Genomic DNA, 130,638 nt, shown 5'->3' on the forward strand with positions numbered 1-130,638 from the left:
TCTGCTGCCAAGACTGGGCAGGCGACCTGGAGATGCTAGTGTAGGTCAGACTACGAGACTTGTTCAGCAGAGAAAGCAAGGAACGTAGAAGAACCAAAAGCTGTAAGAGAAGGGGACGTCCTGCGACACCCATCAGTCGTACCTCTGAGCAGCCCCACGTCCCAGCTCTCACTTGTGCCGGAGAACAGGTGGTGGAGGAGGGCCGGCTCCGAGCCGCTGAAGTTCCATTGCAGCAGGACAGGACACAGATGGAGCCTGGGGCCAGGCCAAGTAGGAAGAGAGGCTGGGCTTCAGAGGAAGGGGAAGAGGCCTCTGAGGAGCTGGCTTGAGGAGGCTCCTGAAAGCAAGGAGGGTGTGGGGTGGGAGCTGGCTGGGACATTCTAAGCAGAGGGACAGCCAGCCCTGAGAGCAGCTGCAGTGTGTCCCAGGCGCTCAAGGAAGCCAGGATGGCTCTGGGGGAACTAAAAGCAGAGTCATGGGAATGAGGTCAGGACAGTCAACAGGACTCAGATTATTGGGGCCTTGTGGCTGTGATTAGGATGGGAGTTTAGTGGAAAATTCCGGAGAACAGAGGCGTGGCGTGGTCTGCTTCACACTGTTAAAGGATCCCTCTGGATGCTGAGTGAGGAAGACTCGGGAGAAGGATACCTAAAAGTGTGCTCAGTGGCTGTCCCTGGGAAGGGGTGCTGGGCATTGGGGTGGATCCTTGTATATCCTTTGAGAAGAATTCTGCACGTTTGTGTGCGCGCACACGTGTGCGTGTGTGTGTTTGTGTGTGTGTAATCTTACTCCCAAGTAAAAGCAAGCCTGGCAGTGGTGCATACCTGTAAACCTAGTGACTAGGGAGGCTAAAGCAGGAGGATCACAAGTTTGAGGCCAGCCTCAACAACTAAGTGAGACCCTGTCTCTGAATACAAATTTAAAAAAGGATGTAGCGGGCTGGGGATGTGGCTCAAGCGGTAGCGCGCTCACCTGGCATGCGTGCGGCCCGGGTTCGATCCTCAGCACCACATACAAACAAAGATGTTGTGTCCGCCGAGAACTAAAAAATAAATATTTTTTTTTTAAAAAAAGGATGTAGCACAGTGGTAAAGCACCCTTGGACTCCATCCCCAGTACCAATCAATGAAAGAATGAATGAATGCGTGCATGCAAAAATATCCACAGCTAACACCCTGAGCATTCATTATGTGCCCTGTCACCCAGCACGGGGATCTGAGATTGCCCATGTAATTGAAAAGCCGTCCAGTGGACACCATCCAGACAGCCTTTTCTTTGGTTGAGCTCTTGTTTGGGACCAAAGTAGAATGCACAAGGAAAAAAAGGCATGACCCCCGGTCTCACAGCAGTTGGGTCTGTGAGCCGCATCCCCAACCACACTCGTATCACCATGCTGCTGGCCAGAGATGGCCAGTCCAAAGGAGCTGGTGCCGGCCCTGCGCGCTGTTTCCGTGTGGTCTTGTTTTTCTGATTATTAACGGGCTGCATATCTCTCTCCGCAGCCTGCAGGCTTTCTGAGCTCCTAATCACTGTACTGAACTTGTGTCTCGGTGATGGCTCTTAATTGCAGCCCCGGAGGCCAACACTGGCTCATTTGGAATTTAATGATAAGATAGTGGGGAGCTGGGAGGTTTGCCAGGAAAGCTGGAGAGGCGGGCTTTGAGAGGAAAGGAGACCGTGCAGCCGGGACCACATTAAATGTCATGCCATTGACCAGTCCAGTGAGGACACAGGACCCCCTCCCGCCCCACCGCCCCCCCCCCCCCAGCAGACTCTAGCCCTAGGGACACGTTTTATTCACTACTGCCACTGCCAGAAGCAACTCTCCACTCTCCGTCCTTCTCTGTGCCCTTGACCTCAGAATGAGACCTTGGGCAGATGCATCTGATGACGTGCAGGGGTTGGGGAGGCTTGGAAACAGGTCCCAACGTGATCGGCTTCTCTGGTGGGAGAGTCATACCTGGACAGTTCCCTTCACACAAAAGGCATTCAGAAGAGTAGGAAGATGACCAATGTCCCCAACACGGTCTGTCAGCGGTCAGGAAAAGGTACACCACTTCCATATTTTGAGGTTCTCCATCTCTGAAGAAAAGAAATGATGAAATGACAAACGAGACGACCCAAGCCACCCCATCTTTAACGGGCTTACATGGGAGAATGCATTCTTAACAGGAAGTCAGAAATGAATTGTGTGGCTTCAAAAATCCATTTTAGGACTTTGGTTTTTGAAAGTAGAGGGTCCGAAAATGGGCATCGGTGTAACGTTGGGTTGTGTCGAGACCCGTCTGTGAGTGTACTTAACCTCACTGAGGAACGGTGCCCGGGGAGGGATCCTGAGGCCTGGGCCAGAGGCCCTCCAGGCTGCAGGCAGGGACAGATGGTCCAGGGCGGAGATCTGCACGGGCAGCAGCCCCTCCCTCCCCAGGCTGTCTGGTCCCTCCAGCTGGCCAAGATGTTGGGGGATGCTGAATGCCAGAGGGACAAGGTACTGCGCGTGGAGCTTGCTTTTCTTAGAGTAAAAACTCCTGCTTTCAACGCCTGAGACCTGGGGGCACAGCGCACCCCCTCCCCAGCTCCAGCGGTCAGCGTGGGCAGGCAGAGCGCATAAAATGATTTACTTGCTCATCCCAGCTAACTCCGCGAATCCCCATGCGCCAGCACCTGCACTAGTTGGTCAGAATCCAGGGCACAAATGTTCTCTCGTTATCATTTCTTTATTTTTTAAAAATGGGGTAACAATGCCTGCGCACGACCTTATTAGAAAACATCCGACAAAACAGAAGTAAAATATGAAACGCCATTCACTTCTCCAAGGCACTTCTCGCTTCCTGGAAGGAACTTCAATTTTGTTTATATCCATGTAGGAACATATGCGAACGTACAGATTAAAATGTACAAATAAAATCGCACTATGTAAGTGTGTTTTGGTATATAAGTGTGCATGCACGCGCACATCTCATATGTGTGTTTCTGATGACCATTTCATGTCAGTGCATACAGATCTGTCGCAGTGCTTCAGTGACTATTTATCTCTGAGAAGGCGTCAGGTGGATTTTTGGATATATAATTGATGACATTGCCAGGTCAAAGAGGTGACTTCAAATTTTTTGTTAGACATTTTTATATTACTTTCCTGAAAATGTTCAGTATTTCACATTTTCACCTACTGAACACAAGAGTATCCACTTCTATGCATCTTTAAAAAAAAATTTTGTAGTTGTAGATGGACAGAATGCCTTTTTTTATTTGTATATTATTTTTTAATGTGGTGCTAAGGATCGAAGTCAGTGCCTCACACATGCTAGGCAAGCGCTGCACCACTGAGCCCCAGCCCCAGACCTCTGAGCACTTCTTCCAACACAGCTGTTTGAATCTTTTATATTTTTGTCATTCAGGATGGGTAAAAAATGATGATTTTTGTTGGTTTGTTTTAGATTACATGTGGGGGATTTTTCCTACTGAAGTAATGTAAGTTCATTTCAAATCAGTGTGGGGAAAAATGTATTAATATTTAGCAAATAAAGTTGGGATAACTGACTACTCATTTGGAAGAATTACAACTAAACAACAAAAGTTAAAACTAGTGAATTAAAGATTAAATACATTTTTAAAACTATAAGAGTTGTACATGGATGATATAAATTTTTATGCCTTATAAATGAGAAAGAGTTTTTCTAGCAAGATATAAATGGAGAAGTCATCAAACAAACGATGACAAATTTGAGCACATAAAAGCATAAAACTTATGCAAAAAAATTGTTTATCAACAAAGTCAAAGACCACTATCTTTCCATATTGCAAGTCAAATAAGAAAAAGGCAAGTACAGAGAGAATTCAAATAACTATACATAGTATGCAAATATCCTCAACCCATCTTTTCATCAGGGAGAAGAGAATTAAAATATTGCTGTGTGTGATGGTTAATTTTATGTGTCGCCGTGGCTGAGCCACGATGCATGGCCATTTTATCACTTAAGTGGGTGGACGTGGAGGAAAGCGGAATGTGCCCTGTGGTGTGGGTGGGCCTCGTCCCATCAGTTGAAGGCTGGCCTCCCCCCACAGGAGAGAATTCAGCCGCAGACTGCTTTCAACTTCATCTGCAACTCTGGCTCTTCCTGGTTTGCCAGCAGGACTTTGGACTAAAACTGCCGTTCTTTCCTGAGTACATATATACACAGGCATCCTTATTGATTCGGTTTCTCTAGAGACCTCTAAATGTTCCTAAGTGTTAAATATTGAGTTCCTAAATGTTAAATATCAACTTTCCAAAAACTTAAAATACAATGTTTTCTTTTTTTGGAAGGGTTATGGGTCTCTTACACAATGTTGGGGTTGGTTCAGCTGAAGAAGGTAATTTATTGCTATTTAACAAAACTTCAGTGGATAGAGCATTTAATTCAGCAGCGCTGCTTTTAGAGAATGCCCACGTACTCCAGTCCTTTTGTGAAAAAGATGTTCCTTGTAGTGTTATTTCTTTTTTAAATTTCTTTTGCCTTTGTTTATTTGTATGTGGTGCTAAGGGTCGAACTCAGTGCCTCACACATGATAGGCAAGCGCTCTGCCACTCAGCCCCAGCCCCAGCCCCTGAAGTGTTATTTTTAATGGTGGAAAATCAGAGACACTTTCTGAGATTCATTCATTTGTCAAATACCAAATACTTACTCTGTGCTAGGCCTATTTTTAGTCACTCCCCTGGACACAACAATCTCTGTATCCATGAGTTCTACATCTGTTCATTTAGCCTGTTACAGATCTGCTGATTTAACCCATTATAGATCTAAAAAAAAATTTTTTTAATTGCATCCGTTCATTAAACATGAACGGAGTTTTTCTTCTTCTTCACTATTCCCTAAACAATACAGTATAACAACTATTTCCATAACATTCGCCTTGTACTAGGTATCACGGGTGATCTAGAGTCGACCTAAAGCCTATGGGAGGATGTGAATTGGTTAAATGCAAATACCGACCATTTTATATAAGTGACTTGCATATCTGCAGATTGGGTCTACAGGGAGTGCCCAGGAACCAGTCCCCCTTAGGGACCAAGGAAAGACCATCCTAATAAATAAGACGGCTGTCATGGTGACTGTGGTCGTGAGCTTCCCAGGCTAGTAGGAGGAGCCCATGAAATACATACATCAAACTGCCGTGGTGCAGTGTAAGATAATGTCAAAGGAGAGGGCCACTTGAGACGAGGTGATCAGGGACAGTGATGTGGGGCGCCCCAGGGGAGCGGAGAGAGGGAGGTGGGGCCAGATGGAACACAGCCCCAGAGGCCAGGGGAGGGAGTCAGAGTGGGAAGCGTGGAAAGGTTTTATCTGGAGCAAGAACATGATCCAATTTACGCTTCTCCAAGTTCCCTCCTCAAAGGCACTAACGGGAAAGAGGATGGGAAGAACGTCCAGGCTGGAAGCCTCTGAGAAGTGCGGGTGAGCGAGGGAGGTGGTCGCGGAGTGGGAGAGAAGCAGGTTTCTATAAGGCATGTTCGAGAAAGAGAAGCGATGCGGCCTGAGGGTGAACTGGATGTGGGACGTCAAGGAGAAGGTCCTACCCACCTATCACAATGGCCAGGAAAAAAAAGCGCTGGCAGTGCCAAGCCCTAGATCTCTCAGGTTGCTAGAGGGATGGCTACTCTGGCAAACAGTGAGAAGAGATCTTAAAAAGTTCAGATCTCCTAGGCCGGTGGTGGTGGTGGTGGTGCGTGCTTATAATTCCAGTGGCTCAAGAGGCTGAGGCAGGAGGATCTCAAGTTCGAGGCCAGTCATAGCAACTTCGCAAGGCCCTAAGTAACTTAGCAAGACCCTGTCTCAAAATAAATCATGAAAAAGGACTGGAGATGTGGCTCAGTGGTAAAGGACACCTAGTTTGATCCCTAGTACCCTCTCTCCCCAAAAAAGTTAAATATACAATTACTATAGGATTTAGCCTCCCTCTTCTGGGTCAATACACAGACCTAGAGATGAAAACTGTCCACACAAAAGCTGGGGCATACATGCCCAGAGCAGCATGATCCCTCCGGCCTGGAAACAGCCGAAATGCCCTACGTTGGGGAAGTGGATAGACAACTGTGATCTCTAGACACACACAGAGCCCCTCCAGGAATAAAGGAATCGGGCCATGGCTACCCACCACCATGTGGAGGAATCTCAGAGACATTATGCTGAGTGAAAGAAGCAGGCTCCAAGGAAGCAAGCCACATGGTTTCATTTATGGGACATGCTTGAAAGTTTTTTTTCAAAATCTTTTTCATCTTCAGCAATAGAGACCGACCTGTGGTTATCACTGGGCCAGGGTGAGGGACGACCTGACACTAATTCCTTTTGTATCTCCATTGTGGGGATGCTTCCAGGAATCTCTAGATGTCTCCAAATTCTCGGACCGGCACACTCCTTCCTGGAAAAGTGGGCTTGTGTAATCATTTAAAAAAAATTTAAAAGAATTAAATCTTTTTTTTTTTTTTTTTTAAGAATGACTCCAGGGTTTCTGGCAGACAGGGAGATGAGGCCGTCATTTATAGAGGAGACTGAGTAGAGGGGCCAGATCTGAGGGATGAGACGGAGAGGTGGAGAGTTCAGTTTGGACTCGTGGAGTTGGGATGTCCCCCCCACACAGAGCCGGAGACAGGCCATCTGGGGCTGGAGAGGGAGAGACATGGGTAGGTTGTCCATGTTGAAAGCTGGTCATGGATCAGATGCTTGGGAGGGGGTGGAGGGCACGAGAAAACCAGGGCTGAGCCTGAGGAGGCCCTCCCAGGGCAGGGGCAGGAAGAAGGGCCAGGCCTGAGTCGGAGGATCAGCCACCTGCAGTCTGGGCCTCCCTTCCCGGCCTGGCCTGTGTCCTCCAGATACTTCCCTGTGAGGGAGAAGTAGAGGAGGGCCGCAGGGCTGGCCAGGGACCTCCCAATGAGAACGAGGGACTGGCAAGAGCCTTGTTTAGAAAGTCAGAAGGCCCCCGCGACTGCTGCAGCCGTGCTCTGCCTAAGGATGGGGACCCATTCTGAGAAACGTGGCCGGTTGGTTTCGTTGCTGTGCGAACAGCCCAGAGAGAACTTCCACAAACCTCAGTGGTCCCGGCCAGTTGCTCCATGTGACCTCTTGATGTCAGCAAACACGAGATGCAGGAGGCTGTGAGGGTAACAGAGCAGATTGTTTTGCAGTAAGCTTTTTTTTAAAAAAATAAATAGGAGCCCATTAAAAGTGTGGCATGACACAGACACAAACCAGCAGCAGAGTCACTTATTGTGATTACCGAGCGTGATAGACGGCATGGAACTGTGTGTGCTCTGCTTTTATGTGACAGGTCATGCCGCAGATTTGTCAACACCGGCATCAGCACAAATGTGAGTGGCACGTCGCATTCTTGTGTCACTACAGCCATGATGTCACTAGCTGATAGGAATCCACCATAACCTCATGGGATCTCCATCATCCATGCGATCCGGCATGGACTGAAGTGTCACTAATGTGACTGGCGCATGCCTGTATGTGTCTTCACCTCTGGGCCAAAGTATCTCCGAGCTGAGCTTATGGCAAAATCCCACCCCCCCTCCCACCCCCGTGTACCTTCCCCACCCAGGCACAGCATCTGGGGACTCCTTGACCCCCACTGCCACAGAGGCCACAACCTGGGAGCCTAGAAGCCCATCCAATACTTGGACATTTTGAATTTGTTTTCAGCTCATAAGAATGTAAGATTCCAAAAACAGCAATGACAACTGAAGTTTCAGCTTGAAATTTTGGCAGGTGCAATAGTCCTGTGGCCCACAGCCCCCTTGGTGACAAGTCAGAGTGGAATGACTCTCCTGTTCACCACAGCTCCACCACTCTGTGGGGTTCTCCAGCACCAGGATAAGCTCTGGTTGCCCTCTACCACCTGTCCGCACCCTGGCTTCTACTCTTGGGTGGAATCTGCAAGATCCCTGTGCAGTCACAACTTCTGCAGAGTGACACAGACAAAGCAGAGCCCTTCTGGCCTTGACCTTGTTATGTACCTGTCTATTTTGCACGTGGAGGTGAGATGACGCAATTTTTCAAACTCAGCCCTGCTGAGGCTGACTTTTCATAAAATACAGCGCCTTCATTTGAAGCTCACTGTGCAATACGACTGGCCTTGCGATGTGACCCCCGCCTTAATCAAGTTACCGAGCATTTCCACCACCCTAACGTGCCCCTGGGGACCTTCACCGTCAGTCTCCTCCTCCTCTCTCAACCCCGCACCCTGACAACCAGGGTCTGCTTTCTGTCAGAAGCTACCCTGGGAATCAAAAGGTCAGCCCGACAATGCGCCAGGAGAAGCCCTGGCCCCGCCATCCCAGCCCAGTCTCACGAGAGGGGGGTGGGGGGGCAGCGGCGCTCCTGCAAATAAAACATTTGATTGATTGTTTTTCCAAGAATAAGCCCCAGGGAGTTCTTTTAATGAAGATTTTAAAGGAGACTTTCAGGGTGTCAGAGCCCTACGCGCTGGAGAACAATGGGGGGGGGACCAGCGAGCAGCAGGCCCCTGATTGAGTGCATTCGCTGTAGGTAATAAACGGGGCTCTCAGGAAGCAAACCCTGTCTTCAGATGAGCATCGTGGGTGTCATGGTCACTCTGTGGGCGAGAAGACTGGGCAGGGTGACTCTCCTGCTTCAAAGAACTCTGAACAGAGAGAGCCGCCTCCTGCAGAACATGCGTGACTCGTGACCCCCAGCCCCCTGTTTGTCCCTTTGCTGTTTCTGTGGCATCTGAGATCCCATAATAAGCATGGGAAGCTTTACCTATAAAAGTGCAAGTGGCAATCAAGTCTGCAGGTCAGATGGTGTTTGACCTTAGAAAGGGTCCCGTCCAGCCTGATGTTTTTGGTTTGTCCTTGGAGTGCTGTGTCCATGTAGCTTTAGCCAGACGGCCATCAAATGTCCCCTCCTGAATGAAGGGAGTCCTGGCGTCTTGGTACCAGAGCTGGTGACTGGAACCATAAGAAGCTCCCCTGAGATCAGTCGTTACAGGTAAGGCAGACATTAAGATGACCCAGCCAGATGTGGTGGTGCCCGCCTGTAATCCCAGCAGCTTAGGAGGCTGAGGCAGGAGGATTGCGAGTTCAAGGGCAGCCTCAGCAAATTAGCAAGACCCTGTCTCAAAATAAAAGAGGGCGGGGGATGTGGCCCAGTGGTAAAGTGCCCCCTGGGTTTAATCCCCCCCAGATCCTACCAAGCAATTAGGCAGAGTTTAGACATCAGGTAAGTTCGGATAGGATGCAGGATAACCAAAATACAGGCTGATCAGCTGATTTATTAGAGTTAGGATGCAATTTGACTGCAAGAGAATATCTGGCAATAGAGAGTCAACCACAGGGTCATTTATTAATGGTGAGTCTGGAGGTAGGTGGTCCCAGCTCAACAAGGTCCAGGGCCCAGGTCCTTTCCACTTTTCTGCTCTGCCACCCTTAGTTAGCTGCTTCCTTAAGTTCGAAGCCTTATGGCCCCAATGTGGCTGCTGTAGCTCCAAGTATCATGACCTTTCATAAAAGCTTCTAAGTCAGGAAGGAAGAGAGCAGCTCCTTTCAGATCTCTCTCTTTTATGAGATGGAGAAAAAAACTTTCCCAGAGACTACCGTCCCACCCCAGGAGACTTCCTAACATTTTGTGGGCTAGAATTGGGTCCCATGTACATCCTGAGACCAGTCACCAGGAAAGAGGATCCAGATGGTCATGGTAAGTGCCCATCCTGCCTCGATCCCTGAGGCTGGAGCCCGTGTCTTATTTGGGTGTCTCTGTACCCTTTAGGCAGTAACATCAATCTCTTCCCCAAATCCCTCTCCTCTCCATCTTGCTGTCACGCAGGTGAACTCTGCATCTCCCCTCCTCAGCCAGCGTGACCAGCTTCTGTTCCTCCTGTCCCGTTCTTTCTCCAGATGTGACCCAGCATTCCTCCCCCAGAGCTCAGGCCACCATCTCTGGTGGTTTTTTACCCCCATGGGGAGATGACCTTTCAGAACTTCCTCCAAGGGCAGTCAGGCTTCTCACAGATTTTAAGAAGTTTTAGAGACCACAACTACCTGAATTTCTTGGGACTTTTTTTTTTTTTTTTAACCCAGAGGGGTCATGTTGCCAGAGGGGTCAAAAGTTGGCCACTTTCTCACTATTTCTTTCTCTTTGTTTCCCCACCCAGACTCTTATCTCCCACTTCCAATTCTCCTCTCCCAGAATCTGTGGCCTGACTTTCGGCCACCTCCTACTGCCACTGATGTTCTGTTTCCTCTTTTTGATGATTCTTATGACAGCTGCTGCAGACTCCTGGGCCCCTCCCTGCCACCTCTGCTGGCCCTGACCTTGTCTTGTCCTTGCCTCCTTCCTGGGGTCCAGTTGAAACAGAGCCACCTCTTCTGTTCTGCATCGCAGCGTCCCCTTTGAAGAATCCTCCCCAGGCTCAGATCACCGTGAGCCAGGGGACAAGGCAACGCCCACCTACCCCCTTGTTCCCGCTCTGCCCTCTTCGGATGCAGGGAGGTTGAACAGTCAGAGGTTGTCGGACAGGTAACCTGCGAGGATCTGGCCATTCACAGTCTCCAGTCGGGATTCACAGTCTCTGCCGGTTTTTAACAACTTTGTGGGTAGCCCTCCTGGGTGCCTGGTCACACTTGGTGACTTCTAATTCCCCGTCACCTCCCCAGTGCTGTCAAAGCTGGGAGGCTGAGGCATTCACAATAGCCTCAAATAAAATAAAATATTTGGGAATCAATCTAACAAAAGAGGTGAAAGACCTCTACAGTGGAAAACTACAGAACACTAAAGAAAGAACTTGAAGAAGACCTTAGAAGACGGAAAGATCTCCCATGTTCTTGGATAGACAGAATCAATACGATGAAAATGGCCATATTCCAAAAGCGCTATACAGATTTAATGTGATCCCTATTAAAATTCTAATGTTGTTCATAGACATAGAAAAGGCAGGTATCACTACAGTGATGCAGCCACATCCATTGTTTATAGCAGCTCAATTCACAATAGCTAAACTGTGGAACCAACCTGAGTGCTCTTCGACAGATGAATGGATAAAGAAAATGTGGTATACATATACACAGTGGGATATTACTCAATCATAAAGAAGAACAAAATTGTGGCATTTGCCAGTGAACGGCTGGAACTGGACACTATCATGCTAAGTGAAATAAGCCAGTCCCAAAAAACCAAGGGCTGAATGTTCTGATAGGTGGATACTAACACACAGTGGGGCAGGCGATTAGAAGTTCATTGGATTAGACAAAGGGGAATGAGGGGAAGGGACAGGGGATGGGAACAGGAAGGACAGTAGAATGATCAGACATAACTTTCCTACACCCGCCAGTGTAACTCCACTTCATATACAACCACAAAAGTGGGAAGTTAGATGCCATGTATATATAGTATGTCAAAATACTTTCTACTGTCATGTATAACTAAAAAGGACAAATAACTCAATTTTATAAATAAATAAAAGCTGGGATGGCCAGGCACAGTGGGGCACACCTGTAATCCCAGCAGCTTGGGAGGCTAAGGTAGGAGGATTGTAAGTTCAAAGTCAGCCTCAGCAATTTAGGGAGGCTGTATAAGCAACTTAACAAGATCCTGTCTCAAAACTAAAAAAAAAAAAAAAAAAATAAGATGGGACTTGAGCTGGGCTCTGTGGCACACACCTGTAATCCCAGCAGCTTGGGAGGCTGAGGCAGGAGGATCGTGAATTCAAAGCCAGCCTCAGCAAAGGCAAGGCGTTAAGCAACTCAGTGAGACCCTGTCTCTAAATAAAACACAAAATAGAGCTGGGGATGTAGCTCAGTGGTTGAGTGCCCCTAGTACCCGCCCCCCCCCCCCAAAAAAAAGGTTTCCATAGGGACTGGGGATGTAGCACAGTGGTAGAGTACATGCTTAGCATGCAAGGGGCCTTGGGTTCAATCCCCAACACTGCAGGAAAAAAAACGAAAAAGGTTCCAGGTGAGTAAGTCATCTGCGGCCACCCCTACGCCATCCTACTGAAATCCATGCAGAACAGACTCAATAAAACCTGGGATGGAGATGGGTCATGTCTTGTCTTCCTTCTGTCCTCTGGATTGCGCTGCCTGAGGTTTTGTCGAAGGAGGATATTTCCCCCAGGGGGAAGCTCTTGTAAACCTTTAAAGACTTGCAGAGTTAATTAACAAAATTATATGTAAATAGAAACCTGAGTCTCTGATTCAGAGAAGCAGCCTATCAACCTGCTGGAGCTTGAGACAATTGCAAACCCCCGATTCCATCTTTATCCTTATTTTGTATTTCACAAAGAAATATGGCTCTGAGTCAGCTTCTCAGTCTGACTCCCGTTGGCCTCTTTACCCACATCCTGGCTTTGCTTTGAGCTCAGCAAACACTGCTCCGTTTACATCTGCTCCACCTTTGTCTCCAATTCTGCAGTAACCCTGGCTTTCCTTTGGGGAGGTGGCCCCAAGCTCCCCTGCGGTCTCTCTTGGTTGGCTGTGAGATGGGCTTCCTCAGCCTCCTGGTGGAGACTGCTTCTCTAGCCCCTGCCTTCTCAGCAGCATCCCCTAAAAGGAGGAAATCCGTTCTTAGGAAGAGGAAGCAGTCTTGGAATGGTCTGTGTCCTTCCAGAGGGCCACAACACATAAGCTGCTTTGCAGGGTGTTTGCTGCAAACCCAAGCAGGAGAAAGAAATATAACCAAGCCAGCTTCCTCGCAGCTAGAATGTGGGTCCTCTCTGTCTAGGGAGATCCAACCTGGATGACTCCGAGGGAGGGAGATGTAGAAGGGCCTAGGCAGCCAGGGCAAGGTGGTGGGAGAGGAGGCCGGGGCCAGGGCCAGAACGAAGGGGCATGGAGAGGGTCTTCTGATGAGGTCAGCTTCCTGCTTGATGAAAGTGCTGGGGGCACAAGCGGGGGACCGCATCAGATGGACACGTCTGTACTCCTTCCCTTAAGTGGGGAATCCAATAGAAAAACAGATGCATGGACAGAGGGGCACCAATCAAAAATAGTGAGGAGCCTGTGGCCAGGGGAGGAGATAGGAAAGGAGGAAATTCCAAAGGCCACCCAGGTCAAAGCTGCCCCCGGGACTCCCGGCTCCAGGGCCCCTCCTCTTGGGGACATCTGTGACTGTTGCTTTGGCGGTTAGCCCGATGCCGGCTTGCGACCTCTGTGTCCGGCTTTTCAGTTCTTCGCTGAGCAGAGACAAGGAACCCAGCGCCCCTGGATGGTCACATTAGCATCTCCCCAGAACCTCCGCCTTGCCGCGTCCCCTCCCCCATGGGCGATTCACTGTGTGCCCTACCAGCGGGAAAGCTTTGCTGCTGTCACCCGCGGACACTCCACTGTCATCTCTCTGCCACTCTCCCTCCCCCGCTCACATGGCCCAGAATCCACCCTCCGTCCCCAGAGTGGCCCCTTTCCCTTAACTTCTGGGGAGTTCTGGAAAATGCCCCGACACCCCTCACACCACCCAGACGATCGCCCCAAATTCTGATGACCGTACCTCCTGGCACCCGAGTTCGTCCCGGGCACAGACGCAGTTGGGGGGCTGCCTGGTGAGGATGGAGGGCAAGCAAAGCCAGTCACCCTGCCTCTACCTCCTCGCCATAAGCCCAGGGGAAGGAGTCACCCCCTGTTCTTCTCGGCTTTCTTCAGAATGTGAGGTTTTCAACTCGTTCCCAGCTTTATCCATTCAGGGGTCACAGGACTCATGACACCTTTGATTTCTTTCAGAACCAGGTGGACCCAGGTTTGCATCACCTCCTTAGCAGCCGCCGAGGCAGAATGCCCTGGCCACACAGGTGACAGCCTACACCTTCCTCTCCCCATCCAAACCCAGCCCCCGCCCACACCCAGGCCTCATTCTCCAGGGAAGAAAGCGAACATTTATTTTTAATATTTATTTTTTAGGTGTAGATGGACACAACACAATGCCTTTATTTTTATGTGGTGCTGAGGATCGAACCCGGGTCCCACCCGTGCTAGGGGAGCGCTCTACCGCTGAGCCACAATCCCAGCCCCGAAAAAGTGAACATTTTTTAACATTGGTATTGAAATCCCTGAAGTTCTGAGCTCAACCATCTACCCCCCAGTAGGTGATCAATAAATGCCTTGGCAATAAGACTGAGTACAAACAGGCGCCAACGTTTCTCGGGTTGCCCTGCGGGGAAGGGAGGCCTGGCCAGCTCTTTCTCCTGTGTCACCCCTCAGTGCAGAGCGAAAACTTGCACGATGACCACATCTCAGCAAAAACAGCTTTTAAGAAGGTCCATCTATGTTTGTCACCATCTGAAGTCAACTGTGCTAATGACCTTAATTGATTAATTATTATTATTATTATTATTTTGCCCGTATTTCTTTCCTGGGAGGAGAATGGACCTGCACAGAGAGCAGACCTGCTTTGCCTCTGATTTTGTCTCTCCTTGGGGCCTGTTTACTTTTGTCCTGTTTATACCGGGTCCCCCAACTTTGGAAGTTTGCCTGAGCCAGGTCACTGCAGACTGACCCACAGCTGAAGGAAGGATGCAGAGTGGGCTGGGGGTTTAGGTTTTGGAGTCACAAAGTCCAATTTCCAGTCCTCCTCCAGTCACGCACTAGGCTAGCTCTGCCATCTCAGGGGAATACTTGGCCTCTCTGGGCTGGTTCCCTGCCCTGCCAAATGGTGATAATGTCATCCCCACCATGTGGCCATTGAGGAGGTAATGGGTCCAGCCAGCTCCTAAGATGGTTCACTATTATTTCTCTTTTCCCTGACCCCGAGCCTCGGCCAGAGGCATCCTGTCGTCTAGTTCTTTCCCTTCTGAATCTGGGTGTTGATGCTTCCATTCACCACGTGAGAAAAAAGGAGAATAAGGAGAGACCATTCTCTTTTGCTCGCTACCGAATTTATTTGGGTGACTTTTCTCTGTCAAGGTTCACAAACCGTCCCTGAGGATCTGGATTCTTTGAGCACTGGGAACTTTCCGGTACAGCCCACCGAGGGCAGGTTGCTCCCCACCCCTGGGGCCCTGTCTGCTCCCTTCCCGACCTGAAGAGTGAGCTCCTCCCTCTCCCCTCTCCTGTCGCCTGGCCGCTCCCTCTGACCCTGGGCACTGCTCTTTCCTCCTTCTCCCTCAGAAAGACACAGGAATTGGCCTGTTGCTGTCAGGGCAGGAGGTGGGGGGGACGCTGGGGGAGGTCATTTTCTTCCAGAGAAGTCTCCGATCCTGACAACTTCCCAGAGTCAAATCCAGAGCATGTGGGAGAACCGGAAGAGGCAAAAATCAAGAGCTGGCTTCTGTGAGCACATCCCTAAGGGGGCAGGGTGTCTGCTCTGCCCCCTGAGCCACATCTAGTCGTCCTGTCACGGCATGGCATGGTCCTGCCCTGGGGACATGGATCTGCTACACCTCCCTGCCCCAGAGGACCACACGCTCAGCCCAGACCTTGGGGCTACCTGCTCCCTAGCCTTCCTGGAGTCTGTCCCTGCTCTCTAGGTCGGACAGTCCTGCACCTGCCCCTCTCCTCCACCCTTGACCTTCAGCTCCACGCTAACCTCCAGCCTCCAAGGGCTGCAGCCGCCCGTCAGCCTCCCCAGCAGCTCCTGGAAATCGGCTTGGAACCTAGATGATGAGAAATAGTAGACAAGGGGGTCCACGCAGGAATTCAGGGTGCTGAGGAGCAGCACGTAACTCCTCCAGGTGGGGCTCTGACCCTCGAGGTAGCCCACCACGTGGGACATGTTGTAGGGCCCGAAGCACACGAGGAAGTTGAGCAGCGTGGCCACCACGAGCCCCACCACCCTCCTGCGCCTGCGCCGGCTGGTCCCCCTGCTGAGGATCCACACCAGGCGACTGTAGCAGAAACCGCTGATGAGCAGGGGCACCCCAAAAAGGATCACGGCCATCTCCAGCCGGACGGGCAGCAGAAAGGCCAGCTGGTCCTCCCGGAATTCCAGGTAGCAGGTCCCGTTGGATCCCTGGCTGTGGGATTGGTCCCCAGAGAATTCAGCGACGTAGACCACGCTGCAGTGAGAAGCCGCCAGGAGCCAGCAGATGCCACTGACCAGGGCAGCCTGGCCCAGCCTCGGCCGCGTCTTGTACCACATCGGGTAGGCCACGCTCAGGAAGCGCTCAGTGCTCACGGCTGCCAGGAAGAGGGACGTGAGATAGATGCTGGTGAAGAAGAGGAACCCGGACAGGGGGCAGAGGATGAAGGGCAGCGGCCAGCGCATGCCACTGGCCGCCTCCACCATGCGGAACGGCAGGAAGAGCAGCAGGAGCAGGTCCGAGAGGGTCATGTTGAGCAGGAGAATGTCCACCGCCACCGGGCGGCGCCGCAGCTTGCCCACGAAGATCACCAGGGCCATCAGGTTGAGCGGGAGCCCCACAAGGAAGGAGAAGAGGTACACAGAGAAGTACAGCCAGTGGTTTCCCGGGAAGAAGAACCTGTCTGGGCTTGTCTCCATGGTCACAGCCACTGGTAAGAGGGGGAGAGGTGAGTGCAGGAGTCCAGGGAGGGGTCTTTCTGTCCCTCACCCATCAGCCAGGAACTCTGTCACCAATGCCAGCCCCGCCCCCACCGTGGCACAGCCCCACATACTTTTCCAGGCAGGAACAGCCAGCCTGCCTTCGGGGACCTGCCCTTTCTCCTGTCACTCCCCTAGCACAGAAAGCACCCAGGCGCTCCTCCAGCCCCGTGCTCACCTGCTTCTTTGAAGATGCAAGCCCTCTGCTCCACGGCACCTTGCTCTCCTCTCCAGAACAAGTGCTCTGAGCTCTTTATCTGGCAGAAATGCTAAAGACCTGGCAGTGCCCATGACGTCACTCACTGAGGAACAGAAGCACAAAAGATGCCTTGAGCTCCGTTCCCAGGGCTGTGTCCGTATGCAAAAAAGAAGAGCAGATTCCACCAGGGGCCTCCTCCTGAGCAGCCGCAGCTGGGATGTCCGGTCCAGGCCCATGCTCCCATCACGCCGTGGTCCTCTCTCCTCTTTTCCACTTGAATTTGGTCTGTTTTCTCTAGGAATGGCACTTCTCCAGTTTGCCTTGTAAGGGCAGGAAGTGTGATGTGGTGATGGAGGGCTGGGCTCGGGAACTGGCTCTGTGAAGGGGGACACAGAAGTGTTCCCCTTCTGTGTCCACTTTCCCATCTCTAAAACAGGGATGGTTACAGGGACAGTGTCACAGATTAGAACATGGACACAGGCCAGGCGCCTCCAATGGAGCCTGGAACTGACCCTGCCACAGTCCCTGTCACGATGCAGGCTTGACGACGATGATGATGATGATGATGACGAAGATGACGGTCGCAGCGACAGAGGTGGCCAGGCTGCTACCGGCTTCATCCCGGTGGGCGCGAGATCCATAGCAGGCCCTCTGTTCCTTAGGGTATCACTGCTTTATCTCACTGTGTGAGATCCTTCAGCCTCTCCACGGGAAGTGACTTGCTCCAGGGCATAAACCTCATGAAGTACGACCAGCAGGGTTCCAAGTCGAGTTCTCTCTGGCTTCAGAGATAATGTATTCATTCACTTAAATACTGAGGGAGCCCAATGTGATGCCATTTCACACCCATTAGGGTGACTATCATCCAAAAGTCAGACAGTTCCAAGCACTGAGCAACCCCGGGGGAGTAAACCAGAGCTCTCATCTGTTGCTGGTGCAGCCACTTTGGAAAGCAATTTGGCAGTTTCTTAAAAACTTACCCTAAGGCCCCACAGTCCCACTGCAGATATTTAAATTAGGAGAAATGGAGCCCCCTGAGCCCCAAAGCTTGCTCCTGAATGTTCCTACAAAGAGTGGAAACATCGCTGGCTGTCCGTCCACCTGTGAACGGATAAACAGACGGGCACTTCCGCACAATGGCGTTCTATTTGTCGATGACAAGGAATGAACCACACACTGTAGCCAGGGTGAACCTCAAAACCACCACGCTGAGAGCGGCAAGCAGACATAAGAGACCGCACCATACGTGATTCCATTTATAAGAAAAGTCTAGAAGAGAGACTTTTTTAGAGACAGAAAGTGGATCAGCAGTTGCCTGGGGGCTGAGGGAGGAAAGGATTAATTGTAAATTAATTGTAATTAATTGAGCTTGAGGGATCTTACGGGGTGGGGAGTAGGGTGATGAGAGCACCCTGAAGTCAATTTACTAAAGCATCATTGCCTTGGAGACTTGGCAGGGTGCCTTTTATATGCCAATGATATCTCAAGTTGTTAAAGGTACAGCCCTGAACAAAGTTTTAGTTGTGTCCTAACATCTGGTGAGGAGGACAGGGAACTTTGATGAAGACATCAATACCTGAGAGGTAAAGAAGGGAGAGGGGAACAGGAAGGGAAGGAGGAGGTACTGGAGTCTGAATCAGAACAAGATATATTCCATGTCGGGTGTGGTGGCACACGCCTGTAATCCCAGCCGCTCTGGAGGCTGAGGCAGGAGGATCAAGAGTTCAAAGCCAGCCTCGCATATTAGTGAGGCACTAAGCAGCTCAGTGAGATCCTGTCTCTAAATAAAATACAAAATAGGGCTGGGGGGTGTGGCTCAGTGGTTGAGTGCCCCTGAGTTCAATCCCTGGTACCACCCCCACAATAAAAATGATATATATTCCATGCATGTATAATTATGTCAAATACATCCTACTGCTATGTATAACTAAAAAGAATCAATTTAAAAAAGAAATATGCAGAGAGACATCTCAGAGAACATGCCAGAAGAATGGCTCGACCTCCTGGGCTCAAGGTGAACAGAGGAAACTGGGGCGAGTCCTGCACGGCCTCACAGGACCAGGCAGGAACTGCATTCTCCCCCGAGGGGGAAGAAGCACGGGTCGCTGGGAGCAGCGGCCCAGCACCTCGCAGATGCTCCAGAGCAGTGAGACTAGAAGGCTCTCCCTGGCACTGTGAGGGTGGGCAGAGGGGCCTCCTGGGCTGGAGTTGGGGTTTTTACTAAAATTTGCTGATGTCCCCTGTGCACAGGGACGGAGTTTATTTCTGTCTTTGGTAGAAAGTTATTTAACCTCTCCAGCCTGTTTCCATATTTATAAGATAAGGGTTCTAGAACATTCTTTGGAGAGCGATTATGAGCATTTATTCATTCATTCAGCAAACATTTATGGAGTGCCTGTGATGTGCCCATCGCTCTTCTAGACACCTGTAGACACTGAAGCATGCCAAGAGATCATTGGGATAGCCCAGTTTGTACATGCCAGCCACATAGCCCCACATGGGCTCTATGAACATGGGTGGCATTATTGAACAAACTTGATTCCCATTCCTCCCCTCATTGCAGCAGATGCCCAGGTCTCCTACGGCTACTTTTCTGTCTTCCCCCTTGTGGGCCACCCTTTAGCTTCCCCAAATGGGTCACCAATACAGGTATTATCCTGACACTCCAGGTTTTCCCCTGACCCTCGGAGGAGCCTGCTTGGAAAGATCACATCGGACTCATCCCTCTTCCTTGCTATAAGCCTTGGGCAAGTTTGTTAACCCCACAAAATGAAGATGTGATACACCTGGCCCCAGGACAGAGGCTACCCCATGCAGGCCTTTTAAAGAGGATAAGGCACCCTTGGGGGAGTGCCACCCTGCACCAAGGGACACTACAGGAGGAGCGGGTGGTGTCTTTGTTGAAATTAAAATGAGAGGCTCCTTCCCTTGATTGGAAGCAAGGCAGGCACACGGCTTAGTGAGCCCAGCACGGGCTAGGAGTCAGTGTGTGTCCCCTCTGCCTGTCGCCCCTGTGCAATGAACAGCCTGCCCATCTGTGCTGAGTCACCTGGCTAAATCCAAGGGTTGTGTGATGTGGACACCGTGGCATATACCTTGGTCCCAGCTTCTTGGGAGGCTGAGACAGGAGGATCGGTTGAGCACCAGAGTTCAAGGACAGAGTTCAAGGCCAGCCTGGGCAACAGAGCAAGACCCTACCTCTTAAAAAAAAATAAAGGGAGTGGGAGGGTTGTGTGAGGATAAAATGAGAAAACGCTCATTATAAAGCACTGGGCATGGTGGCTGACCTGGGCCCTCTCACCAAGCATCTTTTCTGGGCCAGCTTCCCATTCACAGCTCGAATGCTGCCCCCTTGTGAGCTCTAAGAGGTATGGCAGCCTCGTGATCTTGGCTAGTGCCTCCATCTCTTCTTTAGAAATTAAAATGTTCTTTCCTCACAAATGGCTGCAGGGTAGCATTGCACGGTGGTGTTCCTCCGGATTAGAAGCCAGACGTCATCCTCCTAGTGGGCAGGAAGGACGCCAGGAGTGAGGCAGAGGCAGGAGGCAAGCTGACGTGTGGAGGTGCCAGCCCCTGGCCTCCTCTCCTCTCTCTGGACCCGGGTGTTGTCCTCTCCAGGCTTAGCTCTTCCCACAGGTGGCACCGGGGATGGCTCCGGGCAAGGCTGCCCTGCAGTTCTGATGGGGCAGCCCCGACATGGGGCCTGGAGAAGCCCCTTTCTCCCAGCAGGAGCTGCTATTTCTGGAATGTTCCTCCTTGCATTCTTGCCACACACACCGTCCCTCGGCCAGGACCTGCTCCCAGGTAGCCAGTCACCAGTGGATTGAGCACCACACTCCAGGCCCCTGTGATGAGCCCCAGTTTTCGCCATTGGGACCCCATGTCGGGGCGCAGGAAGCCGGCCACGTTGGAGGCGTTGTAGGGCCCCAAGCAGAGCAGCAGCGTGAGCAGGGCCCCGCCGGCCACCCAGGCTGCCCTGACCTTCCGCCTGTGGCTCAGGCCTGAGTGGGCCAGGGCCCGGAGGCAGCCCACGTAAGAGAACGCGGTGATGATCAGGGGCACAAAGAAGAGCAGGAGGGAGAGACTGAGGCGGGCGGGGCCAGCAGACGCCGGGTCCCAGGCCTCCAGGCAGACGGGGGAGCCGTTGGCCACTCTGTTGATGCCCAGGGAGCTGGTGGTGTTGTCCAGCCAACCTCCCGGAGCCTCCAACCCAAAGACCAGCCCCAGATGACAGAGGACGAGGGCCCATATCACCACGCAGACGCCCCAGGAGTAGCGCGGCCGCCGGAGGGCTTGGTAGCCCAGGGGGAAGGCTGCGCCCAGGTAGCGGCCGGCGCTCAGAGCAGCCAGGAAGCCCCCGCCAGCGTAGAGCGGGGCGAAGTGGACCAGGGCGAAGGCAGGGCACAGCTGGACCGGCAGAGGCCAAACCCCCGAGGCCAGGGCCTCCACGGCCTTCAGGGGCAGAGAGATGGCCAGCAGGAGGTCAGAGCAGCCCAGGTGGAGGGCGTAGACCAGGCTGGGAGTGAGGCGGTGCCGGGCGTGGGAAGCCGCGCTTCTGATGGCCAGGACATTGAGCGGGAAGCCCAGGGCAAAGGCGGCCACATAGAGGGCGAAGGAGAGCTGCGGAGGCAGGTTCATGAGGCAGCTGCTCCTGCACTCCGCTTGGTCCCACTTGGTCTTCAGATCGCAACCAGAGAGCTGGCTTCGGCGCTGCCTGGGGTGAGGCAGAGGAAACCGAGGCCACTGAAGGAGGTGGCAGCCAGGCAGCCGAGGAGCCAGGATTAGCAGCAAGGACTCCGCTGTCTTTCCACCATGTCACCTCTTGCAATGAAGAGGACAGCCGTGTGGTAACAGGAAAAAACAGTCAGGCATGCAGTCAAGGAGGATGGGCGGCCTCTGGCTCCCTTAGGCTCTGGGGAGGGAAGGGGTTTAGAGAGGTTAGAGTGGCTTCCTTGGGCATGGGTCACCCTCCCGAGCTCACTTCCTGCCAGTGGGGAGCCCACAGGGCAGGTGCAGAGGTGAGAGAGGACCCTGGGCTTGGACACGAGCTACAGGGAGCAGAGGAGGTCCCCAGGGGAGAGCCCAGGGTAAGCCAGATCCCATCCATGTCATGGGGGAGGAACTGAGCAGATCTCAGGGGACACCCCGGGCAGAGGACCTGGGGGATCATGGGTGAGAAGAGGAGCCACAGAAAGAGGGACTCACCTCTTGGTACTGCCAGGTGTCTCTGAGGCTCAGGAGTCCCCTCACTGGGTTGCCGGAGGATGCCCGGGATGGGCAGTGAGCTGGAAGAGAGGAGGGCGGGGTGGCAGGGCCATTAGCTTCAGGCACTAGCAGCTTGGGTGAGCAGCTAATGGGGCATCCCGGGCTGGAGCGAGGCTGAACTGCCAGAGGTGGGGGGCTAAGAAGGGAGCCAGGATAGGACGGGGCTTTTTTCCGAGTGATGCATGTGTAGCCAGGATCGTGGGGGTCCGCCAGAGGACAGCTCTGTGCCTAGCCACTGCCAGCTCAAACTGCCCCAGGGGCTACGTCTCCCCAGTGCAGGAGGAGCACTTGGGCCAGGCCCCTGCCTTACTGGCTCATTCCAAGTGACTTTAGTCACCAACCCATTGGTGTGCAGCAATTTATGTTGGGATGTCAAAAGCGTCATTCCAAGGGAGAGCTCACCCTGGCTGTGGGCATGCTCCCTCTCCTTCTCTCCCTAGCTTCATGACAGCAGCTGCTGACCTTTGCAGTGTTGGTAAAAGGCAGGAGAAGAAAGAAGAGACAAGCAGAGTCCGTGTGGTGGGCGCTGGAGTAACTGGGCTGTGGCCTCAGCTCGGCCTCTCTGGACAGCGAGGATGTCCAGGCCGATTCCTCCCCAGGTTGTTTGGGGAGGGACATTGGACGGTGCTCCCTGGGGACGGGAGGTGCCTCCAGGAGGTTGCTTAGCTTGTTTTTCTCAACCCTGGGGAAATGCCTGGCCGTTTACCTCCCCATGGAAGTCATCTTGACCTTCCAGAAAGATCTCCTAAGCAAGGCTTAAAATGGCTCCAGTCTGGCTCTCTCTCAAATGTGGTCCACATCTGGTCAGTGGAAAAGAATGCTCTCAGTCTCTCTGATTCTCTGACCATGCCTGCACCTCTTCATCTGTCTCTCTTTTTCTGACTCAAATTCTCAGCTTCAGTTTTCTTAAGGGTGTGTGGTAGTCACCAGGCCACCCTGCCCCTTCCAAATCTCCCATCCAAATAATGAGTCCTCTCACCAGGCTGCAGGAGTGAGCAGCATGGGGTTCTCAGCACTTCAACAACTCCCTCCAGAAGAATTATCCAACTTCCTTTTTAGACCTCAGATTCTTTTTTTTTTTTTTTCCTTTGGAGCGGATACCAGGGATTGAACTCAGGGGTACTTGACCACTGAGCCGCATCCCCAGCCCTATTTTTTATTTCACTTAGAGACAGGGTCTCACTGAGTTGCTGAGTGCCTGGCTGTTGCCGAGGCTGGCTTTGAACTTGCAATCCTCCCGTCTCAGCCTTCCCAGCCGCTGGGATTACAGGCCTGCAGCTCTGTGCCTGGCTTAGACCTCACATCTTGCTTGCACCTCTCCAATCCTGCATCTGTGGCAAGGCGCCTCACTTTGAATGGAGAAGAACGTGCCACCGACTGCTTAGTATTTTATCTTTGGCAAATACTGAGAAACAGACAGAAAGGAGAAAACAATCAAGAGTGCCATTTTACCTCCTGTGACAACTATTTAGGAGAAAAGCAGAGCTCTAGGGGAGACGTGGGGTCTTCCAGATCTCTGCTTAGCCCCCCACCACCTGGCTGCTGGGGCTGCTGCCCTGCGCCACTCCTCAGCGGGCCTTCCTCCATCTCTCCCCCCAAACCCACCCCCTCTCCTCCTCCATATCCATCTTGCATTGTGTAAATCCGGAGCCTCTGTGATTCTGCCACATCACATTTGCTGGCCCCTCTGCTAGAAGGCTGGCCTCAGGAGGGCAAAGATTCTGGGCTGCTTTGTCCATTGTGTGGCACCCTGCAGGGGCTCTGGGCACTGGGAGGATGGTAAAACCCAACCCGGGGAGGGGGTGGGGTGGGGGGGTGCCTGTGCTCTGGAGTCCCTGGCCGCCTGCTCGTCACGCCTCAACAGTGCCTGTGACAGTCCCATCTCGTGGTCAATGGGTCATGAAGTAGGTTTATGTCAGCAGCTGGGCTCAGGGACAGGAGGGGAAGGCTCCCGGTGGTTGCCAGGGAGCCTAAGCCAGGCTTGGTGAAGCCCAGGGCTGCCTTCAGCTCCCTCCAGGTGACTCCGCCCTGAAAAGCTTTGGGGACGCTAGACTAGACGGAAAGTCCCCAAGGCTGGAAGTATGTCTTTTTTGCACCCCAACAACTGCCTCTGTGCTGGTGTTCAGTGAACGTCTGCTGCAGGAATGAATGAATGGTCAGATGACACTGGACCTAATCAGAGGGCACAGAAACCCTAGAATGTGCCAGGAACTGTGTGTCCATCACGTTGGTGGTTGGTTCGCCACCTGTTCCAGCCTTCTGAGCAGAATGGGTCTTAGTCCTTTGGCTAAGCAGGTAAATGGGTGAAGAGAGCTCAACCTGAGAAGTGTCAAGGGGACTGGGGACAGTGACTGCGAAGTGTTGTCTTTTGACAAGTATGTCCCTGAACAGAGAACTGGTGGGGTGACAGTGAAGGGCAGGAGAACTGTGCCGCTTCTCCTGGCAGCTGGCCTTTGAGAGGTTCCGCAACTGCGGGTTGTGAAAGGACTTGGTAGATCCCCTTCTTAGAATAGCTGTGAGTAACGAATCGGCTTCCCCCACTTTTTTTTCCTTTTGAATATTCTTCTAGAAATATAAACAAAAGCCGGGTGTGAGAGCACATGCCTGTAATCCCAGTGGCTTGGGAGACTGAGGCAGGAGGATTGCAAGTTCAAAGCCAGCCTCAGCAACTTGGTGAGGCCCTAGGCAACTTAGGAAGACCCTGTCTCAAAATAAAAAAATAAAAAGGGCTGAGGATGTGGCTCAGTGGTAAAGTGTGCCTGGGTTCAGTCACCAGTACTCAAAGAAAAGAAAAGGAATATAAATCAAAGATGGGAATTTTATTTATGGAAGACTTCTGGCCTCTCTGCTAGGCCTCCTATAAAATGACTCAGGCGTATTTAAGGTTAGACTTCACTTCCTGCCATGAGCCACCTGCATGGTACGGAGTGGCATCCTCCTTTTACGGATGCAGAAACAGCTGCAGGCAGGTTGGTGAACTCTGCCCAAGATCACTCAACTGGTGAAGCAGAAGAATCAGAGTCAAACTCAAGTTCGCCCAACTGAAAAGCCGGTGTGCTTCTCCCAGCCAGACAACTGGACCCCCCCGATGGGCTGATTTGATCATGAGATAACTGTGACTCTTTTCCTTCCCCCTACACTCCACAATGCCATCCCCAGCTCCCCGTCCCCACTCTGACTCCACAGATGGGAAAGAGCTCACTGGCTCCTGGAAGTGGCCTCTGTGCCATTTTTATTGTGCAACTCTTTGTACATTATCTTTGTTCTTCTCAGTGCATCTGCGCAGTCCACGAGACCCCGAGGGCAGGGGCTGTCACCGCAACGTCCTCCACGGAAGGCTTAGCTGGCTTGTAGACAGTTTCTAGAGGAGAAGCCAGCTGGGGACAATGCCTCTGTCCACCTCATTTCTGTCCTTCCCTGGGATTTCCCCAGGAGCAGAAAGTGAGCATAGGATTAGTGGGTGGCAGTGGGGGTGGGGAGGTCCAAGGGACAAGGAAGACAAAACAGTGTCAAATCAACCCCAGGGCAGTAGGGGAGGGCTCAGGAGGGGGTGGATGGTGGCAGTGTCTCGGGTGTGGGACACAGGGGGCTGTGCAATCCTGGACGGGTGCATAGGTGGATTTCCGGGTGGGAAGGAGAATGGAAAAAGATCAGGAGGGTCAGGGTTACCAGTCCTGGGAAGGAAAATGGCTCTGAACCAGACAGACACAGGTTCTCCTCAGTGATTGTGTGTGTGTGTGTGTGTGTGTGTGTGTGTGTGCAGGGAGATAAAAAGGTCCTGTGACTTAGCAGCTGAACAGCTGCAGCTGGGGACACCGTGGGGTTTCCTTGGCCCCACTGGCTCTGGGCACATCCAACGCAGCCTGTGTCCTGCTGTCAGTGCTTGAGAGTCACATAGTCCACATCTTCTGGTGCCCGAGGCCGCTCCCCAGTCCCAAAATGAACGAGCTCCGAGTAATGAATCCCGTCATCTTCTGGAAGACTTGGAGCCACGTTCTCGTAGTCACCCTGGGAAAACCACACGGGAGTAAGCCTGGCCTTGCAATGGGGGCCAGCCTCCCTCCACCTCCCCCCCTTTTTCCTTGTTCCACTCGGGGAGGGAGGTCTAAAAGCCCACACAAGAGTCCCCTTGTCCAGAAACTGGCTGTCCTTTGGACACAGAGGTCCCTACCCTGGCTCCAACCACAGCTCCGCCCATGTGTCCCCCAGATTGCATGGGAAATTCAGTCCCCAGATTCCTATGCTAATATGTGTGGAGGTGTGACCTTTGAGAGGTGATTGGATTAATGGGTTGATGGGTGACTGAGAGAGTGGCTTTGTCATAAAATTGAGTTCTCTCTGGCATGCACCCCCCTTGCTGAGCAATGCCTCGTGCCACCTCAGAACTCTGCAGAGAATCCCCTTCAGCAAGATGGCGCTCAACAGATGTAGTCCCTTGGCCTTGGATCTCCAGAACCATGAAACAAAATAAATCCTTTTCCTTTATAAATTACCCTGTCTCAGGTATTGAGTGATAGTAACAGAAAACAGACTAAGGCCACAAACCTCCCCCCGCCAACATCTAGCTTTAGCCACACTGACGTCTACCCAAGTCTTTCCCTGTGGGGCTCCCAGCTGAGACCAGGACCCAGGCCCCCCAACCTTCTCAGCCTTGGCCTCTTACCACATGACACTTCTGCACCACTGAGTAAGTGACCGTGTCTTCATTATTTGGGAGAGGTCCTTGTGTTTCTGAGGGGCCTGTACCTCTGAGAGGGAGAACAGACGGAGAGCCATCAGTGAAGTGCTTCCTGTGAACTCTCTTCCTTCTCCCGACTCCCTTAGTCCCCCCAGCAGCACCCCAACCTCATCCCTTTTTGGAAAAACACAACTTGCTGTCTTCCCCGAGCCCCATGCACACAGTAGGGGCTAATAAAAAAACGTGTGCCGGATGAATGAGCATGCATGTGTATGAGTCACCGTGCCTTAGCCTCTGTGACAAAGGTTGGCTCTGGGCACACATGCTCTTGGCTTGTAGAAACAGGTCCCGTTGTGAGGCCTGTTACTTAACAGAGGTTGTTATAGAACAGGAATGAGGTAATAGGTAGATGGTGTCAGGAGGTGCCTGACACAGAGCTAAGACACTATTTCCCCCCTACGTCCCTCCCAGGCTGCAGGACCCACCGGTCCTGTACCCTCAGTACCCCGTTCTTGGTGTGTCAGTCTCTGGAAAGCGCAGAGTAGCATAATTAGTGCCGTCTTCCATCATCGGATTGTAGCATCCCAGGGAGTGGGGCCCTTCAGAGAGAAGGGTCCTTCTAACCTGGGAGAGAGGCAGGGTTGCAGTTCTGACTCTCTCTCCCCACCCTCCCCCAGCCTCTGACCCCACAGAGGACATTTTTTTTGGTACCAGGGATTGAACTCAGGGGTACTTGGCCACTGAGCCATATCCCTAGCCTATTTTGTATTTTATTTAGAGACAGGGTCTCGCTGAGTTGCTTAGTGCTCGGATTTTGCTGAGGCTGGCTTTGATCCTCCTGCCTCAGCCTCCTGAGCCACTGGGATTACAGGTGTGCACCACCACGCCTGGCCCCAGAGGACTTTTGATCACTTTTCTTTAGGTCTTCACCTCGGTTCCTCACTCCACTTTAAGGGCTGCCCTGCATTTGATCTTCCTCCCATCCTACCTTTTTATTCCTCACAAAGAAGCTCCGACCATTGGAATTTTCCTGAGGCCCCTGTTGGCTCCGAGTCCTCTTCCAGCTAAGGAGAAGAGACGGGCTTGGTGGGGGTCAGGGAATGAGAACAGGACCCTGTGGATTCAGGAGACTGGAGGCTTTGGGCCTGAGTAACTGGAAATGGGATGAGCCAAGGGAGGGGGCAGCAGGAAGAGCTCACTTTTGCTGAAGCTTCACCCCCCAGATGACCAGGATGAGGATGGCCAGGCAGATGCCAATTCCCATGGTCGTTCGCCTGCCGATGGTCTCCGGGCTATCTAGTAGAGAAAAGAGTCACAGGTTCGCTCTGCACTCCAGCATCCTTGACTTATCTCTGCATCCAGCCCCCATTCTTCTTCCCAGCACATCTCCTCTGTGCATGGGAGAGTGAGGCAAGAAAGATGGAGAAGGGCCCTTGGTTAGGAGAAGGATCTCTGGTTAGGAGGAAAGCACTGTCTTTCTCCCAAGCAGGAGTTTTGTGCAGGCCTGGCCCTCACAGAGCGCAGCATCCTCAGCCTTCTAAACAAGTACAACTTTCCAGGGGTTTTGGACACACTATCAGCCCTTAACATACACTGGTTCTTCGACTCAGCAATTCCACCTAGGCATTTGTATCTTGTGCCTGTCCTTGTCTACCTGCTCAGCCTTGAAGAGGGGGCTGGGGAAACTAAATGGGCAGCATCCATTCAGGGGACACAGTGCCACCCTTAGAAAAAGAGGCAAGTCTCGAGTTGTCCAAAAAGTGGAGCCCCAGGGCATGGCGTTTCTATGCAACGTGCCAGTTACATTTCCTGACAGAGGGACCCAGCAGGAGCTCACGAAGCCTGGAAGATAGGTGCAGCCCGAGGGAATCCTGGACAGAGGATTCCCTGTCCAGAAGGGGAGGTAGATGGAGAGGCTCCTGTGAAGCAGGACAAGGCGATTGCTCCAGCGGTGGCAGCAGGAAGCTATGGAGCAGGGAGTGTAGCTGGGCTGCGCTGGGCAGGAACTGGGAGGGAGGAAGCGGACTGTAAAGACTGTGATCTAGCAGCAAAGGCTTAGTGGTGGGAGGAGCTTCAAGCGCAGTCAGCACCAGAAAGGAGCCTGAGAAGAAACAGAAAGGAGCCTTACAGTAGATGGTGAGGGTGCTGGGGGGTGACTCGCCCTCGCCCAGCTGGTTGACCCCCTTGCACCAGTAGGAGCCCGAGTGCTCAACCTTCACAGGATCCAAGCTCAACGTCTGGCCAGAATACTGGAGGTCTTGGTTATTCCAGTCAAACCAGGTGTACTGTGAGATGGGGGGGTTGGCATCGCTCTCACAGGTCAGGGCTGCCTTTCTCCCTTCCATCACTCTGTCTCCCGGGGTAATGGACACCCACAGCCTCCGAGGTGCATCTGAAAGGGGAAAACAAGTCAGGGTCCAGGCAGCTGGTCTCTGGGTCTCTGCCGGTCTCCACTCTCAGCCTCCAGCGCCAGCCACTCACATAGCACTTGCAGCCTCCAGGCCTCCGATGCTGACTGTCCTATGGAGTTTTTGACCAAGCAGCTGTAATTTCCAGCATCTTCCGGGGAGACGGAGTCAAAGTTCAGTTCTCTTCCTTTTGCTTCCAGAAGACTTCCGTTTTTCTTCCAGAAGAAGTGGACTTCTTCCGGGTGGCTCTTTGAGAAGTGGCATTGAAGTCGGACCTGGTCCCCAGCATGAATCTCTGACAGGGAACTGATCTGCAGGACCTTCACCTCCTTGGGAGCATCTGCAGGGCCAGGGCTCATGCTGACCTCTCAGATCTCTTCTCCCTCTGTTGTCTCCAGGACTTCCCATCCCCTTGGTCTCAAGGCCTATCTCCCACCCCTCAATTCTCAGTTGAAGACTGTGACTCAGGTCCCACCTCCTCGCCCTTCCATCCCAGATCCCATGGGGCCACCTCCCAGGTCCCCCCACCCTGTCACTCACACTGGACATCCAGGTCGACGGGAGAAGCCGGCGAACACCACTGGTTACAGGCGGAACAGGAGATGGGTGGGGTGTCCCAGGCAACGTTCTGAATCTTCAGCACCTCTTGGGATGGCTCATTCCACAAGCCTTGGGGGCTCCACACAAACCGGGTAACTGTTGGGTTACTGGAGTTGTACCTACAGCGCAGGGTCACGCTGTCTCCTTCTCGAATCGGTGTGGGGCTCTCAATCACAGTGGTTACCCGCTTGGGGGCATCTGGGAGTAGACCAGAGAGGTGAATAAAGTAAGGCCAAGCCATAATGCCTCTTCCTGTCTGAATGCCCGACCCACCTGCCCCTGTGTTCACACAGCTGCTCCGTGGGGGGAAATCCCTGCTTCTCTGTTGCACCCGTGTCTATTTGACCTGGCTGTGACTTGAAGGAGGACGGTACAGTGGTTAAGAGCTCCGCTCTGGAGTCAGACTGCCAGATCCTGCCACAGAAAGTTGTGTGGCTGCGGCTGCAGGCCTTGGTGTGCCCCTCCTGTCCAGTGGGTCCTGAGAAGATCACACCTTGCAGAATTCTCTCAAGGATGAGCTAAGAGGATGCCTTAGAGCAGTGCTCAGTAAACCACCAATCAATGCCAGGGATGCCGCTGTTATTGCATATCCGGCCTGCCTAGAGTTTGGGGATCCCTACCCATCAATGTGACATTTCAGGGCCCACAGATCTCATGATCTCAGTGACTCAACTTCTCCAGTGCAACCCTTAGAAGAGGTAAAAGAAGTTCTACCGATGGAGAGGTAATGAGACACTTGCTCCAGTTCTTGAAACTTTCAGGACCTTTTCTGGGACCGAGCTGCTGCCTGGCGCCAAGTCTCTCTGTTCCTGGTGGAGCCCAGCATCGGTTATGCATTCGTTCAACAAACATCTGAGCACCTGCCAAGACTCAGGCCTTGGGCTAGGCAGATGCTGGGAATACAATTGTGATCCCCGAGAAACTTGTGTCGGAAGAGCCTGGCTTCTGCTTGTTCTCCCTTCTAGGACCCGGGGACCCCCTCTGCCCACTCTGTCTTCCTCCTCCCCCCACTTTCCTCTTCTCTCCCAAGAACCAGAGGCTCCGTGACTGCTCACATTGGACGTCCAGCTTGGCTTCCTGGCCAACCTGTCCAGAACCAAGCCTGTTCTCTGCCATGCAGGCGTAACGCCCTGCATGCCAAGTAAGGACCTGGGCGATCCAGTATTTCTCTTCTGTCACTCCTGGCACTTCCTTCCCATTGTGATACCAGGTATAATTTGTTGGAGGAGGGTTGGCCGGGGACGTGCAAACCAGCTCTACTGGCTGTCCCTCCTTAGCAGGTGTGTGGTGGATGTAAACCTCGGAAACCTTCGGGGGATCTGGAAGAAGGGGCAGAGGTGAGGCGAGAGGTGAGGGGAACCCTGTGACATGAGCAAGCAGCCACTGTCACCTCCACCCTCAGCTCCGCGGAGGCTCACACAGCACTTTGAGGGCCACTTCTTCCGACATTCCTAAGCCTATGTGATTGGAGGCCTGACAGCGGTACTTCCCACCACTGTCCTTGGTCACTGAGGACAGAGTTAGCGAGAGCTGCTTCTCCCCCAGGAGGGTCCCGTCCTTGAGCCAGGATACAGTGTCATGCTCTGGGTTGCTGCTGGTGACCTGGCACGTCATGGTCACAGACGCCCCTTCCATTACCGTGGTTTCATTGGGAAAGACCTTGATCTCCAACTTCGGGGTGTCTGGAGGAACAGAGGGGTGATTGGGGAGGGGACTGGGACATGTGTAGTTCCCTTGTGGACCCAGGGGACTGTCAAAGCCTCCTCACTCCGTTCTCCTTCCCCCTTCTCCACATGTCCTCTACTCTATGGTCCCCACCTGCATCTGCCAGGATCCCTAACTGTCATTCAGAGCTTGTCAGTGCCTGCTTGAAGCCATCCGGTGGATTCCACACTTAGAATAAAACCCCAAACATGTCCCACAGCGCAGGAGACCTGGAGTCCTCTCCTGCCAGGTGGCCCTCGAATGCTGTGAAGTTCAACCTCTCAGGCCCTGGGCCTCATCACACACACCGGGGTCTCACCCCGCGGCTTTTGTACCTGTTCTTTCCTCTCCCTGGAACCCTCATTACCTGCCCCAGTCTCTCTCCATTCAAGGTCACCCTACATATTCACCTCCTTCAGAGAAGTCCCCGTCCATACCGTCACCCCCCAATCCTAACCCTGCTTTATTTATTTTTTTCTTAAGACACATACTACTCCTACAATTAGGTTCTGTGTTTCTTTGTTCATCTATTTCTCGTCTGCCTGTCCCACTGCAAGGCTGGCCTCATGTGGGCAAGGACTGGGCTCCCTGCTATATCCACCCTTCCAGCTGGCGGCCACTGGAAGGGTGGATACAGGACCCGGCACCTGGTAGACGTGCAGTGAATATTTATTGAATAAATGAATGAATCAGGCCCAAAATAATGATATGAAAAGAATTCCCACCAGGGGTGAAAGAGAAACCCAACCAGATGATCCCACGCCATGGCGAGGATGGATCGTTTTATTTCTGTTAGGCCAAAGTGGCGGCTGAAATGAATCTGTGTCCCGAAATTCCAGGGCTGAGAGGGGAGTGGGGGGAGAGGCCGGGCAATGCCACGCTGCAGGTGACGGGCAGCAGGTGGATTGTGCATCCTTCTGTAAGGTAAGCCTCCTCTTACCCTTCAGGGGCTCGATGGGGCATTAGGGAGAAGGTGACAAGGACTGCGTCACTCCCATGGGAACATGGTGTGTGTGGGGGGACTCACGCTTCACATTCAGCTGCACCGTCTCCTCAGACAGCACTTTGGCAGAATGCCACACCTGGCAGGTCAAGTTCTTCCCGTGGTGAGTCCACTCCGGTTTAAAGTCGATCTGGCTCTTGGTAGAGACGGCCTCGATGGTAGAGGAGGAGATGGTAGAGGAAGCAGGGGTGAAGGGGAGCCCCTCCAGGGCCCACCGCAGTTCAATGTCGTATCCAAAGCAGGTGAAGTTCAACAAGCAGGTCACAGTGACAGTCTGGGACTCCTGAAGTTCTGAAGGGAGCTGGATGCGAGGTGGAAAAGGAGATTCTGCAAAAGAGTGGGGACAGTTCTAGAGGCCTGGGGACCTGGATTTCATCCCAGCCTTTTGCACCTGTATTTAGAGGTCCCGTTCCAAAGAGCCTGGGCAGGAATCCTTATCAGCTACCTCCTGGCTCAGTTGAGATACTCTCTGTCGTTCCCTGGGGACCCTGAGCCTCCCTGGGGATGTATTTCACATTTCTTTCTCTCTGACTTGCTGATGTTTGCTTTCTAAATGGCTTCAAGTTCATGACTCTCTCCACCCCTAGGTGAACTGTACAAGTTTAGTTCAATGTGTATTTCTGAGCTTTGGTGACACCTTTCTATTTGTTCAATGGCTTCAATATGGGAGGCAACCCGGCACCGCGTCCTTTTAGCAGGTGGGCCTGCGTCCAGCGAGCCCCTCCCCAGTGGGACCACCCTTCAGACAGCAATGTCTGAGTGACAGCCCGCCCCCTAAACCCACGGCTGCTTAGAACCGGCCACCAAAGAAACAGGCATGACGTGACCACTCTCGCCAGGGCAGAGGCCCCTTGCTGCGTTTGATGGGTTACATCCACACCCTGCCTGCGTGTCATCCGGCCTTGAGAGGTTAATTAGAATTGGTCCCCAACATTAACACAAGGGGAGTTTTCATTTGAAAATTCATCTCTCCATCTAAGACCAGAAGCTCTGGCTACCTGGAACCCAGATGGCTAGAATGGGTGGGGGCGGAGGGGCATGGGCAGGGGCGGAGGGGCAGGGACAAGTGCTCACGCGCAGTCGGCCCATCTTACACTGCCCCATCACATAGCTAGGGCATCCCTTGCCTGGCCTCTGCAGGGAACTCAGTTTGTGACTCCTGTCCCAGTGGTTGATTCTGTCTAGCCTCCCTCCTTATTCTGAGGTAAGCAGACGCCTTCCCCCAAGGCCTTACTAGAGATGCTGAGGTTTACATGGTCCATCCATTTGTCGTCCTTTGTCATCATCCTCAGCCCCAGCCAGCCGCTGTCACTGACCAACAACGACTCGATGCTCAGAGTGCAGTTGTTTTTTGGGTCTCCCAGGAACTGTACCCTTCCCTGCTGAGAAGGGGACTTCCAGTCCACTGTGCTATTATAGAGGACAGTCCCCACGTAGCGTTTGGTGGTTTTGTCGTACTCAGGATTGTGGAACACGACAAGCCTGTCCACTTGCGCATCCGCCTTTGGGATTCTGTAGGTGCAGGGAATCCAGACGCAGGCCCCTTCCCAGGCATACAAGGTGGTGGGGTGTTTGAAGTTCCACGGATTTGAATTAGAGAAAGCCAAATATTCTGAAACCCATGACAGTGATCAGAAAGTATTATTTAGGGCTACGGAGAGTTTTTGAAGGAATAGAGTTCTCTCTGAAGCTAGAGGGAGACACGGGGAGACCCAGAGGAGCAAGACCAAGAGAGGGAAGCTTCTCTCTCTGTGTGTACACCCTGCCTGCCCGCCCACCCCACCTTTCCTCTTCTCTGACCCAGATCTGTCCTCTTTCTCCAGTGCCCACTGGCTGACATCCCAGAACCCAGGTACCCGCCTGGGCCACAGCCTTACCAAGAAGCAGGAAGAGATAGGGACCGAGGAGATGCATGATGTCGTGTCTGGGCTGGAGCCTGAGTTAGGAAGAGTTTGTCTTTGAGCCATCTGGTCACCCACTTCTGGCCCATCCACACCGAGCTCTGACCCCTTGTTCCTAATCCTGGGGGCCACATCTGGTTGCATTGTGGGGATGTGGGACTTGGATGCTCATGGAGTCTTTTCTGGGTATGCTGTGCTTCTCCTTCAGCCCAAGAGCTTCCTTCCCTCCTTCTTCCTTCTCCCTCCCTCTCTCCCTTCATTGTTCATTCATCCATCTATGCTTTTCTAAAATTCCTGCCCAGTTCTCAGGCTCAGAATAGAGCAGATCCCTAGGCATCTTGAAAGCCAGGCTCCCAGAGAAATGGGGAGTTCTCTTGGGGACTACTGGTGCAGGATTTTGAACAGGGGGAAGACATATTTTGACTTGAAAGACCAGGGAAAAAAAATAGTCATTCCAAAACCAATAATGAAGTTCAAAGCCAAGGAGAATATTTACAGAGAGCTGGAAGGTCTCAGGAGGAGAATCTTGTCTAAGGGACCTGCTCATGCGTCCCAGGGCTGAGTAGGAAACATCAGTCAATCAAGTGAGGGCAAAGGTCATGTCTTGTCTAAAGATGGTGGCTGTCTCAATCCAGCCGACTGTTGTCCAGTGGGAATCAGCATCCTAGCACTGTCTGACCTTCCAATGTTTCAGGAGAAGGAAGAAGCCACATTTGCACATTTAAATGTCCCGCTTTAAAAATAATATACAGTGTTCCGGGGCCTTTGGTGCTATAATCCTAACAACTCAGGAGGCTGAGGCAGGAGGATCGTGAGCTCAAAGCCAACCTTAGCAAACTTAGCAAGGCCCTGAGCAAGTCAGTGAGATCCTGTCTCAAAATAAAAAATAAAAAGAGCGGGGGTGTGGTTCAGTGGTACAATTCAATTCCTGGTACAAAACAAAACAAAACGGAACAATAACAACAACAAAAAGTCCAATACACAGGGCTGGTCAAACAAAACTTATCTGTGGGCTGGAGGTAGCCCAATGCCACCAATTGGCAACTGATATTCTCTCTCTCTCTCTCTCTCTCTCTCTCTCTCTCTCTCTCTTCCCTTTCTCCCTCCCTGGGCAATAAGCTTACCCTCAACCATTCTACTTTTTTACACAGAGTTACATTCACAGAGTTAAATTTAAGTCCCTATTTATATGGTCATGAACTCTGTTCTGGTCCCCAGGGAGCCAGCAGGATGTGCTAACCGAGTGTGTCTCCGGTGTCACCACAGACCCTGGTCCCTTCCACCAGCCCCACCAACACTTCCCACACAATATATCGCATCAGTGGCCGGCTCTCTGGCTGTTTATCTCTCCAGGCTGCAGGGTACAGGCTCTGGGTTGTTGGGTGACTGGTGACAGGGGAAAGCTAAGCTGTTGCTGAAGGCAGGAGGTGCTCTGTCCCCAGGTGTCAGGGTTGGCCTGGCCTGGGCATGGATTAGGGGTGAGGGCACGGAAGCCAGGCCAGATCCTCCCAGGCAAAGCCGACCTCATTTCTGCAGGTGTTAGCAATGTTTTATACAAAAAAGAAAAGAAAAAAGTCTTCAAAGTCAGCCACTTGGGAAAAGCTGAGCTTAAAAAATTCAGTAAGATTCTTTACTGTAGAACATTCTGAATCTTTTAATAAGCTCTATATACATCAGAAATTTCCAGACATGGGAGCCAGAGTATAGTATATTACCTACACTTCTTTAGCCACGGGATCATTTTACCTTTTCCACCAAAAGCTTCACAAAGTTATAGGGCCAGTTTTCTGAGAGATAACTTTGAGCTCCCCTTAGGTGACAACAGGGGCTGGGCTATTGTACCCTTCTGGCAGCACCCACTAGTCACGTCCTATCAGATCCTGGCTGAGTGGGAAAGGGACACAATGTGTGCCCACCTAAGGATCTCCCGACAGTCTCTGAAGCATAAGAAAGGGGGACGCAGGCCAGGTGTGGTAGCATATATCTATAATCCTAGCAGCTTGGGAGGCTATGGCAGGAGGATCTCAAGTTCAAGGCCAGCCTCAGCAACTTATCAAGGTCCTGAGCAACTTAGCAAGATCCTGTCTCAAAATGAAACATAAAAAGGGCTGGGGATTTGGCTCAATGATTAAGCACCCCTGGGTTCAATCCCTAGAACAAAAAAAAAAAAAAAAAGGAAGAGAGACCCCAGCCCTATAAGAACTGTAAGGCTGAAGGGGCAGGTGTGTGGAAACATGTCATTAAGTTCAAAAGGCACCTGTCCAGAACTGCCTGCTCAATAAGGGCCAGATTAGGGCTTTGTGGGACCTCTGAGCCAGCTTCTCCAACTCCATCATTCCCTCCTGAGCATCCAGGGACCCGTTCCAATCTCAGAAGACTCACCAGACCTGGCCAGGGAGTGCTCAAACACAGGGTCTGTCTACAATCTGTTGCCATGCAAGCAAGAAAGAGGAAAGGAGGTCCCCCACTACATTCCCAGCTCTGGGAATTGTGCCCAACACATAGTAGCCTCTCCATACTTGCTTTGAAGCAAAAGAAAAAGAAAAAACAAAATGTGGCTTTTACCTGTCTCCTCGTGTCTTCCCTCTTCAGAGACCCTGGCGACATCTGCAAGTGAAACAGGAAGTACACTGAAGTCTCCAATGATTGATTTTCACTCTCCTTGGCCACACCTCCTGCCTCTCGTGACTCTGAGGGTGACCAAGAGGCATCATGATGTGGAGAGTAGGGAAAAGAAACAGTGGAAGGAAGGTGGGCTTGGGGTCAGATTGAAAAGGGGCACGTCCATCTCTACGGTCAGGTCTTAGTGTCAGTGGACGGGTTTTCTGTATCAAATTTCCAAGCTGGTTTCTCTACAACTCTTCACATCATTGTGCTTAAAGGTATTTGTAGTTTGGGGACACCATCGGGTTACAATCATTCCCACGACCTTCCATTCTGGACAGAAATGGCGGGAAATCTGCTCAGTGACACTGATGCTCCAGAACCCCCAGGGTGGAGGGAGGAGCGCGTAGCCATCAGGAAGGAAAAGGCGATCATGCGTGAAGTGTCACCGAGTGGGAAAGTCTCAGTACTGAAACCTCACCACTTTTATCAAGTTTCTTGTTTTTGAGTATCTCATGAGCAGAACAAGACAGCAGCCAAAACTATGCAAATCCTACAGATGATGCAAGAGGCTTCTGAGAAGTCTTCACTCTGACACCTCTGCGCTTTAAGGGCCACTGGCCAGAGGAATGGAAACTGAAAGAGTAAAAGCAACTTCTTCAAAAAGTAGTGCTAATTTTGAAAGATGGAGTAGGAGGATAGTTGTCCCTTAGAATCTGAGGACGATTGGCTCCGGAACCCCTCAGATACCTGATGAACCCAGCCTAATTCCGTCTTAAGATTGGGAGCCATCTCGCCACAAAGTCATGAAAAGTTAATTTCTGATTTACTATAAATCATTGCGATTTCTAAACTTGCTTGGAATGCCTGCCCATGCCTTGAACTCACCCATGATAACAACCTCTCTGAAACCCTAATGGCGCCTCATAAATTCTGGCTTTCCCTGACCAGATAACAACCCTCTCTAAAACCGTAGTGGCAACTCAGAATTTTCTGATGCTGGGATCTAAATTTACTTCCTAAGTGCTGAACCATTTAGACCATTAATCTACTACCTGCCTTTGTATTATGCTTGTCAAAATCCTGCTATCTGTAAGTTCTCAAGACACCCCCCCCCCACTTTTTGCAACTTTTTGTGCTATAAAACTGCGCTCTTAGAGAACTGGGGTACTGTTCTCTAACCCACGGATTTGGGGAGAGACAGTCCCGGCTGGTTGGAATTACAAGCTTGCTTTAATTTGATTTAAAATTGGAGTTAGTGGTCTGCTCTTTGTGTCGTGGTTTAACATTTGGAGGCCTGAGTGAGATCAGACCACCAAAAATTCTGAAGCCGGACCTCCGCTCTGGGACTCCAGGCTGGAGAGCCGCTCTAGGGAGTGCGCACCTGGAGACATTCCAAGGCCCTGGGATGTGACTTCGGTTTATCGGATTGCTGGAGTGAACTGCAGCCCTAAAACACTTAGCAAGCATTTGGTGGAGGAGGCCTCCATAGGTAAGTGGCACCCTTATAACATCTGGTATCCGGTTAAGAGAGACCTCTTCTGGGGACAGAGAGGAGCCTGGCGAGGCACATACACTCCTGTAGCAAAGTGTCGCTCTGGTACTGGTTCAGTAAAGAATTCTCCATGTTTTTTCCGCCTTTTTGTTACGTGTCTTCTCTAGTAGAAACTTAAGACAATTGAACATCAAAATGGGTAATAAGGCAAGTGAGCCTGACCCCCCTTTGAGCTGTGTTTTAAGGAACTTTGGTAAACTTTACCCCCTTTAGTTAAGTGGGATTAGGGAAGCAATGTTTTCTTTTCTTCCTCTATTTGGCTGCCTTGAGTACACCCACTACAGAGGGAAATGAATATCTCCCAAATTAACCTGTCATCGGGGCACCCTGGGAACCCCTACCAAAATTAACTCTTGAAAAATTCCTTTAAAAGCCCCTGTTCCTCCAGATCAAGAGAGTCACAACCTTTGGGACGGATTCCCCCGTGTTTCTCCTTTGTTAGCAAAGCAATAAACCACCTTTTCCCTTTTCTCAGAACCCCCTCCTCATTATGAAATTGGCATTAATTGGCTTCGAGGTCAGGAACCAAACTTTCAATTAAAGATTTTGACACCCCAGGTGGGATTCCAGAGGAGCCCCCACTTTCTTGGGGAAGCCTAGCACTCCAAGCAGCTGCATGCCAAGGATGCAAGATGAACTTTTTGAGAGCTGACTCCTGGAAAGTTAGAGACATGCGAGTGTGCCTGGGGTCAGACTGAACCAGAGGAGCTATTCCTGTAGGTAAAAGAAAGGACTGAGGGACTCCCAGCAGCTGCTGAAGCCCCTTTTGCTTGGGGGAACCCCCGCCTTCCTTCTCTGCACTGTGAGGATTGCTCCATCTCTGTGTACTTTTGAAAAAAAGGAAATTGAATGCAGTCAAGTTGCCACACTGAGACCCTTGGTTTTACACTTCTGGTTTCCCCTTTGTGAGAACATCTGATCCACTCGTGGGAACATCTACGGTGCCACTGGTGTGGGAATCGTGGTAAATGGGAGTTGGAAACTTGGGGAGATTTTTCCCTTATCTGGTCTGTTTTAAAGGCTCCTGTCTGTCAGCCATAGTTTGGAGCTCCTTTCTGTCTGTCTGTCATTGTCTTTGTATCTGTTTCTAGCCCTTTAAGACAAGGGCACTAATGTGCTGATATTATAGATTGTTTCTTGGGGATAATCTTGGCTGAATGGGCTACTTATAGATGTAAATGTGACTAAGAAGATGATGTTTTACTGTAACAATCTGGTATCTGAATGGGTTTTTGAAGCATCCTACATTCTTGCAGTTAAAAGTTGGTTTGTCAGAGATCGAATAATTAATAAGGAGTCTTAACAGTCAAAAGCTGAGTTGGATGCAAAGGTGCTGCCTCTAATTCATGAGCACAGCAGGACTCTCAGGAGGATCCTCCCCCACCCATAATTCAGCTCCTCTTTATTCTCTCGCCACTTTCTTTCTTTCTGGAGGATGATATGAGCACCCGATGGTTACTTAAATGCAGCTAATGCAGCCCCAACTCTTGGAAATTCAGGAGAAAGGTATCCCAGCCTAGGTAGCTCTCAGTCACCATCCATACAGAGCAGGCGTGTTGGGCTCTGCCTTCTGAAGCCTTTTCCTACTTTTCTGTCCAGACCCAGAGAGCAGTTGTCGTGACTACACAGTGTCCAAGTTCTGATCTGCCTTAGATGTGTGGAGGTACCTTAGCCAAACTTTAGCCTCAAATGCCCCAGGTACGCTTCTCCTGCTTCTCTGTAGGGGGCCAGAATAGAATAGAAGTGCCAGCTTTTCTGTTCTCACCTCGTACCTTAGACCTCTTAAAAATAGCTGAACAGCCTATTACCAAAAGGTTTACTCCCCCTGAGTTAGGAGCAGGCTTTGGAGCAAGATTTATCCTGTTTGTCACTGAGAGAGGAAGACAAAACCTAGGAATAGCCACACAAGGAAGTGGACCTGTCAACAGCAAAGGGCTTAGTTCCTCTTAGTAAGGAACTTAACATCATAGCTTTGTTCCCATGGGAAGTAAGGTATCATAATTTTAGATATTCAAACCTGTCCAATTACCAACTAGGAAAAAATGATTAAAATGCCTTAGGCTTGAGGTTTCTGCTTAGAATAACAGTTTTCCCAGCTCCTTCCTGACCTAAGCCAGGACTCACATTGAAATGCAAGTGGAGGCGCAGTAAGAGACCAGTCTCAGACCCTAAAAAACAGGAGAGTAAAAGTGCCCTTTACCTGAATTTATATTAGACTAAACCAAAAAGTAAATTGTATGATACTTTACTAACTACTGGCTGGTCATTTTTTCTAGGACTCTTGCTTTTTCTTAGATTCTGTATGTTTTGAACTCATAATTTTAATCCCACAGACCTAGGTTAATGTTTTTCCAATCAGCCCTATTTTTATTCAACTATGGAGCTTTTAACCAGTGCAATGGAGATTTCACCTGCAAAAAGCTACAAGGCCTTTGCTATTGTGTTATGTGTGCACACTTCTATTATATGTTGTATGTCTATATGTGCATATGTCCATATATCATGTACATGATATGAAAATTGGCAGATATATAAGGAGTGCTCATAAAATTTAGAAAAAATGAATCCAAATACCCTTAATTCACGTGATTCAAAATGGTTCAATTTAAATTGGGTAAACAGATTAAAATAAATATGTCTTTAAAATTAGACTTAACTCACAAGTCTCTCTAGGTGGTCAAAAAATTAAATTTTTTTAAAAATATTTATTTTTTTAGGTGTAGATGGACACAACACAATGCCTTTATTTTTATTTGGTGCTGAGGATCGAACCCAAGTCCCACCCATGCTAGGTGAACACTCTACTACTGAGCCACAATCCCAGCCCTTAATAAAATATTGATGTCTATAACATGTCTAATATTCCTTGGTTATAGAAATTTTCTTCAACAAGGAAAAATTAGAAATTTTTTAATATTGTTCAATATACTTGTCTGACATTTTGGTAAAATAAATAAAGTAGATTTGACATGAGATTACTCATATTTATTAGAAATTTTGTTTGTTAGACATCTGATTAATTTACAAGGTTAAAATGCTAACTGTTAAATATACTATCAAGTACTCTTAACTCCTTAAATCCCATTGCATAACATTATTGATGTCTTCATAAATTAGTAAATGAAAAAAAAAAAGTTGCTTTATCATCACTAAAAAGTTTTTACTAAAAATTTAAAGTCCCAACAGGCATAATCCTATATATCTAAACATTGTGTTTTCATGAAATGGTAAACAGATGTAATTCTATATACAAAGGTTTATTGAAGATTTTAATATGCAGAGGCCCCAAAGTTTCAACTGTTCCAATTAAGAGTGATATAAACAACATAAAGTATTTCTTTTTATTAAAATGAAATAATTTGTCTAAACTCAAAAATTTACAACGATTGTTTCATATTGTGAACAGAAAGGGGGATAACAGAAAAGAGAAATTAAAAGTTCTATATGCGTTGGTTAATATATATATATATATATATATATATATATATATGTGTGTGTGTGTGTGTGTGTGTGTGTGTGTGTGTGTGTGTAAAATGTTTAGTCAAGGCTATTTGAAGTTTTTCCTTAAGGTCAAATGTTAATATACTGATATAAACCAAAGTTTAATCTATATGTTTTAAAAATGAGGATTTCTTAAAACATTGAATTACCTATAACATTGTGTTTGTTAAGTCTTGGGGGTTTTTTGAGCAAGTAATCTTAAAGGAATTAAAGATTATACAATTATGGTTAAACAACAACTGTTACTTTAAAATATTATGTTATTTCCTTAAGAGCTAGACTTAATTAATATAAAAAATATCAAGGTAATTATGGTGCTACTGTTATTATTTATATATTAAATGTTCATATCTTCCAGGTATACAAGTTTTTAAGGTAGAAACTTTAAAAGAACATTATATCAAGCTGGTGTTCTCCAAACTAAAGTTGTATGATAATTTGGGTCTTATAAAGATGATAAACTTTATTGGAGATTTATTTATAACATTTAATGTTCTATAACTGGACCTGTTATCAATAAGATCTAAAGTTTTATGTTACTTTTTATACTGGGGTACAATTGAAATGTATTTTTAAGTTAATGAGAGCCTAATGTATGTAAAGGTTAATATTGAAGAACACAAACATTTTGCAACTTCTCCACAAAAGGTTAAAAGTTCTCAGCCTTTCTGTAATTCATGTTTTAAATGTAATATCACATTGTGTTAGCTAATATTCATGTGACTTCAAGCAACAATATATGTAAACTTTATAAAATGATATTTTAGAAACAAAAATCAGATTCAAAACTAGAACAGCTTACTTAAGATTTATAAAGAGCCCTGCCTTACCTGAGATAAGGCTCTCAATACTTTTCATCCATCTTAATACTTGTCAGATGACTCCACAGCAGGCCAGACTTCAGTTCATTTAAAGTTGTATTGAAAAGATTGATTTTTGTTGTTAAAACTACCAGGATCTCAAATAGGGATTATAATATAACTCAGTCGAAGTCCAAGGTAGATATTAACAAACTAAATAAATATGTTTTTACTCTGGTTACTTTATTTTGTATTTTCCTTATAAACTGTCTAAATATTGCCTGTTAATGTTTTACAGAGGTATTGCCTCAAGAACACACAACCTGGGTTAATTGAAGATAATAAGCCTTCACTCAAAGGACAGATAGGATAGCACAGACCCCAATTAATGTGAGATTATAGACATTAAAGTTAAAGCCCAGTATTCTTAATTTAAGACTGGTGAGACTGACTTAAAGATCAAGACTTAAAAATTAAAGTGAAATTAAAAGGGATCAAGTACCGATATTTGGCTCTTGCCCTCGGAGTCAGTGTAAACCCAGGGAACAGGGAACTTCTCTAAAGAGCTTTGCAACTCTGGGCCACATAACCTCCCCATCAGGGAGATTAATGAGACCCCTGGAGAACAGAAAGCCAATCAATGCATTTGCCATGAAGAGGAGGGCTATTGGAGAAGGGAGACATCCCTGGTGCTTCCAAGGGAAGCCACGTGGTATGCAAGACCTGGATCCCTCCTAGCGCAAATGGCACTAGCAGAACTAAGAAATTGCTCTCAAGTCCCTGCAAGAGTAACTCCTATGGGAACTCAGCTGACTCTTAATAATAGATAGAAACAAAAGTCATTTTGACTTCCTTCATCCTAAACATCTAACAAAAATAGTTAAAACCAAAAGATAGCCACTCCTGGGCATTTAAAGATAAATAATAATAGTTAAATATAACTTAACCTATACACTTACGTTAGTTAGCCCCCAAGATAAGTAAGCCTGGAGGCTACAAAGAGGGATTCTCAGGCAGGAATGCCTGATAACTATCAAAAGAAACTATCAAGAGGAACTGCCAGAGTCAGAAGTTTTTAGTTAATTTAAGACTTGCAAATATTCCTAACCTACACAGGTAGGCTTGATGTTTGTGAGTATGATTATCCAGCCCTAAGTAACAGAAATAAAGGGTTCTCTACTAGACACAGAGGTCATACCAGTAAAAACTTTATAAGATCAGATGACATTGAGTAGCATAACTACATCTCATGGGGATGGACATCTGCAACATTAAAAGTTAAATGTTGTGTTTACATTCCTGATAATTCTAAAGATGTTAAAAATTTACATTCCTATATAAAGGCCTTGTCCACTCTGGCCTTATTATGGGGACAGCTTCTCAATCTTCACACCTCCTGGTGAGAAAATATTAACTTCTGCCGTCTTCATGATATTCATTGACATGTTCCAGAGGCAGCAATATTTGTTCAGTACTCATCTTTTTGTTTCTCTTTCATAGAAGCACCCATCCTCACAGGACTTTACAGCCTGTTCTTCCCCAACCAGACTTCAATCTGACCTGAAGCCCACATCGCCCCCTCTCAGCTCCGAAGAAGCCAGAACAAGCGTCACCCCTTTTCTTACAACAGTGAAGCCAGAAATAGACAGTCAGTACAGATAGGTAAATCTAGTCAGGTCGGATCAGGGGGCCAGTTTTGGGTGAGTCCAAGAGGGATTAAAATTAAAATGTAACCTTCAGAGCTCTTCCTCTACCCCATCAAAGATTTGAAAGGGACACATAAGACAGGGGGGAATGATGAACCCAGCCTAATTCCATTTTAGGATTGGGAGACATCTTGTCACAAAGTCATGAAAAGTTAATTTCTGATTTACTATAAATTACTGCAATTTTTAAAATTGCTTGGAATGCCTGCCCATGCCTTGAACTCACCCATGCCTGGTTTTCCCTGACCAGATAACAACCCTCTATGAAACCCTATTGGCACCTAATAAATTCTGATATTGGGATCTAAATTTATTTCCTAAGTGCTGATCCATTTAGACCATTAAACTACTACCTGCCTTTGTATTATGCTTGTCAAAATCCTGCTATCTGTAAGTTCTCAAGACATCCGCCTTTTTGCAACTTTTTGTGCTATAAAACTGCACTCCTAGAGAGCTGGAGTACTGTTATCTAACTCATGGATTTCGGTAGAGACAATCTTGGCTGGTTGGGATTACAAGCTTGCTTTAATTTGATTTAAAATTGGAGTCGGTGGTCTTTTCTTTGTGTCATGGTTTAACATAACAAAATCTATAGCTGCTCAATTCCTTCATATATAATGGCATAGTATTTGCATATCACCTACATATATCCTCCTGCATACTTCAAGTTCTTTCTAGATCACTTATTTTTTTTTAATATTTATTTTTTAGTTATCGGCAGACACAACATCTTTGTATGTGGTGCTGAGAATCAAACCCGGGCCGCACGCATGCCAGGCAAGCACGCTACCACTTGAGCCACATCCCCAGCCCTAGATCACTTATAATACCTGAAACAATGCAAATGCAATGTTGATAGTTGTTGTACTGTATTGTTTAAGGAAAGATAACAAGAAAAAAAGTCCATACATTTTTATTTTAGATGCAATCATGGTAAACCTAATTACATTTTCTTTCTTTCTTTCTTTCTTTCTTTCTTTTCTTTCTTTCTTTATTTTCTTTCTTTCGATGGTGGGGGGTTACCAGGGATTGAACTCGGGTACTTGACTACTGAGCCACACCCCTAGCCCTATTTTGTATTTAATTTAGAGACAGGGTCTCAATGAGTTGATTAGCACCTTGCCTTTGATGAATTTGTGATCCTCCTACTTCAGCCTCCCGAGCTGCTGGGATTACAGGCTTGCACCACCTGCGCAGTCCTAATTACATTTTCAATCTATGATTGATTGAATCTGTGGACACCAAACCTGTGGACCCAGAGAGCTGATGGTGTTTTTCCCTATTTCTTCTACTAAGTACAATTAAAACCCCTGATATTATAAAACAAGCATATAAAGACTGAGAGGTAGACAGAAGGCAGACAGATTAGGGGTCTTGGGACACAGGATTAATATGTTATGAATTTCCTGGATATTTTTTTTCTTCCTATGTCCTAGACTGGATGCTGAAGAAGATAACGCTGGGGGAGAAAAAAAAATTCTAGCAAAACTCTGTTTTAGCCAAAGAAACAACAAATAGGCATCCAAAAAAGAAAAATTCTTTCTGCCAGTAAGTGCCATACTCCAACCAAATAACACACACACACACACACACACACACACACACACACACAAACATCCAGGCAGCCTCACCCCCACCTCTGCTGGCAAAAGTGGGGACCTAGACCTGCACCCTTTCCAGGCTGTAACAAAGGCCCCTAGACCATTCCCCATGCTCAATAGGAGTGATGCCAGAGAAGGTTGAGAGTAGAGTTGGGAACTTCATGCTCCCAGGACCTTCTAAAACTAGTAAGTAACTTCAGCAAGTTGAAGAAAGTGTGATCAACACAAAAATTAGTTGCATTTCTTTATACTAAAAATGAACTTGTTTAAACTGAAATTTGAAACACAACTCCACTTACAATGGCTAAAAATTACTTAGATATAAATCTAACAAAACATATATAGGATGTGTACCCTAAAAACTAAAAATACTGCTTGCTGAAAAGAATCAAAAATCTAAGTAAATGGAGAGATGTACCATGTTTATGAATCATGGGAATGATGTCATTTCTTCCCAGACTGTGGAACAGATTTAATAAAAGCACTATCAAAATCCAGGAGGACTTTTTATAGATATATTCAAGATTATTCTAAAATTCATATGGAAAGAAAAAAGAACAAGAATAGAAAAAATTCTTGGAAAAAAAAAGAATAAAAGGAAATCATCCTACCTGATTTCAAGGCTTTTTATAGAGTTAATATACTGTAATGAAAACTGTGTGTAATTGGTGGAGATATAGATACAGATCAATAGAGCATTCAAGAAAGCCAAAAAATAGCCCCGTACAAGTAGGGCCAACTGATTTTTGACAAAAGACAAAAAGCAATTCAAAGGTAGAGAGACAGCCTTTTCAACAAATGGTGATAGAACAATTGGCTATTCATAGGCAAAAACATGAACTTCAACCTAAACTTTGTACAAAACTTAAAGTGGACAATAGATTTACATGCAAAACATGAGTCTATAAAACTTTGGGAAGGTAATAATATAGGAGAAAATATTTAGGACCTAGTATTTGATGAAGTATTCTTAGACATGACACCAAAACCATGGTCCCTAAAAATTGATTAATTAGACTTCATCAAAATTAGCAGTTTTAACTCTATGGAGAATACCATTAAGAAAAGGAGGGGATTGGGGCTGGGATTGAGGCTCAGGGGTAGAGCACTCACCTAGCACAGGCGAGGCCCTGGGTTCGATCCTCAGCAGCACATTAAAAAACAATAAAGGTAGAAAAAGATATTGTGTCCAACTACAACTAAAAAATAAATATTAAAAAAAAAAAGAAAAAAAAGGAGGGATGAATTACATTCTGGAAGGAAATGTTTGCAAATCTTGTATCTGACAAAGACCTCGTATCTAGAAGGAATATATAACAAATTAAAAAAAAACATTAAAATGACATAAATAAAATGATCCAATTAGGGCTGGGGATGTGGCTCAAGCGGTGGCGCGCTCGCCTGGCATGCGTGCAGCCCGGGTTCCATCCTCAGCACCACATACAGACAAAGATGTTGTGTCCGCCGATAACTAACGAATAAATATTAAAATTCTCTCTCTCTCTCTCTCTCCCCCTCTCTCACTCTCTCTTAAAAAAAATGATCCAATTAGATGAGCAAAATGAAGAGACATTTCACCAAAGAGAACATAAAGACAGAAAGTAATCACATAAAAAGATGTTCAGCACTGCCGCAGTCTGGCTGGGCACAAATCACGAGCCACTCACAGCTTTGTAGATTCAAACAGCAATTCTTTATTCCCGATCTCACACCGGCCGTCTACAAACACCGTCTGGGGAAATCCACGTTCTCTGCCCAAATCCACACCTCCACTGGGCTTCTGTCTCCCAAAAATACTGTCTGAATCCCCTGAGAACTCAAGAGGAACTCAGGCAACAGGATATGCCCTATTCCCAGCAGGAATAACCTTCCTAAACCGGGAACACCCTAAACCCGGATCCGCCCTGGTCGTAGAGCAAGGTCACCTTACATGCAATGTCACTGCAAAATGTCCTATTTCCACGAGTCCTTCCACTAAGCAACATGGGGTACGCTGGCAAGGAAATTGTCATACCTACTTGGCTAATGGCTCCCAGCACAGCACCATCATTCTTTGGGGAAAAGCAAATTAAGAACACAATGGGAAATCACCATGACACATCTATTAAAACAACTAAAATTAAAAATAGTAGCATTATCAAATGCTACAAGCTAAATCTTTTCTTGATTGCTAGTGTGCATAAAATATTATGCAGCCACTTTGGGAAAAAAAAATTCTCAGAACAGTTCCTCAAAAGCTTAAGCATTGAATTAATATAGGATTCTACACTTGCTATACTCTTAGGTATACAAATAGCCAAGATAGAAACAAGAGTTGAGTTATTCATGAAATAACACATTATTATTATTGTAATAATAATATTGTTATATTATTCATGAAATACAAAAAGAGGAAACAATGCAGATTTCCATCAAGTGATAAATGAACAAATGGAACATGGTATATACACACAACAGAGTATTATTTGGCAATAAAAAGTGAGGAAGGTTTGATAATAGATGCTACAATATGATGACCCTTGAAAACATTAAATGAAAAAAATTACAAATGCCTCATATTTATGATTCCATTTACATGAAGTGTCTAGAAAAGAAAAATCTATAGAAGCAAGAAGTAGACTGAATGGTTGCCCAGGGCAGAGAGTGGAGGGGATTGGCTGTTCATGGGAATGGGGTTGTTTGGGGTTATAAAATGTTCTAAAATTGGTTGTGGTGATTTTCATAACTCAATTAATATACTTCAAACAATTGAATTGAAATGGAACCACCATTTGACCCAGTTAGCTCATCCTCAGTATATACCCAGAGGACTTAAAATTAGCATACTACATCAATGTTTATAAAGCTCAATTCACAATAGCTAAGTTATGAAACCAAATTAAGTGCCCTTCAACAGATGAATGGATAAAGAAAATGTGGTCATATGCACAACGAAATATTACTCAGCCATAAAGAAGAATGAAATTATGGCATTTGCCAGTAACTGGATGGAACTGGAGACTATCATGCCAAGTGAAATAAGCCAGTGCCCCCCAAAACAAAGGCCTATTGTTCTCTCTGAAAGGTAGATGCTAACACACAGTGGGGGAGGTGATTAGAAGTTCATTGGATTAGACAAAGGGGAATAAAGGGAAGAGAGGGAGGATGGGAACAGGAAAGATAGTAGAATGAATCATATAGAACTTTCCTATGTTCATATATGAGTACACAACCCCAGAAACTCCACATCATGGACAATCACAAGAATGGGATCCTAATTAGAATGAGTTATACTCCATGTATGTATAACATGTCAAAATACAATCTGCTGTCATGTATATCTAAAAAGAACAAATTTTCAAAAAGAAAAAGAATGAGCAAGGACAGAGACAGCTCACAGAAGAAGATTAACAGGTGGCAACTCACCACACAGAAAGATGCTCCACATCACTGGCCATTAGTGAAATGCAAATTAAGGCCATGACAAGAGATCAGTACATGCTTATTAGAATAGCTAAAATAAAAATAGTGCCAACACCCTGGTAGGAGGCAGTGAGCCTGGGTCGTTCACACATTGCTGGTGGGAATGCAAAACGGGACCACCGCTCTCAAAAAAAGAGTTTGTCAGTTCCTTTAAAAACAGAAAAAAAACACCTATCAGTTGATGAAGCAATTACACCTCTGGGCATTCTGTCAACAACAACAACAAAAAACTTACATCTGTACGAAAACTTATTCAAATTATTCATTTCAGCTTTATTTATAATAACAAAAAATTGGGAGCAAACAACATGTCTTTCAAGAAGTGAGTGTTTTAAAGAATTGGGAAGCATCCATACCAGAGAAGACAGTTGTCCTTCAGTATTTTGGGATGATTGGGTTCCAGCATCCCCAGCAGATACCCAAATCTGTGGATGTTCAAGTTCCTTATATAAATTGGTGGTGTTATCTGCATTCAACTGCGCAAATACATTAATGTATTCATTTTATTTTTTTCTATTGCTATGCTGGGGATCAAACCCAGAGCCTTGCACATGCTAGACAAGTGCTCTACCACTGAGCAACATCCTCAGCCTCTCATATACTTTAAAGTCATTTTTAGATTACTTAGAATACCTAAACCAATGCAAACGCTGTGTAGATAGTTGCTGTAATGTATTGTTTAGAGAAAATGACCAAAAAAATGACATCTTCATTACAAATGCAATTTTTTTCCAAATACTTTTGATTCACAGTTGGTTGAATCAAATGTGGAACTTGCAGATATGGAGGGCTGGCTGTACTCTGTAGCTGGGAAAAGGAATGGAGTATTGATACGCACCCACACAGATGATTCCGAAGGTCATTTTACTGAGTGAAAAACACCAGTCTCAAAATGGTCATACCCTGTAACATTCTTCAGAGGGCAAAATTACAGAGATGCAGAAGAGATTACTGGTTGCCAGGGGTTAGGGATGGTGAAGAAGGAGGAGGGGGGAGCTCTTTGGGGAATGGAGTAATTCTGTACCTTGTTTGCAGCGATGGGTCTACATGTGCAGACACAATAAGAACAATGTGGGGTCATCCACATGCATTATGCCAAGGTCAGATTCCTGGTTGTGATATTGGACTGTAATTATGTAAGGAGCATCTACAGAGGGGAACTGAGTGAAGGGCACAGCAGATCTCTCTGTTCTATCTTTGCAACTTCCTGTGAGTCTATAATTATTTCAAAATAGAAGATTAAAAAAAAAAAACAAAAAACAGCGATCTCAGTGTGGGACTGAGATCTTCCAGCTCCCAAAAGTCTCAGGCAGGGGACTCACTGGATTGCTGCTCATTACCTGGGAAGAGTGTCTGAGGATTCTGCTGGCCACAATGCCAAGAGGAAATTGGGTGACAGGATGTGCCTTCATTTCTGGAAATCTCGTGGAGAAGGCAAAAACTGGGGTGTAGGATTCCCAAGAGAGGTCATTTTGATGCCCTTGCTAATCCTTTCTTCTTTTTGTTTTTTTAATATTTTTTTAGTTGTAGGTGGACACAATACCTTTCATTATTTATCTTGATGTGGTGCTGAGGATCGAACCCAGTGCTTCACCCATGCTAGGCAAGTGCTCTGCCCCTGAGCCACAACCCAGCCCCTCCTTTCTTCTTTTATTTTAATGATGTATATGGTCTCCACTTGGGGTGACCTGACTGTCAACTCCTACTAGGGAAGCTGCGGAGCCAGGCAACTAGGCTGCCACTCCCCGCCTGGCTGAGGGACTGTTAGGGCCTTCCTCGAGGGCTCAGCAGACTCACACAGGGTCAGTGCTCTGCAGCACCGGCCCCTGGGAAGAGCACGTGGTAACCAGACCTGGGTTCAAATGCCAGTTCTCCATTCGTCACAGTGCTATCCCCTCAGTTTCTGTCTAAGGATGACATTGATGTCACCGAGTTCATGGGTGTGTTGTGGCATCACTCTTATCACGGTCACAAGTATTGTAGCACTGTGTGCTAGTTGTCACCGAAAGGGCACTCTGTAAAGGGAGCTGTTGTTATTATAGACATTGTCACTTGCTCTGCTGAACAAGACTCTGTGGTGGCATTGGTTTCCGCCCCTCTGGTGACATTGGTTTCTGCCCCTCTGGATATCCGACCCTAGCCTGAGTTTGATAGAGAGGGTTTTGAGACCAAATTGATTCCCCTCCTTGTCCCCAGGGAAGATATTCTAAACCTAGTGAGTTTGTGGGTGGGGTCTTCTGCTTGGCTGCTGTTCTGCCTGGGATGAGGTTGTCGCCTCCTACCTGGGGAGCAGTTGGAGTTGAGAGTGAAGGATGGAGAAGGCAGGAGCATTGGCTATTCCTGTGCTGAGCTCCCACCTGGGCCCATCCAGAGCCCAGTCCTCCTCCAACCATGGACCCTGCCTGGATGAGGCTCGGGAGTAGCAGCAGCAGCCTGGAGCCCTTTCATCCAGGAAGATAATGGAGATGCCTGCCCCAGGCACCATCCCAGGGACAGGCTGGGGGTGGAGTCCTCTTAACCAGAAGTAACTCAATGTCAGGAGTTGATAGGAGGAGAGTTGTCCCTGGGTGACCTCCCTCCTGCATGTGGCAGCCCATCTCTCCCCGCATCTGACACCATGAGACCTGTTCAGTTCTAGTCTGGCCCGCCCACAGCTCATCTCTGGAGTTTATCTGTGTCTCTGATTTGGTGGCTGTGAGTCACTGGGTCACGGGTTCTCCAGGGAAGGATGCCATCAGCCTTTCCGGTCCCCAGCAGCCCCTCCCCGGGCCTGAATGAGGCCAGAACACACCACTCTTGTGTTCCCCACTGAACCTGTCCTCTCTCCTCCTCTGGCACCTAAGGAACAGGGGAGTCGCCTCTGGTTTCCCTTCCTTGGGAATCCCCTTCTCCCATCTCTTCCTTCTCTAGGGTCTTGACCTGGCCCCTGTCTCCATGTCCACTTCCTCTGTCTTGGACAACAGTCAAGGACTTCTGAAGTCCTTGCTCTGCTTCTGAGGGTCACCTCTGTACCCTAGCTACGCCAGTGGGTCTGCTACCCCTCGAGCCTGCCCAGGACGCTTCTCTGAGTCCCATTCTCCGGTGGCTTCCCAACTCACTCAGAGTAAAAGCCCACACTCCGTCCCTGACATAGAAGCCCTCTGATCCAGGGCTCGGCAGCCTTGGGCTCCCTCACTCGCTCAGACTCCCCAGTTTCCTTCTTGTTCCATGAGTACCACAAGGACACTCCCACCATGGGCCTTTGCCACTGATTTTTGATGTTCCTTGGACCCACATTTCTCAGAAGCCCCCAGAGCTCCCCCCTCCCTTCCTTCTGGGCTCCACTCAGAATAACCCCTCTTCCTCAGACGCAGGCTTGTCCCACAATTCGCCTCCCAACCTACTCAGGCGCCATATTGGTATGATTACCATCTAAAGTACAATAATGTGGCACTTGCTGACCTCATTGTTGTCTGTCTCTGTCTCACAATGTCAGCTCCAAGAGGCAGAGATTGGTTCTGTTGGAGTCAGTCCATCCACAGGCCTGGCTAAGCACGTACTGAGTTCTGGAAGGGTCCAGGAGCTGGGTGAAGAAAGTCCAAGAGCGTGAATCCTACTTGGGTATCATCTTGGAGTGTCTGTCTCTCCTAAGGGATGGTCTTTGCCATCAGATGACTTCAGCGTTTCCCAAACTTTAGAGATTTTCCCACAATCTTCAGGACTTGGGTTCTGTCTGCAAACCTCGGGAAATATTTTCATTTAATACATTTCTTTAAAACAACTCACTTGATTTTTAAATTTTTTTTAGCTTAGTCTCCTCCGATGCTTTTATTTAATCGTTTATTTTTAAATTGCCAGTTGGGTACGCTGGTTTCCTTTTGTTGGGAGACTGACTAAATGAAGCACAAATAGTAATATAAAAGTCACGCCAGCCCCTTTGGGATCATCTCCAGTGCCACCATCACGCTTGGGTTGCACATTGGGCAGCCAGATGTCATTCCCCCGATCCCTGGTTATTGACACTACTCTGCTCTTCAGGGCGAAGTCCTCAGAGCACATTCCTACTGGGCCAGACCTGCTGGAGCCAGGGTCTGTTGCCAGGGGACAGGTGCGCCAGGGTGGGGCCCATGAGCTCGTGTGCGGGAAACTGGAAGAAACTTCCATCCTGCTGGTCAAGAGAGCTTCCTACTCTCTGCCCCATTTCACACGTCTCCTGCCGCTTCAGCTCCTGGAATTCTGCCAATCACATTCCTCTCTGGGGACCTTCTCCCAGGCGCGACTTTTCCTCCCCTGGGAAGCCTCTCCTGACCGCTGAGTCCCTAAGTCGCACTTTCATGCTACGCTCTGAAAGCCCCTGCTTTCCCTAGCAGCAGGCGTCCCATGTCACTGTTTGGTATCCTGAGTGACAGAGACTATTTGTTTCCTGTCCCTTGTCCTTTGAGACAGCCAGCTCCGTAAAGAGAGCTCCAGCCCCTGATCTGGGTCCTGTATCTTCTGTCATCTTCCACCAACAGGGACAACTGCTATCTTCTTTCCCTGATTCCTGATCCCCTTCCTGAATCCTCCAGGACCACAGCTTCCTTCTAAATCTTCTTTCAAGACCCCAGAGCCCTGCAAACTGTCGTTTGTTCTCACAAAATGACAGGACAAAACGCTGATAGGAGGGTGGCCTCTGAGCCACGGGTAGGTGCTCAAGTCTAGGCTCCACACCTACCAGCTGGGGGGCCTAGAGGAGGAGACTTGATCTCTCTGTGCATTAGCAACTCCAGGTTCTGAAACATCAGTGGGCATCAGCATCCCCCAGAGGCCTCAACACACACACACACACACACACACACACACACACACACACACTCTCTGCTGGCCTCTCCCCAGTGTTGATTCCTGCAGTCTGAGGCACGGCCTGCAAATTTGCCTTTCTAATGAGTTTCCCAGGGAATGCTTATGTTGCTGGCTGGTGACTTGCACTTTGGGAACCATTGTCATAATTGTTAGGAAAAGGAAATGGAGATTAATTAACGTAAATTGCACAGAATCCTGTGGCCCACAGTAAGCAATCAACAAATGGTGTCATTAATGCCATTTATACCAGAGAGACTGGCCCTTTAAATTCCTGACAGGTGTGATAGAAACGAGGCACATTTTAACCAGAAGAACCGAGTCCAGAGTTTGGCCACACCATTCCCTGGCTCTGGGACCCCGGGAAAAAAATCACTCATCTTCTCCAATCCCAATAAACTCATCTTCATAGCCTTCTTCTGGGAGCCTTTTCTCAGGATAGCCTGAGCTTCCTGAAGGGGCTCTGTATACAACTGGCACCCAATATTTGTTGGGAAGCTGCAGGGTGCAGCCTGAGTGTGAAGGGTGGGAGAAAAACCAACACAGGCTCATGAGCTGCCTGGGTCTGGGGTTCCTGCAGGGACCAGAAGGTAATGTCAATGAGTGAAGCCAGTTGGGTGTGGACAAGAGGGAGCGGTGGGGGCTGTGGGCAATGGGACCCTGGGCCCTTCAGGACCTGCCTTCCTTTCAGTGAGCCTCATGCAAATGGGAGCCCGGGTGCTGTCAGTTATCCTGATTGCCCCCAAAGCAGGAATGAGGATTGTCTCGTGAAATCCCCCAGAAGCCAGAACAGACCCCGCCCCAGGCCACCAGAGAGGAGGACAGCGGTTGACTCAGGCTGGAGGACAGACTCCCTGGGCTCAGCGCACACCAGGGCCCAGCAGAGGGTGAGGAGCAACTCCAGGATCGTTCCAGAAACAGTAGGATGGCAGGCTCCCCAAGGACAAGTCAGAAATCATCAGGGTCTAGACGTTCGGTGTTGGGGCATTTATTTCATGTCCCTTTTATACAGGTCCAGGGTCCAGGTGTGGGGACAGGAGACCAGGTGGGGTGGGGGTGGGAGGCAGCAATAAATAACATGGACAGACAGAGCTCCCCTCCAGACAGATGAGGTTAGAGGAGGATAGAGGGGAGCTGTAATGTGGGCGTGGGGTGCTGGCAGGGAGGGGGCAGCTGGGAAGGAGAGGGAGGCCAGGCCCCCAGGACCTCAGTGTCACCTGCCCCAGCCCCTTCCTGCCCCAGCCCCCACAGCTCTCAGGAGGAAGGGAGCCCACAGCCAGTGGGGGCCGTGAGGGTCCTGAGGGCGGCTGGCTCACGGGCTGCCCGGCCCCTCACTTGACGCGGATTTCCGCATACTCCGCCAGCTCCTCCGTCAGGGTGTAGCTGTCCTTGGTGGGTCGCTTTCCCAGGTCCGAGTGGGAATAGCTCAGGTCCAGCTCTGGGGGCTCCCCCCGGAGGCCCAGCAGCCTCCTCTCAGATCCCAGGCGTCTCTCGCTCTGTGGGAGGTGACAACCCCTCAGCAGTGTCCTCTCCCTCTTTTTCCTTTGCATCAGTAAGTGATGCAAAAATGACAAGAGTCTTGGCACCTCCCCGGTCCCCAAGTTCAGCTCCACAGCCCTGCACACGAGCCTCCTCTCTCAAGGACCACCAGCCCACGGAGTCCCACAGCCACCATGCCCCACTCCGGGGCCTTTGCAGGTGCCCATAACCCCTAACACCACAACCTTCTCTTTGCAGAGCTTGAACCTGGCCTACAGAGTCCGTTCCTCCAGGAAACCCTCTTCAACAGGGACTCCAGGGCCACATGCTGCCACCGAGAACACCTTTCCAGGTGAAGTCTACTCAGTCAGATCCCACCTTTCCAGAAGTTTCCAAACTCCCCCGTTTGGATTTGGCGTGGTCTCCCTCCTCCATCTGGGAGGACCTGTGGGTGTGACTTCATCTTCCCATGATGCCTTGCACCGGGTACCCCCACCCCCCAGGTATCTGGACACACACGGGACAGCAGCCACAGACAGAGGAAGCAGCAACAGCACAGAGTCGACGAGGCTGCTGGGCAGGGCCAGACGAAGCCAGAGACGGCCTTAGACGCCTGACAGGACACACAGGCAAGCCCACCCCAGGACCGCGGAGGGCCCAGAGGGAGGCCCACTGAGGCCCCGGAACCTACCTCCTGGGGCTCTTAGTGACACTGCAGGGTAGAGACCTCTCTGGACTATTGGAGAAGGAAAGGCGGTCATAGACACAGGCAGGCCGGCAGGGCAAGGGCTGTCTTGAGCCCTGTCCCTCGTGGTCCTCCCACAGCCTCAGCTTGGCACCCCCTTCCCCACCTCCCAGCCAACCCAGCCCTCCACGACTCCTTCCTCTCCCCCTCTGCCCCTTGGCCTCGCGGGCCCTGCTCAGGCCCTCAGTGTCCCTGACATCCGGGTCCCCTGGCTAGCCTAGAGCCACGGGGCTCTGGCCCTCACCTCGTACTTCTCCGGTGCCCCAGAAATGCGGAAGTCGCTGCTGTACAAGACATGAGGGTTGTCTCCCGCCGAGAAGCTGGGGCTCTCTGTCACGTTCTTTCTGCAGGGCAGGACATGTCAGCCCTCGTGGCACTCCCAGATCTCCCTCTCCCTGAGCTCTCCGTACCCACATCCACCTTAGGACTTTGGCCCAAGGGACCCCACGGTGGCTCCCAGCCCTCTCTGTTACCAGAGCAAATGCCCTTCATTGCATTCACAGCTGCCCACCCTTCCCAGCCTGGGGCGCCTTCCCTGGCGGAGGACGGCAGGGGACTGTCCCTATAGGCAGGGAGGCTGAGCACACAGCTGGGCAGACAGGTCCTGTGTAATCCACGTTCCCAGCCAGGCTGGGCCCTGACCCATGAAGGCAGGAGCCCTCCCTCCCGGAGCAGAATCTGCCGCCCCACTCACACAGGGCTGCCCTCCCTGCCCACCCCAGCCTCTGCTGCACCTCCCCCTCCCATCCCCTGGAGCCTCCCCCTCCCCTTATCAGCCCCCACACTCACTTCCTGCGTGTCTGGGTGATGTAGCAGACGATGGCAATTAGGATAGCAAAGGCGACCACAGCTCCCACTGGCCCAATCTTGGCCCACATCAGTCGGTCTGAAGACAGAGAAGACCCAGGTGCCCTCAGGGAGGTGCCCAAGTGAGGACACTTGGGGTCTCCAAAGACAGGTTGGGAGAGTCAAAATATTGACACATCCTTGCAATGCCTGGCCGACGTGAGGCTCCCGGCTCTATGCAGGATCCCTTTAGAAATTGCTAGAGGGCTCAGGAAGGGGCGGACTCAGGGCAGCTGCTCCTCAGTAGCTTGTGCTACTTTATTAATCTGCACCACGGACCCGTATCCAAGTAACCTTGGTGGAGAGGGGGGCGCCTGGATGCTTCCTGGGGCTCCCACCCCAAGGCCCCAGCACTCACGGGCTCCCTGGAAGGGCAGCTCCAGGCTCTTGGTGCCGTAGAGGTTCCTGGCGGTGCAGATGACCCGGGGCGGGGCCTGGGCCTGTCCCCGCAGTGTGAGGATGCTGGTGAGCAACAGGCCACTGCGCTCTGAGTACACGAATTCCCGCTCCGTCTCGTTCACCGTCACGTTGCGCGATGGCAGCTCGAAGGCCACAGATGGCTCTGGGTTGGACTTTACCACGCACAGGCACTGCACTGTGTCACGGGCCGCGGCACAGTGCGACTCCAGCAGAATCATGGGGGCAACTGCAGGGTCAAGACCAAGACGGAGTGGGCTGGAGCCCGCGCAGGGCTGGGCCTCAAAGGCCTCCTTGGCCGAGGGCAGGGCCAGGGTGGCCACGGGTGGGGGTGGTAGCTGTGTGTGGGATCCCCGGCTCTCCCTGCTCTTTTTCTCTGTCTTGACCAAGAAACACGGAGCGCCTTGACCCCTGTGTGATCCGGCCAGCTGCAGGTTTTCCCTGCAGAGTTGAACCTAGGCCAGGGCCTTGAACATTCCCAGGCACTGATAAAGATGTTTAGGTCGTTCCTCAAAACACTGAAAAACAATTCAGCCCCGGCCCTGAGCCCAGTTTTTTCAACCCTCTTATAAACACCACATTCCAACACCCTCATGACAGAGATCCCTAGGAAGAATGTCCCTTTCTCTAGCTGTCTTTGGCAAGGACATGGCACCCCGCCCCATCTGTGTGAGAGTTTCTCTAATAAATGCTTTGGACCGACCACCCTGGCCTTCAGAACTTCTTCCTTTAGAACCCCATTGGCCCCAGCTCTGGAAGGTTCAGGATGTCCTCCTGCCACTGCTTTGGGGGCAACTCCAACCTCAAAATGGGCCAGATCAAGACATCATGTTTCAGGGATGAACTGCACTTCCCCCCTTGCACCATCTCTAACTTTGTTCCCCTTATGAAACATAAATCTGAGCACTCCCTGCTCAAAGCCCTCTTCCAGCTGCTACCTGGATCACTTAGAATAAAACCCCAATTCAGGCCGGGTGCACACCTGTGATCCCAGTGGCTTGGAAGGCTGAGGCAGGAGGATTCGTAAGTTCAAAGCCAGCCTCAGCAAAAGCTAGAGGCTAAGCAACCCAGTGAGACCCTGTCTCTAAATAAAATACAAAACAGGGCTGAGGATGTGGCTCAGTGGCTGAGTGCCCCTGAGTTCAATTCCCAGTGCCAAAAAACCACAAAATTTAAAAAAAAAAAAAAAAAATCTCAATTATTTGTTCTACAAAACCTCAGGGACCTGACCACTCCCTCTCTCTCCCCTGCCCTGGCTCCTTCCTTTCTACCTTGGTCCCTTCCCTTGCAAGTCACAGTGGCCTTCTTGCTGTTTCTCAGACCCATGGAGCACCTTCCCATCCCCAGGTCTGTGGTTCCTCCTTTTACCTGGAACGTCCCTAGGACACCTGCCCATCTCCCTCCCTCCATAGGAAGGAGGCAGCTCCCTCTCTGACCCACCATGGAAATTACACTCATCACTCACCCCTTGCCTTGCTCAGGTTTTCTTCCTGGCACCCATCCCCACCTGGTTATATACTGATTACGGTTGTTCTCTCATTTCCAACGCTGGGTCTTGCTGTGTCTCCCTCAGACACTTAGAAGGGAAGAGCTATTGGATTCTCCCCGGCCCCCAGAATCCTGCACACAGATCCAGTCTCCTGCCTTCTTCCTGGCTTCCAGCCCGCTTTCAGTCCAACCATCACATGACTCCCACCTGTTTTCTCCCCCAGAATCCCCCTGCTCCCCTCTCATTGGGCTCCCCATTGCCACCAGCACCAAATACCAAACCCATCCCAAGTCATTTGATTGAGCTTTTCTTTGCTACCATTTGATTACAAATATTGTATTAGAATTTTTATTGTTTCATTTTTCAAAATATGAAATTATATGAGAACATTGAATGTTGCTTTTTAAACCATGTTCTTTATCCCCCTTGAAAAATTGGTACTTTCCTCTGCTTACTCTGGACTGAACACTGGTCCTGTTAATTCTGACCCAAATCCATTTACATGCATGAATTTTCAATTTCTAGCAACAAAAGAGTGGGCCAGGAAATCACATGAACAGATAGACTGCACCAGGAACAATTCCAATAAGAATCTCAATGCACTTGTCTCTCAGTCTACCAAGTGAATACAGAAGGCCCCAAATGCCATTTAGACAAACGTGCAGTATGCTCGTTGTATTAGTCTCCAATCAACACAGCTCAGAGAAAATGAAAAACAATAAATCTAAAATGATGGAGATTGAACTCTTCCAAAACCCTTCCACTCAAACCAGCACAGCTGTCACTCCCATGGTGGAGCATCCACCCTGGACCATGGGGGACACTGGCCAACACCTTAGTCCAGGGCATGTGCTCAGTATCTTGGCAGCTTTGCGAGGAACCTGGAAGACCTATGAAACCCTGACGTGATGTATAAATCCCAATGGGAACAAAGAATGGGGAGTTGGGGGTGGTATGGCTTTGGCTTGAATCTCAGCTCTGCCATCTACTGGCTAAGTGACATCACCCAGCTTCCCTGGGCCTTCCGGAGGGACAAACAGGGGTTGTGGTCCTAACCTGCAAAGGGCTTCGGGGCTCTGCAGATTGGTGCATGAGTGCACTGTAAATACTTAGAGTCCTACTCAGGTTAGGTAGATAGCAGCATCCCAGCAGAGATAGCACATGAGCCAGATCTCGGCTGCAGGAACTCGTGACAAATACCCAAGCTGGTGTCCCAGTAAAAGGTGGATGAGAAAAGAGATTGAAAACGAACATATAGAGTGCACAGGATTCATCAGGTGCTGGGAGGCTCAACACGAATCCTTAGTCCTCTAAGCCTTGCTTGTAGTGCAGTACTGTTACTGTTGATCGTACCCTTTTTACGGAGGAGGGATCTGAGACTCAGCAAAGCTGAGGTCACTTGCCTGGAATCGTGCATCAAAAAAGGAAGACAGGGCTGGGATTCTGCCCTAGGTCTGCTCAACTTTGTCAGGTCCGGGACTCCAGTAAAACTTTAGTTTCCTTCTATTAAGCTGTGGTGAAGAACAGTCCCCTCTCCCCACGCGTGTGGGTGTGACAATGAAGTCAGTCAATATGGGCACCTTGCTCAGACCAGTCCCCTGCATATTGTAAGCACTCAGTAAAGGTGACTGCCTCCTACATGCCCTATGGGGACACTGACTGCACGGACATAAGGGATCTGGGGGCAAGCAGTTTACAGAGTTCTTAGTGAAGAAGGAGGACCTCAGCAGGCAGGGCAGGGCAGGGGACAGGGCCACTGCTGCCCTGCACCTGTCTCCAGTAGGTTGAAGGCCTCATGCTCCAAATTTGGTCATTTGCTTTCAAAACAAGATTCAGTGAGTCCTCCTGTGACAAGGGCTAGAGGGAGGAGAAGCAGCCAAAGACGTAAGAGCGGAGGCCAGCTGTCAGACATTCACCTGCCTTCCTAACTACAAGGCCAAGGCTATATGGCCGCAGGGAATTCTGACCTTTCATTTTCTCCTCAATTAAAGGGAAGATGATGAGGTGTATCTGCTTTGCAAGATAATACTGGGGAAGAACTGGTTCCATGGCCCAGGGCAGGCCCTTAAGGAGAGTGTTCTGCCCCCTCTTCTGACCCAGGTGGGGTGTGTCTGTTCTGAGGCTTCTATCGGATTCTCGGAGGGTTCTCTGGCCCTTAAATATAAGAACTACTGATTTGGGGCAGCCTGGGTGAAAGGGCGCCGAAGCAGAGGGGACACTGGGCCCGGGATGGCACATATGAGAAAGCAGAGCACTGTACAGCCATCTGCCATAATCATGAGGAAGTTAGAGGGGACAGTGATGGGGGAGATGGTGCCCAGGATTATAGGTCAACAGAGGAACTGCTGACCAAGGCTCAACCACACGAGATGGCGTTTCAGGATCATTTCTATCCACTATGTTCTAATTAGTGCCACAAGCAGAACAGTGAGCACAGACCGTGGGGCAGACACTACTGAACGCTTTACATGTCCAATCTCACTGGCAAACTCATGTGGAGGGGGCCATTAGAGACGGAGTCACTGAAGCCTGAGGTGAAGTGCGGAGAAACCTGCAACAGAGGCCAAGCAAAGCTGAGGAGGAAGCGGGGGAATGGAAACCCAGAAGTGACACTCCAGAGGGAGTTACTTGCCCAAGGGAAGTGGAAACTGTGACTTGGCTGCTACAACCTGCAGTGATGGCCTGGGGTGGGGAGCCGGGAGCAGAGAGTGCTATCTGCAGAGAGGAGGTCAGGAGAGGCCCTAGTTTGCAATGGATCAATGCATTTCATTGCCAAGACAGTAGCTTTTTAATGAGCATCCCTCTCACTACTCAAGCTGCACTGTATCTGTTAATAAGCTTGGTGTCTTCTAAACCTGTGACCCACCTCCCACAGAGCCGCTCAGCCCTTAGCACAAAACAACGTCTCAGTCCATGTACTCTGCTGTACAGAAGAGTAGAACCAGATCACCTGGACTAGAATCTCAAATCCTGCCATTTGCTGGCTATGTGACCTTGGGCAAGTGGCATAAACGTCTCCAGGCCCCAGCTTCCTTCTCTGTAAACTCGGGGCAGTAATAGAACCTTCCTCATGAAGATGAAATGAGTGGGTCCTTGGACAGTATTTCCAACAGCGCCTCGTACATAGGAATGATCCACAGTCTCTGTTCTAGTTCATGCAGAGGGGCAGTCGCCCCAGGACCCTGCAACCTCCCTTGGTCATAGTTCCACGCTGGCAGGTGGGAACACAGTATTATCTGGTGAGATTTTTATTTTTTTTTGCTATGGATTCAGCTTCCCTGACACCCCCATTCTCATCTGGTGGTGAGGACCTGCAAAGCTTCCCCTGGCTAAAATGTGTGTGTCCCTCCCAGGTGTCCCCAACTTTTATGGCAGGTGGCTGTACCGCCCATCACAAGTAAAGGGAGTGAGGGCTACCAGTGTGTGGAAGGGGTACTCACACTCCACAGACAGGTTGAAGGCGGTGGCCCTCTGGCCATACTGGTTCTCAGCCACACACCAGTACTCCCCATCATCCTCGGGCGTGACTGCAGGCAGCTCCAGCTGCAACTGGCTCTCATAGATGACCGTGGCTAGGATCTGCTTCTCCTTGAAGATGGTGAGAATAGGGTCCGGGTTGCTCTGTGTGGAGCACAGGATGGAGACTGTCTCCCCCTCCACAGCCACCATTGTCCCATTCACGGTCGGCTTCCAGGGTGCATCTAGGGGACAGGACAGAGGACCGATGGTCAAAAACCAGGCAGTGCTGCTGCCCCTACCAGTCGACTTCCACCATGGCACCACAGAGCTAATTCAACCACTCAGGATGGTACAGATAACCCCAGTCCTGGCTGTCTTATAAATTTATAAGAATGTGCTTCTGCAGCCAGAATGATTATCTGTAGCTCCGGCACTACCTACCCCTTCCCACCTATGTGTATTCCCAGTCCTCACTTTTTTCATGTGGAAAACGGGGCTTAATAATAATCCCATCTTTATAGGGGTGATTATCCTGCATTCACTGAGAATCTGCTGAGTGACAGGCATTGTTCTAGCTTAAATAAGGTCCAGGCAGGGACATGCTCTATAAGCAAATATATTTACAAAATAGGGTAAGGGTGGGGGAAAACAAGGGAAAAGTCAGGGTAGTCACAGTTTAAAATAGAATGGCTGGAGAAGGCTTGGGGAGACTAGGAGGAGGTGGGCAGGGGATGCCTGGGGGAAGAGCATGCGTGTAAACACTCAGGAAGTGCTGAGTAAACACTGGCTGTGGCTGTCATTATTATCCCCAATTCTGGGCACTTTGCCTCAATAAATATTTGTGAATGAATGAATGAATGAATGGCCTCTGCTTGGTTCACTGCTAAGAACCGGTTCCGACAGCTCCCCATAGTGTACAGTGCACTCAGTGGGGCTGGGTTCCCCCTGGGACTGTAACAGATTAACACAGATTCCTGTTCCAAGCACACACACACACACACACACACAGGCCCAGATCTGCTGTCATCAGCCAAGGGCTGACCCCAGGAAACCATTTAAAGGGCTTTCCTAGGTGGCAGGGACAGAATCGGTGTCCTCTGGTCTTGTCCTTGGAGTAAGTAAGTCCTTGTGTGCAGAACAGGAGCACACCAGATAGACACTTGTGGGAAAAACAAAGGAACACCTTGATCTGCAGTCCTCCTCTCCACATTTATGGCAGGCTCATGACTTCGTCCACCTTTACGGCAGGTCCCAGGGGTCCCCGAGTGAACACTTTGGCTCTTATCTGTCCCCTGCTGAGGTGTGTGGGTGCCTGGGGTGCACAGGGCCGGGACTCACACATGACGCTGAGCTCCACGGTGCTGTTGTCCTGGCCATAGGCGTTCTCGGCCAGGCAGGCATAGATGCCATCCTCGCCGGGGGTCACCTCCTCCAGCTCCAGGTACAAGATCTCAGTCACGGCTTCCCGGAGCACCGTTCCGTCGCGCATCCAGGTCAACAGTGGCGGGGGATTGCTGTCGGCCCCACAGACCAGGGTGACGTGGGAGCCCTCGATGGCCTCCACTGAAGAGTTCATCTCCACAATCACCGGGGGGTCTGAATCGACACCGCGGGTCAGCAGGTGGGCGGGGGCTGCAGACTCGCCCCGCCGTGGCCCCGCCCTGCCCGCCCGGCCCCGCCCCCGGCCCCGCCCCCCGGCCCGCACCCAGGCTCACACTTGACGTCCAGGCTGGCGTAGCCCTCGAACTGCAGGGTGGTGTTGGGGAAGGCAGCCTGGCAGCCCAGCCTGTGGCCGTTGGCCTCCCTGGTGGGCACGAAGTGTAGCAGCGACACCAGCACCCAGGTGCCCTCGTCCTCGCGCAGCCGACCCAGCACGGCCGGCTCCCCGAGTCCCTCATGGCCCAGCCAGCTTATTTCTGGGCGTAGCTCTGGGCAATTGTCGGGCACCATGCAGCTGACCTCCACTTCCTTGCCTGCCACCACTTCTGGGGGAACCACGATGTTGGGGGTGTCTAGGCCAAGTGAAGAAAAGGAGGGTCCAAGAGACAGCATTGGGCTCCGGGGCTTCCCCACCTTGTCCAGCTCCATTCCTGGTACCTGGGCCCCTGGATACCGAGATCTCCATAACCTTCCCTCCTCCTGGTCACCCCAAAGCCCTGCACAGACCCAATCAGGGTGCAATAATAATGAAGTAACAACAAAGTGCTCTGAATACTCACCGTGGGTGCTTAATTCACCCGGTCCCTCCAGCAATGCGAAAAGCTCACGCTATTATTTTGCGCATTTTGCAAAGGAGGAAACTGAGGTCATAGCTGGCACAGGGTAAAACTGGGCTTCAAACCCTGCCACCTGCAGTCAGCGTCAATGCTGCTGACACTAATTATATTCTCTAAGAAACCTTGCGTTGCCCCCATGCTTGCTTTGATTGACCTGCCCACCTGTGTGTGTGAGTTGTGTATGTGAGGGGTGTGTGCAGTTTGTGTGTGTGTCATGTGTGCATATAGTATGTACACTGTGTGGCGTGTGTGATGTGGTCTCTTTCTACACCAGAGCTATAATCCAGCTCCCCGAATAGACCTTGTGTTCCTGGGGAATCCGAATCTTAGATCTCTAAGTAATAAGTCCGTCCATAAGTTAGGCAGTGGCACTGCCTGAAATTAGGCTCTATTTTGATTGGCAAATCTAAAGTTAGCCACATTTTATTTGGCCTACAGGATTTTTTTTTTTTTTTAATTTTATGGTGCTAGAGATGGAACCCAGGGTCTCACACCAACTAGCTACACCCCAGGTCCAGGATTTTTTAAAAGTATATTTAAATCAGCACCAATATTTAGGAATTATGAGTTTACACTGAAAAATCGACAGTTTGGTTTCCCTTGAAAATTCACAATGCCTGACAGTAGTGGCCCTGCATTCTGTTAGCCTGAGCAGGGTACCAGGTGCCAGGCACCGCCAGGGGCACTTGACAACTATTCACTCATTGGCTGCAAGTGCTGTTCTTATCTCTATTTTTACAGAAGAGCAAACCCAAGTCCCAGGGAAGTTAAATAATGTGTCCAAGGCCACCTAATTAAAGCATCGATCCAGAGAAGTTGCCCCTGACCCCTGTGCCCCACTTCCTTTACTTCCAGATGTTTCTAGATGAGTAAGAGCAACCATTTTCCTCCGAGGGCAGCCAGTCTATTTAGGGTCCTGCTTTGCTCATTTGGGTCATGTGGGCAGTCCATGTGGTCTGCACCCTCACCCATTCCTTCTGCATCTGCCAAAGACCTCCTGGGAGGGTGCTGGGGAGGACCGACTGCCACACTCTTGCCCACCCCAGCGCTGTCCCCAACCCCTGGTGCCTGCACGACCCCTGGGAGACTCACTGATGATGTCCAGGACGCTGTGCTCTGAGAAGGTGTACTGGTTGTAGCCCCCCAGGTCCCCGCGGAAGTAGTACTTGCCCCCCAGCTCGGGGCTGAGGGTACTGAGCAGGAGGGTGCAGTTGCGCAAGCCCAGGTCCCCCAGGAGGCGACTGCGGCCCTGGAAGCTCTCGTGGACGACTTGGGTGCGGGACTTGAAGACCACGGGCGGGTAGTTCTTGGGGTAGGGGCTGTTGAAGTACCAGACGCCGTGCACCACGGCCGGCCGCAGCTCATCCGGGAAGTCAAATCGGCAGGGGATGGAGACGCAGGTGCCCTCGAAGGCGGAGATGGACGAGGGCATCCAGGCACTCCAGTGACCCCCTCGAGAGGCTGCGGGCAGGCAGGACAGCTGAGGCTGAGGGATACTTCCTACCAGATAACCCCCTCCGGCTCCCATCACCTGCCACTGGCCTGAGACCAAGACTCAAGATCCCCAGCACCCTCTCCCCCCAGACATTACCTGAAATCATAATCCAAAAGAGGGGCAGAGCCGTGAGGAATATCATTGTGGGCGGCAAGTGAGCGAGCCACAGCTGGAGAGGGAGAGGGGCAGGTTAGAGGCCAGGGAAGTGACAGGCGGAGCTTCTTGAAAGGCCTCAGGAAGGAGCCGCTGCTGCTGCTGCTGTTATTTTAATTACAAATACTTATATAACAACGGTCATGTTCCAGGCCTGTGCCTCACTCTGCTACATTAACGCCTCTGATCTCTTCAATGTAGGAAGAATTATTATCCTCGTTTTATAACTGAGATCCAGAGAGGTTAAGTAACTTGCCTAAGGCCATTCAGCAGATCTGTGATCTCAGCCACCAAGTTCCTTGTCTCTGTGTGGTAGGGATACACTGATAAATGATCTTCAGCATCATTATGTGCTTGGGGGTCTCCAAGGACAGTGCTGAGGCTGGGCCAGCCACGGAGAGGGGAGAAGCCAGGCAAGCCAGGAGGAAAGGGAAGTTGGTACCTGTCCCTTACCTCGGTCTCCCTGAGTTGGGGATATCTTCTAGTTCCACTTTAAGCTGCCGGTCACCAACCTGGAACAAGAGTCACACAGGTGCCAGGGGGTGGGGGCTTAAGCACCCACTGTCCCCTTCTTTCTGCGGGTTGAGCCCTGTCGTAAGTCTGCCCATGTGTCCTCTTCTGCTATAGATGCTGGGACTCACTCAGTCTCCAGGCCACTCTAAGGCTACACCTCCCCCCAAACCGAGGAGGTGGGCGAACTGTGGGAGGGAATGGGAGCCGCAGCATCGGGCTGGGGGAGCAGGCGAGTGTGGTGAGTGGGGTGAAGGAGCAGATGTCCCACCGCCGAGGCCTGGGGGTGGCAGGCAGGGACCCGGCCCCATCAATGACGGGGTTTCACAGCATCAGCATTCCCAACATGCCGCCTGAATTCCTGCCGCCCTCTCCCACCCCGCGGCCGGCCCTGGTGTCCCCACCCTCACCAGAGGCCAGTGCCCAGTACAAAAGAGCCCTGTTCCCTCAGGGTGCGGGTTCCTCGTCCTGGGGGGGCTCCTGGGGTAGGTGGGAAGGGGAGAGGAGTCACTCTCTAGTGACTGGGCTCTGAGTGGGGCCAGGCAGGTCCAGGGGTTAGCGAGCCCCTGGCACGCGGCTGCTCTGTGGGTCGCCTGGGGGTTGGAGCCAGGATTTCCAAGTGGCTGCTTTCCCCGTCTTTGCTGCCCTCTTCCCACGGACACAGACTCATGCACAGACACAGGCCAGCGCTGGTAAGAAATGTGATGGCCAGAAGGAGCAGGCTCACCCAACAGACTCCTGAGGACATGGGCACCGTGACCCCTGTGTCCACCCTGATGTGCCTCCAATCACACCATGCCATTGCAGCTCTCCAGGCTGCCCTCCTTCCTGTGCCCCCACACCTGGACAGACCTGGGCCTGGACTCCAGGTACACACACACACACACACACACACTCACACACCCGGCTCTGCTCACAAGACACAAGGACAGGCATGCACACGCTGAGGTGTAACCCTGGAGGGGTCCACCCAGACTCATAGCCATGGCAGAGGCGGCCCTTGCACCTGTGTCAGGAAGGTACAGGAGACTGACACAGGTGAGGACCAGCCTCGTCCTGGGCAGATATGTGAGATGAACATGAAGACCATTTCTCAAAGGATGCGAACACTGGTCTTAGGCGGGAAACCAGACCATCTTGGCCGTGACAATGGCCGATGGATCTCTAAAGACCCACATGCATTCACAGACAGACAGCACATCTGCAGGTTAAACTTTCAGAGGAGGGATAGACATAGGAAAAAGTTATGCAAAAAGTTGTTTAGTGAGGTATAATGAAAGAAGTTGGAAACACTGATGTAGACTGATAGGCGAGGTGTAGTCTCTCTCTCTCTCTCTCTCTCTCTCTCTCTCTAACACACACACACACACACCTGCTGTGCAGCCAGCTATTAGAACTTGCTCTTTCACAGCCTGCTGTCTTTCCCCACTACCAGATGACCGCATGCAGGTGTCTGATCACTTGGGCATCCTTCTGTCCTTTGCCCTCCCCAGACCATGGCCAGCTCATGTGTCCCTAGCTTGGGGGCCCCAGGGGAACTGTTGCAGAACTTCCAGCCACCAGGGGTGCTAAGGAAGGTCTCTTGAACTTTCTTTTTTGATCTCAGCCCCAAACCCCATCACTGTCCCCACTGTGGGCCCAACACATTCCCCAAGCAGTCCCAAGCAACTGCCCCCGCCTGAATCAGTGGCCCTTCACAGTGACCCTCCATCGCCCATAGCACCTCACCTTGCACATGCTCTGGGTGCTGCCCGTCCTCTCAGCTCCCCAGGGTGCTCTGCCCCGCCCGTGCCCTGGCCCTCGCGGTACTCACTTGGAAGCTGCTTCTGCGCCCTCGGCTCCACCGGCCCAGCTCACAGTCCCCTGGCTTCCCAGGGTCTAGGCCCCCACTGGCCAGCCTCTCCCCTCCCCCCTGGGTGCCAGGGGCCGCCTGCCTCCAGGGCCCAGCTCCTCCCTGCCCCCGAGGGAGGGGGGCACAAAGGGGCCCTTGTCACTAGGGCTGGGACTGGGCGGCCTGACGCCTGGGTTCTACTAGCTCCTTCCTGAAGGGGTGGGGGGCTGCCTCACTCCTTCCCCCTCCTTCATCACTGTGCACCCCAATTCTGAGTCCCTGCTGGGGGACGGTCTCTTCTCTATGGAAGTCCCAAGTTGAGGAACAGAGGCATTGTCCTCAGGGAGCTGTGGCAACGTTAGGTGTGACACTGGTACCGAGGGGCCAGCAGAAGCCAGAGTGGGCAGGAGGAAGAGGAGACAGGTCCTTCCCGCCCTCAGCTTTAGTGTCACCTCTGCCTTGTCTCCGTCACTTCCCCTCCATCCTCCGGCTCTATTCTCTTCTTGGCTCTTGCTGTGCAAATGACCTTAGGTGTGACCTGCCTCTTGGCATGGGGACACGCCCTCTTTACATTATTCTGAGTGTGTCCCTTCTTATTGACGAATGGACAGTGGGTGACCGAACACATTCCTCGAATACCCCGTGACCCCTTGGACTCAGGGCCATGGCGCTCCTCCTTCCTGGAAAGCGGTCACCATCTCACCCCGCTGCCCACGCCGCCCTGGCCACAGCCCACTCATCCTCAGCACGGAGTGTGCGTGGACACCACTTCTCCGAGGCCTTCCTTACCTGCCCCTCCGTTTAAATGCCGTCCTTTCCTCCCATGGGACTCGAGGCACCTGGGGCTGGAACTGTGGCTCGTCCTCTGCTTACTGGGCCAGCCTCGACCTCCCAGGGCAGGATCTCGGCGGCCTTCTGCACCCCGTGTCCTTAGAACAGTGTGTGGTGCGAGGAGGACTGGGCATGAAGTCCCTCTGTGTGCAGGTTCCACAGTGGTCCTGAGGCCCCCGGGGCCCTGCCCTGGGTGCTGACCTTTACAAGGCGCACAGGAAGGAGGTGGTCTGATTAAGAGCAGCGGAGGTTTGATACAAGTGGGTCAGCTGCACTGTGGTGGCCAGAGCTCTGGGGAGGTGCGGGGAGGGTCCTCTCTCCCACGGGGAGAACCCTGGGTGGGGGTGGGGGTGAGGGGTGGGGAAATCCCTCAGACCCAGAGCAGAGCGGGGAGTCAGGGAAGGCTGGGGGAGGGGGAGTCCCACCCCCAACTCAGGCTTCATGATGTCAGACTCTGCCCGTGCCTTTCCCAGTCTGGGACAATGGCCCATTGAAAGTGGGGTGGGGCTTGAACGCCTGGGTCCTGGAGAAGAGAAGGGCCTGGTGCCTGGGCTTTGGGGGAGGACACAGAGTTGCTGGGGGACTCCTGTGTCCCTACCATCCATCAACACCAACTCCTCTGGGGTTGCAGTTGGGGACTCTCTGGGCATGAAATAAAGGCTACTTCTAGGGAAAGGATGTACAGGCAGGGTATCACACAAGGATCCTGCTAATTATTGCCAAGATCTGCCATTGCCCTCAGCAATGCAGGAGTGAGGCAGGTGGTGTGAGAGTGAGTGACAGACTGGGTGAGGGGGCCGTGGAACCAGAGAGCAGGTGTCCTCTCCAAAGGGGCCAGCTGCCAGGCAGATCCAACTGGTAAATCAGCTGATGTTTTGAGAGAAAGCAGGTGTATTAGTTTGCTAGGGCTGCTGTAACAAAACACCACAAACTGAGTGGTTTTTTTAAAAAAAAAAAAAAAAGAGTGTATTGTCTCACAGTTTTGGATACTTGAATTCCAAAATCAAGGTGTTAGCCAGGATGGTTCCTAGATATACGAATATAGTTTTTTGGTTTGGTACTGGGGATTGAACCCAGGGATGTTTAACTATTGAGACTTTTTTATATATTATTTAGAAACAGGGTCTCACTGAGATGTTTAGGGCCTCGATAAGTTGTTGAGGCTGGCTTTGAACTCGCCATCCTCCCCAGCCACTAGGATTACAGGCATGTGCCACCACACTCAGCAGGATAGTTCCTTGTGAGGGTCACAAGGGAATGATCTGTTCTGGGTCTCTCTCCTTGGTTTGTAGATGACTGGCTTCATGTTCACATGGTGTTCTACCTGTATCTGTCCAAATTTTCCCTTTCTACCAGGATGATTGGGTCAGGACCCACCATAATGATTTCATTTTAACTTGATTACCTCAGTCAAGACTACCTTCCACTGAGGTCACATTCTGAGATGCCCAGGGTTTAAGACTTCAACATATGAATTGGGGGGAGAGGGCACGGTTCAGCATATAAGAGTCTAATTTTTTAAGTGCTCTAATTTGTAGTTATTAGTGCAATTTTATCTAAAATGTCACGCAGAACAAGGAAAACTCATCTTCGGGTAGAGTGTCGCTCTCAGTCACTGCCCTCCCCTAATGTTCTCTGGAGTGGGGGCTGGGACTTCATCCAACCCACAGGCACTTACTCGTCTTTTAGTCAAGCCTGGCAGTTTCACATCAAAGGTCCTCAAGTTGTGGCCTTAGGGCCAGCCGCCCTGACACTGCCTGGTGACCTTGTGAGAAATACAAGTTCTCTGGCTCTAGCTTCACCTAGGCCCTGGAGATTCCCTCTGAGGCACCCTGAGGATTGAATACCGCTGCTTCAGATCTTCTCACCTCCGAGGACCCAGGAGAACCACCTCAGGAAGTGAGAGAAGAGCAGGGAGCTGTGTGGGAGGTGGGTGGGAGGGGGCGGGTGTCATTCGGTTTAATTAGCAAAGTCAGGTTTCCCACCTCCCAGGTATTTTTCAGAGAGGTGGGGGAGGGCTTCTCTCTCTCAGTACCAATACTAATAAAACAGTACTAACCCTTTACACTTAGGAGGTCTGTGACAGTTTCCAGCCTCTCCATACTCCTCCCCATAAGCCACTTGCAGAGGGGCCAAGGCCTGGCATCGGGCTGTGGCTCTGAGGAGACTGAATCGACTGCAGGCTCCTCCCACTGCCCTTGGGACTTCCTTCAGGAAGCTGGGTTGAGCGACTCAGGGACCTGGGCCATATGGCCACCAGAAGGACCCAAGTTCTCCAAGGACAAGTGTTGGCGGATATGGGATATGGGGCTGTCCAGGAAAGGGGGTGTTATTTGACATTTCCACTCTCCTGGGGTACTCATAGGTTAGAGCCTTGACATTAGCAGGAGGGGAAAGGGAGTCCTGAGGGGCGGGATGGGGGTCAGGCCATGGGGAGGCGCTTATGGGATGCTCCCATTTTCTGAGGGGGCGGGGCTTAGAGATTTCATTATTCTAATTAGGGTGGGTGGGACACCTACTATCACTGTTCAGAAGGCCTGTGCTGCTTCCCACTGTCCAGGTACTGCACCTGCTCTATTCTGCTTTCAACTGGATCAGGGCTTGAGGTTTTAGAGTCTGTTGGGTTAAGCTTACCTGAGAAGTTAGTGAAGAAGAAATGACAGGGTTACAAGAAATAGGTGTGATGACCTTGGCCCTCTGGGGCCCTCCATCCCTTCCTCTCCCCCTGTCCAGCCTCTGATGGCTTCTACGGCAGAAGGCAAAAAAGTTGGTAGTATACAGGGCTGCCCTGCTCCCGGCTGGGTTTAGTTTGGCTTCCAGAGTGTTGATTTTTTAAAAAAGGTTCTTTTAATCAGTTGTTGTGAGGATGGCCCTAGGCCTGAGCCTAAGCAACTCCATGTTAAAAACTCCATTTTGAAACCCGCAGTCTCCCCAGGCACACCCACAGAGCAGAGCCCTCCAGTGTGGCCTCAGACAGTCACTTCCCCCGACCCTGATACACAGTGAAGCCCCTGGCAGGCTGCCCCCCCCCCCCCCCCCCCCCCCCCTAAGAGGGAAAGGCGGGAAGATCAGGGTGGAGACCACAGAGCAGGTGCTTCTGACCCCAGGGTAAATGACGTCATGGAGAAATCTGGTGTAGCTGATGAGGATTGAAAGGGGGGTCAAAAGCCCCCAAATTTAGAATAATTTAATAGAGCTGATGAACAGGTCTTCAGCCAGCAGAAACAAGGATGCACTCAGCTGGAGAGCCTGATGAGGACCTGGACTGTCATCCCATCACTTGTCATCGTTTGCCTGATCCTCTGTGTGATCCTCACCACCCTCAAACTCTACCGCCTCATCTGGACCCCGGTGAGAGCCATAACTTCTCCCTACGGCCTTCTCCTCAACCAGCCTCCACTCCACCCAGGAGAAGCCTGCCTTGGTCCGGACCTGGTCACCGCGGTCTGAGTGAGTGTGCATCTGCTGGACGGAGAGCCTGAGGCTTGAGACTTTTGAACTGAGCACGCACAGGGAAGGTCTGTCACTAGCCTGTCATGATTCAGTGTGTCTGCTATGCTTAGAATTAACTGAGAATTGTTTGCTGTGTATTAATTAATCTAGAATTGTTTGATGTGAACTGATTTCGTCTATTGCAGTGCCCAGCATTAAGGATTGTCATTTTTTAAATTAAGAACCTATAGAGTGAAATTGTATTGAGTGATTTGAGTGAATAAAGCATTGAAAAGGGCAGAAATGGGTGGACATTCTTTATTTCTCCCCTCAACTGCATACGTCACAATTTTGCCCCCTCGCAACAATTGTCAATATTTTAAAAATCAGAACATTTCATATAAAAAAATAAGAATACCCATCTCCTCTGGATGAAATCAGAAGTTCTCACGCTTTGGCCTGCTTTTGGGTCTGGTTGCCCTCTTTTGAAGGTCCCCTTAAGGGGGCCCCAGGCCGCCTTCCTTCCTGTCAATACCCTTCCTACCTATCAAAGGGCCAATGCACTTTATCATCCTGCAAGTGCTGTTGTAATCTTATGAGGGAGGGAGATAATCTCTTTCTACCAAAATTAGGTCAATAAGAATGAGACTGACTCAGGGAAATTCATTACTGTAAAGGTGAACAGTATTCCTATGTGCTTCATGTGAGAAGTGTGTCATATTGAGAGAACACAACCTGAGATGCTCCGGTAAGGCAAATCCAACATTCCTCACTCACTTACTGTACCTTTCTGACCCCCGATGGTCAGTGATTCTCAAATGTTTTGGTATCAGGATCTTTGAACTCTTCTAAAAAAAGTTTTAAGAATCTCAGAGAGATTTTGTTTTAAGTTTTTGTATGTTAAAGCTGAAGTTGCTTAATGTAATAGAAATTGTAATTGATAGATTTTGGAGCTCGAGATATACAAGCACACAAGCCGTCAGCTATCAGCAATGATGTCATCATGTCACAGAGCCTTGCAAACACAACACTGTACACTTTGAAGAGTGAAAAATGGCAAATAACGTCTTAGTAGTTTCCACCTCATGGAGCCCTGGAAGGAGTCCCTGAATCTTACTATGAGAAGTTTTATTAGGCAATAGAGTTTATGACCCCTGTTTTAGGAAGACTCCAAAGACCTGGGTATGGTGGTGCTCATTGATAACCCCAGATACTAAGGAGGCTGAGACAGGAAGTGCCGGGGTCCTGCCCTAGCGGGGTCCAGGGAGTCCTGAAGGAGGAGTGGCGTCGGCGAAAAGATGAGACAGGAGTCGTTCCGTTTGAGCAATCTCCAGAGAGAGAGCTAATGCAGCTTTCTCTGGGTCATCTTTTATTACAATTTTTCTCATCATTATAGATTCAGAATACGTCGTTGATTATATAATTTAAAATTTTGCCAAGACATGACATTTCCTTAACCATGATTGGGGGTACAAAAAATGTAACATTAATTTATATTTTTCCAGGATGTGTCCTTCAGTTATATAATTATTAAAAGTATAGAATCATTAATAAAATACATCACTAATTTAAATTTTTCAGATTTTCCCAAGATTTGCTATTTTTCCCAAGATATGTTATTTTCTTATTAACTAATGCCAAACTACATAACCAGACTCTAAGTCTCCTAACCAATCATCAACCTAAAGTATACTTGTACTTTATTTCTAATCTAAAATTCCCATCTAAAAAAGTCCCTTTAAATCTTATATTTAAAATATCCTAAAGTTTATGAATCATTCTTAAAACATATCAGAAACCTATACAACTAAAAACTTAAGAATTTCTAAACTTAAGAATCTAAATAAAATAATATTTCTAACATTATTCTAAAACTGTGTCTTATAAAGCTATTTTAATTAATTCCTAAATTTATTCTTATAAAACTGGTTGAGCTGCTTTCTCAAAGAGTTTCTTTGTTTCTCAGTCAAGGTGCACTAGTTCTCATATCTTTATAATCTTTCTCAATAGAAAGTAAGTTCTAAACATCAATCCACTTTCCACCAATATTAACTATGCTCATCATATATCCCTATGTAAAGTAAGAAAGAGTTTATAAAAAGAGAAGCATATATCTTTATATGTTTTAACTTTCCTAAATGTAAAAATGAGACTACATGTGGTGAACTCTGTAAAATAAGCATACTGATTAGGTTTTCTAAGAGGCCGGAAATATGGGCTTGGGTTCTAGTTGATATAATCAATGTGGTGCCTACAATTCTCATGACCTTTCAAAGGATGATTGTTGTCCATTATCAGGTTTGTCCACAATGTACTGAGATAGAAGAATAGCCTTCTACTTTGTCCTTGATATGCTGAGGGGTAGTGGAACAGCCTCCAAGGCATGAACTACCTGTTATGTTCTAGCTATCTGAAATTTAATTTGTTTGGCATTTGACATACTCATGCCTCCTGTCAGAAACATAAGCATGAAAATGCAAAGTCCCAATTACATAAAAAAGGGTCTCATGATTTCGGTTGCCCACCAACCAGCATGGCTTTGCCAGCATTCATCCTCACTGTGACCCTGTCAAGACAGTGGGAGAGCGGCTTTGCCAACACTTTTTCTCACTGTGACCCTGTCAAGACAGTGAGTGGGGGATCGCCTTCACCAAGGAAGTTCCCAAATTCAAAGACAGCCTAGGCAACCTACAGAGACCCTGTCCCAAAATAAAAATAAAATAATAAAATAAAAATAAATAGGGCTGGAGATAGAGCTTAGTGTAGAGGGCTCCAGAGTTTTCAATTGATATACACCAAGATTCTGAGGAGAGGCAACTTTGTTTAACTTTTCATTTCTTGCTGTTGCAACATAAATTCCAGGTCTTTTGAAGTGGGGAAAGAAGGGAGAGAACAGAAAACAAATTTACTTCACCAACTTTCTGGCAAGCTCCCATAACACACCAATCTAACATTGGCCCTTGCAATGCATGGGCTGCAAGAAAGGACAGCAGACACTCCGGTTTTGAAAAATAAAAGAACCAGGCATTTTATTCCAAGACGATGGTTGGAGGGCAACAGGAATAAATAAGGGAGGGAGGGAGGACCAGGGGCTCAGGACAGGAAGACTCTACAGGAACACTCTAGGTCCTGCAGCAAATTCCACACCCGGAATTTGTACAGCAATTGCAGCAGAACATGCAGATGGGAAAGTGGGTGTCTCGCCTCCTTAGCCTCTGGCTCACCGGCTGTGGGAAGGAAGGGAGAGTGAGCGGACTCAGCATGGCCTGGGCAGGCGAGGGGACAGGGTAGGGAGTTCAACCACTCTTACCATCAAGTGGGCTTCGGTCACAGCTGTGTACTGGGGGTGGCGCTCTGCGGGCTGCCTCGTGAGTTGCCCTGTCTGTGAAAGAGAAGGGGGCATTGAGGATGGCAGAGTCCAACAGAGATCTTGGACTTGCTCCCACCAACCTGTTCCTCCCCAGGTGCTTGGTGACCTCATCATTCAGCTGGCTCGGAGGAGGGAATCTTGCCTTTCTGCTTTCTTCCCTGCCTTCCTAAAAGCATCCCAGATATGTCACCTTCACTCTCTGCGGTCAATTCTCTTCTTCCGGGTTGTCACCCTCCCTTGGCTGGATGCCAGCATCAGCCAGGTCTTCCTGCACGGGGCCCCCTTACAATCAAGTGACTTTCACTCAGACTCTTACCATCAGAATGTGGCTTTCTTCATTGAAAAAGCCTACAGCCCTTCCCAAGCACTCAGAGGAAAAGTCAGTGTCTGTGCAGCTGACCACGAGGCTGGTCCGATCTGTGTCCTGCCCACCGACCTTGTCTCCTGGCACCATCTCCTCCCATCCTCAGGAGCTCCACGCTCCTGCTCACCTGCTACCATCCAAAGCACAGGCCAACTGGAATTTTCTCACAGAACACTCTTGCTTGACTATGGGCCCCTGCCTCCACCTCTAGTCCCCCTGCCCTGTGGTCACACTAACACTATCCTTTACATCACTTGTGAATAGTATTTATTAAATAGAATTATTTATTTGTTTTAATTGCTCATTAACTAATGACCTGACCAAGACATAAGCTCCGTAAGAGCAAAGATGTTGTCTCTGCCTTGCGCGTTGCTTTATCCCCATTGTATAAAATAAGATTTGACAGAGGAGGCCCTCAGTGATACTTGTGTCATTACATCGGGGTCCCCGAACTTGCCACTCCATCCCTGTTCTTTCAGCAACCGCTGAAAGAGTTGTCCTGAGCTTTCCTCTGGTTGCCTTCAGCAGCCCCTTCCCAGGGGCTGACCCTCCGATCCCTGTCCCGGCCCCAGGGGCTCTTACCTGTTGCTGGAGGCTGGAGGCAGTGGCCAGGCTGGCGAGGAGGAGGAGCAGGAGGCAGGCAGCTCGGATCTGGGTGTTCAGTGCCATTGTGCTGTCTGTCTGTCTGTCTGACCTGCTCTTGGGTCTAGGACTTGCCGTGGTGATTGGGATGCAGTTACAGTGGCTTTTATGGGGCCTGCTGGAGGAGGTGGTCCGAGCCCCCACCCCTTTGCCCTAACTCATTTCCAAGAAGGTGGTGGCGCCGAAAAGGCGGGAGAGATAAGCGGGAACAGAGTGACAGGGAACAGGGTTGTGTCACCCTCAGCCAGCAGAGGTGTGTTCGGGGGCGGGGCAGACGGGGCCACAGACACAGGCGTCTAGCCAGTCACCCGGAGTACTTTTTTCCCCAATATAACGTCACCCTGTTGATCTTAGGGAAAGAAAGAAAAATTCCACTTTTTGTCCCTGAAGTTGTCCTGGTTTGTGAGTAGAAACCTCGACCTTGTCTCCCAGGACCATCTTCTGGTGTCAGATTCTCAGGTGGTCCTCAGGTGTGCCCCGCTGTGTCTCCAGACTTGTGAAGGGAAGGGGTGCCCCTGGCTCCTGTCCTGCCCCTCCCTGGCATCCTCATTCACACCTCTCTGTTGCTCATGGGCCCCTCAGAAGGGTCCGGCATGGTTTGCCGGGACAGCGTCCTGTTCCTTAGTGTTCTCTTCACACAGGCTCTGGGGGGACACCAGAGAGCCAGGTGCCTGGGGAACTCGGCCCACAGGAGTCCCCAACACGCTCTGTGCTGCTTCCCAAGTATCAGAACCTTGAGACGTGGGCCTAGTCGCTGGAAAATGACTGAGTGGACTTTCGAGCATGAAAGATGGCAGTCGTGGCAACAGCTGGCATCCGCTGGCTGCAGCTTCTATGCCAGCATTTGTATCAACTCACTTGTGTCAGCAGTGCCACCTAGGAAGCCCCCGACTCCCCAACCTGGGCTCTGCTCCGTATCTGGGGGCCTTGGTTGCCTTCTCAGACACTGACCTCCAGGTCCTGGCATCTCTGACTCCAGCGCCCAAACCTGGCAGGGCACAGCAGCACTAGACCTGGCTCAACACGGGCAGCCGGCGCCCACCCATCCCAACACTGTATTTCATGGTGTCACACCTGCACCTTGAAATCAGCAAGGTTTTTTTTTTTGTATTGCTTTTGAGCTTATTTCCAGGCTGCTCCTAGGTGGGGAATGACCAGGGCTGTGTGGTGCCTTCATTCCCATCTAGCCACCTCACGATGCATGTGGCTCAGTAGACCCACCGACCTCAACTCTGGAGACAGGCTGTTGGCCATTTTGACTCATACCATTGCAATCCCCTGGAGACTTGGGAATGATGTCTTCAAGGAGTGACACTTCTGGCCAGTGAACTGCTGTCAGGACCCATTTGAAACCACAAAAATGGACGGGTGCTGGGGGAGTGAGGGCTGCTCCCTGCCACAGGGCTCCCCCCCCACACTCTGCTAGGTAGCTCCTCCTGCCACCCACTCTCAAAGACTTCAAAGGGGGATGATCAGGAAAAGGGCTCTCAGAGGGGAGAGGCCAGTTGGAGGCACTGGGGGAGCTCAGCATGGTGACCTGCAGCAGGCCTGGATTTGGGGAGGGCATGAACAGGGGCCAGACGAGGCTGCGAAGGATGGGAAGCTCACCCCGAGACAGCAGCGTCCCCAGCCCTAGCAGCATGGCTGCGTCACAGCTCAGGCCAGGTTTCATCACCAGCCAGGGCCAGGGGTCACAGCACAGGCGCCAGAGCCACGGTGCGAGGCGACAGGTTGACGGGCCAAGCCTGGCTTCCTGGCCATCTGCCCTCCCTGGGGGTGGGGGGCTCAAGGCCAGGCCCCATCATTGGCTGGTGCGGAGGGGAGGGCTTCGGCAAGGGCAAGGCTGGGAGCCAGGCCCGTTGTCAGGAATTGCTGACACAAGGGACCCCAGCCTCTTCTCCAACATGCAGCATGTCCTTGACCCCAGCTCCCCTGACCCCACATCCATGTCCCCTGGGTCTCCAACACACAGACTGGGTACCCACTGGTGTGGGATGGCAAGGACTGGCACACAGCCATGACCACAGCAGCTGAGGCCCTGGCCTCAGAGAGCTCTGTACAGACGCCAGCCCTCCCCACACCTGAAACGCACAGACACAGACAGACAAGGCGGGGGCCACGTGGGCCAGTTTATTGCAGTTAAATACCTCTCTCTCTCTATTTTTTTTTTGTCCATTTTTCCATAAAGAAAATTACACACACACACACACACACACACGCACACACACGCACCCGCACACACATACACACACCCAGAGGGAGCAGGGATCCAGAAACAAGAGGTGGGGTGGGACAGGGCCTCCCTGCTTAGGTCCAGGTCCCAGGGATGGCCCCCCCAAGCTCCCTCCTTCCCATAAGCACCCTGTCTCAGCACCTCTAGAAACCAAGGAAGCAGCGGGAAGTGGCAGGGCCTCTGTCCTCCCTTTAGCCTCCAGGTGAGACCACTAGAAGTGCCAGGGCATGGTGAGGGCCAGGGGAAGGGAGACAGACAGACAGACGGGGAGGGGTATCGTTCCAAGTTGAGGAGGGTGGTGGGCAATGTATCCACAGAAATGCATTATTTCTCCCCGTTTTTGTTAAAAATCTACTATAAAAAACGCAGCTGGGGGAGGGGCGTCTGTCCCTCTCTGTGCTAAGGGCTGGGGGAGGGGGCAGCAGAGGCCAGCGGCTGCACACTGGGGGCGGGCGCCACGTCACTGCCGGGTGCTCTCGCCCACCATCTCCAGGTTGTGCTGCTGCAGCTGGGCTCGAAGCAGGGCGTTCTCATTCTTCAACTCCTCGATCTGCAGACATGACAGGGGACAAGGGACTGAGCCGGGGCTGGCTCCTGAGGCTCCAGTCTGGCCCCAGTCTGGCCCCAGCCTGGCTCTCACCTGTTGCCGCAGGAGCTCATTGTCCATCTGCAGCCGCTCGGCCTCCTTGAAGGTCTCCTGCATGCGCTGGTTGGTCTGGCGTAGCTCCCGGATGTAATCGCAGGCCTTCGACAGGATCCCCCCTTTACTCTGGGGCAGCGGGTGGGCAAGAGCATCAGAGGGAGCACTGCCCACCATCCCATCCCAGGACAATTCTGTGCCCACTGCCAGCCAGACTTCCTGGAAGAGGCCTGGGAAACTGGGCCACCGAGGGCGGCGGACACTCACCGCTCCTGTCTTGCTATTGTCTGCATTACAGTCTGGAATGATTTTTGAAAGTTGGACGATCCAGTTGTTGATCTTGTCCCTCCGCCTCCGCTCCACTGAAGGAAAAACAGCAACAGTCCCGGCTACAAGGACAGCACTTCCGGTGTGCCTGGCAGCACAGACTGTCCGTGCTGAGCACACCAAGGGACAGTGAGGGGCCTGCCTAAGCCTATAGCCAGGAAGTGCCAAGACAAGAACCCTGACAGGCCTCCCAAGCTGGCTTTGCTGCTTCACAAGGAGGATCAAATCCTGACCCCAAGTGCCTCACACCTCGGGCATACCTCACACCCTGGCAGAAACCAGAAGCCAGCGTACTGACAGAAATCTGAGTCAACATTTAAAAATTAAGAAATTTCACATCATAATGGGCATCTTGGGCTTCTTTTGAAAGATGGAGTCCAGGCATAGTGGGCTCATGTTCTTGGGAGGCCAAATTGACACAGGATCCTATAACACTCCTGTGCCCACAACCCCTACATTTGATTCTCTACATCGTTTCAGAAACTCTGGGTCCCACGATCTTGTTTTCCCACTTTTTTTTTTTTTTTTTTGGTACCAAGGATTGAACCCAGGGACACTTCTTAACCACTGAGCTACATCCCCAGCCCCATTTTATATTTTATTTAGAGACAGGGGCTCACTAAGTTGCGGAGGCTGGCTTTGAACTCACAATCATCCTGCCTCAGCCTCCCAAGCCACTGGGATTACAGGTGTGCGCCACCACCGTCTGGCTTTCCCTCTCATCTTTAAAAATCAAAGTCTAATCTCATCTTGCCTCTATTTAAAGTCTTTCTCCAGGGTCCTGGCAACAACTTCCAGCTCCCTAGACTGGCACCCATGGCTCTCAAGGGCTCCCCAAGGTCATTTGCTCTTGGGGAGCACGATGGAACATGAACCGGAACCTTATACCCTGAAGGTCAAAGATGGTGAACTAATAGAGAACTTCACCTGGAAAGTCCGGGTTTGAGATTTTATTCTATAATCTCTACAGTGTCACTCGGAAGCAGCTGAGCTGGGTGGCAGTCACCCCTGGAGGCAGGCAGTGTGCTCTTCCTTTGGCCAAACTCAGTCCCTAAGCTGCTCTCCCCAGGAGCCGGGTGCACTGGACCCCAGATCCTCTCAGGCTCCCAGAGGCGAGACTGCCTCAAGCCTCATTAGCAGCCCCGTTCAGGACCACACCCTGTGGGGACACGGAAGCCCCAGGCACTCCCAGCTGCCCTCACCCCAGCCCTACCCTCTGGCCAGGAAGGCTTAAGAAGTCTATGGAGCCTGTGGAGTGGGGAGCTTAAAAACTGGGTAAGGGGACACTTTCTAAGGGTCGGAGAATGGTGACGGGAAACTGGCAGGGGGAGAAGGGAGGCGCAAGTGAGGGCGCCCTCTTCCCTTCCCCCGGAGTTCAGCACCTCCACCCTGCCCTGCTCATGGCCTGTGAGCGCAGAGCCACTGTCTTCTCTGGGTTCGTCCACTCCTGCTGACCAGCCTTTCCTGCCTCCAAAAGCCTCCTGCACTGGCCTGGGTGACATCCCCCTCCAAGGACGACTCTTCTCCCCTCTGATCTCTCCTCCCAGCCCTACTTCTCCTCACTGTCCTCTCTTCCTCTAGAAACTGCCCAACACCATGCTGAGAACAATGTTCGGTCCCTGGGGCTGCACTTGCTGCAGGGGCCGAGCTCACTCTGCACTGGGCTCTGGTGCAGCTTCGCTTCCCATCACTGTCATGGTGAGTAGGGTCTGCCACGGAGGGTGGCCACACCTATGGGGACTCTGTGGCCAAAAGTAGCAGCAAAGCAGAGAGTCCACCCCAGGCCTGGCAGCACCACCACCATGTCCCTCCGCAGTGCGCTCTTTCCAAAGCTCGCAGCAGCAGCTGCATCTCAGCTTCCTCTCCCTCCATCTCAGCCTCCCAGCCAGCCCAGGCTGCAGACTCACCTCTCGGCACTGTCATTCCAGGCCGGCAGGGGCAGGGATGGGGGCGGGGGTGGCCTCTGTAGTTTACATTTACTTCTGAAAAACCTGCTGCCTTCATGGTGGCCTGCGGGACCCTCCACGAGGCTGGGATCTAGGGTGGAATCAACTCCTGGTCCTGTCTTGCTGACACTCAGCACCGATGCGGGGCCACAGTGACCCCACAGCTGATGACTACACAGTGCCCGGGAAGGCCGGGTGGGGCAGAATTTTCTGCCTGGGACTGAGGCTGGGATGAATCTTCAGAGGAGACTTGAGAACATCTGAGCTGACTCCCGTGAGGAGGGGCATCAGGTGATAGGTGGCAAGAGCCCAGAAATGGTGACATGAAAACACAATGTGGGTGGGTAGGGGGAGCGAGAAGAGGTGCCACAGATGGTCAAGTCTTGCGTGCTCTGCTGGTGGGGCTGGACCTCAGCTCTTCCTCCAGAGCTCCAGCCCCTCAGGCCCAGGGCTTGTCACCCCAAGCAGTGGTGATGGGATCAAGCCTTTGGCTTGGGAAGACATCAGAGCACTTTTGAATGGAGGAGGCTAGGGTCACATTCACTCCATGGGAGAACTTCTGTTACACCCACGCAACACTTAAAACACAGTCGAGCAGCACAACCTACCAGGACTGAAGAGAGAATAGACAAACTCACAAATCTAGTCTGAGAAGTCAACATTCCTCAACAACCGAAAGAAAAAGTCAACAAAACAAACAAAAAATAACACCAGGAGAGAAAAGTCCCACACTCAGCCAACTGGCCTCCTTGACACAGAGAACCTTTGCCCACAGCCACAGCCACACGGCCAATCAAGTGCACACGGCACTTTCACCCAGCTAGACCACATGTTGGGCCCTAAGGTCTCAGAAAGTTCAAAGAATTTGGACCCACATAAAGTATGCTCTCTGACCACAAGAGAACTAAATTAAACATCAATTAACAAAAAAGATATCCAGAAAACCCACAAATATTTGGAAGTTAAGCAACACACTTATAAATGACCCAAGGGTCAAAGAAGTAATCAGAAGGAAAATTGGAAAATATTTTGAACTCAAGGATAATAAAGACACAACCTATCTAAAGCAGTGTTAGAGGGCTGGGGCTCAGCAGAGAGCACTTGCTCACATGCGTGAGGCCCTGGGTTCGATCCTCAGCACCACATAAAAATAAATAAATAAAAAGCAGTGTTAGAGGAAAATATACAACTATAAGTGCTTGCATTAGGAAAGAAAGGCTTAAAATCATATTTTAAAGTGAGGGAGTCAGAAAAGAAACACAAACACAAAAAACAAAACCCTGCAAATTGGAGTTGAAAATAAGTAGATGAAAGGAATTAGGAATATTAATAGTGAAAACTATGAAATACAAAAAGCAATTCAATTTGGTATTTAAGTCAGATTTCATATAAAGATTTGGATTTCTGGCCACAGGCTGACCCATGCACCCCAGTTCATTTGGGGTCCCCTGTCCCCCTCTGTGACACACTAAACATAAGGCACTCCCTCAGGCCCCTGCAGAGCGGCCAAGGTGGGGAGGAGGAGAAGCTGAGTGAGAGCCATTTACACAGAGCCTTGAAGACGTGGATGCAGGGCAAGAGTGGCAAGCTGCTCTTGCCTCGGGTTTCGGGTTTGGGTGACTGACAGGACTGCCTTCCGCTGCTGTGGACAAGGAAGTGCTGCAGGGGAAGCTCTGGGGAGGGGAGACAGAGTTCTCTTTTGGACAAAGTTGATCTTGAGGCATCTCAGACAGGAGCGATGGAGATTTTGAGTGGCACTTCCAAACAGGGGTCTAGAGTCCAAGGGAGAAGAATGGAGTCAGCACAGCTTTGCACAGCACCAGGATCCAGGTGGTGGGCAAAACCCTGGGCAGACACAGAGGCAGTGCTCAGCCTGCTGTGAGCCATAGACTCTTGAAGAGAATGGCAGGTACTTATAACTGGGGTCAGAGTATTAGGGACACTGACCAACCAGAGCTTCTGAGGGGCCATCCCTGGACCTCATGAGTCATACTTCTAAGGCAGATGGAAGAGATCTTAAGAAACACCAGCCACCAAAGTCATTCTCCAAACTTGCCTGATGTGAAGAAGTACCTGGAACATGCATCAGAAATAGATTCCCCTCTGATCTAGTCATTTGGAACTTGCAGGGAGGGTCCTGGAGAGTTTGATTGTTAATAAACCTTAGAAGAAAAGTTGGGGGATTTTGCTTTGAGGAACAGATGGAGAAGAAGAAGCAAAGGCTGGAATGTTGAGAGCTGTCACATGGGAACCGTGTGCGCCCCTTAGCCCTGAGCAATGAGAATGTGGCACTGTGGCAAGCCAGCCACGGGCTGTGTGTGTGTGTGAACTATGGGCATTGAGCGCACAGGGTGGACTGAACCGACGCTGCCCCTCTTTTTGGGGGCCTCGCTCTGGTCTTTTCGCTTGCTCTGCCAAGATCTCCACACAGCTCATGAGATGGGCGTGGCCTCCCTAGATGTCAATCTGCTGACAGCAGACATCACCAAGCTAGACTCAACCACTGAAACCTGACCCCTTGCCTCATTTGAATGGCTTCTCCCCTATAAAAGGGTTCAGGTCAGCTCCTCTCTCTCTTTCCACGGACCCCTAAGGTGAGAGGAGTCGTCACAGAACCCAAATAAAAAGGTATTTCTCTGTCTCTGTGTGATTATTTCGTGCAGCCCACTTCCCCTGGAGTGACCCTGCATGTTTTAGTCGTGGAACTGTAGAAGAATCAGAGAGGGTAGAAGAGAAGGGGACATTCCTGGAAAGGGGGTGGAGGTGGGGGGGGGGGAGCATGGTCAGATGCTTGGAGCTCAGATGGGAAAGAAAGCCAGTGGATTTGGCAATGAGGTCATCCTGGGTGACCTTCAATGGAGCCCATCTGTAGGGCCAGACTGCCACGGGAAAAGGAAGATGGGCAGATGGTGGGTCCAGTGTTATGGAGTTTAGGAGTGGGAGGGCAGGATGTGCTAGAGGGTGAGAGCAAGTTTAGGGGGAAAACTGCTTTCTGGAGGAAGAGGACTACTGGAAACCACTTGAGGGCTGATGAACTGCAGGGAGAGGTGGAGGAGGGTGGGCGAGGTGGAGGAGGGTGGGCGAGGTGGAGGGGGGTGGGAGAGGTGGAGGAGGGTGGGAGAGGTGGAGGAGGGTGGGAGAGGTGGAGGAGGGTCCCAACCTCAGCTCCTCCCAACCTCAGCTCGCTGATCTCCACTGGGAGCCCTGGAGTGAGCCTGTTAGTGCCATTTTCCAAAGGACAACACAGGCAGAGACTTTCAATGCTAGCCTGAGGCCAGGAGGCTGGAACCATGGCTGCTCTGGTAGCCCACTGCAGGGCCCTCAAACCTCAGCCCCTCAAATCAACCCAAACCAAGCTCCAACTCACCCCACCCCTTTAAAGCAACCTGATCTCAGCCAAGGCCCTGACTCCTCAGCAATGGGAGTCTTCTCTCCACACCTGGCCTCTTTCACACCTGGCTGTCTCAGGTGGACACCCGTGGTCACCTCCTATTTTCAAAACTTCTGGTTTCCTGCCACTCTTACCATCAGTCCCCACTCGGGAACTTTCTACTGGCTTCCTGTCACACCAGAACCCCACTCAGGGGCAGGGACAGCTACCTGGGAAGCCTCTCATAAGGCCCAGAGGAATCTGGCGCCGACAGCGCCCTCCTTCCTCCCATGAGTTCTCTTCTTACACATAAGCTGGGCAGCAGCACAAGGCCTGAGCCTTTTCCATGCTCCCTGCTGTCTGGGACTCCTCCCAGATCCCCAAGTGTCTCATTCCCTAAGGTCCATTCATGCCTCTGCACAAATGTTACCCCTCGAGAGCACACAGCCATCATTCCTCTCACCCTCCTCACCCAGCTTTATCTTCTGCAAGTGTCCACCATGCCACCTAAAGCCACATTGCAGCTTCGTGTGACTCGTTTCTACCGTCCCAGTGCACACTGTAAGAGTTGAGACCTTGTCTACGCTATCATCCGCTGCACCTGTGGGCCTGAACTCTGGGCTGCCAGAGTACGGCAGTGCCTGAACTCAGGGCCAGCAGCTCGGAACAGAAACTCGAGGAGAGCAACCCCACCCCACCGCACACGGTTAAGGACCCACGGCCTTGCCCAGCACCCAAGGCCTTCCTCAACCCTCGAGGCTCTGCTCCCCAGGCTATCACATGGAACCTTTACTACAACTGAACCAGCACCCCTGAAGCAATATGACCCCCCCAGTCTGCTCACAAAGTCTTCCTGGTTTCCTCACATCACTGTACTTCAAAGCCTCAGCCACAGGTCCTCCCTCTTCTGAGCCTCCATGTTCAGGCCAGGCTCTAGACCTGGCACAGGGCCTGTGCTGCCACGCCAGGGATGCAGGGTCAGTAAATATTTATCCAGTGATGTCTGTTTGGGTATCAGTGCTCCCTTGGCACCTATAGGTTGCTGTATCTGCAGTGACGATGATTAAGGCAGGAAGACCCAAGAACAGCACCAAGGGACAAGAGTTCAGGATGGGATGTGCTGTTTCTAGGAAGGGCAGGAGGGTCTGGACTCAGCCAGCCAGAGGCATAGCCTCCTACAGCTCAACCCTGAGTGTGCGCCCAGGGGACCAGAGCTACTGCTGGAAGGCAGATGGGCATGGAAATGTCGTGCAAGGACACAACAGTTGCCAGGTTAGTTCAGGGCAGCCAGATCAACACAATTTCTCAAGAAATCTCTATGTGAATGTAAAATCTGCCATTTTACATGCTGACTACCAGTGCAAAACCAGGAGCCGGGTACCACATAAACAGCTGGCCAATACCAATTGCCTCTCTGTTCTTGAGCCCATGCTCTCCTCTCTTGCCCCTCCATTTTGATTGTTCCAGCATTCAACTAGTACCTGTCAAACACTAGGAACGAGTCTGGCGACGGGCTTCAGCTGCCTCCGTGTCTGTAATGCCAAACCCAGGACTGGCTGTGCCTGGGAGGCTGCAGCCTGGGCCAACCCAGGAGCCTCATCTGTCCTTACCTTCGTTGTGCTGAGCTCTTCTTCTCTCATCCCGTGGTGTTCTGGTTCCGTCAATTTTTCTAGAAGAGAAAAAAAATGGGCACCTATTATCTCAGGCTCATTTACTTAAGCATTTATTTGAAAAGTCAGACTCTGCAATTATCTTTGTATGGTAAACTCATGTGCAGAAAGCAAGAGCATGGTCTTTCTCTACTTGCCCTTCAGACGTAGAAACAGACTAAAAATGCACCTGGTGCCTGCTGTGTGCTGACCTGCCCAGCTCAGAGACCAGAAAACCCTCCCTTCTTCTGGTCTCAATACCAGACCTCCCAGCATCCCTGGGACTGAGACTCCTGCACCTACGGGGAATAGGGGTGTGTCCGGGGTGCGATCGTCCTCTGTGTTCCTGTCTGCAGCACATCCTGGGGTGTCATCATGACATAGAACTGGCCTGCAGGGGAAGCAGGGGTTAGCGCCAAGATGGGGCAGAGTTGGAACTGGTTGGGGACTTCCCTCCCTGATAGGCCTGTTGCTTCCCCTGCCTTCCACCCTTGCCACTTCCTCTCCTTACCTCCGGCCTGTAAGCTCTGGTCGGTGGTTTGCACGGACACAGCAGTGGTATCTCCCACACTGGATGCGGGGAAATAGGCAAACCGGGCCTCTCCACTGACAGCCTCCGCTGCTGGGCTGCCACCATTGCTGAAGGGATTCTGGATTACAGCCTGGGGAGTAAGATGACACAGAGGCCACCCTTAGCTATCTCTGTCCCCCTTGTTGCTGTACTTGATTTTTGGTGCATTTTCTGTGGGGAGGAGGAAGCCCTCTGAGTGTACTATTTTGTCCTGTGTCTGTGACAGTGTGATAGCCAAGCAGCTTGACTCAGCCTTCACTTGCTGAACCTGTTCATTTTTTACTCTAAGAGGATTTTCACTTACAGACATCATCCCCATTTTACAGGAAAAACAGACAAAACTCCAAGAGATTTAAGGATTCCCTCTGCCCAAAAGGCACCTGACCCCACATCATCCGATAGCCTAAAGGTGGCATGTGTGCCACCTCACCTGCCCCACCCCCTGGAGCCTTCCAGGATAGTTAGCATCCCTCTCCATATTCCCAGAAGTTGTTGGGCACCTACCAGAGGGAAGGGTGCTGCGGGACCTGGGGGCACAGAGGCAGCGGCGGGGCCAGGGCGCTGGGCTGCCCCGTCCACGCCCACCTGGGTCACAGCCTGCTGCCCCCCCGCAAAGGCAGCCGTGGACACGACGCTGACGGCGCCAGCTGTGTCTCCCTGGCCATCCAGCTGACCATCAGTCACCTGGACTACGCGGTATGTCACCTGCAGGGGGCGGCAGAGCGACGAGACCGGCGCTGGGGCCGGGGCTGGGGCCAGGTCAGAGCCTCTCAGCCCGCCCGCGCGCCCGCCCTCTGCTCAGCCCACCACTGGCCCGCCAGGCTCCCGGCCCGCTGCCTCACCTGTCCTCCATTATTCTCTGTGCGGAACTGGTACTGGATGTTGTGGTCACCGAACGCCGCCTGCTGGACGCTGGCGATGGCCACCGCCGTTTGCTCCTCAGCCCCAGGACCGTCCCCGCCTGCGGTCAGAGTGTAGAGGGCAATGATCAGCGGTCACCTGGGGTCAGAGCGCCCCCAGCCCCTCTCCGGGCGTGGGCCGCAGCCCCAGTGGACCCGCAAGCACTCACCTTCTTGCAGCTCGACGCCCTCCTCGGCCTCGGGTCCCTTGTCGTGGCTGCGGCAGGGACAGGAGGAAGAGGGGTCAGGGTCAGGGGTGCCCGCGCCCCTTCGCCCGGGGGCACGGCCCCACGCCGCCCGGCACCGCATGGGGCCGGACGCCGCCAGGGTGGGGGGCCGGGGGCGCTAGGCACCGGGCGCCCCCTCCCTCGCGGCCTCCATTTTGAGCCCGGCCCGGCGGTCGCTCCGGATCATGGCGGCCCGGCCGGCAGGCCGAAGGGCCGGGACCCGGGTGCGCGAGGGCACCGGTCTGCCGGGCGCTCTTACCTGGCAGCGGCAGCAGCGGTGGCCGAGGCAGCGGGATCCAGACCCGGGTCCAGCATGTCCATGGGGGGGTGGGGGCGGGGGGGGCGCGGGGCCCGGGGGGGGGAGGGGAGGGGGGAGGGAGGGAGGGGAGGGGGCGGGCGGGCGGCCGGGGGGGCCCCGAGCCCGGCGCTCACGCCGCGCGGCAGGAGGGGACGGAGGAGACACGGGAGCCGCTCGCGCTGATCACGGGGACAAACAGTGGGGTCATGTGAGGAGGAGATGCCGCCGCCGCCGCCGCCGTCGTCGCTCCTGCAGCCGCCGCCTCCTCCTGCCGCCGCCGCCTCCGCCCGCCCGCCGACTCCGGGCTGCCCGAGGCTCCGGGACTCAGCGCAGCCGCCCCCCGCCCGCTGCACGCGGCCCTCGGGCCTCCTTCCCTGAGCAGCCGCCGCCGCCGCCGCGACTTATTTTAACAAGGCCCGCCCTGGATGGCCGCCGCCTCTCCCCTAGATCGCCGGTTCGCGCGCTCGCCTCCCGGCCTGGACCCGTTCGGCGGCGGATCGCTGCTGCAGCCACCGCCGCTTTCTATTTTTTCCCCCTTTTTTTTCCTCCTTTACTTGAGCTGCGCGCGCGCGGCGGCGGCGGCGGCGGCGGCGGCGCGAGCCCGGGGCTTGACGCGCGCGGGGGGAGGGCAGCCCCCGGGGAGCGCGCGCGCTGTCTGTCTCCGATGGCAGGCGGGCGCGCGCGGGTCCGGGTCTCGGCGGGGCGCGAGGTCGCCGCCACAGCCTTCCGCGGCCGCCCGGGGACCGCTGCTGGATGGAACGCGGGCCCAGATGGAACGCCGGGGGACCCGGAGGTGGGACTCTGGTCGCCTGGGGAAGCTGCCAGGGTTTGAAGACAGCAAAGTAGGTCGGGGGAGGGTGGGGGGGGCGGCTAACAGGGTGGAAGGGGAGAGGGGCGCGCGCGCGCGCTCCCGGCTTCTGGGCCAGAAGGCGGAGGCGCGAGGCGCATGCGCAGGTCTGGGCGGGGCCGCGGCGCGCACGCAGGGGCCGGGCGGAGGCGGCGTGGGGCACGTACTCCTGGCCAGGGCAGAGGTAGAAGGCAGAAGGCTGACTTGGGTCCCTTCCTTCTGACCCAGGACTCCAGCTCCCAGCTCCCGGAGGAATGGGACATCTCATTTTCAGACACACAGCAGCTGCCCAGGTCCCCCACCTCGTGCAGCAGAACAAATGCTTCTCGAGACATCACTTTTATGATTATCAATTTTATTAGATTTACAAGAAGATCTTCATCAATACTCCCTCAAATTAAAAAAAAAAAAAAGTACAAAAACTACATACAAAATATGAGGTCAGACGACTAAACTTTCCCGACTCAGGGCCAAGTTCTGCAAAGGAGAAAGAAGAGTGTAAATTGGGCAGGGACTGAGAAGAGGGGTCTGGGCAGGGTCTAACCTCGGGGAGGACCATTTGCTCACCTTCTTTAGCCTCCGCTCCCGTGAGGCCTGGGAGTCCGTCTCCGAGTACGGGGGAGGCGGTGGAGGGCAGTAGGCCTCCTCTTCTTCCTCTTCCTCCCTGTAATGTTTCCTCCTCTCCCCTGGCCCCTTTTTCCTTAAGGCCTCTTCTAGTAGACGCCCATCATAATGCGGGTCCCCCGACCTAGAGCCTTCATCCCGGGAGTCTCGGGATCGGTGCTGGCGGGATCTGGGGTCCACCTGAGGGCGGTCCCTAGACCTAAAGTCATCGTAGTGAGGATCCCGCGAATGTGGAAAGTCCCTCGAGTCATCTGGGTCGTAGAGGTCATCACGGCTACGGCTTCGTGGGGGTGCGTAGGCACGTCCTCTTCTCCCACTACTTGGGGGAGACCTCCTCCCAGACTCAGCAGAACCCGGCCGGGTTAGATCATCCAGGGCATCCACGGAGTGGGCCCGGGGCCGCCTGCCTCCCCAGCCACCCCCTGGCCGCTCTGTGGGGGGCTCCTGCTCCCATCTCCTGGGACTCCGGGGGGAGTGGCGACCCCACTCCTCATCCCGGATTGGGGTGAGGGCAGGACCCCGGGAAGGCCGGGATCTCCAGTCGTCTTCATGGAGGGAGGTGACTTCACTCATAGCTGTAGGGAATGGGGAATGTCACTGATGCTGGATGGGGCCAGGGCTAGCAGCTGTCACCCCTTGGCTCAAAAATTCCCTAGGGGACATGATACGGAAGGAGGAACTATGCTCAAGGTGTTCACAGTCTCTCCTTGGGGCAGGTTTCCAGGAGCCATGCTTCCCCATCCCCCTCAAGAAGCCCTCAGACCCCAGGTCTCCTCACCCCGTTCTACACGACCATTGGGGGGGCCAGGTCCAGGTCGAGAGGGGTCGAAGTTGGCCAGCTCTTTCTCCATGTAGTACAGGACTCTCATGGAGTCATCCTGCTGGCTGGCCTGGATCCGGTACCCACTGCGGACTTCTAGGGATAGGAGAAGGTGGTCGATTTGGGAAGATGAATGCTGACCCACCCAGCTTCCCTCTGCAGGCACATCCAACTTGGGACTGACAGGTTCTCACCAGAGGTCACGTTGCTGTCTGTGTCCCGAAGCAGGGGTACCTGGGAGCTGTGGCCAACTGAAGGAGATTGGTGGTCAGTGGCTGCCCCCGCCCCCCGCCTTGCCTTCCCAGTACCTCCCACCCACTCTTCCTCCCAGCCCCAGCCCCCTTTGTGTCCAGTGCCCAGTCCAGCTCCTCTTAGGTCAGCCCTCACCTGAACTATTCCTGTCAAAGTCTCCAGCGTACCCTCCAGGGTATCCATTGTAGACAGGGCCCATGGGAATCATGGCTGGCGGTGGAGGTGGGGTCTTGGTCGGGGAGAGGTGGGCGTAGGTGCTTGGGGCGTAGATGCTTGGGACGCCTGATGTGGCTGCTTTGCCAGCTGCATACACTGGGAGGGTACAGTTGGCATGAGAAGGCGGCCAGGAGCCACGCTGCTGTGTGAGGGGGTTCTAAGGGCTGTGCGCCTGCCTCCCCCACCACATTATTACACTACCCCGAGGCCAGGGAACATCAGCTATACTTAGGTTGTCACCTCCTGTGATTCTTCATGGAGTTTCAGAATAGGGGGCATGTGGCACACTGGCAGTCCACGGCCCCCAATCTGGCAGGCCAATACATTTTGTTTGACCTTGTGGTTTGCCAACATTTGTCAAAAGATTTAAGTGAAATTCCAATTCTCCAGCTACCTTTCCTAAAGCTCTGGCTGCACTGTGTGCTTACAGGCGACAGTGAGCAAAGCCACCTCTTGGGCCTACACTATCCCATGGGCTGAAACCAAGTTTCCCTTTGGGTGGCAGAGTCCCTGCTCTGGAACAGGGAATTGCCCGGGAGATATCCCATGCCCACTCTGCTGTCATGCCTGCTGGGTCATCTTCCAGAGCCAGATGGCAAGGAAAGGAAGTTGGTCTGAGACAGGCCACAAGGGCCCCAGGAGTTAACTGGGCTGCCTCAGCCAGGAGCAAAATAGCTCCTCTAGGGTTTCCAACTCCTGGCCCCGCCCACTCTCACCCAGAGGGCCAGCCAGCCTGGCTCTAGGCTTGACAGCTCAAGGGCAAATCCTTGCTTCCTTCCTCCCACAGCAGGAGGTGGGGTCCCATGGCTGCTCTGTGGCCAAGTCACTGGGCTCTAGGCAAGTCACTTCCTCCTTGGTATTCCACAGGCCCAGGGAGACGCCCTACTCATCTGATTTGGTTCAAAAGCAGAATAAGTGCTGAGCCCCACCTAGGAAAAAACCCTACATCAGCTCAGGTGACTGATTTGCCGTGTTATAATTAGCAGTGGGAGCTGCTTCCTGATGGATCTGCAGGGGGCTGTGGCTGGGGCTAGAGCTGAAGTAACAGGGATAGGCGGTAGGTGGAGGAGGTGTGCCTGGGGACAGGCCTGTGTATGTTGACCTCAGCCTCAGTGGGCTAACTGAAAACTTGGTGGCAGCCCTTTAAAGTTCTTTTCTGAATCTGTAAAATGGACTAACACCCACCACCTGAGCCAAAGTTCTCAACTAAGTGATGGGAGCGAGACTTTGAGGAGCCGGGTTGCCCACCATGGTACCAGCTGGCATGGACGGAGCTGCAGCTTCCTGGGCACTTTCCCAGTCTTCCCTTCAAGCTCAAAGAGAAGGGAGTGCTGCAGGTCAGAGGTCACAGTGCATGGGGGGCCCTGAGCTGTACCCTAGCCTGAAGGCATTCCTAATGTAGGCTAAACCCACGTCCAACAGCTAGTAGGCTCCAAACACTATAGAGGTCCAGCCTCGTGCTGAAAGCTGTGAACTGAGTTCACTACATCCCTGACTCACCCTGCCCAGTGAGCTCTGCCAGGAGCCCCATTTTACAGAGGAGAAGGGCAAGGCACTCACTGGGCCAGCCCATTAGGCATTATCAGGCCAACCTCAAACATCCACCTACTCAGGCTCGTAACTGCCTGTTTTCCCGTGAATACTCCTTGGGCTGTGTGCAGAAGTAGTGGTCTGTCTACTCGCCCTCCTGAAGGACTGAGGAACTGGTAACAGCTGGTGCCCTGAGGAGGGAAACGGGCAGAGGTGGGAGGGAGACTCACTTTCTTTCTCTTTGCTTGTGTCCTCTGCCCACTTCATCTCTGGTCCTACTTCTGTTTCTGAACTTCCACAGGTACCCCACTCTGATACATTAGGAGTGCCCCTAAACACAGGCTTCATGTAAGATGTACAGTGTTCATGTGAATATGTGTTTTCAAAAATGTGCTGAAATTACATGGTGCAGTAAACCTTGTTTTCTTAACTTTTACACTGGAGATTTTGTTTTTAAAGCGATTCTTGCTTCCCTGTGAATAATCTTATATTGTTGGACTTTTTTTTTTTTTACCATGTTCATAAATTATATTAAAAAACCAAAAACCCTCAATAAATGAAAAATATAAGTTGAAGTAAGTAAGTGATAATCTAAAACAGCAGTCCTCCTTGGCGTCCTGTCTCCCTAGTGCTAACCTCCTAACCTCCAGATCAGGGCGCTGTCCTGGGTAGGCAGCACCTGCCCAGCAGGGAGGCTGCATGAAGGTGGCATGAGGAGCACTTACGGGCCTCGGGGCAGCAGCACTTCTCCGGGCAGCAGGGGCACCTGACGTAACAGCAGCAGGTATGTGGGCAGCACTGACACCAGCAAATTCCCAGGAGGAGAAAGACCAGGAAGGCAGCCAGGCACACCACGACCACGAAGAGCCAGTCTGCAGGGAGACCAGAGGAGGCCCTGAGCCGGGAGCCGGGAAAAACCAACAGGGGCAGAGAGGCTCTGCAGGAGCAGCACAGAGCCACCTGGGCCCGGGGACCTGCAGCCCTCATTGGATCCTCTGTGCCAGAGTTGGGAGCATAGTACAGAGGGATGCCAAACCCTCTGCAACCAGGGCCAATCCCCAAATTAGGGATCCCTCGGGCTTCAAATGGACAAGGCAGAAAACAAGAGTAACCTGGCCAAAGCAAGATGGAGTGTAGCCTCTAGGAGGGGAGAGAGCCATAGCCCAGACCCAACCCCTGAAGAACACAGCTGGCGCCAGTCACAGGAGCCCCTGCCTACACCCCAGGTCCCTCCTCAGCCAGCCCAGCCCACCTCCAAGCCCAGAGCCAGGCCACTAGATGCCACAAGGTCAAACAGAGTTAGTGGGGTTCACAGCGAGAGTGATTAGGGGGGAGGAGAATGCCAGAGAGAAGCCCCACTGAGGACTCCACCCCATACCTTCCATGGGCCCCGCCTGAAAATCAGGTAAGAGTTCAGTCACCCCAGAGGTCCTGCCTGGAGGGACAAAAGAGAACAGGAGATTATGCTGGCCAGAGCCAGCCCAGGCAGTCCTGTCCCTAAAAAGTGCCCCATTCCAGGCTGCTCAGTAGAAGGTGTGTCCTGCAGCAAGCAGGCGGGGCGAGGCTGGTGGCCTAGAAGAGACTTGGCGTGTGGTGCCTGCCCTCCACCCCTGCTCACATGTGGGTGCTGGTGGGTGTGAAGGCCACCATCACACAATCCACTTGCTGTCAGCCCCAGCAGGTTCCAACACACGCCACGGGGTCCCGAAGGTTTGACCTTAGTCCGGTCACTCTATCTTTCCCATCCAAGGGGCCTATCTTCCCAAAGGTTCCAACAGGCAACAGCAAGGATCCCGTGGTGTCAAGCAGAGCAGGCCCAGCACCCTAGGACCCAGCAACATGCTTTTTTTTTTTTTAATCTGGAGAAAAAAAATGTATAATACTAAGTATATAAAAATGGAATGTCTTTGTGTGTTTTGTTTTGTTTAAATGGAGGAAGGGGCCCACAAAGGCAGAAGCTTCTGTGGCCCATAGAAGTCACATGGGATCCTGGTCCTGTGACCCACCAGGGTTCCATCCTCTGTTTGTGCATTCTGTCACATGTGCATGTTTCCTGACCCAGTTGGTGCCTTCCCTCAGGTGCCATGGGGGCCTGAGTCCTGCGAGCAGCACATGGCGGGAGCCCACACACGCAGTCCCTCACCACAGAGCTCTTGCGGGGCTCCCACGTGGCATCACACCCCCCCGTGAGGCGCAGAAGCATGTGAGTCTGGTTCTAAGCTCAGACCCTTTTCAGGACACCAAGGCATTACTTGCCTTCTTTGCCCTCCTTCTCTCATGTGGGGCTTTCCAGAGCCTCTGTGACACAATGATGTCATTGCCTTGATAGCTACGGCTTGTGCACTCGGGTATCTTATGTTTTAAAAAGTAGCCAGTTTCAGTTTCTAACACACCAAGCAACCATAGACAGAGCCTCAAAGACCCTGAACGACTCCTCCGAGGCCTCGGAATGTTCCAGGGTGAACAGGCCCTGGGTTAAACTCGGAGAATCGCTGCTGCCACGGGTGTGCGTTTCCAGAACTTCCTGGATGGCGGGATTGCGAGTGCAAGAGCACCCTGGGCCACGACCCCCTGGAGTGCCTGCTCTGTCACACACGTGAGGGGACGACATCCTTCAGCTCACGGCACCGCTCACACTAGCACACACCACGGTGCTGCACGTTGCTTCTAACAGAGCACCCGGCCCATGGCAGCACCTGCTCCACAGGGCCGAGGCCACCCAGCCACGTGGGGGCTGCTGGTGGACATCCCACCATGCTCCTGGCATCTGGTGCCACCCTCATTTTACATACAAACTTGCACACTTCCTAGCAGTCAAAAGACAAAGATGCTGTGTCTGTCAAGGGACTCCAAAGTGCCCTAGGGCCCTATGAGGAGAGAGCAGGTGGGTCCAGCCTCTCAATTACACTGTCTATGTCACTGTCGGCCCTCCCTGACCAGGGAGAACTGGGGGGGAAAAATCCTTACTGAACATGGTCAGGACTTTTTTCCATGTTACATTGCCTAAGCAATACAGTGTAACAACTCCTGACTGCAACATTGTATCCAGTATTAAAAGTAACCAAGAGATGACTAAAGTATACAGGAGAATTAGAGGAAGGGTCTTTGTAAACTAAGCCCTTTCACACAAGGGATGGGAGCATCCTGGGACTGTGGTTCTGGGGTGGGGTCCTGAACCCCCCCTGCCCCCCGCCACGACACCACAGTCATCCTCATCTGAGCACGTCTGTTTTCAAAAAGGGAGACTGGGAAGAGGTAGAGCCCCCGGTTCTCTCCATTCTTAGTTTGGCTCTGGCTGACTTGGAAGGCTGCAGGGGAAGGGTCCCTTCCTGGGGTGCAGGGCACAGAAAAGCTCAAGTGACTGGCGGTGGCATGAGGGGAGAGCAAAGCAGGTAAAGAGCCCAGTGAGTGGGCTGGAGGGCAGAAGGGACAGAAGGGACAGAAGGACCTGCTCCCCCTCCCCCTTCCAAGGACCTCAGAGAGCAGCCCCACTCACCAAGGACGATGAGCTCTGCATAGGCCTCGTTGTTGCCCTGGAGATCCTGGGCCGACACCACGGAGCAATAATACACACCACTGTCCCCCCAAGACGTCTGCTCAAAGGTGAGGTCAGCATCTGAGACGGGAAGAGATGGTGTGAGGGCACCTCATGAGAGGGGGTGTCTAACCCTGACAGGACCAGAGCCCCCCACCCACGGGCACAGGGGGAGGGAGCAGGGGGCAGGGCTCGGTCCTCGTGCACTGTTCTGAACACGGAACGCGGGTCACTTCAAGAAGCCTGGCGGGGGGCTGGGGTTATACTGGTGGGGTGCTTTCCTAGCCCGTGTGTGAGGCGCTGAGCTTGATCCTCAGCATCACATCAAAATAAATAAATAAAGTTACTGTGTCCAACTACAACAAAAAATAATTAAAAAAAAAAAAAAAAGGTGGCACAGCTCATTGATGGCAGAGCAGGGTCAGGGTCATGGCAGGGTCAGTGCTTTTTAGCTCAGAACCATCCTCCCAAGGACCTCTCCAAATCGAGGTGTGATCTCCTGACACAAACGGCCCGAGGCCTGGTGCAGACTGGGGGATGGGTCCAGAGGAAGGAGGCAGAGCTAACTAGGCCAGATTCGAGATAGGGGATGCCCAGGCAGGAGGAAGAGCAGCGTGATGTGTGGGAGACAGAGAGGACTCTCCCAGTTCCCTGTCCACCCCCACACCCTCCCCGCCTGTCCCCGCATTCCAGGCCAGGCCCAAGGCTTGGGGAAGCTCAGCCTGAAGCAGCCTCAGGCCAGGAGCCTATTAATTATGCCACTAATGAAAGTCTTTCAGCACATCCGGTTTCCTCTGGACTCCTCAGGCTCTCATTAGTTAAATCCCTTCAGCCAACACCAGTGTGGAACAGGGTGGCACCAGCTTGGCAACTCTGCCTCGGGCCCATGGGGGACAGGAACAGGCCAGAGACAGGCAATCCAGCCAGGAGAGCCTCAGTTCAGGGTCACTTTCTTTCCAGCCACTCTGGCTCCCATTGCCTTGCCCATCACCTGGCCCCGTGGACCCAATGTCCCTCTCCACAATAGTGCCAAGAGCAGTAACGGTGGGTGCCCCACTCCTCAGCACCCAGCACCTAGTGAGACAATAGCCACTAAGTACTGAGGGGAGAACAGAACTGGAGCCTCTTCCTCAGAAGGTAGGCCTCACGTCCTCAGAAAGACCTGCCTTTCAACATTGTCCACATCCTTCCAAAAGCCTCCCTGAACCACCACGTGTCCTCAGCGTGTTCTGGCCAGTGGCTATCATGCCAGCCTCATCCATGCCATCTCCTTTGCTCACTGAGCTCTGCACAGGCTGGCCTCCATGTTGTCCCCAACATGCTGGGCTCAGGCCCGCCTCAGCTTGCCCTCTACTGGTCCACACCTGTCCCTGCAGACCCTCTCAGGCTGGTTCCTTCCCATTACTCAAGTCTCAGCAGGGAGGATTGGTCTTCCCTGGCCATCCCAATCTCCATGGCTCTCCTGCCCAACTGCTGACCTCCAGCACCCAGGTGCTGTCTGCCCACCTCTGCCCCTGCAAGAATGTGCACTGCACACAGAACCAAGTCTGTCCTGGTCACTGCTGGCCAGACACAGGGGCTGGCCAAGGTGCAGAAATGTCCCCCTTCTCTCCTCATGCTGACCTTCCTTGGTTTCCGCTGCTTGTTCCAGTATTCTGGGCACATGGCTATAGTCAAATAGAACTTGATTCATCCATTCAACATTTAACAAATAACCATTGAATGCATCTTGTTTTTCAGGCACTATTTGAGGCACCTGGTATACTACCAAACAATGGTTCTCAAAATGATCTGTGCACCATGGTTCCTGGTTCCTCAAGACCTTTTTAGGGGATCAGTGAGGTCGAAGTTATTTTCATAATACTTGGACATTATTTGCCCCCCCCCCTTTCATTTCTTATGAGTGGGCTGTGGCCTTTTCAGGGTGTAGGTGACATTTGAGCAATATCACAATAGACTGAAGCAGGGTTGAGGATCCAGCTTCTTCTATTCAACAAGACTTTCAAAAATAGAAAACACCACTCTTCTCATTAAAAAAAGACTTGTTTTTGGAAAATGTAGTTACTTTGTCATAAAGACATGTTATTTGGGGACTGGGGTGGTGGCTCAGGGGTAAAGCGCTTGCCTTGTATGCATGAGGCACTGGGTTTGATTCTCAGCACCATATGTAATAAAGGTCCATTGACAAAAATATTAAAAAAAGATGTTATTTTAATAATGAGTTTATCATTGTGATTTGAAATATTTTTAAAGTTCCTCTCAGTTTGCTTGCCATAAAAACAAAAACACTTTGATGTCTGCAAGAATAAGAACCACTACTATGGAGAACTTGCCCTTATGGAGCTTAGATTCTAACTGGGAAAGAGAGACAAATTAAAAACAAAACAAAACAAAACTTATTGCATATTCTGTAGTGATAAAGAGTTTGGAGCAAATGAGCCAGGGAAGGCAGAGAGAAAGTACCAGGCATGCAGGTGGGGTGTGCAGTTTTGAATAGGGAAACCAGGGAAGGCCAGAGGTGACCTCCGGGGCACATGGCCACTCTTTATAGAGCTTTGACTATGTGCTGAGTTTCTTTGTATAGATCCAGCCTTTCATCGAATCCTCAAAAACTCTGAACTAGACTCTCCTAAACACACCAGACTCCTCTGCAGTGACCCCTGGGCCCACCGTTTTCCACCTGTATCTCTGAGGTACATCAGCAGGTGGCAGTAGTGCTGTGGACTGGGGCACCCACAGTTAATGCTCTCAAAGAGCCACCATGAAGGAGAGCATTAGGTCAGGCCAAGGGGAGGTGCTTGGCTGGGAAGAAAGTGGCCATGAAGCTATGGGGGCTCTCCTGGCTGGGATCGTCTCTACCCTGTTCCTGTCCCCCATGAGCCTAAGGCAGAGTTGCTAATGAGATCCTGACCACATCCCTCCAACAACAGTGCTCAAGAGCTGGGCCCAGCCCAAAGCCAAAGAGGCGGACAGGAACCCCCCACCATGGCAAACAATTATATAGACCAGAAGTTGAAACCTGGGGTCTCCAGGACCGGACCTGTGGATCTCGGTGTGTTTTGTTTGGCCTGCATGTTTCAAAACTCAAGCAAATAGGACTTTCCGGCCTCTTCTGGTTGATCCTAAGGCAGGCCTGGCCCCACTTCCTTCCTGCAGGCGCACCCTGTTCCTGGTCAAGGGCTGGCCCTAGATCACAGGGGCTGGGCACTGTCTTAATTGTTCTAGGTGCAAAGAAAAGATTCTGGTCTCCAGTGGGGACAGAAGCTGGATCTCCTCTATGACTCTGGCCTCAGGTTCTTTAACTACATACCACAGAGGTGGCCCCCATGATTTCAGAAGTCCAAGGTCTCTGCTCTAGTGGGGCTGAGAGGGGACTCACGTGGCCCCAAGCAGCTCGAAGAGGTAGAACAGGGCCTCCAACACTAGCCCCCCACATTGCCCAGAGCAGGGAAGAATGGAAGAGAAGCAGATCCACTCCAAGTGGAGGGGCACCTTCTGGTTTCCCAGGACTGCTTTTGCTTTAAAAACCAAGAAGGCTGGTGACCCAAGGAGCACCACAGAAGTCCATTTCTCCCTGTCCTCAAAGCTGAAATGGAGAAAGGTCTCATGGCTACTGGATTTCCTCAAAGGACAGACATACGACATGTCATGGCCCATATCAAACACTGGCTCAGGGTTAGGGAGTCTGAAAGGCCCAGGCCTTTGAGGCCTCGGGAGCCCAAAGGGTCTCCCCTCCCCCTCCCCCTGATAGACCTGAGGCCATTCTGGAGTTCTGTGCACAGCAGAGGAGATGTGATTCCAGCGGGCCCTCTAGGGCAGGCTCGGTATTTGGTTTGTCCTGATAGGGGCTAGATATGTATGTCTGATCCATGCTGGAGAGGCCCCCGGGTTGGAGAGGGTGTCCATATAGAGTGAACCCCCAAGAAGCCCTCCAACCTCAAAAATGGCAGGATGCTTAGGGCTGACCTGCCATGTCAATTCAGAGCAAGCCTGTCCCTCCCCTGAAACAGGACTGATGGGCTCAGTCCCTGGAACCCTGCCTATCACCTGTGTCTGACACAGTGGGAGAAGGAGAGTGTTCCACGGCCTGGTCACTTGGGGTCTGCAAAGGCATCCACCCTTCTCTCGTTCCCATTCTGTCCCATGCCCGGGATTGAGGACACACAGTTATGTGCGCGAGTCTTCATCCCTGGCTCACTGCTGCTCGGCCCTTCCTCTCTGCCTTCTGGATTCTTTAGGGCCTGGTCCCAGCACCTCCTCAAATCTCACTGGAACAGGGTGTAAGGCAGGCACCTCCAAGCCGTTCCCTACAGCACGTCCCCTGCTGCTGTGTTCTTGTGGCACTTGGCACAATCTGAAATTCCCTCTTGCTCTTTCTTAATCTGTTTATTTGTTACCAGTCTCAACCCACTAGAATGTTCTCTCCCAAGGTCACGGGGAAGGGACCTTGGCCATTCTGAACCCCACTCCACCCCCAGTGCACACAACAGCACCTGGCATGTAGGAGATGCTTGATAAATACTGAATGCACGAACGACCTTCCCCCTCACTAATCCCAACAGGCACTGGCTGTCAGGAGGCAGCATTATGGCTAAGAACAAGGGCCCTCAGGGCTGCCTGATTGGAATTCCAGCACCAGCTCTGCCTGTGCACCTGAACAGGTTCCTTAACCCATCTGCACCTCAGTCGTGAGTGTGAACTGCACTAGAGACCACTCAATGGGAGAATGCATGCGCCGTGCCTGGGAAGGCACAGGCTTTCTCCAGTAAGTCGCCTGCCAGTGTCGTTTACTCCCCTCACCTCCTCTGTGAGGCCCTCTGCGGATTCCCTGCCCAGAGCTTAGGAGCTTAGAGACTTGGCCCAAAGTGGCTGAGTGGGAACTCAGCTCTTAGCAGCTCAGTGATCAGCTGTGGAAGTTACTTTGTCTTTCTGGGCCTCGTAAAATGACAATAATAGACTCAATTCATTCAATTTCTGTAAATGAGTTAATCCTTGGAAACCTGGATTAGATCCTTGCACACAGAAGGCCCTTTACAACTGTTACTTCTTTAAATTTTACTTCTTATTGCTGGTAATATTGGTACTATTATAGAACACACCCCTGCCTCTCTCTTCACTACCGCATTTTTTTACTGTGCAAGTATTTGACAGTGTATGTTGTGTTTGTTTCCCTTGATGCAATATGAGCCAATGAGGGAAATGATTGGATGATTTTGTTTACTGCCGTGTTCCCAGAGCCTAGAACAACAGCAGGTGCTCACTAAATCTGTGTTGTGGAGATAAAGAATAGATGAATGGAAGGATTCCTCACTTTGTGGGTCCTTTCAGGTTCTATTGCCAGCTTCCAGGTGGGGACTCCAGGCTGGGCACCAGGCCTGCCCCACCACCCACCCAAGCCAACCTCCCAGCCCCCTGGCCCCACGTACTTCCTGTGATGGTGATCCTCCGGCCTTGGTAGTAGTCTCCCAGGGTCACAGCATTGCCCTGCTTGGTGGCCACAACCCTGACTGTGCGCACACTGTCCTGGCACTCCACGTAGGGATTGTAGCCGGGATTGCCTGCTGCCAACTGGGCATTGATCTGGTTGTCCACACTGGCTGGGGAGAAGGCATCAGCAACGCGGTCCCGGCAAAAGGACTTGTACTTCCAGATTACGATGGGCTCTGGGAGGGTCGAGCTCATCTGATAGGTGCAGGGCAGGGTCACAGGCTGGAACAGTATCACTACATGGTAGGGGTCAGACACAGTCACCTGGATGCCACTAGCAGGGTCTGAGGGCAAGAGGAGAGTCAGTAGGGATCATTGTAAGCTCAGGAAAGAACTTCAACAGGAATGAGTCACATCACTTGCCACCAACATCACCTGCTACAAGTGAGTGGCTGTCCAGAGCACCTGGCACACATTGTTCTTTAATTCCCAGGCCTGGTGAGGTAGCTCTGACAGTCATGCCCATTTCATAGACCCTTGGGGTTGAAAAGTGGCAGATATGAGGTCAATGGCCATTTTACTGGAATGTTCTGTCCATCCTTCCAGACTGTGGCCTCTGAATCACCCCGGTCTACCCTCTGTTCCCTTGCCCATTCCCTCTGTGGCCTGTAGGGGCAAGACCAAATAGCCACCGCAAGGCGTGCCAGGGCTCAAAACCTCAGCTCAAAAAGAACTTTCCCAAGGATTCCAAGTTACCGGGGTTTTGTGAATTTTGGAGAAGTTTGACCTGCGTTCTCTGGAGTGGCTAAAGCCCCCAAAACATTTCTGTCAACATCCCACCTGACCCTACCCAAAGTCATCCCAAACACACACCTAATTATGCTTGCTGAAAGACAAAGCCCCCTGTCCCCCACCAGGGCGAACATCCAATCCAGGTCAGGGCTGGCCTGCGGAAGATGGTTTCGGGTCCATAAGTCCATCTTGCCAGTCTCTTACGCACAGATACCAGGGAACCCGCGCGAGGTGGGTGGGGCCGGGAAGTCCCCATCCCACGCCCACTCGAAGCCTGGGCACTTCTTCTTGATCCCTTCCTTTAGGAAACGTCTGATTCACCCCTCAATCTAACATTTCCCCCTTACCCCAACCCTGAGAAATCTCCGGGGAAGCCCAAGACCCCATTTCAGCCTTTCCCGTGATCGAGCGGTCCCTAATCGCTACCCCACAAAGGGTCCCCGTCTCCCGGCCGCTCCAGGGCTCACGATCCCGGGAGTTTCACTTCCTGCTGTCTCCGACCAGGGCGCGGGGAGCGCTCGGTGAGAGGGTGGGGAATTCCCTCACTCGGGCACAGCAGAGGTCTCCCCAAACCCGGCGGGTCTGGAGGTCCTGAGCTTTTGCGCCTTCCCCCCACCCCCCACCCCGGCCTCGCCCTTGTTCTCCCACCTCCCCGCCGTGTGGTGCCCTCCCGCGGTTCCCCAGCACCCGAGGCCGCACGTCCCTCACCTGTGCACCAGGTACTGAAAAAGAGCCACAAGAAGCCCACCGCGGCCCGGTGGGCGCAGGGCGCCCAGGAATGCCCACAGGCCACCCGCGCCATCGCGGCCGTCTGGGCGCGTCGGCCCCGCGCGTCCCCTCCCAAGTACCGGGAGGGTAGGGGGCGCGGTGAGCACCGAGGCCGGGAGGGGTGCGCGCTCCTCCCCTTTCCACTTCCGCTCCTTGTCTCTATTCCAAGTCTCTCCGGCCGCGCTCTAGGAGTTCGACCAACAAAAATAACGTGGATGAAGCGCACGCCGTCAGCTTTCGGGGAGAAACTGGGTAGACCCACGGCGCGTCTCCGAGCCGCTCCACCCCCGGCGCGCCCCTGGGAATGGATCGGCCCAGGTACACAGGGTGGGAGCCCTGGCCGGGTTCGGGGTGGGCGGCGGGGAGGGGCTCCTCGGCCTCCCTCCCCGGAAGTGGGCTGACCCAGGTGCGCTCTGCCCCCAGGGCCGAAACCAAGTGACCGGCCCGCCAGGAGGGCGCCCGCAGACTGCGGGCCTCGTGCAGCCGGGTCCTGCCCCCAGCCAGCCGAGCGGACGAGGTCCGCGAGAACAGAGACCTGCTCGGAGAGAGCCACCTGTTAGGAGGGGCGGGCCCTGCCGCGCACCTGTTCCCCGCCTGCGCACACCCCTCTCCTGGGCCGGCGATGGACCCGCCTAGGTGCGCCCTGCGGGGAGGGGCGAGCCTCCGCGGGTCCCGCCCGGGAGACGCGCGCCGGCAGCGCCCGGGTTTCCAGCCAGTGGGGTTCGGCCCGCCCCGGTGCGGGGAGGCGCTGCGGGCTGCATACACCTCCCAGTTAGATGACCTCAAGAATCAAATGAAGTCCCCAGAAGGGAAGCTCGGACCCTCTAGGGACGCCCGATGGGACTCAACCTTTGAAAAAGTTAGAATTCCACTTGGGAAGTTTTTCCCGCCTCCCCCTACCCTCCACCGGTGGTTCAGCCCCCGGGCATCCCTCGCCCTAGGTCGGACCTCCGGAAACTCGGGCTCTTAAAGGGGCCGAGCAGAGGCCCGAGGGATCCGTTTCCGCCCAGGAATTCCCTGGGACTGGCCACCTGCGCCCGGGCGGGGTGCTGCTCTGCCAGCCACCGGGGCAGCGCTAGGCGCGACTCTGCTGCCTCCCGGTGGCGTCAAGTGGGGAGCGCATCCTGGGAAACACGACTCAGGCGCTTCCCCCATAACCACTGGAGGTTGCAGACCCGCTGGTGGGTTCGGGACCCAGGCAAGTTCCCGACTGAGTCCTGTAAAACTTAAGTCGATCACCTGCCTCCGCTCAAAGCCTTCCGGTGGCTCTTTCTCAGAGGACTTGGAGTGGCCTGAGTTTTTCTGATAACAAAGGTTAATGGTTATTTTATACATTTTCTTTTATATCATGTAAGCGATAAAAACTGAAATCACAAACCAAAATTAGAATAAAATTAGTTTTTATAACTGCACATGTATTTACTTTCCAAGAGATCTTTACTTCGTCATATGGCTTCAGGTTACTGCTTATTATCTTTTGGATGATAAACAGTAACATCCCGTTAGCATTTTTAAATAGGACAAGTCTAGTGGTACTAGATTCCTTCAGCTTTTGTGGATGTGAGGATGTCTTAATTTCTCCTTGATTGTTAGAGGATAGTTTGATTATAGAATTCTTTTTCTTCTTCTCCTCCTCTTCCTCCTCCTCCTCCTTGGATTGAACTCAGGAGTGCCACTGAGCCACATCCCCAGCCCTAATTTTTAATTTTTTATTTTGAGACAGGGTCTCCTTAAGTTGCTCAAGTTGTTCAGAACCCTGCTGAGTTGCTAAGACTGGCCATAACAGTCTTTATCATGTCTAAACACAAAGCAGGAACATTGTCCAATATCAAAAATCCCCCATCCCACATGATGCCTGACGACTGCTTCTTCACCCATTTTAAGTTAAGCTGTGCTCTATTTTTCTTATCTTCTAAAGAAGATAGAATTAGTCATACTTCCTGGCAGCTCCGCATCCCAGCAACTCCCCACATCTTCAGACTTTTCTCAAAAGTCACATAACAGAGTTCACCTTCCACGTCTCCTCTAGCTCATCTTTCTGAGATACTGTATCATTTCCCATGGTCTCTTCCCTCCCTGCAGTGAGTCAAATAAACCCAACTTTGTATGCTTCTGCTAGTCTTAGGATATTGACCCATGTCAAACCTGTGCCCACCTGAAGGACTTTGCATGTGCTGTGTGATTAATCCAGACTTCCTTCCCCTGGAATATTCATGGCTCATTTTATGGAGAACTGCTCAAATATCACTTCTTTAGAGAGACCTTCTCTCCCTACCCCCTTTACAATAGTCTCTATACTAGTTTTCGAGGGATGCTATAATAAACACCATAGGCCAGGTGACTTAAACAACAGAAATTTATGTCTTCACAGTGCTGGGAGCTAAAAGACCAAGATCAGGATGTTGGAAGGTTTGGTCTCATTCTGAGGATTCTCTCTGGCTTTCCACTCCGTCTTCACATAGTCTCCCTCTATCTGTGTTCTCTGTGTCCTAATTTTTTTCCTCTTGTAAGGATGTCAATCGCATTGGACTAGAGCCCACCCTAGCAATCTCATCTTAATTCAGTTGCATTTTTAAATTCCCTCTGAAGGATATGACCAACCCCAGGACAGGGAAATGACAACTCCCCCAAACTGTCTGACCCCGAGGAAGAGGGAAGAGGAAGGCAACCATGAATCCTCTCCCAGTAAATCCTTTCCCAGTAACAATGGGCCCCAAGGGAAAGAAAGCAAACTTTGATCCCTCCCCTGTCCGTCCTCCCATCTCTACCACCAGCAAACATTCACCCCTTCCCAACCACAGCGGGACCTGCAGGGAGGGTGGCACTGAAACACTGGGCCCTGGACTTTCACCCTGTCCTGTTGCCAATGAGTCCTGGAAGGAGAAGAGCAAGTCGCCAAGCTCTGGGTAACAGTGGGTCCAGAGGAAGAAGAGAAGCAGGAACACTGAGTTCTGAGCTTTTCCCAGTGACAGTGAGTTTGGGGCTTTTTACAACTTTTTCACTGACCTGCCCAAATCGACATTCTGCCTCAGTTTCCAATAATTCAACCATCCTCATTGTAAACTATAAAATTCAGACTCCTTCTGTAACTGGTGGCTATTTTCCTACACAGAAAATGACACCCCCCCCCCCCCCGTGCCCCCAGCATGCCTGATTGATTGACTCTGCTGCAAAATAAAAGAAAGCTTGCTGATCCGCTTGAGGTCTGCTTCCGTCCTGGCTCTTCGTGTTTTCATAATGGTGCTGAAACCCTGTTGGTTATTTTTGCTTATACCCTATTTCCAAATATAGTCACATTCTGTGAGAGTGTGAGTTAGGGCGTCGACATATGCATTGGGGTGGGGGGGTGCATACATACCTTAATAGGCTCTATCTCTAATTTCTCTGTCCCCACTTTTTGTTTTCCTGCATTTACTATCATCTGATGTTTTGTTAGTCATTCTTTGCCATCTATCTTCTCTCAATGTAAAGAGAGTATCACTCAACAAATATCCCATGTGCACTCCTACATTTCTCAGCCCCTCCATGGTCAGGTGGGACTAGGTGGTTGATTCTAGTTAGTGGCCTGTTGACAAAACTGAGGTGGACGCCTCCCAGGCCAAAGCAGTTCATTGCCAGTATGTGACTCAGTTTGCTCCCTTCTTCTGCCATAGCAACTAGTGGTGTTCCCAGTGGTATCTTTAGGGACCTTGTGGAATAGAGTGCTCCACTCACCAACACTGGGACATGGAGTGTGAAAAAAGAATTGTGTTAAGCCACGAAGATTCCAGAATTCTTTTGTTACATAGGATAATCTAATCTATCCCGACGAATACATCCCCACTAGACTGTAAGCATCAGGAGGTCAGGGACTTAAGCTGGATCTTTGGTACCTGGTGCAAGGTGGGTCGTCAGTAATGATTTGGGTAGTAAGTGAATGTGTGTGGCATAGAGAGGTAAAGCTTGGAGCTGAAACCATTGTCCACAGTGGACATGGAGCATAACTGAGAAGCCAACCTTTGCTATTTGAAAGTCACTCAGATTTGGGGGAAGTTTAGTACAGTAGCAAATAGCCTTTCTTGATTGATACCAAAATGAGTGCCAGGAGTAGGGGACTACTGTACTCAGAACTAAAAATAGATGGCATTGACTTAGACATTTTGGGTTCAAGGAAAATTATTAGGACCCAGAGGCTGTTGCCTGAGATACTTTGTAATACAGGTAATGTATTTGATGAACTTGCAGCTTTAGGGGAAGCAGTTGGAATACAGGATATTAGGAGTGGATATTGGCCAAAGGTGGCTGAAAATTGAGAAATCCTTTGAAAGTCCAATTAGAACTCAGCTTTTGGCAAGAATAAAAGATTATGGTTGAATCATCACTAACCATTGTTAAAATCTGGGAATATCCAGGTGTGGTGGCACAAGCCTGTAATTCCTGTGGCTTGGGAGGCTGAAGCAGGAGGATCTGAAGTTCAAAGCCAGTCTTAGCAACAGAGAGGCACTAAGCAACTCAGTGAGACCCTGTCTCTAAATAAAATACAAAACAGGGCTGGGGGACTGGGGTTGTAGCTCAGTGGTACACTTGCCTGACATGTGTGAGACACTGGGTTTGATCCTCAGCACCACATATGCATAAAATAAAAGTCTATGAACAACTTAAAATAAATAAATAAATAAGGGCTGCAGATGTGGCTCAGCGGTCGAGTGCCCCTGAGTTCCTGCCCCCACCAAATCTGGGAATAAATTAAGATACTCTCAGGAAATCCTTCCAGGTGGACAAATGCCTCATTGAAATAGAGATGAAGGATATGGCTCTCTGATAAAGTCTGAAACGTGTTAAGATACCTAGAAATAAGAGGGAGGGGGAGAGGGAGAAGAAGGAAAGAGAGAGGGGAGAGTTGCTTAGCGGTTTGTAAGAATCCTTAGGTATCAAACTTTGGGGAACAGAAAGTAGACTGAGAAACGGATGATGTCTCAAGGAGGCACGTCTTCCAACGCTACTTCAGACATATCCAAGGAGGAGGATGGGGAGGGAGATCTGTCCCTGGAGGATAGAGATATGAACCTCAGAGAACATGGTTCAGAAGTGTCTGTCTCTATCAAGGAGCTGGTTTGAGGCTAATAAGAAATCCTCCCCTTCTATGATCTGGAGGCCCTTAGAATGTCTTCTCACTGGGTTTAGGAATGGTACAGAACAGTGATTTCTCTGTGCCCCCCTCCTTCTCCATCTTGGTGGACGTGAAGGCCTTTTATCCCATTGTATCATTGTATATTGAATAATTTGCCTTTTTAGTCCACTCATTTCTGACTTAGGCTCACTCATTTCATTTCCTCTACAGCTCCTGGGGACATCTGAGTTTTTGACGCTACATCCTTTAGTCAGCCCCTGGATGACATGAGCGGACATGACATGGCACTCCGGGAGCACCTTGAGCCAAGGTTCATTCCGCTGCCCAAGCATTATTCCTGAGTTCTGTGGGTGACCTCACAATGCCCAGTGTGGCACCCAGACTCTGCCTGTAGTTGGTCCACCATGTTGGCCACCCTGTGTCTGGTTAGTTTTTCTTTCCCCATTCTGTGGGCCCAGACGTTAATCAGCTGTTCCTACAAGAGTCTGTGCCAGCAGGCACTGCTCTCGGGCAATGATATTGTCCTGCATTGTGACCATAAGGCGGCACTCTGGTATTTTTCTTCCATTCTTGGGGAGAATATCTTCTTGCTTAACTCATGGCCTAATATAAAGAAACTGCCTGGGGGCAGCCTGCAATTGACCAAGCCTCAGCCCTCGCAGGCAGGCCTCTTTCGCTGTGAGGACAGTGCCAATGCCCTCATAGTAGAATATGAGGTTGATTTCCAGGATGCCACCACCCTGCATATCACACACAAAGACCTGGGCCAAAAGCCCCTGCAGAATGAAACTCTGAATCTAGGTGGCGAGGTACTTATTTTTACCCACTGGGAGCCCTGGCAGGACTGTAACCGCTGTGGGGAGCCAGGCGAACGCAAGCGCCTGGGGTACTGCTATGTTGAGGAGCCCCCGGAAAAACCCATGCCCTGCTGGCTCTACCTGAGGGATGAGAAGGTGCAATACAGCCGCTTGCGGCCCGAGATGCAGGTGGAAAGATGCCTTGTTCCCTGTGACCCCGGCAAGGAAATCAAACAGCCATTCTTCATCTATGACATTTACCAGCTGGGCAAGTTGACCAACCACATGTGGCTCACCTGCCCCTTGGCTTCCATCTACAGGTGACAGGACCAGGACAGCAGCCCTACCTTTGGCCCTCGCCCAAGCTTTGTTTCCTGTGCCCATGGGTTTGCCCTCCTGTAGAAAACCAGGCTTTTTTCTTCCAGCCCATAGCTTTCAGGGTCAGTCTGGGCAGGAAGGGGTCTGCCCAGTGGCTGACTCAGATGCCTCTGAGCCGGGCCCTGGGCGAGTGATCTTGGCACAGTGTGCAGCTTAAAAATACCTGGTCTTTGCCCACACGGGCACCTGCCATTCAAATATAAAACCTAGAGACCAACACACTCGGGCCCTTGCTCTTGCCCACATAGACACTTGAATGGCTTCTGTCTCCTGACTTGACCCTGATGAGCATGACTTGTCCATCTTTGTACCAAGGCCATCTGTTCAATTATCTTAATTATTGTGCTTTTTCAATAAGTCATGATATGAGCCAGTGAACATTTTCCAAGATTGTTCTGCAAGATTGTCTTGGTTACTCTTGGTCCTTGGTGTAAAAATTTTGGAATCAGTATGTAGTTTTCATCCCCCCCCCAAATCCTATTTTTAAAAAAAAATTGGGACTATTTTGAACCTAAATAAATTTGGGGGAAATCATTGTTTTACAATATTAAATATTGTCTTCCCATCCTTGAATATGGTAAATAATCCCATTTAATATCTCTCAAAAATCTGCAATTATTAATGTAGATGACTGACATGTGTTTTATTATGTTTATTCCTAGTTTTTCATACTATCAAATTTATATTCTGAAAATTTCATCTTCTAGTTCTATATTATTTGTATTTACATTATAGTTGATATTTGTATATGACCTTGTATTTTGTTAAATTCGCTTGTTTTTAGTAAAATATCACATGGAAAAGTCTATGGTGGATATACTTATCTTATTCTTAATATTTTTGTATGGAATACAGTTTTCTCTGGGTTTTCATAGAAACACTTTATTAAATTAAGAAAAAATTGCCTCTATTCCTAGTTTGCCCAGAGTTTTGAGCCACAGATGGCTGTTGAATCTTATCAAATGCATTTTCTGCATCTACTTGAGATAATAATAATGTTTTTCTTTATTATGTCAAAGTGGTGAATTACATTGATTGCTGTTCAAGGAATTGCTGTTCACATGTAAACTCAAACTTTCCTTACAGGGATAAACCCAATTTGGTCATGATGTTCTTTCTTTCTTTCTTTTTCTTTTTGCTTTTATTTTTATCATTGGATAAAATTAATATTTGCTATTTTTTTAGGATATTGTGTCTGTGTTCACAACAGAGATTTTCCTAAAGATTTCTTTTCTTGTGATGTCCTTTGGTTTTGGTATCAAGGTGATGTGCCTCATAGAAGTCCTAAGCATTCCATTTTTTTCTCCTCTTGAGATGTTTTATAATATTTATGTCATTTTTTTCTGGTACTAGGAGTTGAACCCAGGGGTGCTCTCCCACTTGGGGTACAATCCCACTCTTTTTAGTTTTTATTTTGAAACTGGAGCTCACTAAATTGTGGAAGCTGACCTCAAACTTGCAATCTTCCTGCCTTAGCCTCTCGAGTAGCTGGAAATCCAGGTGTGCACCACCACCATGCTCAGGTGATATCATGTCTTAATGACTCAGAAGTATTCAGATGAACTCACTGGCAAGGCTTCCTGGGCTTAGAGGAGCTTCTGTGCACAGGCTTTTAAGTGCAGATTTGGTCTCTTTCATTGTAAATATAGGTCTATTCATTTTTTTCCTTATGCCAGGTTATTGATTTTTTTTCATGAATTTACCCATTTAGACAAAATTTTCATTAGTTTTGGCTAAAAGTTATCATCTTTTGTCATTATTTTTTTATATCCATAGGGTCTGTAGTACTGTCTCTCTTTTCATCACTGAGATACGCCTTTTCCCTTTTTTCTCCATCAGTCTTGTTCTAGGGCTTTAACAACCTCATCCATCTTTTCAAAGAACCAAATGTGCTTTGCTTGTTTTCCTTTATGGTACTTTCATTTTCTATTTCTTTGGTTTCTGGTTTATTATTTCCTTTTCTGTGTTTGTTGGGTTAAACATTGTTCTTTACCTAAGGTGCTTCCTGAGATTACTACTTTTCATCCTTTTCCATTAAACTTGTATTTAGGCCATAAATTTCACTTAGGCACAACTTCCCTGCATCCCAAAAGTTGGACAGGTTATATTTTTATCATTAGTCAGTTAAAAATTGCTTTCTGTCTTCAATTGTGATTTCTCTTGGCCCATTGGTTATTCAGACATTATATTGCATAATTTGTAGATATCTGTACAAGTTCTTGTTTTCTTTTTTGTTATTTAGGTCCAATTTAATTCCACAGACAAAAAATATGATCCAATTTTGAACATTTATCAAGACTTACTTTATGGCCTAGAATATGGTTTCCTTAAGCACATGTTTTGCATGCATATGAAAAGAATGTATGTTGTGCAGTTGCTGAGTCCAGTTTTCCATATGCATGAATTAAATCATTTGTTTATCATGTGGTTCAAGTCTTCTGCATCTCTACTGCATTTTTGTTAGCATGTTCTGTCAGTTACTGAGAAATGTATGTTAAAATTTCCAACTGTGATTGCAGATTTGTCTAGTTCTACACTTAAACTGTCATGGTTTTGCCTTATATATTTCTAGTTCTTACAAACTTAGGATTGTTAATATCTACCTATTGGATCGACCATTTTATAAAATGTCTCATTGATTATTAATACTGTAGGTTTTCTTGTTTACTTTCTGTTATTGATTTATCTGGGGATTTTTGGGTTAGTTTTCACATGATATTATTTCTCCATGTTTTCACTTTCAACTCTTCCACATTCCTTTATTTAAAATAAACCCAGGGTTGGGATGTGGCTCAGTTGCCTGTTTCGTGTGAGGCACTGAGGTCTATCTGCAGCACTGCCAAGAAAATTTTTAAAAAGAAAATAAATCTATTTTAAGCAGTGTATATTTAGACTTGTTTTGCTATTAAGTATGGAAATCTTTGCTTTGAATTGGAATATTCAGTCATTTGCTGTTAATGTGATTACAGACAGGCTTGGGTTTGAATCTACCATCTTCCTATTTGTTTTCTGCTTGTTTTTGTCTATTCTTTATTTTCCCTTTTCTTTAGCTATGAAAAGTATTTGTTATTATTATTCATTTCCTCCTCTTTTAGCTTATCACATATGCATTATCTTATCATTTACTCTAGAAATTACAGCACTCATGCCAACTCATTAAAATATAATATAAACTTGCACTTGTACCTTTTCCCAGAAATTTTACAACTCTTTCCCCCTTCTGTGTGGTGCTCTAATTTTATTTTACATGTTTTAAATTCTACAATTTTTTTCTTTTGTACCAGGGATTGAACTCAGGGGCACTTAACCACAGAGCCATGTTCCCAGCCGCCCCCCCCCCCCACCACCTTTTTTTGTGTGTGTGTATTTTACTTAAAGACAGGATCTCACTGAGTTGCTCGGGGCCTTGCTAATTTGCTGAGGCTGGCTTTGAACTCAAGATCCTCCTGCCTCAGCCTCCTTAGCTCCAGGCATGCAACACCACACCTGACAAGAAATTGTTTTTAAAACACTCCATTTTGGGCAGGGGCTGTGGCTCAGTGGTGGAGCATTTGCCTAGCATGTGTGAGGCCCTGGGTTTGATCCTCAGCACCACATAAAAAATAAAGCTACAAAAAGAAGTTAAGTCATTAAAAAAAAAAAAATCACTCTCTTTATCTACTTCTTTGCTCTTCTGGTGATTTTCATTCTTGCGTTACCTTGCTTCCATCTGGGATCATTTTTCTGTTGCCTGGAGAACCCTCTTGAGTATCACCTTGCATGTGCTCTGTCGTGACGACTTTTCTCAGCCTTCACCTGAAAAATATTCACTCTGCCTCCATCTTTGAAGAATATCATTACTGTGGCATAGAATTCTAGGTTGGCACTTATCTTCTTTTAGTGCCTCCATGACATCATTCCATCGTTTTTAGCTTTGGTTATTCTATTTAAAACTCAATCAAAATCTTACATTTGTTGCTTTGAAAATAATCATCTTTTTCTCCTCTGGTATTTAAAAGATTTTTCTCTTTGTTTTTCAGCAGTGCTTTTACTACCGTGTACCTAGGTATGTTTCATTTAAGTTCATCCTGTGTGAGAGTCAAAGATCTTGGATTTGTGGTTTAATGTCTTTCATCCATTTTTGGAATGTTTTCAGTTCATATCTCTTCAACTACTGCTTGTAGTCTTGGCCCTGCAGGGGGCAGGGGTGTGACTGGAAACCATAAGGAGACAAGTAGAGACCTTAGCAAAGACCTAGATGAACCCCTGACCTCACCACCTCTCCCTTGTCCACTCCTCCCTTGTCCACTCCTCCCTTGTCCGCTCTGGTTCCCGTGCCCTTTGGATACACTCACCAGGAAGCCACGAGTCTCCTTGTCTTATTCCATCCATTTGTTTGGGAAACCTCACATCCTCAGAAAGTGCTGAGGTAGGCCTGGCTATTCTGCCTAAAACAGCTCTCGCCCGCGCACTATTCTTTCAATTCCTATTCCTTTCCCTGCCAGCTTTCTTTTGAGCAGTCATGGTTATAGTCAGTTCTCATTATTTGCAGATTGTGTATTTGCAGATTTGCCTCCTATTCACTGGATTTTATTTGTAACTTTGAAATCCATGCGCATAGTGTGTTCATGGTCATCTGCCATCATGTGCAGGGTGGCGAGAACTCTGAGTCACACAAAACATTTAATATGCCCAGCCCAAGGTCAAACAAGGTGACACTCGGCCTTCTCATTCCAGCTTGCGTGCTGTTCAGAAGCATCCTTTTGGTGATCTATTTAGTCCATGATTTTCACCATTTTGTGCTTTTCTGGTAATTTTGCTGTTCAAAGTGGCTCCCCAACAGAGTGCCGGAGCGCAGTCTAGTGTTCCTAAGTGCAAGAAGGCTGTGATATGTGTGTTTAAGAAAACATGTGTCCTAGGCATGGTGGTGCACACCTGTAATCCCAGCAACTCTGAAGCTGAGACAGGAGGCTCACATGGTTGGGGCCAGCCTGGGCAACTCAACAAGACCTTGTCTCAAAATAAAAAAAATTAAAATGGGTGGGAATCTAACGTAACGGTAGAACAACTCTGGGTTCAATTCTCAGTAACAAAAAAAGAGAAAAAGAAAAAAACACACACATTTGATAAACTTTGCTCAGGAGTTTTAGTGCTACCAGAGTTCAATGTCAACAAATCAACAATATGTATTAAGTGATTATTGCCTTTAAACAAAAATGCACACAAAAACAAGGTTACACATATTGATTGGTTGACAAAAATGTTATGACCAGGGGCTCAGAGGAACTTAACCCATATTTCTCTTTGGGGCGATTATTCAATATTCCCTTATTCAGTTTTCTTGGCAACTACATTTCATAACTGCCGTGTGTAGTGGAATTAATTATATGTGACCTTGTGTTTATTGCCTATCTTTTTTCCACTAGAATATGAGCTTAAGAAAGGGAGAGGCTCTGTCTAACCCGCTCCCTGCTATGGTTAGAGTGAGTAATGGCTGGCACACCATAGACATTTAGTGAACATCTGTAAGATGGGTGAATGGCAGAAAATCAAGCCCACACAATAATTTTTATTTTCAGGTCTGAAAAGGAGTTGAGGAAAAGATTTGAAAAGGGAGCAACTTATAAAAAATGTGTGTTTAATATGAATTGAATTATGCAGCTATCTGGGGAAAGAGCCAGGAACTAGTATGTGCAAAGGTCCTGAGGCAGGAGCCCCTCGGCTTAAATATAACATGTTTAGAAACTGAAGGGGGCCAGCATGTCTAGAGAGATAGGGTTGGTGGGGGAAGTGTTGGAATTCAGAACACTAATCAGGTAGGTTCTGTTCACTGCTGGGTCCCAAGTGCTAAGAAGCGTAATTGGAACTTAGTACCTATTCAGGAAACATGTGTTGAGTGTTCGCGTGTGACACTCTTAAATTCTTGACCATCCCTGGCAATGTAAATTCACCTCTTGGGAGAGCCAAGGGGAGGTAGGTGGTAGGGAAAACCCTGAAGAGATCAATTAAGTTTCTTCCTGTCTCAGCAAAACAGAAGATTGAGAACAGAAATTAAATGGGGTTGTCAACTGGACACAAATCAAAAGGGGATGGTGACCTCACAGCCCCCAGAGGTAGATTGCCATTCATCTTGCTGCTCAGGGCTGAGGTCTGAGTTTGTGAGTGACCTCACAATGTCCAGAGTGGGGCTCAGCCCGCTGCCACAGCCTCAGTCCACCATGCTGAGTACCCTGTGGCTGCTGCTCAGCTTTGCTGTCCCGGTGCGGGGGATCTACAAATTTGTCAGCTGTCCCCATGGCAAGCAATGCCAGAAGGCCCTGCTGTCCAGCAACGACGTGCTCCTGCAATGCAGCTCTGCTGGGGCACACTGGTACTACTTCTTCCTGCAGACCAGGAGTGGCTGGACCACCACCAACACCAGTGTTTCCAACATGGTCACGACGCCCGTAGGTCACCTTCTCATTAGAGACCCACTGCCCTCCCAGACCGGCCTCTACAGCTGCTGGAACAAGAATGGCACCCAAGAGACACAGTACGAGATCGATTTTCAGGACGTCAGCTCCCTGCATATCACACACAAAAGCCTGGACCAAGATCCCCTGCACAACGAGTCCCTGGAACTGGGTCGTCAGGAGACGGTCTTCACGCACTGGGAGCCCTGGCAGGACTGTAGCCGCTGCGACGTGCCCGGGGAGCGCAAGCGTTTGGGCTACTGCTACATCCAGGAGCCTCAGGAGGAGCCCGTCCCCTGTGGGATCTTTCTGGGACAGGCCAAGTTGAAGTCCAACCGCTTGCGGCCCGAGATGCAGGTGGAAGCCTGTCTGGTGCCCTGCGACCCTCAACACTCCTACCGCCACGAGTACACCGTCTTTGACAGTTTCCGTTTCAGCAAGGAGTCGGAAGCTCTGTGGCTCACCTGCTCCTTAGGCTCCATCTACAGGTGATAGGACCTGGTCACCAGCACTGTCTTGGCCCCCGGCCAGGCTCCTCCAGCCAGGCAGTCTTTGTGGTTCCTCTGTGCAGGGAGGGAGGGGTTCTGTGCAGGCCGCCCGGCCAGCTCAGGGGTCCTCAGGCTTGAGCCCAGGGGACACGGCCCAGGTGGCCAGAGTGGGCTGGGAGGAGCCCTGGCAGAGCCATGGGCTGCCCATGGATCTGGGCGGGGGGTGGGTTGCTTCTGAGAGGCCCTGAGTCATCTAGAAGGGCCCGCAAGGCCCTAGAGGGCAGGACAGTGGCCCCCAGTTGTCCTTCAGTGCCCGTTTCCCAGAGCTCACTCTCATGTCCTGGCCTTCTGGCCCCGAGCCCCTGGGAAATCTGCGCGCCTCCTCCTCTTCCCACCCCTCCCCCAACAGATGCCCAGCAGCATCGGTGGCCACCCAAGACAATGTCCTCTCCCACTCCACCCTCCTGCCTCAGGAGGCGGGGACACCAAGGGGGTCATTTTTTAAAATGGGGAAACTGAGGCTTGGAGGTGCGATCCTTGCCCAGAGCGTGGGGGCCATGCAGACCCTAAGCCCTGTGGACTGGCCGGCCCCGGGGCGGGCAGCTCCTGATTGCCTGGGGCCGTGGTCAGGTGGAGGCTGATGGGCATCGCGGACCTCGGCAGACACGAGCTCTGGGATCTGGGCTCAGCACCTGCACTGGGTCCTCTGGTACGGTCCACTTGTGGCCTCCGTCCCTTCCCCTCGCCCTGGGACCCTGTTGTGCCCCTCCCCCCTCCTGTAAGTATAAAAGCCACGGCCTCTTTCCTGAGACTGGTTCATGAAGGCAGGAACCGAGTGCAGAGCCCTCTGCCTCCCTGGGGAGGCCTACTCCATGTCACACGAGGAGTTCCCAGGTCCCAGGCCCAGGGAATGAGACAGAGAGACCACCACGTGCCCTTGTTTCTAAGACACAGAGTGCACCGAGGGGACGGCCTTTCTGGTGAGATTCTGATCTTGGGCTCTGGATTCCGCCAACCTTGGGTTCGCAGTTCCGATTCTGCCATTTTCCAGTGAGGTGGCTTTGGGCCCAGGGCTTCCCTTGGAGCCTCAGTTTCCTCATCCGTAGGCTGGGGTCACATTCGTGATGCACAAAGTACCCTGAACTGGGTGGCTTACAACAACAGACGTTTATTCTCACGCCTTCCCGGAGGCTGGGAGTCTGAACCCAGGTGTCTGTGGGGCCAGGTTCCTCCTCAGTCCTTCCCTGCCTCTTCCCCGCGGCTGGTGGCAGCCAGAGATCCTGACGCTTGTCCCCGGGTTGCTCCAGTCCTGGCATCTGGCTGTCGCCGCCCGGCCTTCTTCCTGTAGGTCTGACCTCCCTGTCCAGCCTCCTCTTCCAGGACTCACCTAATTACCTCGGCAATTGATATCCTGGGGAGGGTATCAATCTGGTGGGGGAAGGAGTGGCCAGCGCCTGAGGCCTGGCTGACCCCAGCCCCAGGGTGTCATTGTGATGTTTAAGAGGGCCAGTGACAGTCCAGGGCTCACCGCTGGGTCTTGGCCTCATGAGGAGGCTGGGATATTGTCTCCTGGGCTAGTTTGTCCTTCTGCCACAGCTGCACCAGGCTTGCTGGGGGCCTGTTCCTTGATGGGCCAAGCCCGGTCCTCGGGGCCTGGGACCCGATACTGAGCAGACATACCCACCGCCCTCGCCCTCATGCGGCAACCACTATTTTTATTTCAGAACAAATAAAACACAATATTTTAGATGATGTTAAGAGGCAAGGGGAGAGGAGGACATCGAAATTGGAAATGGGTCAGGGAAGGCTTCTCTGAGACAATGCCATTGCATCCAAGACCAAAAGGAGACAAAGGAACCATGTGGATGGAGCGAGGAACAGCGTTCCAGGCAGAGGGAACAGCCAGGCCAGAGGTCCTGAGGCAGAGGGCACCCAGCATGTCTGAGGGACATCTGGGACACCGTCTGCTCTTTGGACGCCCTGGGCATGTTGTGGGATGGGCAGATGACTCGGGGGGAGGGGGAGGAGGTGAAGCCAGGTAGGTAGAGGGACACAGGGGACCAGTTAGGGAGTGGTCTTGCTGATGTCTCCAAATAACTCAATGAAAGGTGCGATGCTGGATTATGTTTCCATGGTTAGAGGAGGAAGGAGGCCGTGGCTCAGGTCACCCAGCCAGGAAGGGGTGGCGCTCTGGGGCTCCCAAAGCACGGCCCGCCCTCCCCTGTTCACCGCCCAGCCACCTCCCTGTAGAGGCAGCCCCTTCCTCCGGGGCTTGGCACTGACCTTGTCCTCCCCGCAGGCCCATCATGTGGGAAGTCAACGGCATCCCCTTAACTTGGCGGGGCCAGCTGGTCGGCCAGGGCATGAACACCGTCCTGGACACCTCCACCGGCGGCAGGCAGCTGCAGATCTTCCAGCCGGCCACGTACAAGTGCTACGTCCACCAGGAGTTCATGGCCCAGTTCAGCCCGGTGATGGGTCCCGAGGCCTTGGAGGAGCAGAACAAGAAGGAGGAGCAGTGGCAGGTGGGCAAGGTCCTGGTCCCGCCCAAGGAGGCCGACTCGGTTCTCAAGGGGCTGAAGCTGATGCTGCTCATGGTCTTCGTCCTGGCCCTGGCCGGGCTCCTCTTCAGGGTCTTCCGTCCTGCCTGGGACAAGAGGAAGAACTCCGTCCTGCTGGTGAAATAAAGCGAGCCTGCTTGCCCAAGGGGACCTGGCTTCCTGTTCCTTTATGGCCTCCGCTGTCCCACCGATAGCTCCTGCCCACCCCGTGCCCACCCCCGTCCCCTTCTGAGATGCCCTGTGGGCCACAACGGGCCCCGGGCTACAGCAGGCCCTGTCCTGCTGCGGCGTGAGGGATGGCACCCGGCTGGTCTCGGGGGAGTCTCAGGTGTGGTCAGTCGCGGCCTCCTCTCAATCCACTCTCCAAGGACAACACGGTGCGTGCAAATGGGCCGGCTCCAGGTCCTCCAGGCCTGCCCGGCCCCTCCTGCTTGTTCATTGCCCCAGCCTTCAAGCCACCGTGCCCCAAGTCTGGGCCCAGGGTGGCTTCAACACCCTTCATGTTGCTGGGCTTTTGCAGCGGAGGAAGCCCCCTCAGGACCCCCAATGGGACAAGGCGCCAGGCCTGGCTGACCCCAGAAATGCTCCCACTGTCGAGCAGGGTGCCGGGCGAGAGAGGGAACGGGAACGCCTTTTAAAATTCACGGCTCTAAACCTCACTCTGGAGCAGTGACAGGACAGACCTGAGACGCCCCCAGGGCAGCCCTGGGGTCCTGGAGGAGAGGGCAGAGCACCCCCCCACCCCCAGCCCCAGAACGCTAGGCCTGGTGCCCAGAGACTCTCAGGTTCCTGCAGGACGAGGGGAAGGCCCCCGAGAATTCACGGGGGCTCCCTGGGAGGCAGAGGCCAAGGATACGACGATGATGACATTTTTGGCCCTCAGGAGGCGTGGTTGAAACTTGCACCCTTCATCAACATCATGTCCCCGCAGCCACCCACGAGGCTGCTGCCACTAGAGCCCTGTTCTGCAGCTGAGAACATCCAGGTGCGGGAGGCACAGCCACCTGCTGAGGTCACACAGTGAGTTTGGGAAGGGGACAGTGAAAGGAAATATCGGCTCCTTGCTGGCTCCTAGGAAACCCCTAGCCCATGTCCTGTACCTACAGTAGCCCCCACTGGGCAGCAGCCGGAAGGGGAAGAGCAGGCGCCAACCAGCAGCCTGTGCCCACACTGGTCTACACAGCACTGAAGGTCTCGTGACCCACAGCCGAGGCCGTCAGCGCTGCACTGTGATGGGCAGCCCCTGAGGTGACCGTGGCTTTCCACCTCCTGGTATCCACATCTTTGTGCGATCCTCTGCCCCTTGTGTGAACCAGATCTGTGACCCGCTTCTGACCACAGCCTGTGCTGACGGCGGTAGACGGTCATTCCTGAGGAGGTTGGGTCCTATAAGACCTGCCTCAGCAGCCCGGAGCACAGAGTCTTGCTGCTGTGGTTTGGATAAGTGTTTCCCAAAGGCCCATGTGTTAAAGACTTCGTCCCAGCCTGTGGCTCTATTGGGGGTGGTAGAACTTTTGGAAGGTGGAGCCTAATGGGAGAAAATTAGGTCTTTGGGTCATGACCTTGAATGGGATATTGGGAGCCTCCCTGTCTTTCTCTCCTGCTCTCTTGACACCATGAAATGGGCAGCTTTCTTCACCACGTATTCCCACCATGAGGTGCTGCCTCACCACAGGCCCCAAAGCAACTGGATTGTTAAACTGATCATGAGATGAAGCCTCTGAAACTGAGAGTAAACCTTTCCTCCCTAAAAGATGATTATCTCAGGTATTTTGTTATAGTATTGAAAAACTGACTAACATAGCAGTTATGTTGAGGAAGTCCATTTAGCACGAAGCTGCAGCCTGGGAACTCTGTAGAGATAGTATATATCAGGTTGGGGGTGGGGGGCATGTTTGCTGCTCCAATGAAGCTGATTAGGATATGCAGGCAGCCACGATGGAGAAAGGATATCAAGGAAATATCCAGGGGCCAGATCCTGTAGGGCCTTGTGGACCAGAGTCAGGGTTTTTTTAGTACCAGGGATTGAGCCCAGGAGTAGTTACTCAGTCATATCACATCCCCAGCCCTTTGTATTTTTTATTTTGTGACAAGATCTAGCTAAGTTGCTTAGGGCCTTGCTAAATTTATGTGGCTGGCCTCAAACTTGCAATCCTCCTGCCTCAGCCTACCGAGCCACAGGGATTGTAGGTGTGCGCCATCATGCCCAGCTTTCGGGAGCAGGTCTTTATTAGAAATGAGATGGGAGCCCCAGGAGAGTTTTGAGCAGTGGAGGGACATGATTGAATGTCCATTTAAAGTGGTGATTCTGACAGGGTGGGACGAGAAGTAGCAGCCACTTTGCAGGTGACCAATAGGACAATGAGAAACGGTCACCACCAAGTGGTCAGGCCTGCCCTGGCCATCCTCTGCCTCACCACAGAGCACAGAATAAGACACAGTATGCCCCACACTCCATTCTTTGTTTTCTGAGCTGGGTCTTACATTGTTGCTAGGCTGGTCTCAAAATGCTGGGCTCAAACAGTACTCCCACTTCAACCCCCCGAGTAGCTGGAACTCGAGGTGCATGCCACTGAGCCCAGCTATTCCATTTTTAACCATCCATTCTGCCCTTTCCCTTCTGTATCGTCTTTTTTTAAAAAAAAAATTTTTTCAGGCTTACTTTTTTGAAAAAAAATTGCTAATAAATGTCATTCTGGGAAAGTAGTCCTCATTCTGCCGTGTTACTTTCTACGGTATCAGTCACTCATGTTCTTGGTTACCTGTAGTCAACTGTGACCTGTGAATATTAAATAGAAAATTCCAGAAATGATTAATAAATGTATTATCAATAAATAACTTTTATTACAGTATTATAATAAAGGTTCTATTTTATTATGAGTTATTGTTAATCTTTTATTATGCATAATTTATAAATTAATCATAGGTACTGATGTATGGGGAAAAAAGGTATCTATAGGGTTCAGTGTTATCCATGATCCAGGCACCAGTGGGGCTGTGGAATACATCTCCCTTGGATAAGGTGGGGCTACTGTACATGGCCTTGCTATCTAGCTCTTCTGACCTGCTGAGGAGGGGATGAGAAGGGGAAAATGTTCTCTTTTTTCTTTTGAAGATGTAGAAATGCAGGCAAGGCTGCCAACAGCCTGTGTATCATCTCAGTGTAAATTTTATAAAGGCTCTTTGCACATGGACACAGCCCTATGTGAGGGTACTTATTGGCTTGGTGAATAGAGCATGGACTGGATTCCTACTTGTCCTTTGGCTGGATCTTTGCACAGTGCTTGACTTGCACAACTCCACAAGGCAACCTGAATACAGACACTTTTCACATCATGAAATTGTCCTGGCAGATGTTACTGTATTAAAGAAGTTCTGCATGATTCTGGGTTAGTCAGTATAGGATAAGTTCGGCCGCAGTAATAAGTAGGCTCCAGAATCAACACAAAGGTTTGATTCCTGCTCACATTATAATCAGATGCAGCTTTAATGGCCTTCTTCCAGTTGAGTCAGGTGACTCAGGGATCCAGGCTTTCATCTGAAGTGTTGGTTTCCCAGATCACTACAGAATGAGCAGACAGTACATAAAATCAGGTATCAAGGATAGCACTAGGCCTAGAAAGGGTCAAGTGTTTCCTCTATCACATTGGCTAGAACTCAGTCATATGATTCCCCATTTATTTGCAAAGAAAGCTGGGAAATGTAATCCCTTTAGGATCCCTTTAGATCCCTTTAGGAAGAGAAGGCAAGTTGTTGGGCATGTGACCAATTAATGCCAAGGTCAGGTTTCAGAAATTGAGGCCGTGTCCTCTGAAAGAAAATTTGAACTGCCAAAAAGCATCTGTAACTCTTCTTCTTTTTTAAAAAAATCTTGGTTGTAGATGCACACAATAACTTTTTATAATTTTATTTTTTTTACGTGGTGCTGAGGATTGAACCCAGGGCCTCACACATACGAGGCAAGCACTCCACCACTGAGCCACAGACCTAGCCCCAAAAAGCCTTTGTAATTCTGACTCCTTGTACACACTAATAATTTATTTACCTGAGGTTAATATTTAAATTCACTTCTCTTAAAAATTTCCTGTCTAAAAGAAAAAAATCTACTCACTGTCCAAAATAGTATTTCCTGGCCAAAATAATAACAATAAATGGGCTTCTCTGGATTCCTTTCTTTTTCTTTTTTTTTTTTTTTTGGAATTGGTTGGGAATTGAACCCAGAGGCACTTCATCATTGAGCCACATCCCAATCCTTTTTATTTTGAGATAAGTCCCCACTAAGTTGTTGAGCATCTCTCTGAGTTGCTGAGGCTGGCCTCCAACTTGCAGTCCTCTTGCCTCAGCCTTCCAAGTTGCTGGGATTTAGGCATGTACCACCACACCTGGCAACTTCTCAGAATTTCTAACCTCATATATACTCACTGCTTCTTTGCTCAGATAAGAGGATCACTGGGATCTACCTCTTCACTTATATTTAGGTAAAAATACAGCTTTGAATCTGCAGTGCTATTAGAGAATTTCAGAGGTTCCATATCCCTCCCCAATAGCTCCAGACATACACTCTTGGCCTTTATTTGGGTGTCTGGCCATGTTCTCCCTGAATTCTTAAGCAAATCTAAGAAGACCCTACATTTGCCTAAAACCCTGGTAATGGCCATTCATTGCTCCTTGAGTCAGAACCACCTTTCCTTGTGGTCTACAGGACGTGTACACATGGGCAGTCAGCTGCTCACTCCTCCCTTTTCCCTACCACCTCTCTGCCACCGTTACCTCCTCGTTGTTCTGTACCCTCCATCGAGAAAACCCTCCCTTTCCCTCCTCTCAGTTAGCTCTCATCCTCCCGGCTCAGCTCCGGCACCATCATGGAAACCTTTCCACCATACACACTTTCTGAACCATCAGTGGAGCTCTGGGAATCTCCTGGATCTCCACCTCCAAAGCTTTGGACAGAAGGATTCTTTCTGGACTTACTGTGTAGAGGGCCATGCAACTAGTTCCAGCCAATGACCGATGGACAGAAGCTATTACCACATTTAATTGCCAGAGTAAAATCCTCCAGGGTTCTCTTTTTCTCTGTGAAGAACCCAGAAAGCTTGAGATGGAAGTATTTCTGCCAGCCTGGACTGAGGAATTGAAGAGACAGGGAGCAGAGCTCCAACTAAGCCACAATAGATACAGCACATAAGTGAGAAAGAAACTTTTGTTATTGCAAACCACTAAGACATTGGGGGATATTTGTTACCACGGCATAACTGAGCACATTGTGACTGATACGATCTACTTTAAAAAAAAATTGTCATTTTTGTATTTTTTCACTTGTTTCTATCACTAAGAATTAATATTTTCTTTAGCCTGCTAAACTCTCAGCACCATAAAGTCAGGAATTGATTCCCCATTATGTCCCCAGCTCCTGAAAGAGCTGGAACACGGTAAGTACTCAATAAATTTATGTCAACAGATTGGAGGAAGAAATGAATGAACAATAATCTTAGGAAGTAGGATTGGTGATCTTTATTTTACAGGGATGGCATGGAAAAACAGAATGGTCCCATTGGATGCTCAGTGTCACATGACAGATAAGTGGCAGAGACTGGCTCAGAATCCAGGTCTGAGTCCAGAACTTGTTATTATTATGTGCTGCCACCTGACCTGAATAGGAGGATCTCAGGGTCCCAGCTCCTGGCACTTCTTTCTAAGGGCCTTTGACTCTCCCACCAAGGAATGTCTCTGTGTTGATGGTGTTAAGGACTAAGGGACTTGGAAGTCTATGAGCAATCTACCTTGGAATGATCTACAGCTAACTGCACAAGGCAAGGAGATTCTGGGTGAAAGGAGTGTTTCTCAGCTGACTCTGCCTTTCCTTATGCCTCTGTTTAAAAATAATTACCATTGAACTGCTCCAGTCTCTGCCAGTGGCTAAGGACTGCATATTTGGGTCCCTCCAAACTCCATTCACTGAAACTCTAACCTCCAAAGGGATAGTGTTAGCAGGTGGGTCTTTCGGGAGGTCATTAAATCCTCCATAGGATCATGTCTTTGCAAGAAACACAAAAGAGCTCACTTTACCTCTCTCTGCTCTCTGCTCTTTGCCATCTGCAAACCCGGAAGCAGCCCTCACCAGACACCAAACCTGGCTGCTTCTTCGTTTTAGACTTCCTGGTCTCCAGAACCATAAGAACTAAACGTTTAAGTCACAGTCTATGGCAATCTATCACCGTAGCCTAAGGGACTAAGACAGGATCTGAGCTTTAGGACCATGGGCTCCAGGCATCTTCATAACCATTCCAAGAGGTTCCTATTTTTCACAGGAGGAAACTGAACCCCAGAGAGGTGAAGTCACTTTCCCATGGATGCAAAGTTCAGCTATCACTTTGGGGCTGCAAAACAAAATATCCCCCTGATTGGATTTCAGAAAGCATTTATTATTATTTATAAGTCTCCAAACTAGCCGGGCTGTGCTGGTCTTGGCTGAAGTTGTTGGTGCTTCTCTGATCAGCAGTGGGCTGGGCTTGGCTCTGCTGGTCTTGGCTGGGATCTCTTATCTGAGAGTCTGTTTTCCCGAGCTAGATGTCAACCTAGCTGGGACAACTGGGCTCCTCTCCACAGGATTTGTCTTCCAAAGGGCCAGCCCAGCCCTGTCCACAAGGTGGTGGCAAAGATCCAAGAAAGCTCGTGAAGTTATAAGGCTTCTTGAGCCCAGACAAAGCATGAGCACACTGTCACCAGGGACTGGGCTGGGGAGGCCTCAGTTTGCATGTGACCTAAACGTCAGGATTTGGGAAGATTCCCAGGCAAAACTGGGTTGAACCAGATGAAACAATTATGTACGGTTGCATGAGAAGCCACACAAAACCCAGGACTTCAAACATGGCTGTGCTTTACTCTTTGCTCCGCAGGCGGGTGGTAGAGTCTGGGCTCAGCAGGGCCGTTCTTCTAGCCATGGCGTGGCTCTCTCGTACCTCCGTGGTCAGCTCTGGGTAGCTAAGTGGCTCTGCTTCAGGAGGCTGCCTGGCAGCATCCGGCCTCCCATCCTCCCTCAGGTCGGCCCAGTTAGGTCCACGAGATCATGGCAAATGTCCAAGATACTGAACGGAAGCTGCAAGGTTTCCAAAGCCTGGGCTTGGAACTAGCAGAGTGTCACGTTCGCCTTGTTCTATGGGCCAAACAAGCTGCAAGCTTGGCCCAGATTCAAGGGGTGGGAGACAGACTCCATCTCTTGATGAGAAGAAAGGCAAAGTCACGGGGTAAGAGCACTCCTGGGGAGGAGGGGGAGTCAGCCACTCTGCCATACACAGTCAGTAACACCCTTGGGCCTCCAACCCAGGAGGCCCACTGGCCTCCCACAGCCTGCTCCGCCCAAGCAGTATTACTTCTCTTCCTCAGATCTCCCACCCTCTCACGTATGTTCCCTAGCTACTAACTGAGCCCTCCAACAGCCTGTGTTAAGATGTGTTTGGCTGAAAGTAATAGAATTTCAAGCAAAGTGGTTTAAGCTAAGAAGAAATTTATGGGCTCTTGGAATTGAGAAGCCCAGGGTAAGGTTCTGCTTCAGGCACAGTTAGACGGAGGTGCTCACAGAATGTCCTTCCGAGTTCTCTCCCTCCATATCTCCAGTCCACTTCTTTCTGCGTTGTCTTGATCCTCAGCAGGTGTTTCCCAAGGGAAGATGAGACGTCCTTCAGCAGCTCCAGCATCACATCACTGCAGCCTGGCCACCTGGGCAGAAGGAGCACACACTTCTTAAAACATCAGAGTCATTAATAGTTGTAATAAGAACGGAATATTTTACAGTCACTGGTCACTATTCTAAGGATCTGGCCAGGGTTCATTTATTTTATCCTCCTAATCACCCCTCTCATTTTACTGATGGAAACTGAGGCACAGAGAGATGAACTCCATGTCTATGGTTACGTTGACTCTAAGTGGAGGAGGGCTGAAAGTTACACCCAGCCTGGCCCCGGAGTCCTTGCTCTGACTATCACAGAGTCTGGCAGAAAAATACTAATAGTAGCAAATTGTTATTCACAGCAGCTACTATGTGCCTACTTTATCCCTTGTTAGAAGGTCATTATCGTTATCATTGTCACCACCACTGTCACCACCGTCACCACCATCACCACCATCACCATCATCACCTCATCACCACCATCATCATGATCACTTCCACCATCATCACCATCACCACTATCATCATCACCACCATCACCACCATCATCATCATCACCATCACCATCCATCATATCACTATCACCACCATCACCACCATCACCACCATCACCATCATCACCACCATCTCCACCATCACCATCACCACCATATTCATCACCATCACCATCATCACCATCACCATTCATCACATCACTATCACCATCACCACTATCACCATTTCCACCATCACCATCCATCACCATCACCACCATCACCACCACCACCATCATCATCACTATCACCATCACCATCACCATCACTACCATCACCATCACCACTATCATCATCACCACCATCACCACCATCATCATCATCACCATCACCATCCATCACATCACTATCACCATCACCACCATCACCACCATCACCATCATCACCATCATCACCATCACCATCCATCACATCACTATCACCATCACCATCACCATCACTACCATCACCATCACCACTATCACCATCTCCACCATCACCATCACCTCCATCATCATCCATAACCATCACCACCATCACCACTATCACCATCATCATCCATAATCATCACCACCCTCACCATCACCACTATAGCCATCACCATCACCATCACCATCACCACCATCACCACCATCTTCATCCATCACCATCACCACCATCACTCATCACCACCATCACTGTCACCATCATCACCACCACCACCATCACCATCACCACACCACCATTACCATCATCATCACCACCATCACCAAAAATAATCATCATCATCACCATCACTATCACCACCATCACCACCATCACCACCACCATCATCATCATCACCATCACCCTCACCACCACCATCATCATCACCATCACCCTCACCACCATCATCATATCATCACCATCACCATCACATCACTGTCATCACCATCACCTCCATTACCATCACCACTATCACCATCATCATCATCACCATCACCTGCATCACCATCACCACCATCACATCATCATTATCACCATCATCATCACCATCATCATCATCACCATCACCACCACCATCATCATCATCACCATCACCATCACCACCATCATCATATCATCACCATCACCATCACATCACTGTCATCACCATCACCTCCAATACCATCACCACTATCACCATCATCATCATCACCATCACCTGCATCACCATCACCACCATCAGCATCATCATTATCACCATCATCATCACCATCATCATCATCACCATCACCACCACCATCATCATCATCACCATCACCATCACCACCATCATCATATCATCACCATCACCATCACATCACTGTCATCACCATCACCTCCATTACCATCACCACTATCACCATCATCATCATCACCATCACCTGCATCACCATCACCACCATCAGCATCATCATTATCACCATCATCATCACCATCATCATCATCACCATCACCACCACCATCATCATCATCACCATCACCCTCACCACCATCATCATATCATCACCATCACCATCACATCACTGTCATCACCATCACCTCCATTACCATCACCACTATCACCATCATCATCATCACCATCACCTGCATCACCATCACCACCATCAGCATCATCATTATCACCATCATCATCACCATCATCATCATCACCATCACCACCACCATCATCATCATCACCATCACCATCACCACCATCATCATATCATCACCATCACCATCACATCACTGTCATCACCATCACCTCCATTACCATCACCACTATCACCATCATCATCATCACCATCACCTGCATCACCATCACCACCATCAGCATCATCATTATCACCACCATCATCACCATCATCATCATCACCATCACCACCACCATCATCATCATCACCATCACCATCACCACCATCATCATATCATCACCATCACCATCACATCACTGTCATCACCATCACCTCCATTACCATCACCACTATCACCATCATCATCATCACCATCACCTGCATCACCATCACCACCATCAGCATCATCATTATCACCATCATCATCACCATCATCATCATCACCATCACCACCACCATCATCATCATCACCATCACCATCACCACCATCATCATATCATCACCATCACC

General features: G+C 50.7%; 9 protein-coding genes and 1 long non-coding RNA gene across 28 annotated transcripts; 3 read left to right on the forward strand and 7 right to left on the reverse strand.

Moving 5' to 3' along the window:
• Positions 1-15,443: 15,443 nt before the first annotated feature.
• On the reverse strand, positions 15,444-16,418 carry Ffar3 (free fatty acid receptor 3). The gene has a single exon (XM_076839457.2). The coding sequence runs from the start codon at positions 16,416-16,418 to the stop codon at positions 15,444-15,446; it is 975 nt and encodes a 324-aa protein (XP_076695572.1).
• A 3,994-nt stretch (positions 16,419-20,412) lies between these two features.
• Ffar1 (free fatty acid receptor 1) lies at positions 20,413-21,315 on the reverse strand. The gene has a single exon (XM_076839483.2). It carries the CDS (start codon positions 21,313-21,315, stop codon positions 20,413-20,415), a length of 903 nt encoding a protein of 300 aa, XP_076695598.2.
• Positions 21,316-25,167: 3,852 nt separating this feature from the next.
• Cd22 (CD22 molecule) lies at positions 25,168-36,850 on the reverse strand. Of its 2 annotated transcripts, XM_076838140.2 has the most exons (14): positions 36,802-36,850; positions 34,213-34,271; positions 33,570-33,947; positions 32,360-32,662; positions 31,047-31,310; positions 30,684-30,947; positions 29,569-29,826; positions 29,102-29,368; positions 28,749-29,012; positions 27,820-27,916; positions 27,609-27,684; positions 27,126-27,244; positions 26,606-26,690; positions 25,168-25,950 (listed from the first exon to the last, which is right to left on the reverse strand). In XM_076838140.2, the coding sequence occupies exons 2-14, from the start codon at positions 34,247-34,249 to the stop codon at positions 25,819-25,821; spliced, it is 2,544 nt and encodes an 847-aa protein (XP_076694255.2). In that variant the 5' UTR covers positions 34,250-34,271; positions 36,802-36,850; the 3' UTR covers positions 25,168-25,818. The 2 variants fall into 2 exon arrangements, with proteins under 2 accessions (XP_076694255.2, XP_076694256.2); XM_076838141.2 differs by lacking the exons at positions 30,684-30,947; positions 31,047-31,310.
• Positions 36,851-55,614: 18,764 nt separating this feature from the next.
• Mag (myelin associated glycoprotein) lies at positions 55,615-66,631 on the reverse strand. Of its 3 annotated transcripts, XM_076838887.2 has the most exons (10): positions 66,586-66,631; positions 66,087-66,455; positions 64,678-64,730; positions 64,434-64,566; positions 64,057-64,314; positions 62,700-62,960; positions 57,712-57,999; positions 57,297-57,393; positions 56,752-56,851; positions 55,615-55,779 (listed from the first exon to the last, which is right to left on the reverse strand). In XM_076838887.2, the coding sequence occupies exons 1-10, from the start codon at positions 66,629-66,631 to the stop codon at positions 55,615-55,617; spliced, it is 1,770 nt and encodes a 589-aa protein (XP_076695002.2). The 3 variants fall into 3 exon arrangements, with proteins under 3 accessions (XP_076695002.2, XP_076695001.2, XP_076695003.2); XM_076838886.2 differs by having other exon boundaries at positions 64,434-64,730; XM_076838888.2 differs by lacking the exon at positions 55,615-55,779 and adding an exon at positions 56,466-56,498 and having other exon boundaries at positions 64,434-64,730.
• A 9,737-nt stretch (positions 66,632-76,368) lies between these two features.
• On the reverse strand, positions 76,369-77,649 carry Hamp (hepcidin antimicrobial peptide). Its single transcript, XM_076837547.2, has 3 exons — positions 77,563-77,649; positions 76,557-76,628; positions 76,369-76,473 (listed from the first exon to the last, which is right to left on the reverse strand). The coding sequence occupies exons 1-3, from the start codon at positions 77,647-77,649 to the stop codon at positions 76,369-76,371; spliced, it is 264 nt and encodes an 87-aa protein (XP_076693662.1).
• A 2,076-nt stretch (positions 77,650-79,725) lies between these two features.
• On the reverse strand, positions 79,726-90,366 carry Usf2 (upstream transcription factor 2, c-fos interacting). 6 transcript variants are annotated; one of them, XM_076837783.2, is made up of 10 exons: positions 89,744-90,366; positions 89,428-89,474; positions 89,201-89,319; positions 88,863-89,063; positions 88,299-88,449; positions 88,091-88,178; positions 87,749-87,807; positions 80,763-80,857; positions 80,496-80,624; positions 79,726-80,405 (listed from the first exon to the last, which is right to left on the reverse strand). In XM_076837783.2, the coding sequence occupies exons 1-10, from the start codon at positions 89,803-89,805 to the stop codon at positions 80,316-80,318; spliced, it is 1,041 nt and encodes a 346-aa protein (XP_076693898.1). In that variant the 5' UTR covers positions 89,806-90,366; the 3' UTR covers positions 79,726-80,315. The 6 variants fall into 6 exon arrangements, with proteins under 6 accessions (XP_076693898.1, XP_076693903.1, XP_076693897.1 ...); XM_076837788.2 differs by lacking the exon at positions 88,863-89,063 and having other exon boundaries at positions 89,744-90,364; XM_076837782.2 differs by lacking the exon at positions 89,744-90,366 and having other exon boundaries at positions 89,428-89,685.
• Positions 89,860-94,646, forward strand: LOC143383348 (uncharacterized). 7 transcript variants are annotated; one of them, XR_013089132.2, is made up of 3 exons: positions 89,860-90,624; positions 90,858-92,340; positions 93,409-94,646. It is a non-coding gene; the product is annotated as an uncharacterized LOC143383348 (long non-coding RNA). The 7 variants fall into 7 exon arrangements; XR_013089134.2 differs by lacking the exon at positions 89,860-90,624 and having other exon boundaries at positions 90,667-92,340; positions 93,409-94,247; positions 94,373-94,646; XR_013089135.2 differs by lacking the exon at positions 89,860-90,624 and having other exon boundaries at positions 90,667-92,340; positions 93,409-93,878; positions 94,155-94,646.
• Lsr (lipolysis stimulated lipoprotein receptor) lies at positions 90,956-104,714 on the reverse strand. Of its 4 annotated transcripts, XM_076837778.2 has the most exons (10): positions 104,534-104,714; positions 103,033-103,377; positions 97,568-97,687; positions 95,450-95,506; positions 94,797-94,943; positions 92,461-92,637; positions 92,268-92,324; positions 92,032-92,169; positions 91,197-91,828; positions 90,956-91,106 (listed from the first exon to the last, which is right to left on the reverse strand). In XM_076837778.2, exons 1-10 carry the CDS (start codon positions 104,625-104,627, stop codon positions 91,071-91,073), a joined length of 1,803 nt encoding a protein of 600 aa, XP_076693893.1. In that variant the 5' UTR covers positions 104,628-104,714; the 3' UTR covers positions 90,956-91,070. The 4 variants fall into 4 exon arrangements, with proteins under 4 accessions (XP_076693893.1, XP_076693894.1, XP_076693891.1 ...); XM_076837779.2 differs by lacking the exon at positions 95,450-95,506; XM_076837776.2 differs by having other exon boundaries at positions 90,956-91,828.
• Positions 104,715-104,823: 109 nt separating this feature from the next.
• LOC143383345 (protein FAM187B-like) lies at positions 104,824-120,484 on the forward strand. 2 transcript variants are annotated; one of them, XM_076837781.1, is made up of 2 exons: positions 104,824-104,911; positions 120,097-120,484. In XM_076837781.1, the coding sequence occupies exons 1-2, from the start codon at positions 104,898-104,900 to the stop codon at positions 120,482-120,484; spliced, it is 402 nt and encodes a 133-aa protein (XP_076693896.1). In that variant the 5' UTR covers positions 104,824-104,897. The 2 variants fall into 2 exon arrangements, with proteins under 2 accessions (XP_076693896.1, XP_076693895.1); XM_076837780.2 differs by lacking the exon at positions 104,824-104,911 and adding an exon at positions 117,076-117,797.
• LOC143383347 (protein FAM187B-like) lies at positions 104,836-111,476 on the forward strand. Its single transcript, XM_076837789.2, has 2 exons — positions 104,836-104,911; positions 109,914-111,476. Exon 2 carries the CDS (start codon positions 110,108-110,110, stop codon positions 110,822-110,824), a length of 717 nt encoding a protein of 238 aa, XP_076693904.1. The 5' UTR covers positions 104,836-104,911; positions 109,914-110,107; the 3' UTR covers positions 110,825-111,476.
• Positions 120,485-130,638: the final 10,154 nt, after the last annotated feature.

The sequence above is a fragment of the Callospermophilus lateralis genome, chromosome 18 (assembly GCF_048772815.1).
Source record: "Callospermophilus lateralis isolate mCalLat2 chromosome 18, mCalLat2.hap1, whole genome shotgun sequence".
Lineage (NCBI taxonomy): Eukaryota > Metazoa > Chordata > Mammalia > Rodentia > Sciuridae > Callospermophilus > Callospermophilus lateralis.

Bases quoted from the DNA above. Each gene is read 5' to 3' on its own strand.
- Ffar3 (XM_076839457.2), bottom strand. From the start codon at position 16,418: ATGGAGACAAGCCCAGACAGGTTCTTCTTCCCGGGAAACCACTGGCTG.
- Ffar1 (XM_076839483.2), bottom strand. From the start codon at position 21,315: ATGAACCTGCCTCCGCAGCTCTCCTTCGCCCTCTATGTGGCCGCCTTT.
- Cd22 (XM_076838140.2), bottom strand. From the start codon at position 34,249: ATGCATCTCCTCGGTCCCTATCTCTTCCTGCTTCTTG. The intron at 33,948-34,212 runs GTAAGGCTGTGG...CATGGGTTTCAG, and splicing joins CTATCTCTTCCTGCTTCTTG to AATATTTGGCTTTCTCTAAT. The intron at 32,663-33,569 runs GTAAGGCCTTGG...ACTCTTTTGCAG, and splicing joins TGTAAACCTCAGCATCTCTA to AATCTCCTTTTCCACCTCGC.
- Mag (XM_076838886.2), bottom strand. From the start codon at position 66,631: ATGATATTCCTCACGGCTCTGCCCCTCTTTTGGATTATGATTTCAG. The intron at 64,315-64,433 runs GTGAGCCTGGGT...GTGTCGATTCAG, and splicing joins CGCCAGCCTGGACGTCAAGT to ACCCCCCGGTGATTGTGGAG. The intron at 55,780-56,751 runs GTGAGGGCCAGA...CACCTCCCACAG, and splicing joins GGGCACCGGAGAAGTACGAG to AGCGAGAGACGCCTGGGATC.
- Hamp (XM_076837547.2), bottom strand. From the start codon at position 77,649: ATGGCACTGAACACCCAGATCCGAGCTGCCTGCCTCCTGCTCCTCCTC. The intron at 76,629-77,562 runs GTAAGAGCCCCT...TCTCTTTCACAG, and splicing joins CCTCCAGCCTCCAGCAACAG to ACAGGGCAACTCACGAGGCA. The intron at 76,474-76,556 runs GTAAGAGTGGTT...TCCTTCCCACAG, and splicing joins TGACCGAAGCCCACTTGATG to CCGGTGAGCCAGAGGCTAAG.
- Usf2 (XM_076837782.2), bottom strand. From the start codon at position 89,566: ATGCGGTGCCGGGCGGCGTGGGGCCGTGCCCCCGGGCGAAGGGGCGCG. The intron at 89,064-89,200 runs GTGAGGCAGCGG...CGCCCCCTGCAG, and splicing joins CAGAGAATAATGGAGGACAG to GTGACATACCGCGTAGTCCA. The intron at 88,179-88,298 runs GTAAGGAGAGGA...CTTCCCCTGCAG, and splicing joins CCAGAGCTTACAGGCCGGAG to GCCAGTTCTATGTCATGATG.
- Lsr (XM_076837776.2), bottom strand. From the start codon at position 104,627: ATGGCGCGGGTGGCCTGTGGGCATTCCTGGGCGCCCTGCGCCCACCGG. The intron at 92,638-94,796 runs GTAAGTGCTCCT...GTACCCTCCCAG, and splicing joins GTGCTGCTGCCCCGAGGCCC to TGTATGCAGCTGGCAAAGCA. The intron at 92,170-92,267 runs GTGAGAACCTGT...TCCTATCCCTAG, and splicing joins AGACAGCAACGTGACCTCTG to AAGTCCGCAGTGGGTACCGG.
- LOC143383347 (XM_076837789.2), top strand. From the start codon at position 110,108: ATGTTGGCCACCCTGTGTCTGGTTAGTTTTTCTTTCCCCATTCTGTGG.
- LOC143383345 (XM_076837780.2), top strand. From the start codon at position 117,076: ATGCTGAGTACCCTGTGGCTGCTGCTCAGCTTTGCTGTCCCGGTGCGG. The intron at 117,798-120,096 runs GTGATAGGACCT...TCCTCCCCGCAG, and splicing joins TCCTTAGGCTCCATCTACAG to GCCCATCATGTGGGAAGTCA.